The 144,179-nt window shown below is 43.6% G+C and overlaps 3 protein-coding genes and 2 pseudogenes across 4 annotated transcripts; 4 read left to right on the plus strand and 1 right to left on the minus strand.

Annotated features, from left to right (window-relative positions):
* Positions 1 to 1,261: 1,261 nt before the first annotated feature.
* Positions 1,262 to 20,381, plus strand: LOC120018121 (WD repeat and SOCS box-containing protein 1). 2 transcript variants are annotated; one of them, XM_038961122.1, is made up of 9 exons: positions 1,262 to 1,583; positions 2,546 to 2,714; positions 9,330 to 9,598; positions 12,454 to 12,585; positions 13,408 to 13,508; positions 16,368 to 16,540; positions 16,624 to 16,737; positions 18,768 to 18,875; positions 19,243 to 20,381. In XM_038961122.1, exons 1-9 carry the CDS (start codon positions 1,544 to 1,546, stop codon positions 19,403 to 19,405), a joined length of 1,269 nt encoding a protein of 422 aa, XP_038817050.1. In that variant the 5' UTR covers positions 1,262 to 1,543; the 3' UTR covers positions 19,406 to 20,381. The 2 variants fall into 2 exon arrangements, with proteins under 2 accessions (XP_038817050.1, XP_038817051.1); XM_038961123.1 differs by having other exon boundaries at positions 9,333 to 9,598.
* Positions 20,382 to 40,349: 19,968 nt separating this feature from the next.
* On the plus strand, positions 40,350 to 100,940 carry LOC120018501 (kinase suppressor of Ras 1-like). The gene is made up of 21 exons (XM_038961732.1): positions 40,350 to 40,714; positions 59,184 to 59,344; positions 79,528 to 79,636; positions 84,517 to 84,664; positions 84,776 to 85,184; positions 85,410 to 85,546; positions 85,790 to 85,859; positions 87,436 to 87,519; positions 88,696 to 88,757; positions 88,878 to 88,990; positions 89,114 to 89,294; positions 90,268 to 90,325; positions 90,504 to 90,561; positions 94,360 to 94,614; positions 96,700 to 96,896; positions 97,105 to 97,201; positions 97,299 to 97,438; positions 97,584 to 97,715; positions 97,951 to 98,086; positions 98,804 to 98,937; positions 99,902 to 100,940. Exons 1-21 carry the CDS (start codon positions 40,580 to 40,582, stop codon positions 99,978 to 99,980), a joined length of 2,895 nt encoding a protein of 964 aa, XP_038817660.1. The 5' UTR covers positions 40,350 to 40,579; the 3' UTR covers positions 99,981 to 100,940.
* Positions 100,941 to 103,199: 2,259 nt separating this feature from the next.
* On the plus strand, positions 103,200 to 110,054 carry LOC120018741 (galectin-9-like). The gene is made up of 8 exons (XM_038961947.1): positions 103,200 to 103,480; positions 103,966 to 104,054; positions 104,255 to 104,462; positions 105,348 to 105,467; positions 105,552 to 105,704; positions 108,544 to 108,632; positions 108,963 to 109,119; positions 109,410 to 110,054. Exons 1-8 carry the CDS (start codon positions 103,445 to 103,447, stop codon positions 109,554 to 109,556), a joined length of 999 nt encoding a protein of 332 aa, XP_038817875.1. The 5' UTR covers positions 103,200 to 103,444; the 3' UTR covers positions 109,557 to 110,054.
* Positions 110,055 to 130,424: 20,370 nt separating this feature from the next.
* On the plus strand, positions 130,425 to 131,662 carry LOC120018502 (annotated as a pseudogene).
* Positions 131,663 to 132,789: 1,127 nt separating this feature from the next.
* Positions 132,790 to 133,450, minus strand: LOC120018974 (annotated as a pseudogene).
* Between the last annotated feature and the right edge of the window lie 10,729 nt (positions 133,451 to 144,179).

Genomic DNA, 144,179 nt, shown 5'->3' on the forward strand with positions numbered 1-144,179 from the left:
TGTCCAGAAACAACCCCTATAGCCCCTAAACCATTTTTGTAGATCTGTTTCTGGACAGGACTGTAGCCAATCCTACCAGTCAATGTAGGTCAAACATGAAAAGCTTTGCTCATTATCAAAACTGAAATACATTTAAAGAACTTCAGAATTTGTATGATTCAAAATGTGTTTGTTTTTGTCATATTTTGGAAGGACAAGGTCAGAAGCCAGTTTCTCCCCACAAAATATGTTTAAGGTTCTTTAGGTGATTGTTTTACTCAAAATTGATTTCCGGATCAGATTTTTCTTACACTTTAAGAAAGTTTCTTATAGCTATTGAAATAATCAAGTTGTGTTGTACCCTGTCTGATGTGATTGTGTTACATTTGTAAATATTTATTAACATCCCTTTTCATTAAAGTTGTTTCAAATCAAATCAAATTGTATTTGTCACATGCACCAAATACAACAGGTATAGACCTTACAGTGAAATTCTTACTTACAAGCACTTAACCAACAATGCAGTTTTAAGAAAAATACCTAGGTACGGTACAGAGTCAATGTGCGGGGGCACCGGTAGGTCGAGGTAATTGAGGTAATATGTACATGTAGGTAGTTATTAAAGTGACTATGCATTTCTATAAATCCCTTAGACAAGATTGTCACAACTGACTCGTGAAAATTACTGTTATCGCTCAACATCAGGCTCCTGGTGAGGCCTATCTTTTTGAAGAAAGAGAAAGACCTAGGACTTTTGTGAGCTAGATTTGAAATTAAATGTTTCTAGCTAAGACAAAACATGTTGGGAATAGATACTATAGTGCACCGGTTGCACACATCTTTCTTGTTACAGTCAGAAAGCAATATAGGTGCAGTATAAACAATCTTTGGTATTGTGACATTCTAGTTTATGAATGGTAAAGGTCACGTGACCATTGACACAAATGTGTGTCATGTCGTGATGTGTCCCATCCCCCAATGTAAATTGTGCAGCATTGACTTTGTTGACCCCCTCCCCACAGCTTTAAGCTTCAACAGAAAAGGAGTTCTGGTTGGAAATATAACATATTTGTGATATATACTATTTGCCGTTGCAAAAGGACGGTGCACAATAAGAGCGAAATACTGTATATCAATGGTGATAAATGAGAGGGAAAACTTGAAAACGCTTACAAATGAAGGGGAGGTGCCATTTTATCACCGTGGTAACTGTGATGACGTATGACGGAAAGCTCTCCCAATCAGAGAGACCTCCCCTATAGAATGAAAAGATGCCATCTAGTCTACGCCTCAGCCATTGTATTTCGCCGTTGTCTGTATTCAGTGGTGTGCTGTTACACAGTAATTTCGTCGATTTTAATAAACGCAGATTTTAGCCATCCAGCTGAATTTATCAAAACCTAGCCTGCACACGGATTGTAAAGAAGATATTTACAAAAAATAAGATTTTTTGGGCTTACGCGATATTAAAATTAGCAGCTAGCTACTTTTGTTGTTTATTTCCCCCAAAAACCTTTGTTATTAAACCAATAGGCTTTTCTCCACGGATCCGGTTTCTATTTAGATGGCAAGCTTCCCAGATTCTGTAAATGAAAATGAAATAGGTAAGTTGAGATTCTTTTTACTATCTTGCTCTGTTGTGTTTGGGGGAGGGGTTGACAACGTTTGAATATTCAGCTAGCTAGTTAATATGTATAACCTAGCTACTATTTTACACCTTTTATCTGTCGATGACGCCATAAGTAGTCTTACTTTATTTATTTTTATAGGTCAAGTCGTTTCTTCCATAACCTATATCATTTTAACTAGAGACTCGCACACCAACCGCCTGTCCCATATTCACCATGCCTCCATTGATTATACTCAGTGGCCCCACACCAAAGACAGTATGGTAGAAACTTTGTGCCCACCCACAGCGCGAGGGTCGGCACACTTTGTTTTCCATGTCCTTCTGTGGTGGTGGTAACTACGTTTCTGCAGTATGACTCATTCCTCACTAGTCGGGGGAGCGCACTGATATCTCACGTACGCTAGATGTTTTATAAAACGGGTGTTTTGATGCAACACTGTTGCGTAAAAACCCATGGTATATATGTTGTCTCATATGGCCAACCATATGTTTATGGTATCCAGTTAAAATGCGTTACTTAGGCTAATAATATGTTGTGTTTTATAGCCAACTTCATTCTCATTCGTTTACATTTCTAATGACGTCAAATAACAAAACGGTCTTGACTCTCAGAATCTCCCAGTAAAAATAATTTTAGGCATCTGTTCTGACATTGAACATTCATATCCAACTACACCAGAGGTCAGTTTGGCCTGGTGGAACCAGCCTGATCCGTGTTCATTTTATTTCACTATGAAGTGAAATAGATTGATGAATGCAGTGACCAGGCTGGTGTAATAGAATGATAAACAGCGTTCAGGCTGGTTCCAACAGGCTATGGTCAGTTGGGCCTGAAGCATATTTTCTACACTGTCATTCAGATGTTGCTCACAAGCACCATGTCATTATGTTATTTGTGCTTTCAATCCTAGACTGGTCTCTTGTTTCTGTTTCCAGGTAAGGCTAAGTTCATCGGTGAACTCTTAGTGCCTGTTGCTCCCTTTGACCAGAAGTCCGGGCGAGAGACCTGGACTGTAGCCTTTGCACCTGATGGTTCCTACTTCGCTTGGTCTCAAGGGCATCGCATCGTGAGGCTTGTTCCCTGGTCAAAATGTCTGAAGAATTTGTAAGTACCTGTACTAGGTCTAACCACAGAAAACAAATGGTTAGGCCCTATAAAGGTCTGTTTACATTTTGAGGGATGCCTATAGAGGCAACAATTCCTTTTGAGTTTTGAAATTCAACAATGATGTTTCAAGTTTCTGAATATCTTAACTCATTTGTCTGTGCAATGAATGCACTGATTGATGTGGAGTCCTATTTGGCAGAGACAGCAGTAGAGGGCAGGGGAGCAAGAGAGACAGTGAATGTGGCATGTGCTGGTGTGTTGCTGGTGCCCACTGGGTATTCGTTTGGCGGCTGCACTACCTGTTACATTATCTGGTGTTTTTAAGGCCCTTTCAGCGCTCCTCCACTCCACAGGTCGCACTGATACATCTCACCTGACTGCACACTTACAAAGGCCACTGCAGGGTGAAACAGGGTTTGGAAAACTCCCATTGTAGCCCAAACAATCGTGTTCATGCCCCTCAACAGACTGATCCTTTATTGATATTTCTCTTCAGAATTACATCTTTTTAGTTATTGTTGCTTCCTGTCTCCTAGTGTTTCTTACAATATGTACTTTTGTTTTTGCTTGAATATCTTAACTTTGTTCTGTACTAGATTCTACTTTTTTTTAAGCAACAGCTGATTGTTGATAATGTAGAGTGGACTTTCATTAATGAGGATTTTTGGGTAAACCAAGTTAGAGGAAAGAGCACTGCTTCTTGTTATTCAGGAGTGGAAATATACTCAAGGGCCTTGCGTTATTATTTTGGCACGTTACAAAAGCTGCTTTAGAATGCAGTCAAACTTGTACAAAGGCGGTCTTGTCTTTGGCAAGAGAAAGCAAAACATAGCAGCTTAGGGTTTTATTACTATGTCCTTATGTTGTAAAATAATGTAAGGTTTACTGCCATGAAGTCAACTTCTACATTTCCGCCTGTAAACCCTTCTGTAAACAATGACACATCAAATCAATACTAAAACAAGGTTGAGGGTTGTAAATGCACTTTGACATTATTTCATGGCTACAGCCTATTTCCTTTTTAAGTCGAGTCATAGGCCTAGGTAGCCGGGCTGACGTGGCTCACATGGTCAGAGATGTAGCGCTGACATACTGGTGTGGAGAGGAGGCTGTTGTGAATGCAGTATTTGCGCAGAGTTGTGCTTAATTCTTGCTGAGTTTTGATTGGTTCTCTGACGTTTGTTTGGGTTGATACCTCGCATTGTTTGGGTTTGAAAATCTAACAGTTGTATTAGAAGGGGGTGGGCGCTCAGGGACTGTAGGTGGCTTTCCATGTGGGTGTTTGAGTGAGAAAGACACAGAGGAGAACAAATCATTTAAAAAGCACAGCCCCCATTATTGACGCATCGTGCTGACAACATCAACATAGCTTTTCCAGACTCTGAAGTCAGGAGGACTTTGAGTTAGGTGTCAGCCAGACTAAATCATAGGTGCATCCAATCTGATTTCTAATATCCACAACATTCTATAACAACACCACAGAACTTGAAATTCATTCTAGATTCTGATAGTCCAAATTGTTGTTTAGTTCTATGCCAGAATGGTTTAGGCAAGTCCTGTCTAATGGCGAGATATTGTTAGAAATTGAAAACCGGCCAAGGTGTGCAAGATGCAAAATATAAGACCAACAACTTATATATTTCAAGGTTTAATAGACAAAGATATGCATATGAGAGAAACAGACCCGTTCCTCTGACAGCCTTTCTCAGACTTTCGGACCAGCAAGGCATGGCCTTCTTCCTCTGGTGACCGCTTTGGTAAAAAAATTATGAACAGTTCCTTTTTCTTTATAAAAACACATTGTATTTCATTTATTTTTTACTTTACACTAAATTGAATGAATTACATATTTACTTGGCTTTCTTCATGGTTTGTCTGTGTCTCTCTCTCTGTGCTTTCATAATGGGCTTTCTTCATGGTTTGTCTCTGTCTGTGTCTCTCTCTCTGTGCTTTCGTAATGGGCTTTCTTCATGGTTTGTCTGTGTCTCTCTCTCTCTGTGCTTTCGTAATGGGCTTTCTTCATGGTTTGTCTCTGTCTGTGTCTCTCTCTCTCTGTGCTTTCGTAATTGGCTTTCTTCTGGGGCTGCCTGTCTATAATTGACAAAATAATAAAAATATAATTTAGGCATTACACAATCACATTACCTGTGCTGTCAATAAAAACAATTTAACAACAATCTGTTATTTGTTTATAAAATCTTTCATTCTATTGATATACATATGTAACGGATGTGAAATGGCTAGCTAGTTAGCGGGTACGCGCTAGTAGCGTTTCAATCAGTTACGTCTCTTGCTCTGAAACCTAGATGTAGTGTTGCCCCTTGCTCTGCAAGGGCCGCGGCTTTTGTGGAGCGATGGATAACGATGCTTCGTGGGTGACTGTTGTTGATGTGTGCAGAGGGTCCCTGGTTCGCGCCCGAGGTCGGGGCGAGGGGACGGTCTAAAGTTATACTGTTACACATACATACAATATAATATTTAAAAAATAGAATAGCACAAGATGTTTGACTCACCCAATCATTGAGACGGGTGTGCCTGTCTCTTGGACACCCAACAGATCAAACCTCAGAGGGAAGAACCTTAGATCTGCAGGTAGTCTAGCGGTTAAGTGCGTTGGGCCAGTAACTGAAAGGTCACTGGTTCAAATCCCCAAGCCTACTAGGTGAAAAATCTCTGTGCCCTTGAGCAAGGCACTTAACCTTAATTGTTAATGTACGTCGCTCTGGATAAGAGCGTCTGCTAATTGACTAAAATGTAAGAAGGAGAGGGACAATCAAGGTGTTTTTTAAAGTCAGTCTACTGCCATATTTAGATTTTCTTGCAGCAAGAGCGGAGAAGCTAGTGTCCCGCTTCCTTTTTATCCACGGCAAACTTTAACAGCAGTCTAGTCTGTACAGAGCTCGATTTATAATGGTCTGGTCGTAATCCATGACCTGTTATTCTGAACGAATAGGCCTACATATTTCACTTGCAGCTGTATTCTGAGGCAACTCTTTGCAACAAATAAATTCTTAATTCATTTGGAACGTATTCAGGCCCCATGACATTTTCCATGTTTTGTTATGTTACAGCCTTATTCTAAAATTAGGGATGCACGATATATCGGTGAACATATCGGAATCGGCCGATATTAGCTAAAAATGGCAACATCGGTATCGGCCCGATGTCTTGTTTAACGGCGGCGTTAAAAAGCGATGTCAAAGCTACCGTGCATACCTATATACCGTTGGTACACGACGTAATGACGCCACATAAAATTTTGCGCTACATGTGCAACACAGCATTCCTAACCTAGCCCACAATGTCTGCTGTTGCGATCGAGCAGTCAACAAGTCATTTGAAAGAGTAAGAAAATTTCAGCGAGACGACTCAAAGGCGAAATCCATTAAAGCCAAGACAATGGAATTCATTGCACTTGACAATCAACCGTTGTCTTTCGTGGGTGATGTTGGCTTTCGCCGACTGGTTGAGCACCGGTACACACTAACAAGTGTGCTATTTTTCAGATGTTGCCCTTCCAGGGTTACACAGTAATACCGTCACTGCTATTAGCTTCACCACATACATACTATGGAACTCCGTTTGGGTCTTTGCGTGTCAAAAAATATACAGTAGCACCGTCAAAGCTGTACAAAAAAAGTCTGCAAACACCGGTCACAAACGATGTGTTTACAATACCGCGTTGGTAGTAAAGCATAATTTAAGCACAAAGCTAACATTATAAGCAGCTGGCTAGCTTCATCTGGCTAGTAAGGCTTGACCGGACCGGGTTGTGTTGTGAAGCTAGCCACAATAAGGATTAGGCAAAATAGTGTCATTTGCGGTTTGCCTTCAAAATAAAATTGTCATTGACAGTGATGCAAATGAATACAAATAGCAGAATTATGCCATACTTTTATTTTGAAGGCTAACTGAAAATTCCACTGGTGGCTAATCCTTATTGTGACTAGCTTCACATAGATGGGTCTGACCACCGTTAATCAAATAAGAACTGTCTTATAAATTAGGGTTATTTTAGATGATGACACCTAGCTATATAGTTAGCTAGCTATAGTTATGTCGTTTTGCTATGTTTTTGGGGAAGAACATTGTTTGCATCCATGAGCTAGCTTGCTTTTTTTTATGACCAGCACTGTAGGTGCGCGAGACAACTTTACCAGCATCATAGCATACGTATCGATGAATCGTTGTGACATATGAAATACGAGTGATAGTGTAATCAATGTGTAATAACTACATAAAAAATGTATGAACGCGTTAAATTATTATGTGACGTGCAGTCATATTCAGGTCCTGATTGGTCAATGGGCTTATTTGACGTGTATATTTTTGGACACGCAAAGACCCAAACGGCATTCCATAGAAATCCTGGTTCAGAATGAAACGACTGAACAAATTAACCACGAAACAGCACAGAAAGTAAGTGAAAGAAATAGGTTTTGATTATGTTTTACTGGTAATGGGGACATGCGTAAATGCCAACAAAATAACTTTTGGGTCAGTGTGTGTGTAACCTTTTATTTAACTAGCCAAGTCAGTTAAGAACAAATTGTTATTTACGGTGACGCCCTGGATGACGCTGTGCCAATTGTGCCCTGCCCTATGGGACTCCCAATCATGGCCGGATGTGATACAGCCTGGATTCGAACCAGGGACTGTAGTGACACCTCTTGCACTGAGATGCAGTGCCTTAGACCGCTGCGTTCATGTGTGTGTTAACTATTTAACTGTACTAGAATGCTTAAAAGGCCGCAAAAATGTTGAATATCGGTATCGGCCAAAAATGTAATGTCGGTGCATCACTATCTAAAATGAATTAAATAAAATGTTCCTTCATCAATCTACACACAATCTCCCGTAATGACAAAGCAAAAACAGCTTCCTAGAATTTTAGCAAATTTATTAAAAATAAAAAACAGTTACCTTGTTCACGTAGGTATTTAGAACTTTTGATATGAGACTCGAAATTGAGCTCAGGTGCATCCTGTTTCCATTGATCATTCTTGAGATGTTTCTATAACTTGATTGGTCGAAGGAATTGTCCATAGAGCTCCGAGACAGGATTGTGTCGAGGCACAGATCTGGGGAAGGGTACCAAAAATGTTCTGCAGCATTGAAGGTCCCCAAGAACACAGTGGCCTCCATCATTCTTAAATGGAAGATGTTTGGAACCACCAAGTCTTTTCCTAGAGCTGGCCGCCCGGGCAAACTGAGCAATCAGGTGAGAAGGTCCTTTTTCAGGGAGGTGACCGAGGACCAGATGGTCACTCTGACAGAGCTCCAGAGTTCCTCTGCGGAGATGGGAGAACCTTCCAGAAGGACAACCATCACTGCAGCACTCGACCAATTAGGCCTTTATGGTAGAGTGGCTAGACAGAAGCCACTCCTCAGTAAACTCGTTGGCCTGAATGCCAAGCATCACGTCTGGAGGAAACCTGGCACCATGGTGGCAGTATGGTACCATGGTGGCAGTATGGTATCATGCTGCGGGGAGGTTTTTCAGCGGCAGGGACTGGGAGACTAGTCAGGATCGAGGGAAAGATGAATGGAACAGAGATCTGTGATGAAAACCTGCTCGGGACCTTCGACTGTTCACCTTCCAACAGGACAACGGCCCTAAGCACACAGCCAAGACAACGCAGGAGTGGCTTTGGAACAAGTCTCTGAATGTCCATGAGTGGCCCAGCCAGAGCTCGGATTTGAATTTGATGAAACATCTCTGGAGAGACCTGAAAATAGCTGTGCAGCGACGCTCCCCATCCAACCTGACAGAGCTTGAGAGGGTCTACAGAGAAGATTGGGAGAAACTCCCCAAATACAGGTGTGCCAAGCTTGTATCATACCCAGGAAGACTTGAGGCTGTAATTGCTGCCAAAGGTGCTTCAACAAAGTACTGCTCAGAGTCTGAATACTTATGCAAATGTTATATTTCCATTAAAAAAAATATATATATCCTGTTTGTGCTTTGTCATTATAGGTTATTGTGTGTAGATTGAGGGGGGGAACTATATCATCTATTTTAGAATAAGCCTGTAACTTAACAATGTGGAAAAAGTCAAGGCGTCTGAATACTTTCCGAATTCGCTGTCTCCTGTCTTCAACCTAGACTGCCGTATGCATAGTTCAGCCCATTGTGCAAATAGGCCTATAGCAAGTATTTATTTAATTCAAATATTCTGCGTACTGGCAAGCATTCCTCCACAGACCAGGGTTTGAGAAAGGCTGTTCTAAGAAGTCAGCAGCAAATCTCTCTCCCTCCAGTGGGGAGTGCAGAGCTAAATACTCCTCATAATATCGTTCTAAACAATATGATGAAACTTATGGAACATGTTAGCCAACCGTCTCACCACTTAGACTGCATGTATCACTCAGTGCTCTCCTCCTGAATGTGCATTGTGTTTTTTAGCTGTTTGGCACCTGGATCAATTTACTTCAGGTTTGTTACATTAAAAAGTTATGTGATCATCGCACTGTAGGCCTACCTGTAACTCTCCTTTCCCTCCATTGCCATCATTTCCCTGTCCTCAATTTCTGTTCCTTTTCTTTCTCTGAACTCTCCATCTCGCTCCCCATCTTTCCACATTACCCCTCTCTTTCTATCCCACTCTCCAGCAGTGGGGAAGGCTCCAACAGAGCAGGCCCTCGGCGTTTGTCACGGCAGAACAGCGAGGGGGGAACAGTGGTGCCAGTGGGCGAGCCCAGGGAGCATACCATCGACTGCGGTGACATCGTGTGGGGCCTGGCCTTCGGCTCGTCAGTGCCAGAGAAGCAGAGTCGCTGCGTCAACATCGAGTGGCACCGTTTCAAGTTCGGTCAGGACCAGCTGCTGCTTGCCACGGGCCTCAACAACGGACGCATCAAGATCTGGGACGTCTATACCGGTGAGAACCTGATTAAACATCACAACCAGCTATACTCTTCTGTTTTCACAGTGCATCATTCCTAGTGCCATGTACCAATGCAAGTTATAGAATCAGCATGCCTGTTCTCAGTAGAGAGAAAGTTGAAGCCTCATAGGTGGGTTTATCGGACCAACTTTCGCCACACAAATCCTGGCCTATGTTTTCATTCCAGAAAGTCCACCTAGCCCTTCTGCCTTTGTTCACTTTCTCACAGATCTTATATTTGAAAGCAGCACGGCCAAAATTTGGTGGGGCTGTTTACACCTATGTGAAGGGGAGAGGACATGATATCTCTTGCCTGGAGCTCAACTGGTGCTAGCTCGCCAGTCGTGTCCTAAATGGAATTAAGGGTTTTATAATATCACTGGCTGTGCTGTGTTTCCCCTAGTATTCTTTTCAGCAGCAGTGTTGGGGGGGGGGGGGTCAGGTACTCCTGTGATATTTTTTCCTGTAGAATGACTGAGGTCACTGCTGGTGACTTTTTAAAATTACATTGTACTCCAAAATGAACGAAAATTTAATTATGTCAGGATCTGAAATATAATTTCCCCTTCAAAAGCATTAGAACCTATAACCCAAGTGAGCGGCATAGCGGCTTTAAATAAATATTTACCTAATTGGAAAACCCCCAAAAGACTTTGATTGCATTAAATGCTACACATATATACTTTAACTTGTCACTCTAGGGTTTTTTCTTTATCAAAATTGGGCTTATTATTTAGAGGCCCCCTTCTTGGACGCAGATAGATGTTTTTTCTGTTTTTAAGGGCATTTCCTGCAATTATACACATTTTGCCATGGACAGAGAGAACATTTGAAAAAGAAAATTAAAGCTACTTTTCTGAATTTCTACACTCATTGCGCTGAGAAAAAATAGCAGTTTTAAAGCTACTTTCCTGCAATTCTTCATGTTTTGCTCTGGTTTATGTTGTGTTCTTATGCTATCTGAAGGACTCAAACATAACAAAGTCAGTGAGGCCCCCATGCCATGATATGTATTTTTATTTTGGTGATTCTAGGTTCTCAAAGATTATATTATTTTTATCCATGATCTTTTCTACATACTTTTTGAAGTGGTCGGCAACGATTTAAATGAATATGTGGGAAACGCTGGGGATCATATGCATGATTGCTGTTACATCAACCCATTGCACAGATGCAGGATTTTTTGGTAATCTTTTAAGCAGCCTGTCATTAAAGAGAGTAGATGTAACCCTATCCCAGTAGGGTTACCTAAGCCTTCCTGATGCACACAGGGCTATAAAATGAGTTCTAATAGAACAGCCAAGAGAATGCTCATTGTTCTGTTCCAGATGGGAAACGTGGTTGCCATTGCCTTCTACCCATCACGTCATCTACACACCCACTTCTAGCTGGCATCCTGTTTTATGGTCTGTGTGTTGGAGACAGTCAGTGGGTTATATAACGTGTTGACGTTCGTTTTAGCCCTGCTGGTTGTTTGCTTGCGCCTCCTGTCCTGCTCCCAGGTTTTTTTTACTGACAAACCTGATTGATGATGTTTGCCCACGGACCCTCTCTTGTTGCTGCCAACACAGTGCTGACGCCCCAACCCTGCCAGGCTCCCTGCTCTCCTAGACACATTAGTTCTCTCTCTCTCTCACACATCTACATACAGGGCCCTTTAAACCTGCCTTTGAAAATGTAGCTACCAGAAACACTGTATATGTTAATGCCTACGTATGTACAAAGGACAAATAGAATGCCCTAGTCAAAGTATTTGGCCAACATCTGTGTGGATAAATAGTCATCTCCACAGAGTATGACTTGATTGGTGGGAGGTTGTGTACTGGAATACCACCATGACAGCCAATGATTTACAGTTAACCGCTAGCTGTGCTGTGTTGCAAGTGGGTGGAGATATAGTTGTCAGGGGCCGGTCCAAGAGCCATGTTGCCATTTTCTGCTGTGCTGATGAGCTTCTGTATCTGGGCTACTGTGGTCTGGTGTGAGTCATGACTTTAAAAATAAAAGATGGATAGATTATCATTTTTTTTTTTAGGAATGTCCCAACTCACACCAGACCACAGTATCCCAGGATTTAATAGTTTGTGTTTTCCCCTCTGGCCCACTATGGAGGACAGGAAACAAAGCCTAGAGACCATAGACAATCAGGGGATAAAGTGAACTGGAGATCTGGATTGATGTCAATGTCACACGTACAAAGGTTTTTCTTCGTTTTTGTGTTTAAAAAATAGTAATAAAAATATATATATATATATTCCCCAAACCCCACCACCCCTCCCCCAATTGGAGTAAACTAATCAAAAACAATTAGGGTGTTATTGTGATAACTATTATTATACCCCAATTAGGAGTCAGCTGACTGTTGGCAAACTATTTGAGAATAACTACTGTAATTGAGTCCCATCCTCCCCTCAATGGAACCAGTGTTGGGACTGCGTATCAGAAAGCAACAAATTGCCGGGATTAAGTCTGGATTACTTTGATTGCACTTATTCGATGTCAGTCTACCCAGAAGGTATTCCATGCCACTCTGACTGTCAACACCAGGCCCAGCCTTTGAAATAGAGCTCTCCAGGGCTTTACCTCGTCAGATTGAGAGAAGAAAGCCCAGTCGGTGGATCTAGTAGTTACATGGAGATTTCATTTGTGACAGCCCTCTTTCTTTTCCCCTCTTAAATTCTTCTTTCTTTTCTCTACTCAATCTCTACTCTCTAAAAAAATGTATATATAAATTCTGTGCCTCTATGTAAACTGACAGCGCTCTCGTTACTTTTCACATGGGTGAGGAACCCACACTCATTTATCTAATTTAGTTTTATTATTAACTCTGGGGTTGTTTGCCTTCACAGGAAAGCTGTTGCTGAATCTCATGGACCATACAGATATAGTGCGAGACCTGACTTTCGCCCCTGACGGCAGCCTCATGCTGGTATCGGCATCCAGAGACAAAACCCTGAGGGTCTGGGACCTGAAAGATGACGGTAAGAACACTGAGTCCTGAGGAACATCTTTTGATTTAGCTTGAGTCCGTTTTATTATCTTGGAACTGAAACAGTTTTTCATGGTTATTTACATGGCTTTGTACAGCTGTGCAATCAAGCCACACTGATACATGCAGATGTCGTTTTTGAGTGTTGAGCTAATACACATCCACAAACATGAAGCTGAAGAAGTAGGTAGCATGTGATGAGTTGCCTTTGTTCCTGTGGAATGTGGGATTTGCTACTGCTGCTGACGGTTCCACCTTGAAAGGCCCCACCCCCTGCATGCATTCTAAGCTCACATGAACAAAGAATAGTGTTACAATTGGGCCCAGGTCCAAGAGTAGGCTATTCTTTTCTTCTGAAATAGACTACATGTTCTTATGTTTCTTTACACTTGTCTAAAATAATGGATTTATTGTGATGGTGTGGGCTATATTACATGGATTTATTAGACTTTTAAAAACGTAGATGTTCCAACGGTCTACATCAGTGGCTTGCTTGTAGGCTATGCATGAAAGCCAGGAGATTCTAAATGTGTGTTTGAATTCATGGTCAATTACCGCAAGACCAGCAGTTATTTGCTTGACAATCTTCGTCTGACAGAATTTCATGACCGTCAAAGCCCTAGTTAAGCCCATTTAATTAAAAAAGCCAAATTATCCCTATTGAAATTTTGCAGAAAATCCTGTAAACTGTTGAAACATAATCAGCAGAGTTTTGTTACACTGTTACTTCATCACAATCATTTCTTAAGCAAATCATTTGTGTGGAGTTTTCCATCATGTACACGTCATAACCAGCTGTGATTCTGTGTTGTAGGTAACATGGTGAAAGTGTTGCGGAGTCATCAGAACTGGGTCTATTGCAGCGCATTCTCACCAGACTCCTCAGTCCTCTGCTCTGTTGGAGCCGGTAAATCGGTACGTACACCTGTTCCCCTTTCTCTCCTTTTTGAGAACTGCTACTCTGTGTGCTATTGCTTGTGTCTAGTTATGCTCAATGACCTACCAATGAAACACTCCCACCTTCCCCCGTCCCGTCAACTGAGTCTTGACCGTTATGCTTGGTGTCATAGTTCAACAACCCTGGCTGGAGTTCGGTTTGGCTTTGTTTGAAGTTGAAACATATTTGATATTCTAATATGCATGTAGATTAAACAAATGATCACACACATTTGTAATAGTTCCAGTATTTGTCCTCGATCTACAATCTAAACAATTCACTTGATGTTTTAGAGTGGGGGATACAGATTGCTATGCTTTATTTAATGACCTTTTAACCTCAATGCAGACCAAAATCATTCAAAGAAATGTTCTAAAGATTTTTGGATTCCCTTTTTGATACATTCTACCTTAGTAAGGAGAAAATTAGATGGTTAAGTGGCGTAGTCCCCAAGATGGCTGCCCAGCCAGTGAGGGATCGGACCCCTATGACTTCAGTCACAGATACACTTTGCAACAACCGCATCAACATGTTAGTAGTTAGTTACTGTAGCCAGCTCCATCCTCCTTGTGCAGGGTGCAGCTAGATTGTTGTTAGGCTGTGTGTCCATAAGTGTCTTGCTTTCCCTGTCACAGGTGGCAGGTGTGTGAGTGTTTTTGAAGGGAGGGAGCGCCGCGCTGACATAAAGCAGCCGGTGCAGACCGCTGGCTGGTGGCACCAGTGCCACTACTACTGCCGGGCTGGGACGCACTGTGCCCCTGCCCAGGGGGCAGTCTTGCACCTACCTGACCGCAAGGTCTCCCATACGTAGGTGCTGCTGTCTCCATGTTTGTCTACTTCCGCTGTCGCAGTTCCTCCTTTTATATCAGTTATGAAACTTTGATTGTAAATGGCAGTAAAGTAAAACCTTTCCCACCCACACAGTCCCTTACCCCTCTCCTTCACCTCCTACTGTCCCTCTCTATCCCCCCCACACACACTTAATTAGAAACCCTACCTATTATAGCACACCTTAACTGACATTGTCTGGTTTGTAGTTTTTTGTCAGTCTCGCCGCCTGCCCACAGTCTCTAACTTGTATGAATTACATTGTTTATTTGTCTCTCCATAATGAGGCTCTTAGCATCAGTTATTGTAGTTTGATAGCCTTAGTTCTCCCTCGTCCTCCTGACTTCTCTCCTGTGGCCCACATTTAAGGGCCAGTCAGCACACCCGTCTGTGTTGTGGCCGCACCGCTCCTTTTGTAATGGAGTTAGTTTGCAGGGGTCAGGTCATTGTTGGCGTAAATGAGAATTGAAAGGACTCTTTGTGGCTCCGCAGACTGCCTTCATCCCCATAAATGTCCGCCTTTGTCCCAAACACTCTACCAAAATTAACATGGACAATGTTGGAGTCAAAAAAACATGATGTAAGTTATTGGATTCCCTGTTGCCTCATAATTGGCCAAAGGACTGTATTTTCCTCTTTCGGCTCCCCCACGGAAATGTCCCACTTTGATTAGCATTCACATGTTTTTCTGTTAAAACAGAGGGAGAGAACCATAGTGGGAAAGGAAGAACAGTCTCTCATACAGTGTGACTGAACTTACACACACTCGTCTTAGCACTGAAAACCAATCCTCACCCAACATTCTAATAAAACTGCCAATACATTCGAATTGTACTCTGAATTGCTTGAACAGAAATGTTTAAAAAGAACTGAGCCTCACTAAAAAGATCACAGAAAACAAGAGGCAACTGTAACTGTCTGCCATTTTGGAGCAGATTTTCCTCATACAGCCACTGGCAGCTGTATGTCGTATAAACTGTAGAGCGGTGCAGCTTGCCTAAAATGCAGGCAGTAGCCTCATGAGTTGGATTCCTTTCATTTCACACTAACGCTAGAGGAGGGAGTAGGAGAATATGAACTGAAGTAGCCCCCAGAAACCATTGACTTGATTGTGGAATGGCATTCATCTACTTAAGTGGAAATGTTGCACCTTTGCTCAAGTGCAATGTTTGCAGAACTCCTTGTTATGTTTTGAATAGGCCTATACAATCTTGTTTTGGTTCTAAAAGTTACAAAGAAATTCAACATCACTGTTAAAGCCTCCTATAGAATTTAAGTTTAATTAGATCTGTTCTGATGAATTTAAAGTTTTAACAAACGACAAGGCATATTCCTCTTGAGCAGGCATTACATTGCGCTGGAGCAAAGGATCGTTCAAACCCATGTGGCTGACTGTTGAAAACTGTGTGCAGATGTTGCAAATATGTGTGTCCAAAGGCGTCAACCTTTTGGCCATCAAATGTTTTTTTCTCTTGCAGTATGTCTCTTCGTAGGCTTCCGCCGGAGGTGCGAGCCTATTGTAATCACAGTGAACTAAAACTCAAAGGGGAAACCAGTGGAGTAACATTATGTTACCTTAAGTTACTACTTGTTTTATTTTTTATTTTATTTTTTTATTTTATTTTAATTGTAATTAGATATTAATATGTTTAAATGCTAGCCTAGGTCATAGAAATTACAATTTATATGGAGCACAATTTTAGCAGCTATGTTAAGAAACCAGATGTGCAGTGACATGCATTTTGTAACATAACATAGAATTGCTGCTTGAGTAGCATGTGATTTATTTTGTGCATTGTTTGGTCTGTAGTTCAACACATAAGCCATAAAATGACACTGAGCATACAATGATTTTTCTGTTTATTTCTTGCTTTATTTTTCTTGGCTTAATTTAATTACTTGTAATATACATTCTGTCTGTTTTGACATTTTATGCTAGTAGCTTTTAAATGCTTGTCCCTGCATGGCGTTATTCCGTGGGCTCTAACATGGACCTCTTCCTTCTGTAGGTGTTCCTTTGGGATATGGATAAATATTCCCTGATCCGGAAGCTGGAGGGTCACCATAACGACGTGGTGTCCTGTGAGTTCTCTCCCGACGGAGCCTTGCTCGCCACCGCCTCCTACGACACCCGCGTCATCATCTGGGACCCCCACATGGGCACTGTGCTGCTGGAGCTAGCGTAAGTCAGACACACCAGGAACTAAGGCAAAGCAAAGACACGATGTTAAGACCTTTTTGTGTCTGTTTTTTTCTCTCCTTCAGGCACCTCTTCCCCCCCCCCTCGCCCATCTTTGCTGGAGGGGCCAACGATCGCTGGGTACGCTCTGTAGCGTTCTGTCACGACGGGCGTCACATCGCCAGCATCACTGACGACCGGTAAAGAACAAAGCCTGAGACCCGTGTCTGGCGCATCAGAAGGTTCCTATAAAGAAAAGCTCAGCTTTAAAAATGGTTGAGATTCTTATAGCTAATGTCCACTTGTTCCTCTCTCTAAGGCGTTCTCTTCTACCTCAGGTGTAGAGCATGTGCGGGTGTATATTTGTGTTGGCCATAGCTGCTTCACCACACCTGTTTACGCTGTCACACTTCAGTGTACACGGTAAACTGTGTGCTCTCTCTCTGCTGATGAAAAATTGTTAGCGTTTGCTGCAGTAGCAGAGCGCTGTGAAGCAGAGAGAGAGAGAGACAAGTCTTAATGGCGTCTGAGTGAGAGCATAGCTGTTGCAGCCAGGCAGGGCCCCCTTTGCGAATTGGTCACATGACCCTCACATGACAGCCATTAATCAACCGCTGATGCCTTTTCTCCTTAGCCCCGCCCTTCCCTTCATTGGTTAGGCTGCTAAGTGTTTACCATTGAGAAGGCAGTGCTAGAGGGAGAGGAGGAACGAGCCTCACAAAATGGCGGACACCATTTTTTTTTTTTGCTCCCATGATGAGATTTTCAGATAGGATGAGGAGAACATTTGAAGTTTTATTGAATAGCGAAAATAAATGGCTTCTTTGATTTGGAATTGACTTCACACTTTTTTACTTTGAAATTACAAAACCACCTTTGAAGTGGAACAATATGAATGAATCCTACAGTTCAGTGTTCACATGGTTGTGTGTTTTTATGCTCTATTTTAGCCAGCTTGTTTAGGCCCTAGTGCAGTTCCCATGTGTTCTGTCTGACCAGCGCCCCTCTTTATTTTCTCCTTCTCTCTCTCCTACACACCTAACCCCCCCATACACACACCCACTAACTCATTCTGTCCCTCCCTCTCTCCCCCCACACACCCACTAACTCATTCTGTCCCTCCCTCTCACCCCCTCCACTACACACCCACTAACTCATTCTGTCCCTCCCTCTCTCCCCCCACACACCCACTAACTCATTCTGTCCCTCCCTCTCTCCCCCCCACACACCCACTAACTCATTCTGTCCCTCCCTCTCTCCCCCCCACACACCCACTAACTCATTCTGTCCCTCCCTCTCTCCCCCTCCACTACACACCCACTAACTCATTCTGTCCCTCCCTCTCTCCCCCCTACACACCCACTAACTCATTCTGTCCCTCCCTCTCTCCCCCCTACACACCCACTAACTCATTCTGTCCCTCCCTCTCTCCCCCCTACACACCCACTAACTCATTCTGTCCCTCTCTCTCTCCCCCCTACACACCCACTAACTCATTCTGTCCCTCTCTCCCCCCCCCCCTACACACCCACTAACTCATTCTGTCCCTCTCTCCCCCCTCCCCTACACACCCACTAACTCATTCTGTCCCTCTCTCCCCCTCCCCCACACACCCACTAAGTCGGTATGTCCCTCCCTCTCTCCCCCTCCCCCACACACAGTCGGTCTGTCCCTCTCTCCCCCCTCCCCTACACACCCACTAAGTCGGTCTGTCTCTCCCCCCTACACACCCACTAACTCATACTGTCCCTCTCTCCCCCTCCCCCCCACACCCACTAACTCATTCTGTCCCTCTCTCCCCCTCCCCTACACACCCACTAACTCATTCTGTCCCTCCCTCCCCCTCCCCCACACACTAAGTCGGTCTGTCCCTCCCTCCCCCTCCCCCACACACACCCACTAAGTCGGTCTGTCCCTCTCTCCCCCCTCCCCTACACACCCTCCCTCCCCCTCCCCCACACACTAAGTCGGTCTGTCCCTCTCCTCCCCCTCCCCCACACACTAAGTCGGTCTGTCCCTCCCTCTCTCCTCCCCTTACACGCCAACTAACTCATTCTGTCCCTCCCCCTCCCCTACACACCCACTAAGTCAGTCTGTCCCTCCCTCTCTCCTCCCCTTACACGCCAACTAACTCATTCTGTCTCTCCCCCCTCCCCTACACACCCACTAACTTGGTCTGTCCCTCCCCTACACACCCACTAAGTCAGTCTGTCCCTCCCTCTCTCCCCAGAATGGTGCGTTTCTGGGCAATTGATGAGACATCTCCCCAGGCCATCGCTCCCCTCACTAACGGCCTCTGCTGTGCATTCTCTACTGACGGGAGTTTCCTAGCAGCTGGGTGAGTCACACACACCTACACACACACTCCTACACACTTCCCTGCCACACACACCCATACCTCAGTCTGTTTACATACTGGGGGGATTAATCCTGTTTGAATCGCACAAACCCTAGTCTTTAGGCAAGTGGCAGGTGATCAATCAAGACTTTATGTACTGCCAAAAACTGGTCTTCCAGCTTTTTATTTGCATGCTGTAGGAAGCGCAGTGGCCCCTATATGTTGGTGGTTACACCCAGGCACCGGGGTCTCTTACAACAATGCTTCAACCAGTTATGTAAGGTAGACTACAGCTAGCTACCTAGTACCTACTTTTTCAGTGCTGTTGTGAGGGATAGATCGACTTGGAAATAACTCTCTCTCTCAGGTCTCGAGACGGCAGCGTGCATTTCTGGGCGTCCCCAAAGAGCATTGCCAGCCTGCAGCACCTGTGTCGCATGGCACTACGACGGGTCATGTCCACCCAGCAGGTGCAGACGCTGCCCATCCCGCCCCGCATACGCTCCTACCTGTCTTACCAAGATCTCTAGCCCTCCACATTCACCCTCACTGCCCAACACCGCATGCTGGAAACCAATGAATATTACCTTCCTAGAAAAAACACCCAGGAAAAATACCAAAAAAATAACCGAAGAGGAAAACTTGATTGACAAACTAACACCCCCATGCTGTTCTGTGACAAGACAACTTTTTGGATATTTATTTTTGTAGGTTTACTTCCGTGTGTGTGTGCCATGGCCCCCCTCAGGGAGCGTGGTTGAATGGTTAAGTTATTTCAGTGGCCTGTCTCTCTGCGAAAGATGGCCTTACCATATGTCACCTCTGGATAATTCTACATTCTTCCTCCAATAGACTTTTTGGCTGCTGATAATTGGCCTGTTGGTGGTGGAATCAATGTTGATGTGCTATCTCTCAACCTTCTCTGACTTGGAAGCGGAGAAACCATGCAACTCCACTGACTTTACTGTAAGGACTAAGGTTGCAAAATTCTGGGAACTTTCAATAAATTCCCTGGTTATCCCAAAATCCAGTTTGGAGGAACCCTGGAATCCAGAGGGAATAAGGAGGGAATCTGGAATCCTCCAACCAGGATTTTGCAACCCTACTAAAGACTGAGTGAAAGGATGGAGGGTTCGTCCCAACGCTGTGCATTATTTTCAGTGTTTCAGAGACGGACATGAAGGGTCGAGAAGTGTGTGTGTAAGCCAGGGGAGTTAAACTCATTTTGCCACGTGGGTCTTCGCCGAGGTCCGGAGGGCTGCAAGTACAATTGATTATATTTCCTCTGTCAGAATGTGTTAAAAAAAAATGTCCTCTTTCCATCGCTTTTGGAATTTTTGATTCTCCCTGACTGTCTAGCTTTCATTTCAATTGCCTTTTAGAAAGCTGGACAGAGAGGTTACAATAAATGTAGGTCCATTATCCTTTCTACAGTTTCGATTTGTTTTTGGTAATTTCATTATCAATTGAGGTTGTTTTTCCATTAAAAGCAAAAATATAAATGTTCATTTGAAAATGGTGTAAGTGAATGACTGTGCTGATAAGATTTGATCTCCTGCTGCAGCGGGCTGCTGGATCCCTCCCTCAGTTTTCTGCTACCCTAGATCTCCTCAGGTCTTAACCCTTACTCCCTCGCTTACCCAGGTCCTCAACGTGCTTTCCTTTTCACACATCCTGCCTCACTCACACCCAGGAGGGCAAAGACTGCATGTAGCCTACACTGTCTCAAAACAATAGCAACCCATGGCCTGACCTGTTTGGTTCTCATTTTTACCTGTAAAAAAATAATCTGTATAGACAATTGATTGTGTGTACTGTGTACAGTGGCTTGAGAAAGTATTCACCCCCTTGGCATTTTTCCTATTTTGTTGCCTTACAACCTGGAATTAAAATGTATTTTGGGGGGGGTTTGTATCATTTGATTTACACATGCCTACCACTTTGAAGATGCTAAATATGTTTTATTGTGAAACAAGCAATAAGACAAACAGAACTTGAGTGTGCATAACTATTCACGCCCCCAAAGACAATACTTTGTAGAGCCACCTTTTGCAGCAATTACAGCTGTAAGTCTCTTGGTATGTCTCTATAAGCTTGGCACATCTAGCCACTGGGATTTTTGCCCATTTTCAAGGCAAAACTGCTCCAGCTCCTTCAAGTTGGATGGGTTCTGCTGGTGAACAGAAATCTTTAAGTCATACCACAGATTCTCAAATGGATTGAGGTCTGGGCTTTGACTAGGCCATTCCTCTTAAACCACTCAAGTGTTGCTTTAGCAATCTGCTTAGGGTCATTGTCCTGCTGGAAGGTGAACCTCCTTCCCAGTCTCAAATCTCTGGAAGACTGAAACCGGTGTCCCTCAAGAATTTCCCTGTATTTAGTGCCATCCGTCATTCCTTCAATTCTGACCAGTTTCCCCAGTCCCTGCCGATGGACAAACATCCCCACAGCATGATGCTGCCACCACCATGCTTCACTGTGGGCATAGGGTTCTCGGGGTGATGAGGTGTTGGGTTTGTGCCAGACATAGCATTTTCTTTGATGGCCAAAAAGCTCAATTTTAGTCTAATCTGACCAGAGTACCTTCTTCCATATGTTTGGGGAGTCTCCCACATGCCTTTTGGCGAACACCAAATGTGTTTGCTTATTTTTTTCTTTAAGCAATGGCTTTTTTCTGGCCACTCTTCTGTAAAGCACAGCTCGGTGGAGTGTACGGCTTAAAGTGGTCCTATGGACAGATACTCCGCTGTGGCGCTTTGCAGGGTCATCTTTGGTCTCCTTGTTGCATTTCTGATTAATGCTCTCCTTGCCTGGTCTGTGAGTTTTAGGGGGTGGCCCTCTCTTGGCAGGTTTGTTGTGGTGCCATATTCTTTCCATTTTTTAATAGCATTTAATGGTGCTCTGTGGGATGTTCAAAGTTTCGGATATTTTTTTATAACCCAACCGTGATCTGTACTTCTCCAAAACATTATCCCTGACCTGTTTGGAGAGCTCCTTGATCTTCATGGTGCCACTAGCTTAGTGGTGTTGCAGACTCTGGGGCCTTTTAGAACAGGTGTGTGTGTATATATACTGAGATCATGTGACACTTAGATTGCACACAGGTGGACTTTATTTAACTAATTATGTGACTTCTGAAGGTAATTGGTTGCACCAGATCTTATTTAGGTGCTTCATAGCAAAATGGGTGAATACATATGCACGCACCACTTTCCCGTTTTTAATTATTTTGAATGTTTTTGTCATTTTTTTCACTTCACCAATTTGGACTATTTTGTGTATATCCATTACATGAAATACAAATAAAATCAATTAAAATTACAGGTTATGCAACAAAATAAGAAAAAAGCCAAGGGGGATGAATACTTTTGCAAGGCGCTCTATATGCAGTACCTGTCAAAAGTTTGGACACCTACTCATTCAAGGGTTTTTCTTTATTTTTAATATTTTCTACATTGTAGAATAATAGTGAACACATCAACTATGAAATAACACACATGGAATCATGTAGTAACAAAATAAGTGTTAAACAAATCAAACTATAGTTTATATTTGAGATTCTTCAAAGTAGCCACCTTTTGCCTTGACAGCTTTGCACACTTGGCATTCTCTCAACCAGCTTCACATGGAATGCTTTTCCAACAGTCTTGAAGGAGTTCCCACATGCTGAGCAAGTTGTTGGCTGCTTTTCCTTCACTCTGCGGTCCAACTCATCCCAAACCATCTCAATTGGGTTGAGGTCGGTGGATTGTGGAGGCTAGGTCATCTGATGCAGCACTCAATCACTCTCCTTCTTGGTCAAATTGCCCTTACACAGCCTGGAGGTGTGTTGGGTCATTGTCCTGTTGAAAAACAAATGACAATCCCACTAAGCACAAACCAGATGGGATGACATATCGCTGCAGAATGCTGTGGTAGCCATGCTGGTTAAGTGTGCCTTGAATTCTAAATAAATCACTGACAGTATCACCAGCAAAGCACCCCCAGACCATCACACCTCCTCCATGCTTTATGGTGGGAACTACACATGCGGAGATCATCCGTTCACCTACTCTGCGTCTCACAAAGACACGGCGGTTGGAACCAAAAATCTCAAATTAGGACTCATCAGACCTAAGGACAGATTTCCACCGGTCTAATGTTCATTGCTCATGTTTCTTGGCCCAAGCAAGTCTCTTCTTATTGGTGTCCTTTTAGTGGTTTCTTTGCAGCAATTCGACCATAAAGGGCTGATTTGACCCAGTGTTCTTTGAACAGTTGATGTTGTGTCTGTTACTTGAACTCGATGAGGCATTTATTTGGGCTGCAATTTCTGAGGCTGGTAACTCTAATGAACTTATCCTCTGCAGCAGAGGTAACTATGGGTCTTCCTTTCCTGTGGCGGTCCTCATGAGAGCCAGTTTCATCATAGCTCTTGATGATTTTTGCGACTGCACTTGAAGAAACTTTCAAAGTTCTTGAAATTTCTGGATTGACTGACCTTCATGTCTTAAAGTAATGATGGACTGTCGTTTCTCTTTGCTTATTTGAGCTGTTTTTGCCATAATATGGACTTGGTCTTTTACCAAATAGGGTCATCTTCTGTATACCACCCCTACCTTGTCACAACACAACTGATTGGCTCAAACACATGAAGAAGGAAATTCCACAAATTAACTTTTAACAATGCACACCTGTTAATTGAAAAGGTGAATACATCATGAAGCTGGTAGAGAGAATGCCAAGAGTGTGCAAAGCTGTTTTCAAGGGTGGCTACTTTGAAGAATCTCAAAAAACACTTATTTGGTTGCTACATGATTCCATATGTGTTATTTCATAGTTTTGATGTCTTCACTATTATTGTACAATGTAGAAAATAGTCAAAGTAAAAATAAATAAAAACCCTTGAATGAGTAGGTGTGTCCAAACTTTTGACTGGCAATGGGTGTGTGTGTATATGTATGTATGTATATATATAATGTCAGAGGATGTAGTATGCTTTTTACTTTTGTTTCTTTTTTATTGATATAACGTTACTGTTGTAAACGTTTTTTCCCTCTGTACATTGTTTTCTCTCATTTTAATGTGAAGACCTGTATATGAATTAATGACACAATCTCTTATTGTAGAGACCAGGGTGTAGTCTGCTCCTTCAGAAGTGGTAAAATGGAGATGGTGAAGTGTGAATTTATAGTGTGCCCTAGGACTTACAGAAAAAGCCTTAAAGGCTGTTGCCATCTGTATTAATGACTGTCTGAAACCCATGTTCAGTACAAACCCCTCTTCTCTCCTGTGCTATGCTGCACAACTCTAAAGTGGAGTTCCTAAATGTAAGAAATAACCTATAGGGGAGAGCAATACAAGATAATCTTCTGAAAATAAGTAATCTTCACATTTGCCATCTGTAGCATGGGATCTTTATTGATTGTGACACATACATACCTGGCAAGCCTTTGAAGCCTTACTGTTAAATGCAGGCATTTGATAGTAAATATTTAACTGGGTAAAAAAATGAATTATTTTCAGACAATGTTGAGAAGGGCCAAATGAAAAAGTATTAATGTTCTACTTTTTGTATTTTGTCTATGCTGACCTAGGTAGTGGATACAGGCCTGCCGTTAATCAATCTTGGCAATACGTTTTCAAAAGTCAATGGTGATGCCAAAGGTCTCTCATTTTGTTGTCTGTTCTTGTCAGTCAGTGACTTTTCTCTCTCATGGCTAAAACTTGAAACTCATGTGCATATGTGAATTTTATTTAATTTATTCTGATTTTATTTATCCTCTTCTTAGTAAAGCTGTAAGGCTGTTGTCTTCAGTAACCGGTTAGGTTGGTGTGTTTAGTAAAGCCTTTGCTGATAGAGCTAGAGGAGGTGAATGAATCAAAAGCGCTGGGTTCTCACCAGTGTTGGGGAGTAGTAAACTAGATGTAGTTCAACTAGTAATTTAACTACATTTTTCAGTAGCTCGGTGCTAATATAATTCAAATCTGGGTTGTGTTTTCACTAGTGAATAAATGTTTTACCATGTAGTGGTGTAGCTAACTACTGGAACTACACGCTAGTTTTTTTGCAAAAAGAAAATATGGATGTTGTCTATTTTTTCGGCATCAGACCTGCCTAATTCTCCTTTCAAAAATGTGTTTTTAATAGGCTGTTAACATATAACCCCAAAGTGATCTGTCTTGCAATTTATAGTCTTGACATTTCAGATTTACATATGATAATTTTTAACAAAGTAGTTTGATGTAGTGAACTACTTTTTCAAAGTAACTAGTTAAGTAAACTATATTTTTCGAAGGGTGACTTTAGTGTAGCTTAACTTGTTTCAGTGTGAAGTAATTGGTAGCTTGGTAAACTATCTTTTTCAGAGTAGCGTCCCCAACACTAGTGTGTTCCCAAAATGTTTGAAAGGGTTTTGGTATCCTCCAACCATTGCAATGTTAAAAAAGAAGCTTCAATCAATGTTGAATATATTGAAATGAATGTAGTCTTTTTTTTCTTTCTGGTCTGTTTCATGTATGTAATTTTTGCATTTATAGTTTGAATAAAATATTTTTTTGAAAAACAGAATAAGTCATCCAAGTCTTCTGTTTTGCTGTTTTAAGATGTCCTTTTATTTAAATCACCAGGCACATTATCCTGGAACCCACATGGCGAAAAGGAAAAGAGGGCACCTGAGAAACACTTAGAGGCAGGAGCACGAGGCAGATCAAAAAAGAACTGGCAGGGGTGGTACGAGCTAGAGAAAACAGCACAAAAGTGTTGAGCAAGTTTCTTTTTAAAGTTTTTTAAAAAGTTTTTTTATAAATATGACATTGATTGTTTCATGGGGAGTTTGAGGTTGTGATCTTTCAATAGCACCTCCCAGCAGGGGTGGGACCAAGTCAATATTATTTGAGTCACAAGCAAGTCTCAAGGTCCAAGTCTTCAGTCAAGTCCCAAGTAGCACTGGTGAAGTTGGCAGGTAGCCTAGTGGTTAGAGCGTTGGGCTAGTAACCAAAAGGTTGCTAGATTAAATCCCTGAGCTGACAAGGTAAAAATCTGTCGTTCTGCCCCTGAACAAGGCTGTTCCTAGGTTGTCATTGTAAATAAGAATTTGTTCTTAACTGACTTGCCTAGTTAAATAAAAAAATACCAAGTTTTCAAGCCAAGTAAAAACTAAATCTATACATTTAACGACTTGTTCAGCTACAAATCTTTGTCTATTTACTGAGGCTACCAGACCGCCCTTTTCATTATTTTGTCTACAACATATCAGCCTATGTCATTGCTACAAGGTCCCTATTTTACAGTCATAAGGGCAGAAATCAGAAGAAGTTAAAGGCAGGTTGGCTGCTCAGTGTAGATTTATTTACAGGTCTTGGTGGTCCAATGGTGGAAGCGCCATAATATACAAAATATACGATTAGATTTACCAAGTATACACTGGCAATAGCCCAAAACAACAGGTTAAGCCTGATACAATCTGAACAGACACTGGTAGAGGGCAAAACTGTACATCCTCCCCTTGAGAAACCAAATCGAATCTGTCAAACACAGGAGCTCAAACTGGGAGGCCTACATAATATAAGGGCTTGGCCCCCAGGACCATACAATTACCCAGTTGGCAATTACAACCAATAAACTGGTTCTACTGCGTAAAAGGCAATTTACACATTTATTGTTCGTCTTAACCAGACTTAATGATTATTCATGACGTTTCAACACCATGCATACATAGAACGTTGAATAAGATAAAATGATTGTTCAAACTCTACGTAGGCCACGTAGCCTATTTCTATGCGGATTGAGGCGTGCGCGCTCCCTTAAACGCACAACAAAAATGACAGAGATGTAAGATTTATGCCGCGTTCAAACAACTGGGAACTAGAAAAAATACGAGGTCAGATTTTGTCTTCACTGATCTGCAAGTCGAAAAGTCGGAGCTCTAGAAAGAGGCCCGAGTCCCCGAGTTGAAATTCGGAGTTCAAATCGATTTTCCCAGTCTGAACTCCGTTTTTTTCCCCAAGTTCCCAGTTGTTTTGAACGCTCGGAAGTCAGAGACCATACCATAAATCTAATTAAATAAACAGAACTTCTACCTCATGAGTCTTGCGAACGTTCATGCGCACTATAAACATCGCGCCCACTCAGAGCAAGGTAATAAATGGTTGGCTATCAAATAAAAATGTATCGTATATCAAACATGAAACAAAAATGTCTACATGTTCCAATAAACGGTACGGGGGTGGGTTGATGAAACACCACCAATTATCGAAGTATTAGATGGAATATAGATTTACCACATAGGGCCTATCCATTTAAACGTGTGAAAGCAACAGCAAACAATTCAACAATTCACCCGACATGTGTTGATTGACAGTTTGCTGGTCCAATCATAGTGCCTAGTGTGCGTGTTTTGCAAGGGCCATACTGCGGCTACTGTCTCTGGCTGCATGTAGAGTATTCCACGTAGACTCTGTGACAAAACATTACAAAACCTGGTCAGATAATTTCAAGTCACCAGTCTCAAGTCTAAGTCGAATCCCGAGACTTGAGGCTCCAAGTCAAGTGTCAAGTTATTTTATTTTCTGTCAAGTCAGACTCTAGTCCAAGTCATGTGACTGGAGTCCACAACTTTGCACCCCAGTCATGGGGATAGTGACCCAGCCCCTAGAGCTAGCTGTAAGACCACAAACCCCCTGTTTAAGCTTTCTCAGCTGTGGTAACTGCCCCCACAGGACTCCAGGACCTCCAGAAGATTCTAGTAGTCTGGGAGAAGGGGGGAGGGAGGAGTTACTGTAGTTGTCCAGATGTCCTGCTTTGTCAACAATGTCAGCTATGACACAAATTACCAGCACACTCCTGAAACTCCAGTTTGGTTTACAACAGACCCATTTCACTGACCCACACAGTACTGAAGCTCCAGTTTGGTTTACAACAGACCAATTTCACTGACCCACACAGTACTGAAGCTCCAGTTTGGTTTACAACAGACCAATTTCACTGACCCACACAGTACTGAAACTCCAGTTTGGTTTACAACAGACCAATTTCACTGACCCACACAGTACTGAAGCTCCAGTTTGGTTTACAACAGACCAATTTCACTGACCCACACAGTACTGAAGCTCCAGTTTGGTTTACAACAGACCCATTTCACTGACCCACACAGTACTGAAGCTCCAGTTTGGTTTACAACAGACCCATTTCACTGACCCACACAGTACTGAAGCTCCAGTTTGGTTTACGACAGACCCATTTCACTGACCCACACAGTACTGAAGCTCCAGTTTGGTTTACAACAGACCCATTTCACTGACCCACACAGTACTGAAGCTCCAGTTTGGTTAACAACAGACCCATTTCACTGACCCACACAGTACTGAAGCTCCAGTTTGGTTTACAACAGACCAGTGTCGGCTGTGAAGTACTGAAGCCCAGTTTATTTTACACCAAATCCATGTCACATTGACACATGCCACAGAGTACTGAAGATTCAGTTTAAAACAAACCACAATCATCAGTCCTAGATAGCGTTCCTGACACAGGTAGAAAACATGTTATATAGATTAAGTGTGACTGCAGATCCATCATACATGTGGCATAATATTATGATGAACTTTGAAGCTTGGTGCAGAATTGTTTGTGAAATGTGTCATAAAATGTGTTGAAACCAAAGCCAATGACTAATTCTCATTGATCCAAACTGCATTATTTATGACACATTCATGAATGATTCAAAAAATGGATTTAATATCTTTACAATACGTGGTATTAGAAACATGTTGGAGTGTGTGTTCTGATAATATCATGTTTACTGACACAAGCACACTTAGCTACCTGATATTGGATAATATTTCAATCATGTGGAAATATACCAGCCAGCACACATGGTGTTGTCTGATGTGGTGTAAAAGAAAAAGCTGTGATCACCGACTTGCTGGTTTATCATTGACTTGAACCCTTAATACTCAGGTTAAACATTAAAGGCTTTGACTGATTAGGACATGAGCCGGCTGGATAGATGGAGAGCAGGAGGCTTTTGGCTTCACAGAGATGTAGAGCAGGAGGCTGTTGGCTTCATAGAGATGTAGAGCAGGAGGCTGTTGGCTTCACAGAGATGGAGAGCAGGAGGATGTTGGCTTCACAGAGATGTAGAGCAGGAGGCTGTTGGCTTCACAGAGATGGAGAGCAGGAGGATGTTGGCTTCATAGAGATGGAGAGCAGGAGGATGTTGGCTTCACAGAGATGTAGAGCAGGAGGCTGTTGGCTTCACAGAGATGGAGAGCAGGAGGATGTTGGCTTCACAGAGATGTAGAGCAGGAGGCTGTTGGCTTCACAGAGATGGAGAGCAGGAGGATGTTGGCTTCACAGAGATGTAGAGCAGGAGGATGTTGGCTTCACAGAGATGTAGAGCAGGAGGCTGTTGGCTTCACAGAGATGGAGAGCAGGAGGCTGTTGGCTTCATAGAGATGTAGAGCAGGAGGCTGTTGGCTTCATAGAGATGGAGAGCAGGAGGCTGTTGGCTTCACAGAGATGGAGAGCAGGAGGCTGTTGGCTTCACAGAGATGTAGAACAGGAGGCTGTTGGCTTCACAGAGATGTAGAACAGGAGGCTGTTGGCTTCACAGAGATGGAGAGCAGGAGGATGTTGGCTTCACAGAGATGTAGAGCAGGAGGCTGTTGGCTTCACAGAGATGGAGAGCAGGAGGCTGTTGGCTTCACAGAGATGGAGAGCAGGAGGCTGTTGGCTTCACAGAGATGTAGAACAGGGGGCTGTTGGCTTCATAGAGATGTAGAACAGGAGGCTGTTGGCTTCACAGAGATGTAGAACAGGAGGCTGTTGGCTTCATAGAGATGTAGAGCAGGAGGCTGTTGGCTTCATAGAGATGGAGAGCAGGAGGCTGTTGGCTTCACAGAGATGGAGAGCAGGAGGCTGTTGGCTTCACAGAGATGGAGAGCAGGAGGCTGTTGGCTTCACAGAGATGTAGAACAGGAGGCTGTTGGCTTCATAGAGATGTAGAGCAGGAGGCTGTTGGCTTCACAGAGATGGAGAGCAGGAGGCTGTTGGCTTCATAGAGATGGAGAGCAGGAGGCTGTTGGCTTCATAGAGATGGAGAGCAGGAGGATGTTGGCTTCACAGAGATGGGAGATTGAGCAGAGATGAGAGATTGAGATAGTAGCCTATGATTACAAAGTAGGGCAAGAGCAGGTCCCCCGACCCACACTAGCCGTCAAAACAGATGTCAGCTGACTATCTGACTGTAAAGCTGACTGTAAATCTTCCAAGTTCTTCTTTCTTGCACTGCGCTGTAACTATACATACATGACCCTTGTTCTCATTCAGTGATTCACTTCCCACACATTTTTGCACTGACTCACCTAAAGCTTTTTGAAGTGTCTTGTGATTCACCAAGTAAACAAAGACATTGTTTCTTGTCAGAGGCATAAAGGGCCTAGCAATTTTGGAATCACTGCTTTGACTCGTTAACAGGTGACTCAGTGTCTGTATTTTCATTCCATTAGGTCATAATGACATTACAAATGTTGCAAATTCTCTCTCATAAGTAGATCAATCTTAAAAGGGTAAAGGAGGAACATCCTTGTCTTTTCTAATCCATAAAATATGGAACATTTTACAAACAGAAATGGCTACTGTGGAGATCTAAATCTAATCTAGTCTTATTTCCAAACGTATTTGGTACAGCAACTCTTCCATAAAGCCGTTATCATTTCCTGTCCTTGATTGACAGGATTAAGATTGCCTCTGTGTGTTGGTATGTATTTGAGGGCATAGGGGAGAGGGATTTTTTTTCTGCAGGCCTTGAAAAACTAGTGTAAATTATGTGTTGGGCAGTGCAAGTCACATGTTCAATGGCCACACCTCCTGAAACAAAATAACATTGACACCTCATGGAAAGAAAGTGGGAAAGAGGGGGGAGGGATACAGAGAGAGTAAGGAAAGGGAGAGAGAGAGAGAGAGAGAGAGAGAGAGAGAGAGAGAGAGAGAGAGAGAGTAAGGAAAGGGAGAGAGAAAGAGAGAGAGAGAGAGAGAGAAAGGAAAGGGAGAGAGAGAGAGAGAGAGAGTAAGGAAAGGGAGAGAGAGAGAAAGAGAGAGAGAGAGTAAGGAAAGGGAGAAAGAGAGAGAGAGAGAGAGAGAGAGGGGAAGGAAAGGGAGAGAGAGGAAGGAAAGGGAGAGAGAGAGTAAGGAAAGGGAGAGAGAGGAAGGAAAGGGAGAGAGAGAGGAAGGAAAGGGAGAGAGAGGAAGGAAAGGGGGAGAGAGGAAGGAAAGGGAGAGAGAGGAAGGAAAGGGAGAGAGAGTAAGGAAAGGGAGAGAGAGAGAGGAAGGAAAGGGAGAGAGAGAGGAAGGAAAGGGAGAGAGAAGAAGGAAAGGGAGAGAGAGAGAGTAAGGAAAGGGAGAGAGAGGAAGGAAAGGGAGAGAGAGAGTAAGGAAAGGGAGAGAGAGGAAGGAAAGGGAGAGAGAGAGAGGAAGGAAAGGGAGAGAGAGAGGAAGGAAAGGGAGAGAGAGAGAGGAAGGAAAGGGAGAGAGAGAGTAAGGAAAGGGAGAGAGAGTAAGGAAAGGGAGAGAGAGTAAGGAAAGGGAGAGAGAGGAAGGAAAGGGAGAGAGAGAGTAAGGAAAGGGAGAGAGAGGAAGGAAAGGGAGAGAGAGGAAGGAAAGGGAGAGAGAGAGTAAGGAAAGGGAGAGAGAGGAAGGAAAGGGAGAGAGAGGAAGGAAAGGGAGAGAGAGGAAGGAAAGGGAGAGAGAGAGGAAGGAAAGGGAGAGAGGAAGGAAAGGGAGAGAGAGGAAGGGGAGAAACAACTTGCCACAGTACCTTTTCTCTATCACTTAATTTGGAACCTGGACTGTCAGTCTTTCTTCTTTTCTCTATTTCTCTATCTTTTTCTCTCTTTTGCCAACTGTAGTGTGTTGATTTTATTGGTCTCAGTCTCACTCAATGGACTTCAGGCTGCTGAGTGCTACTCAATGCTTTCTGAGTGATTACTGTTGATTTAGTATTATTGTGCATCAGTGGTAAGTGTTATTGAGAGGACATGGCTGAAGAAGTAACTGGCCTAGCTAGCCATAATATCTGACCGGACAGCTGCCTCTGTGGGTCAGAGGTGTATTTCTAACCTCACTTTGTTAGGTGATCCTTAGTCAGCCAGTGTAGGAGCTCAGCAGGCTAAAAGAGATTCAGGCTGTCTGAAATCGAACCCTATTCCCTCATGGGCTCTGGACAAAAGTAGCGCGCTATATACAGTGCATTCGGAAAGTATTCAGACCCCTTGACTTTTTCCACATTTTGTTACGTTACAGCCTTATTCTAAAATGTATTAAATAAATGTTCCTCAGCAATCCACACACAATACCACACAATAACAAAGCAAAAACAGGTTTTTAGAAATGTTTCCAAATGTATATAAAAAAAAACCAGGAATACCTTATTTAGTAAGAATTCAGACCCTTTGCTGTGAGACTCGAAATTGAGCTCAGGTGCATCCTGTTTCCATTGATCATCCTTGAGATGTTTCTACAACTTGATTAGAGTCCACCTGTGGTGAATTCTATTGATTGAACATGGTTTGGAAAGGCACACACCTGTCTATATAAGATCGCACAGTTGACAGTGCATGTCAGAGCGAAAACCAAGCCATGAGGTTAAAGGAATTGTCCGTAGAGCTCTGAGACAGGATTGTGTTGAGGCACAGATCTGGGGAAGGGTACCAAAACATTTATGCAGCATTGAAGGTCCCCAAGAGCACAGTGGCTTCCATCGTTCTTAAATGGAAGATCTTTGGAATCATCAAAACTCTTCCTAGAGCAGGCCGCCCTGCCAAACTGAGCAATCGGGGGAGAAGGGCCTTGGTCAGGGAGGTGACCAAGAAACTGATGGTCACTTTGACAGAGCTCTAGAGTTCCTCTGTGGAGATGGGAGAACCTTGCAGAAGGACAACCATCTCTGCAGCACTCCACCAATCAGGCCTTTATGGTAGAATGGCCAGACAGAAGCCACTCCTCAGTAAAAGGCACATGACAGCAAGCTTGGAGTTTGCCAAAAGGCACCTGAAGACTCAGACCATGAGAAGCAAGATTCTCTGGTCTAATGAAACCAAGATTGAACTCTTTGGTTTGAATGCCAAGCTTCACATCTGGAGGAAACCAGGCACCATCCCTACGGTGAAGCACGGTGGTGGCCAGTGGTGTAAAGTACTTAAGTAAATATACTTGAAAGTACAACTTAAGTCGTTTTTTTGGGTATCTGTACTTTACTTTACTATTTATATTATTGACAACTTTTACTTTTACTCCACTACATTCCTAAAGAAAATAATGTACTTTCTACCCCATACAATTTCCCAGACACCCAAAAGTACTTGTTACATTTTGAATGCTTAGCAGGACAAGAAAATGGTCTAATTCATGCACTTAAAGAGAAAATCCCCAGTCATCCCTACTGCATCTGATCTGGCAAACTCACGAAACACAAATGTTTTGTTCGTAAATTATGAGTGTTGGAGTGTGCACCTGTAAATGAAAAAAATCTGTCAATTTTAAAGAGCAAAAAAATTGTGCCGTCTGGTTTGCTTAATATAAGGAATTTGAAATGATTTATACTTTTACTTTTGATACTAAAGTATATTTAAAACAAAATACTTTTGGACTTTTACTGAAATAGGATATTACTGGGTGACTTTATCTTGAGTCATTTTCTATTAAGGTATCTTTACTTTTACTCAAGTATGACAATTGGGTACTTTTTCCACCACTGGTGGTGGCAGCATCATGCTGTGGGGCTGTTTTTCAGCTGTAGGGACTGGGAGACTAGTCAGGATCGAGGCAAAGATGAACGGAGCAAAGTACAGAGAGATCCTTGATGAAAACCTGATCCAGAGCGCTCAGGACCTCAGACTGGGGCGAAGGTTCACCTAACAGGACAACAACCCTAAGCACACAGCCAAGACAATGCAGGTGTGGTTTAGGGACAAGTCTCTGAATGTCCTTGAGTGGTACAGCCAGAGCCTGGACTTGAACCTGATCGACCATCTCTAGAGAGACCTGAAAGTAGCTGTGCAGCAATGTTCCCCATCCAACCTGACAGAGCTTGAAAGGATCTGCAGAGAAGAATGGGAGAAACTCCCCAAATACAGGTGTGCCAAGCTTGTAGCGTCATACCCAAGAAAGGAAAGGGAAAGGGGGCCACCTAGTCAGTTGTCCAACTGAATGTACTCAACTGAAATGTATCTTCCGCATTTAACCCAACCCATCTGAATCCGAGAGGTGCGGGGGGCTGCTGGCCCAACGCTCTAAAACTCGATGCTGCGATCGCTGCCAAAGGTGCTTCAACAAAATACTGAGTAAACGGTCTGAATACTTAAGTAAATGTGATATTTCAGTTTTTTATTTTGTATAAATTAGTAAAGATTTCTGAAAACATGTTTGTTTTGTCATTATAGGGTATTATGTGTAGATTGATGAGGGAAAATAACAATTTAATCCATTTTAGAATAAGGCTGTAATGTAACAAAATGTGGAAAAGGTCAAGGGGTCTGAATATTTTCCGGAATGCTTTTACACTATGTTTTGGAATGGCCAATGAAGAGAATCTGGCAGTTGGTCAGCACAGGAGGGCCTCTCCTTGTCGCCTGTGAAATATCACCTTGTTCTCATATTGATGTGTCTGTGAACAAGGACACAAATCGGGCCTTTACATAAGATCTGTACTGGATGACCCGTGCACTGAGAACAGGGAGAATATGGTGGAACTGTGACTAGTACAACTTTCTTATCAGGCATGAGAATGTGTGACTTAAATAGTACTAAGTCAATTTGCATTGGTTCGTTGCCAGATCAATTGTTTGTGCAATAGCTGTTTCAATTGCAATTTATCAACAGTCACTTCCTGTCCTTGTTGAGTGTCTTCATTGCCAACTACATCACTCTTTTAACAGACCTCCAAAAGATTTTTACATAGAAAATAAAAGGTCACTTTACAATTCATACATTGAATTGACCTGGGGGGATATGGAACTCTCTCTCTCTCCCTCTATCAATTAAACTCAATTCAATTCAAGGGGCTTTATTGGCATGGGAAACATATGTTATCATTGCCAAAGCAAGTGAAGTACAGTTGAAGTCGGAAGCTAACATACACTTAGGTTAGAGTCATAAAAACTTGTTTTTCAACCACTCCACACATTTCTTGTTAACAAACTATAGTTTTGGCAAGTCGGTTACGACATATACTTTATGCATGACACAAGTAATTTTTCCAACAATTGTTTACAGACAGATTATTTCACTTATAATTCACTGTATTAAAATTCCAGTGGGTCAGAAGTTTACATACACTAAATTGACTGTGCCTTTAAATAGTTTGGAAAATTCCAGAAAATTATGTCATGGCTTTAGAAGCTTCTGATATGCTAATTGACATAATTTGAGTCAATTAGAGGTGTACCTGTGGATGTATTTCAAGGCCTACCTTCAAACTCAGTGCCTCTTTGCTTGACATCATGGGAAAATCAAAAGAAATCAGCCAAGAGCTCAGAAAAAAAAATTCTGGTTCATCCTTGGGAGCAATTTCCAAATGCCTGAAGGTAACACGTTCATCTGTAGAAATAATAGTACAAAAGTATAAACACCATGGGACCACGCAGCCGTCATACCGCTCAGGAAGGAGACGCGTTCTGTCTCCTAGAGATGAACGTACTTTGTTGCGAAAAGTGACCTTGTGAAGGACCTTGTGAAGATGCTGGAAGAAACAGGTACAAAAGTATCTATATCCACAGTAAAACGCGTCCTATATCGACATAACCTGAAAGGCCGCTCAGCAAGGAAGAAGCCACTGCTCCAAAACCGCCATAAAAAAGCCAGACTAAGGTTTTCAACTGCTCTTGGAGTCTCTCTCCTCTGTCACTCACTGACCTTATTGTACCAGAAGATGGCAGTACATTCTCACAAGAAAGTTGGGACAAGAGGACAAAATAACAGCAATTTGAAAATAAATTACAACAATCATTTTGGAATATTTTTTAATTTAACCTTTATTCATCTAGGTGAGTTGTATTGGACTTCGAGAGTGGATGACATTTTGTCTGTATTTGCCTCCCTTACATACCATTACATTATTCCCAGAGTTAAGGCTCTTCTGCAGGACTCAGGGAACTGGCTGTGTGCCCTCCCATCCTCCAGGATGTGGCTGCTCCTCCTCCCCTGCCTGCGTCATGAAGGGGGCTTGTTTTCTAGATGTTTGGGAGCGGGGAGCTTTCCCATGGGAAACACAGGCAGAGCAGGTCACAGCATGCCAGTCAGAGCTTCATCTCAACACACAAATTAAACAAAAACCTGGCTATTGTCTGCACTCTGCTAACTACTCTGGTTCCCACCATATTTCTCTCTCCATCGTTCTATCTCCCCCAACCTGTATACTGGTAAACCACGTACATAGAGAACATTTAATGAACAAGTGCTGTGCTCTGATCTTTGTATTTAGTGATAGTTAGGCCAGGGTTATTGCGATCATCGATGTGCCCTTAAGCACGGCATTTAACCCTGCACCATTGAGAGCATCTTGACTAGCTGCATCACCGCTTGGTATGGGGCTGAGCTCTGTGTCATCCAGGACCTCTATACCAGGTGGTGTCAGAGGAAGGCCCTAAAAATTGTCAAAGACTCCAGCCACCCAAGTCATAGACTGTTCTCCCTGCTACCGCACGGCAAGTGGTACCGATCCACCAATTCTGGAACCAACAGGACCCTGAACAGCTTCTGCCCTCAAGCCACACGACTGCTAAATAGTTAGTTCGGGTAGCTATTGGTTAACTATTTAACTATCTGCATTGACCCTTTTTGCACCAACTCTACTCATCACATACGCTTCTGCTACTGTTTATTATCTATCCTGTTGCCTAGTCACTTTATCCTTACCTATATGTACATATCTACCTCAATTACCTTGCACCCCTGCACATCGGCACGGTACTGGTATCCTGTTATTTTTAGCCAAGTTATCATTACTCATTGTATATATCTTTGTTCTCTCTGCATTGTTGGGAAGGGCCCGAAAGTAAGCATTTCACTATTAGTCTACACATGTTGTTTACAAATGAGATTTGATTTAATTGCTCCTGTAAGTCTCTGGATAAAGACTTCTGCTAAATTACGTAGCCCTTTTCTGCAGTCGAATGACCAAAGCGGAATGTTATTCATATTTTTTATAATTCTATAATTAATCAACTCTGGTGTTTCTATGTCAAACGGTTTTGTTATATTTCAGTCTTCTGTGATGTATATAAAGTGTAATATTGGGATGCAAACTGGTAATTGAAGACATTTCAACTCTATATCTGACATGGTCCAGGTGTCTTCTTTTTTGTAAGCCCATAACCACGTGTGTGAGGTGTATACTTTTACTTTAAAGTAGATCTGTTTGACTACCAAGAAACACTGATTTAGCCCACTGCAGTAACTAAATGTAAATTAATAGGTTACTTAATAAAAGCTAAATTGCTTTTCACAGGTCTCTTACATTAGGGGCTAAGGAGGAGAATGTGTGTCACTCAGGGCTCATCGTGGCTGTTCATCCTCTCTGACGTAAGCACATGTAAACAGTGGTTCAGTACATGCTGCTTGCTCTGCCCGCCTGTCTGCTTTATATCTGTCTTCCAAGGGGAAATACGGCGTGGACAGCAGCGAGTGAGAGAGCAACTGGTGTGTGGAAGCTTTGGTTAGCTGTGTCGTCAGTTGGTGTTTTTAATCAGAGAAAGGTGAAACAGACACAGTGTATGTGTGAGAGTAATCAATCCAAAGCACGCGTATTATGACTATAGCTTCTTTAGTTAGCTCTGGAGTATTCTACATCTTCAACAATGCATCTCGCCTAGAAGGGCCATTCCAGGCAGCCTTTATTGCAGTCATAATGCACAGGGCCCAGTTTTTCAGAAGTTGTCTACCGTAAAACTTAAGCAAATAAACACCCGGGCTATTAATTTAAATCACTGTACACATCAAGACAGGCTTCTATTTGAACCAGGTGTCTATTTCCTTAATACACACAGCATTTGCTCATTTGCATAGTTAATTGGATAAGTTCAGCATTCACTTCCAGCATTTTAATCAATTTACTGCAATAATGTGTTGTCATTTACACACTGTCACGTTTCTTTTGTCTTAGTATGCCTCTATTTCACAAAAAGTATTATTTCCTTGTAATGGAGACGCAGGGAGTCAGTTTAATAGGAATGAACATAGAGTGAATACAAAAACAGGAGTAGTGTCTAAACATGAAAACAGGAAACCATACTACCTAATGAATGATACAAAGGAGTTCTAGATAAAGGTGAAGTAATCAGGGAGTGATGGAGTCCAGGTGTGCCTCATGATGGGACGCAGGTGTGTGTAATGATGGTTGCCAGGTGTGTGGTTAGTAGACCGTCGAGCGGGGGAACGGGAGTAAACATGACAGTAGTAGAGGAGTAGAGGTGACATTAATTATTTTCCTTTTTGACTGTGCATTTTTGCCAGTGCTTATGTTCGCCACTAGATGGCGCTCAACCTATTTCTGGTGGTCTGTACTTCCGAAGTTGTTAAACTGGTGGAGGCTGGTGGGAGGAGCTATAGGAGGACAGGCTCATTGTAATGGCTGTAATGGAATAAATGGAACGAAGTCAAACGTCTATTCCTGCCATGACAATGAGCCCATCCTCCTATAGCTCCTCTCACCAGCCTCCACTGATGTTGACTGTTGAACAGATGACACCGTACTGGATGGCTGCCGTTTTGTGAGCTCCGACCCAACTTTGCTATTTTGTAATTATTTTGGTGTTCATTTGTACTTTATTTTCACAAAATGTATCCGCTATCATTTCTTATAACCGACAAGAAATGTTGAACATCAGATCGGCAGTTACTTATCTCAATTTTGGATTTAGCTCTGACTTTGACTCATCAGCCCTGGGCTCTTTCTGTAATTCTGACCCAATCTTTGATGTATCCAAGAGGAAACGCCGGTGTTACAGAGGCAAAAGTGGGAGTCCTGGCGAGATTAAGGTGAAGGGAAAACTGGCCACCTCTACCTCCATTCTTCTGACCAAGATGGGTGAACAATCTTGGCCAATAGAATCACTTTATAATAAGGTGGATGACCTCCGATCACAGATTTGCTACCAATGGGATTCTCATGACTGCAATATTCTCTGCTTTTCTGAGATACCCCCCATGGCTATCCAACTTGATGGATTCTCCATTCCCGAGTGGACAGGACAGGGAAGTCAGGGATATTGACAGTGGGAGGGGTTTGCCTCTTCATCAACAACAAATGGTGTGCCGACTAGAGTGCAGTGGAAGTCTTGACCCATTGTTGACCCTTCTTGGAATACCTGATGGTCAAATGCCGACCCTTCTACCTCCTGAGTGAGTTTTCAGCAATTATTGTCTCAGGACAAGAAAAATAACAAGCTGGCAGTTAACAAACTGTACAAGGCTATAAACAAGCAGGAAAACTTGCCCCCCGGAGGCTGCTTCCTTTGTTGTGATGCCCAACTTCCATCAACACGTCTCCTTCGCTACTAGGGGCAATAAAGGCTCCCTAGTGGCACTGCATCTCAGTGCCAGAGGCATCACTACAGACCCTGGTTCGATCCCGGGCTGTATCACAACCGGCCTTGATCGGGAGTCCCATGGGGAGGCGCACAATTGGCCCAGTGTCGTCCGGGTTAGGGGAGGTTTGGCCGGGGTAGGCTGTCATTGTAAAATAAGAATTTGTTCTTAACTGACTTGCCTAGTTAAATAAAGTATTTTATTTGTATTTTTGCACTCTCTATTCACACTCACAGGACTCTACACACACACACACACACACACACACACACACACACACACACACACACACACACACACACACACACACACTTCATTTGCTCACACACATAACATTCATACACATTTATACTGACTCTACACACACGCACACACACTCACATACAATCTTCATATACGCTGCTGCTACTCTGTTTATCATATATCCCGATCCCTAGTCACCCAGTATCCCTGCACATTACAATTGGCTCAGAAAAGGCAGCACGGCTGGCGCTTAAATGTACACACAGAGCCAACATTAATAATATGCATATCAATCTCTCATGGCTCAAAGTGGAGGAGAGATTGACTTCATCACTACTTGTTTTTGTAAGAAGTATTGACATGCTGAATGCACCGAGCTGTTTATATAAACTACTACGCATTGCTGGTTTTAGAGCTTGCAAGAAAGGCATTTAATTGTACTTGTGTATGATATAGCCATCGTCTTGTGAAGATTTCTATATGTTATTATATATCCTGATAGGATAAACAGTTCTCCAGGAGTTGTGAGATCTGATCTTCTGCGCAGTGTGAAAGAGGTTAATTAAAAGACGACCTGGAACGCCGCCACTCTGTCAAACACAAGCATAAGTAAACTACGTAGCTCTTGAGAATACACGGAACCCACGGTGTGCTAAGTGAAGTGACAGACAGCTAAGACTTTAAAGGTTCTATTTGTTTTGTTTGCAGCTCTTGGGAGTCTATTAGTGCAGATTATTTGTTTGTATGCGTTCCTGTAGCGTGTCTACTTTTTAACTGTCCAAACTCAACCCAACCTGTCAAGCCGTGCCAATGACGAGGAATGGATAGTGTGCCAGTCAAAGGTGGAAGGATGGTTCAAAGTAATTAACTATCGGACGGGGACAGTGAAGGTGGCGCAGCGATGGACAAGGACGCACTCCGTCAGTGCGAACTCATCCAGAATATGATCGAGATCTCCATCTCTAGTTTACAAGGACTCCGAACCAAATGCGCTACATTGAGCGACCTCACTCAGAAAGAAATACGCACTTTGGAGGTACAGTATGGTCAGCATAGCCGTAACATACACTTCGACAGCTTATTGGTGTGTGTGTGTTTGTGTGAGCGAGAGAGACAGTGGAACATTACAATGTTTGATGTGTGTTGTGCCCATGATATAGGCTACTAGATTGATTTTTATATAGAAAGTAATGGACATTGCGAGCACACCACATTCTTAAAATAAATACAAATGATACAGTGATATCGTGCATATCGCTCTGGCCCAAAGATGAACAGTCTTTGATGTGCTGTATTCCTATAGTAGGTACAGTTGAAGTCGGAAGTTTACATATACCTTAACCAAATACATTTAAACTCAGTTTTTCACAATTCCTAACATTTAATCAGAGTAAAAAGTCCCTGTCTTAGGTCAGTTAGGATCACCACTTTATTTTAAGAATGTGAAATGTCAGAATAATAAGAGTGATTTATTTCAGCTTTATTTCTTTCATCACATTCCCAGTGGGTCAGAAGTTTACATACACTCAATTAGTATTTGGTAGCATTGCCTTTAAATTGTTTAACTTGGGTCAAACGTTTTGGGTAGCCTTCCACAAGCTTCCCACAATAAATTGGGTGAATATTGGCCCATTCCTCCTGACAGAGCTGGTGTAACTGAGTCAGGTTTGTAGGCCTTCTTGCTTGCACACGCCTTTTCATTTCTGCCCACAAATTGTCTATGGGATTGAGGTCAGGGCTTTGTGACGGCCACTCCAATACCTTGACTTTGATGTCCTTAAGCCGTTTTGCCACAACTTTGGAAGTATGCTTGGGGTCATTGTCCATTTGGAAGACCCATTTGCAACCAAGCTTTAACTTCCTGACTGATGTCTTGATGTTGCTTCCATATATCCACATAATTCTACTGCCTCATGATGCCATCTATTTTGTGACGTGCACCAGTCTCTCCTGCAGCAAAGAACCCCCACAACATGATGCTGCCACTCTCGGTTTTGGAGCAGTGGCTTCTTCCTTGCTGAGCGGCCTTTCAGGGTCTTCACAAGGTATTTTGCTGTTGTTCTGGGATTGATTTGCACTTTTCGCACCAAAGTACATTCATCTCTAGGAGACAGAACGCGTCTCCTTCCTGAGCGGTATGACGGCTGCGTGGTCCCATGGTGTTTATACTTGCGTACTATTGTTTGTACAGATGAACGTGGTACCTTCAGGCGTTTGGAAATTGCTCCCAAGGATGAACCAGACTTGTGAAGGTACAATTTCTTTTCTGAGGTCTTGGCTGATTTCTTTTGATTTTCCCATGATGTCAAGCAAAGAGGCACTGAGTTTGAAGGTAGGCCTTGAAATACATCCACAGTACACAGATTACACAGTACACAGTACTCAAATTATGTCAATTAGCCTATCAGAAGCTTCTAAAGCCATGACATAATTTTCTGGAATTTTCCAAGCTGTTTAAAGGCACAGTCAACTTAGTGTATGTAAACTTCTGACCCACTGGAAATGTGATACAGTGAAATAATCTGTCAGTAAACAATTGTTGGAAAAATCACTTGTGTCATGCACAAAGTAGATGTCCTAACCGACTTACCAAAACTATAGTTTGTTAACAAGAAATTTGTGGAGTGGTTGAAATATGTGTTTTAATGACTTCAACCTAAGTGTATGTAAACTTCCGACTTCAACTGTATATTGTATTTAGGTTAAACTTCCCTGTTCCTTCCATGCCCATAATCAATAACAGTTATGTAGCTAAGGCAACACCTATGTGTTAAAACTGTTTGTTTATTACAGATTTTAAACAAATAATTAACAGTTTATGAACTTCTTATAAAACAGTAAGACAGAAACACATTGATGAAAGGTACAATGAAGGATATGGCTGGCTGTCATCAGACAAAGTCTGTGTGATATTTTCACACATCTGTCCCCCCCCCAATAAATACTGTCAGTTTCACTTCTCCCTCAAGTCAGTATGTCCCCCAGGCAACCCACAATGCACAGCTCTACTCTTCACTAAAGGAAACATTGAGTTGCCACTTCCACCATGATCCATTCACATTGTTATTCAGCTGGGTATTACAAACGGAGCGAGCTCCTTATAATGTAAAGCCCTTTAGGATCATACATGCATGGAGATGCCAACTGTCATTATCATCACATCACCTATTCTGTACTGGTCATATCAGGTACAGTACCACTAAACTGGCCTACTGGCCTCTCTCCCAGTGCTTTCAATCTCCCATGGGTTTGTTGACTTCGAAGCACTGGATAAGACCGTATGTTCTGGATTTCTCATCGCTATCATTGCCATCTTCCCAAGGAGAGAGCTGGTTCAGGGAGTGCAGATCAGTGCTTGTTGTGTACTAGTGACTGTAGAAACATCTAAATGTGGACTTCTCTCCCTCCCACACATTCACAGTGTGGGCTGTTGAACAACAAAATCAAATGAAGCGCAGTGGGAGGGGAGAAAAGGGGAATGGGGAAAGAAGGGCGGAAAAGATAAAGGAGGAGATACCCAACATGGCCGTTTCTTATTACAGATGAACAGCGAGGGGTTGTCTTTAAGACTGGACTGGACTGGGGGAACCAGGGAACCAGCAGTCAACAACATGGTTAGAACAAAAGAGGCAGACTAAGCCACTGCCAGGCCTTTCTCTTCCTCTGTCTTTATCTGTCTCTCTCCTCTCTCTCTCTTCTCCCCCCTCTCTCTTTCTCTTTCATTCCCTTTCTCTCTTTTTATCCCTCTCCTCTCTCTCTCTCTCTACCCCCCATCTCTTTTTATCTCTAACCCACAATAGGCCTGTTTGTCCTCTACCCCCAAGCCATAAGACTCCTGAACAGCTAATCAAATGGCTACCCAGACTATTTCCATTGTCCCTTCCCCCCACCCCGTCTTTTACGCTGCTGATACTCTCTGGTTATTATCTAGTTATTATCTAGTTATTATAGTCACTTTAACTCTACCTACATGTACATATTACCTCAATTACCTCGACTAACCGGTGCCCTCGCACATTGACTCTGTACCGGTACCTCCTGTATATAGTCTCGCTATTGTTATTTTACTGCTGCTCTTTAATTATTTGTTATTTTATAAACATTTTTACTTATCTATTTTTACTTAACACTTATTTTTCTTAAAACTGAATAGTTGGTTAAAGGCTTGTAACTAAGCATTTGACTGTAAGGTCTACACCTGTTGCATTCGTCACATTTGACAAATATAATTTGATTTGATTTATCTGTATAGGATAGTCAGGCCTGAGCTAAGTGGCTGTATGGGGAGATGGGTTACTCAGGTCTGTCCATGTAAACCAGTGGCGGATTTAGGTATAGGCGACATGGACAGCCGCCCAGGGCGGCATATTGCCAGGGGCGGCACGGGGTGCCCGCACAAAAACATTTGGTATGGTGACATTTGCGTGATCGGTTTTCTATCGCTCATTTGCACATCACGTCAATGATATCATGTCACCGTGTGGGACTGTGGGTCAATTAACCTTGTTGGAGTGGGCACCCTGATTCTAGTTTGTGAGCTAGGCAGGCTACTGCCTGGGAAGGTCTCCCACTCAGAAGTACGAGATGGGGAGGGGAGCGGGGATAGGTTGAGCTCAGGTCTCTCCACCGGAAGCCCGAGGTAGGGGGAACGGCGAATCTATAAAATAGCGCACCTCTAACTTTGTACAGTACTAATGCAATTAGTAAAATCAGTCACACTACGAAATGCTACCAAATAAACCACAATTCATTCATAATACTGTGAATACATAGTTAAACAGACATATTGTTGCATTTTTTTCTGGTTTGTGCGAAATTGTGAAGAATAAAATAAAACCAGTCTGCACACTGGTTTAGTCTTGACTTTTGGTTGACAGTGTTGGGGGATGGGTAATGCATTGATGCTCGAGTGCCAAATCAACACAAATGTGTTTATATTTCTCTTTTACTTCTTTTTGATATTTTTGTATATATTTTTATATTTATATAGTTTTACACTACCGTTCAAGAGTTTGGGGTCACTTAGAAATGTCCTTGTTTTTGAAGAGTTGCAAAGAAAAAGCCATATCTCAGACTGGCCAATAAAAATAAAAGATTAAGATGGGCAAAAGAACACAGACACTGGACAGAGGAACTCTGCATCCCAGAGTCGCCTCTTCACTGTTGATGTTGAGACTGGTGTTTTGCGGGTACTATTTAATGAAGCTGCCAGTTGAGGACTTGTGAGGCGTCAGTTTCGCAAACTAGACACTCTAATGTACTTGTCCTCTTGCTCAGTTGTGCACCGGGGCCTCTCACTCCTCTTTCTATTCTGGATAGAGCCAGTTTACTCTGTTCTGTGAAGGGAGTAGTACACAGTGTTGTACGATATCTTCAGTTTCTTGGCAATTTCTCGCATTGAATAGCCTTCATTTCTCAGAACAAGAATAGACTGACGAGTTTCAGAAGAAAGTTCTTTGTTTCTGGCCATCTTGAGCCCGTAATCGAACGCACAAATGCTGATTATCCAGATTCTCAGCTAGTCTAAAGAAGGCCAGTTTTATTGCTTCTTTAATGAGGACAACAGTTTTCAGTTGTGCTAACATAATTGCAAAAGGGTTTTCTAATGATCAATTAGAATTTTACAATTATAAATGTGGATTAGCTAACGCAACGTGCCATTGGAACACAGGAGTGATGGTTGGTGATAATGGGCCTCTGTACACCTATGTACAGTTGAAGTCAGAAGTTTACATACACCTTAGCCAAATACATTTCAACTCAGTTTTTCACAATTCCTGACATTTAACCAGAGTAAAAAGTCCCTGTCTTAGGTCAGTTAGGATCACCACTTTATTTTAAGAATGTGACATGTCAGAAGTTTACATACACTCAATTAGTATTTGGTAGCATTGCCTTTAAATTGTTTAACTTGAGTCAAATGTTTTGGGTAGCCTTCCACAAGCTTCCCACAATAAGTTGGGTGAATTTTAGCCCATTCCTCCTGACAGAGCTGGTGTAACTGAGTCAGGTTTATAGGCCTCCTTGCTCGCACATGCTTTTTCAGTTCTGCCCACAAATTGTCTATGGGATTGAGGTCAGGGCTTTGTGATGGCCACTCCAATACCTTGACTTTGTTGTCCTTAAGCCATTTTGCCACAACTTTGGAAGTATGCTTGGGGTCATTGTCCATTTGGAAGACCCATTTGCGACCAAGCTTTAACTTCCTGACTGATGTCTTGTGGATATATTGAAGCAACATCTCATCATTTTCCTACCTCATGATGCCATCTATTTTGTGAAGTGCACCAGTCCCTCCTGAAGCAAAGCACCCCCACAACATGATGCTGTCACCCCCATGCTTCACGGTTGGGATGGTGTTCTTTGGCTTGCAATCCTCCCCCTTTTTCCTCCAAACATAACGATGGCCATTATGGCCAAACGGTTACATTTTTGTTTCATCAGACCAGAGAACATTTCTCCAAAAAGTACGAACTTTGTCCCAATGTGCAAACCGAGGTTTGGCTTTTTTATGGCGGTTTTGGAGCAGTGTATTCTTCCTTGCAGAGCGGCCTTTCAGGTTCATGTCGATATACAACTCGTTTATAGATGGATATAGATATAGATACTTTTGTACCTGTTTCCTCCAGCATCTTCACAAGGTCTTTTGCTGTTGTTCTGGGATTGATTTGCACTTTTCTCACCAAAGTACGTTCATCTCTAGGAGACAGAGCGGTATGACGGCTGTGTGGTCCGATGGTGTTTATACTTGCATACTATTGTTTCTACAGATGAACGTGGTACCTTCAGGCGTTTGGAAATTGCCCCCAAGGATGAACCAGACTCGTGGAGGTCTACATTTTTTTTCTGAACGTCAACTGTAGATATTCCATTAAAAATCAGCCATTTCCAGCTACAATTGTCATTTACAACATTAACAATGTCTACACTGTATTTCTGATCAATTTGATGTTATTTTAGTGGACAAAAAAAAACCTTTTCTTTCAAAAACAAGGACATGTCTAAGTGTTCCCAAACCTTTGAACGGTAGTGTAATGTTATGATTATTTATTTGTGTTCTTCCAAATGTCTGAATAAAAATTACAATTAGTGCACAATGGTGCTTTTTGGGGATGGGGGGGGGGGCTAAAAAGGTGGGTTCGCCCAGGGAGCCATACAAGCTAGAACCGCCACTGATGTAAACGGCCTGTATTTTGTTTACAATGGATATTACAGATGAGTAGCACTGTCCTACGCTGTCATTGCCATAAAGAGATGGATAAAGGACTCTTACCACAAGATGCAGATGTGGTGTTGTGTTTCCGACTGGTTTTCAACTTCCTCATATTAGCTGGAGTGAAGTAGGCTAACTATATTTATTCCTGAACTTTTCTAATATTAATATGCACATTGCTTCGCTTTACAACCGGAGTAGCCTGGCTGGCATGAAAATGAACCTGCGGGAAAAGCGTCCTACGCATGTCATGTATTTTTTCCCCCTCCCCCTGTTCCGACAAGTGCATGATAATGGCCCATTCTAAATCAAAACTAATTTCACACATATATTATTTAGTATATGTAAAGACAAGATTACATTGAGAATAGTCTGATGGGTGACTATATTATTACTTGTGAATGATGCTCAGCGTGTGCAGTCTAAGGCAATAAACAGCGCATTCCTTTTTTTGCGACTTTTTCAAATCATAGTGGCATGCATCATGTAGCCTAGCCCATAGGCCTATATGTTTTGACAAGGTTTGTATCACAACTAAAGTGGACAAATAACGCCAAACGTGGTAACCAAAAAAAGTGTTGTACAAATCAAACATATTTTATATTTGAGATTCTTCAAAGTAGCCACCCTTTGCCTTGATGACAGCTTTACACACTGTTGGTATTCTCTCAACCAGCTTCATGAGGAATGCTTTTTCAACAGTCTTGAAGGAGTTCCTACATATGCTGAGCACTTGTTGGCTGCTTTTCCTTCACTCTGCGGTCCAACTCATCCCAAACCATCTCAATTGGGTTGAGTTTGAGGTTGGGTCATCCGTTCACCTACTCTGCGTCTCACAAAGACACTGCGGTTGGAACCAAAAATCTCAAATTTGGACTCATCGGACCAAAGGACAGATTTCCACCGGTCTAATGTCCATAGTTCTGGTTTCTTGGCCGAAGCAAGTCTCCTCTTCTTATTGGTGTCTGTTAGTAGTGGATTCTTTGCAGCAATTCAACCATGAAGGTCTGATTCACGCAGTCTCCTCTGAACAGTTGATGTTGAGATGTGTCTGTTACTTGAACTCTGTGAAGCATTTATTTGGGCTGCAATCTGAAGTGCAGTTAACTCTTTTACCCTCTGCAGCAGAGGTAACTCTGGGTTTCATCATAGCGTTGGATGGTTTTTGTGACTGCACTTGAAGAAACTTTTAAAGTTCTTGAACCTTTCCGTATTGACTGACCTTCATGTCTTAAAGTAATGATGGACTGTCATTTCTCTTTGCTTATTTGAGATGTTCTTGCCATAATATGGACTTGGTCTTTTACCAAATAGGGCTATCTTCTGTATACCACCCCTACCTTGTCGCAATAAAAACTGATTGGCTCAAATGCATTAAGAAGGAAAGAAATTCCACAAATGAACTTTTAACAATGCACACCTGTTAATTGAAATGCATTATAGGTGACTACCTCATGCACCTGGTTGAGAGAATGCCAACAGTGTGCAAAGCTGTCATCAAGGCAAAGGGTGGCTACTTTGAAGAATCTCAAATGTAAAATATATTTGGATTTGTTTATCACGTTTTTGGTTACTACATGATTCAATGTGTTATTTCATAGTTTTCATGTCTTCACTACTTTTCTATAGTGTAGTGTGTCCAAATGTTTGACTGGTACTGTATATTAGTAGGCTATATGTAAAGACCAGATTAAATTGAGAATAGTCTGAGGGGTGGGAATATTATCAAGTGCTTGTCAAATTGTGAATGAGAGACTGATGAAGTGTGTGCAGCCTGCACAACAAACAGAGCAGAGCTCATGCCATTCTTGCAACTTTTTTCAAATCATAATTTGTCGCATCATGCAGCCTTAGACAGTATAAAAAATCGAAACATAGCCGAAAATTTGTATCACAACAAAAGTTACATAAATAATTATAAATTAAGCATATATACTAAACTAAAATATAAAAGCAGCAAAGTGTTGGTCCCATGTTTCTGCAGCACCCCCTGAAAAATCAAAAATATTATTTCACAAAAGTAGTGCACTATGCCTTTAATAGTCCTGTATTAGCGGACCTATATAGCTGTCTGCAGCGCAGGAATCTCCACCAGAGCTGTTGTCAGAGAATTTGATGTCCATTTCTCTACCATTTGCCGCCTTCAACTTCGTTGTAGAGAATTTGGCAGTACGTCCAACCGGCCTCACAACCTCAGTCCACGCCAGCCCAGGACCTCCACATCCGTTTTCTTCACCTGCGGGACTGTCTGAGACGAGCCACCTGGACATCTGATGAAACTGTTGGTTTGCAAACTGAAGAATTTCTGCACTAACTGTCAGAAACCATCTCAGGGAAGCTCATCTGCATGCTCGTCATCCTCACCAGGGTCTTGCCCTGATGGCAGTTCGGCGTCGTAAATGCACACCTTTGGTAGCCACTGGAGAAGGGTGCTCTTCATGGATAAATCCCCATGTCGCAAGGATCTGTACACAATTCCTGGAAGCTGAAAATGTCCCAGTTCTTCCATGGCCTGCATACTCACCAGACATGTCACCCATTTAGCCTGTTTGGGATGCTCTAGATAGACATGTACGACAGCGTGTTCCAGTTCCCGCCAACATCCAGCAACTATGCACAGCCATTGAAGAGGAGTGGGACGACATTCCGTACGCCACAATCAACAGCCTGATCGACTCTGTGAAGGAGATGTGGCGTGCTGCATGAGGCACATGGTGGTCACACCAGATACTGACTGGCTTTCTGATCCATGCCCCTGCTTTTTTTTTTTAAAGGTATCTGTGACCAACAGATGCATATCTGTATTCCCAGTCATGTGAAATCCATAGATTAGAGCCTAAAGAATTTATTTAATTTGACTTATTTCCTTATATGAACTGTAACTCAGTAAAATCTTTGAAATTGTTGGATGTTGCTTTGATATTTTTGTTCAGTGTAGGAGGACCTGTTTCTTTGTTAACCGCTCAACACAGAATAGCCGCATATGCGCAATCACTCGGAAATTGTTTGGAGAAAATATCCTTTATATTTTATTCAGCTACATTCAATGGTTTTCTTCATACTATAAACTAATATCAAATAATGCCACTGGAATTATAAGCAAATCTTGTCTGGTAAATTAATTAGTGTAGCCCACAGCCATATGGCATATCCAGATCAGGGCCTAACATAAGGACGACTCAGAATATGCTGTTCTGTTCTTCTGAATTAGGCTACATTTTCTTCACGTAATGTTTCTTTAGACCTTCCTAAAATAAATAATGGGTTTATTGTGATGGTGTAGGCTAAGTTAAATGGATTTATTACACTTAATTAGACTTTTTTAAATGTAGATGTTCCGAAGTTCCTCATCAGTGGCTTCTAGGCTATGCGTGGAAGCCAAGCAATGCTAAATATGTTCATGTTCATTAACAGTCAATTACTCTGAGACCGGCAGTTATTTGCATGACAATCACCGTGTCAATGGTGTATTGGAGGCGAAGTCAGGTGCAGGAGAGCAGAGTATAATGAACAGGCACACTTTTATTATAGTTCCAAAAACGAGAGCACTACATAAAACAAACGCGCTCAAAAAACGGAACATAAAAGTAAAGCGTGTAAACTAACACCACATAACAGGAAACAATTACACACAAAACATGATGGGAAACAGAGGGTTAAATACAAGTAGATTGATTAGGGAATGAAAACCAGGTGTGTCTGGAAACAAGACAAGACAAATGGATATATGAAATATGGAGCGGTGGCAGCTAGAAAGCCGGTGACGTCGATCGCCGAACGCCACCCGAACAAGGAGAGGAGCCAACTTCGGCGGAAGTTGTGACACACCAGCTGACAAAATGTCATGACCGCCACAGCCCTAGTGCTACTGTGACCTTATTACAGAGCCCTGTGACTCCTTCAGTCTAAAGTTAAATCTACAGACTGACCACACCTAACTAATAGCCGTCATCTGATTTCCATACACTAACTAATGTTCCGGTGGTCAGCTTCTACTTTGTAATCAGATCTGGCAACCCAGGGATGGACATGGCCCATATTATCTATATTGATTATACTTTTTCAGAGATTTTTACTTTTGAGTCTCTCTCCCACTTCATTGTTAAGATCATAGAAGTGCTAGTTTGATCATTTTGACGATTTTCCTAAGCAGCAGCTACGGTGAAGTCAGTGGAAGAAACAGAAATACAAAATGATAGGTCGTGTGGTGTCAGGAAACTCCCATGTGGGTTTGCAAACGATCTGTCCCCCCCTTTCATCTTTCTTTCCCTCCGTCTTGTTCGCTTTCTCCTTCCTTCTTGACCTTTTCGCTCGCACTCTTTGTCACATCTATCAGTTTCCTTTGCCTTCACTAAGACGCACACAAAAAACATTTCCACAGATGGAAAAAATGTGGGTACTGTGGTATTTTTCATAACCGCAATATACAGTACAAGCACAGCTTCAAGATATGAACTGTGATAGTGGCTGAGAATTGTACCTTAAACCACTATCATCCCACCCCCACACAGGCTTTGTCTGGTACATAGAGACTAACATTGAAAGGTTGAGCACTGGCAGCCAAGGCCACCTCCTTTATTCTATCAGTGAAAGGCCCTTCCCTTGGGTCATTGTCACACACAATACACACAATACACACAATACACTGTGGTAAAACAGGTGGGCACAGATACGTGCTGCCTGTCTGCCCCATGGACCCACTCAGCGTACCCCACCCCTTGCTGAGTGTCAATGCCATGTAACAGAGCTGGGAGATGGAGAGAAAGATAGACAGTGAATAACGGCGAGCGCCACAGTGGAACGAGGCCAGGCGTTGTCTGGTGCAAACCAACACCGCCTGGTTTACTCTAGTCGCCCAGTCAAGTGCATCAAATCAACTACGGCCATTCTCTGATAGGGAGTGAGACAGGAGGGCATTCAGAGACAGTCTCCCTCAGACTGGTCTAGTGCTGATAAAACTTTAATGTTGTTCCACTGAGCACACGGCAAGCGGTACCTGAGTGCCAAGTCTAGGTTCAAAAGGCTCCTTAACAGCTTCTACCCCCAAGCCGTTAGACTGCTAAACAGTTAATCAAATGGCTATCCAGACTATTTGCATTGACCCCCTTTTTACGCTGCTGCTACTCACTGTTTATTATCTATGCATAGCCACTTTACCCCTACCTACATGTATATATGATCTGAAATACCTCGACTAAGCCGTACCCAGACACATTTACTCGGTACCAGTACCCCCTTTATACAGCCTAATTATTTGTATTTTATTGTGTATCTTTTTTTGTTACTTTATTATTTATATTTTTTAGCAAATATTTTCTTACTTAAAAAAAGTCTGCATTGTTGGTTAAGTAAGTAAGCATTTCACGGTACATGTGACAAATACAATTTGATTTGACTAGGCCAGGCTCCCTAAAACCTACCAGGACCATCAGTGTTTGAAGATGGGAGCTTACACATGAACTAGAACATCCATATTTACAGTTGCAGCTTTTTGGGTAAGAGGTAAGTTAAAATCCGGCTTTGAAAAAACGAAATACTTAAAACACTGCCATATTAAATTCAGCTCCAAACAGTGCTAGAAGTAATGTTTGAGGCTAGACAGAGGGGTAAGACTAGAAGTAATGTTTGAGGCTAGACAGAGGGGTAAGACTAGAAGTAATGTTTGAGGCTAGACAGAGGGGTAAGACTAGAAGTAATGTTTGAGGCTAGACAGAGGGGTAAGACTAGAAGTAATGTTTGAGGCTAGACAGAGGGGTAAGAAGTAATGTTTGAGGCTAGACAGAGGGGTAAGACTAGAAGTAATGTTTGAGGCTAGACAGAGGGGTAAGACTAGAAGTAATGTTTGAGGCTAGACAGAGGGGTAAGACTAGAAGTAATGTTTGAGGCTAGACAGAGGGGTAAGACTAGAAGTAATGTTTGAGGCTAGACAGAGGGGTAAGACTAGAAGTAATGTTTGAGGCTAGACAGAGGGGTAAGACTAGAAGTAATGTTTGAGGCTAGACAGAGGGGTAAGACTAGAAGTAATTATTGTGACTGGACAGAGGGATACTTTCGGAAAGTATTCAGACCTCTTACTTTACAGCCTTATTCTAAAATTGATTAAATATATATTATTTCTCAGCAATCTACTCACAATACCACATAATGACAAAGCTAAATCAGGTTTTTAGAATTTTTTGCAAATGTATAATAAAAAAATACCTTATTTACATAAGTATTCAGACCCTTTGCTATGAGACTCGAAATTGAGCTCAGGTGCATCCTGTTTCCATTGATCATCCTTGAGTTGGGAGTGCCCCTGTGGTAAATCCAATTGATTGGACATGATTTGGAAAGGCACACACCTGTCTATATAAGGTCCCACAGTTGACAGTGCATGTCAGAGCAAAAACCAAGCCATGAGGTCGAAGGATTGTCCGTAGAGCTCAGAGACAGGATTGTGTTGAGGCACAGATCTGGGGAAGGGTACCAAAGAATGTCTGCAGCGTTGAAGGTCCCCAAGAACACAGTGGCCTCAATCATTCTTAAATGGAAGAAGTTTGGAACCACCAAGACTCTTCCTAGAGCTAGCCGCCCGGCCAAACTGAGCAATCGGGGGAGAAGGGCCTTGGTCAGGGCGGCGACCAAGAACCCGATGGTCACTCTGACAGAGATCTAGAGTTCCTCTGTGGAGAGGAGAATCTTCCAGAAGGACAACCATCTCTGCGACAGTCCACCAATCAGGCCTTTATGGTAGAGTAGCCAGACGGAAGCCACTCCTCAGTAAAAGGCACATGACAGCCCACTTGGAGTTTGCCAAAAGGCACCTAAAGACTCTCAGACCATGGGAAACATTATTTTTTTCACCTCAATTTTTATTTTATTTTTAATTTCACCTATATTTAACCAGGTAGGCCAGTTGAGAACAAGTTCTCATTTACGACTGCAACCTGGCCAAGATAAAGCAAAGCAGTGCGACAAAAACAACAACAGAGTTACACATAAACAAACATACAGTCAATAACACAATAGAAAAATCTATGTACAGTGTGTGCAAATATAGAAGAGTAGGGAGGTAGGCAATAAATAGGCCATAGAGGCGAAATAATTACAAGAAACAAGATTCTCTGGTCTGATGAAACCAAGATTGAAGTCTTTGGCCTGAATGCCAAACTTCACATCTGGAAGAAACCTGGCACCATCTCTACGGTGAAGCATGGTTGTGGCAGCATCATGCTGTGAGGATGTTTTTCAGCGGCAGGGACTGGGAGACTAGTCAGGATCGAGGAAAAGATGAACGGAGCAAAGTACAGAGATCCTTGATGAAAATCTGCTCCAGAGCACTCAGGACCTCAGACTGGGGCAAAGGTTCACCTTCTAACAGGACAATGACCCTAAGCACACAGCCAAGACAACACAGGAGTGACTTCGGGACAAGTCTCAATGTCCTTGAGTGGCCCAGTCAGAGCCTGGACTTGAACCTGATCGAACATCTCTGGAGAGACCTGAAAATAGCTGTGCAGCAACACTCCCCATCCAACCTGACAGAGCTTGAGAGGGTCTGCAGAGAAGATTGGGAGAAACTCCCCAAATACAGGTGTGCAAAGCTTGTAGCGACATACCCAAGAAGACTCAAGGCTGTAATCGCTGCCAAAATACTGATTAAACACTGATGTAAATGTCATATTTCCGTTTATTTTATTTTATACATTGACAAACATTTCTAAAAACCTGTTAGATTGATGAGAAAAAAAATACAATTTAATAATCCATTTTAGAATAAGACTGTAATATCAAATCAAATTGTATTTGTCACATACACATGGTTAGCAGATGTTAATGCGAGTGTAGCGAAATGCTTGTGCTTCTAGTTCCGACCATGCATTAATATCTAACAAGTAATCTAACCTAACAATTTCACAACAACTACCTTATACACACACAAAGGAATGTAAATATATGAATGAGCGATGGCCGAACGGCATAGGCAAGATGCAGTAGATGGTATAGAGTACAGTATATACATATGAGATGAGTAATGTAGGGTATGTAATCATTATATAAAGTGGCATTGTTTAAAGTGGCTAGTGATACATTTATTACATCCATTTTTTCATTATTAAAGTGGCTAGAGATGAGTCAGTATGTTGGCAGCAGCCACTCAATGTTAGTGATGGCTGTTTAACAGTCTGATGGCCTTGAGATAGAAGCTGTTTTTCAGTCTCTCGGTCCCCGCTTTGATGCACCTGTACTGACCTCGCCTTCTGGATGATAGTGGGGTGAACAGGCAGTGGCTCGGGTGGTTGTTGTCCTTGATGATCTTTTTGGCCTTCCTGTGACATGGCCTTCTTGTGACATCGGGTGGTGTAGGTGTCCTGGAGGGCAGGTAGTTTGCCCCCGGTGATGCGTTGTGCAGACCTCACCACCCTCTGGAGAGCCTTACGGTTGTGGGCGGAGCAGGTACCGTACCAGGCGGTGATACAGCCCGACAGGATGCTCTCGATTGTGCATCTGTAAACGTTTGAGTGTTTTTGGTGACAAGCTGAATTTCTTCAGCATCCTGAGGTTGAAGAGGAGCTGCTGCGCCTTCTTCACCACGCTGTCTGTGTGGGTGGACCATTTCAGTTTGTCCGTGATGTGTACGCCGAGGAACTTAAAAAACTTTCCACCTTCTCCACTACTGTCCCGTCGATGTGGATAGGGGGCTGCTCCCTCTGCTGTTTCCTGAAGTCCACTATCATCTCCTTTGTTTTGTTGACATTGAGTGTGAGGTTATTTTCCTGACACCACACTCCGAGGGCCCTCACCTCCTCCCTGTAGGCCGTCTCGTCGTTGTTGGTAATCAAGCCTACCACTGTAGTGTTGTCTGCAAACTTGATGATTGAGTTGGAGGTGTGCTTGGCCACGCAGTCGTGGGTGAACAGGGAGTACAGAAGAGGGCTGAGAACGCACCCTTGTGGGGACCCAGTGTTGAGGATCAGCGGGGTGGAGATGTTGTTACCTACCCTCACCACCTGGGGGGCGGCCCGTCAGGAAGTCCAGGACCCAGCTGCACAGGGTGGGGTCGAGACCCAGGGTCTCAAGCTTAATGATGAGTTTGGAGGGTACTATGGTGTTAAATGCTGAGCTGTAGTCGATGAACAGCATTCTTGCATAGGTATTCCTCTTGTCCAAATGGGTTAGGGCAGTGTGCAGTGTATTGCGATTGCATCGTCTGTGGACCTATTGGGGCGGTAAGCAAATTGGAGTGGGTCTAGGGTGTCAGGTAGGCTGGAGGTGATATGGTCTTTGACTAGTCTCTCAAAGCACATCATGATGACGGAAGTGAGTGCTACGGGGCGTTATTCATTTAGCTCAGTTACCTTAGCTTTCTTGGGAACAGGAACAATGGTGGCCCTCTTGAAGCATGTGGGAACAGCAGACTGGGATAAGGATTGATTGAATATAAACACACCAGCCAGCTGGTCTGCGCATGCTCTGAGGACGCGGCTGGGGATGCCGTCTGGGCCGGCAGCCTTGCGAGGGTTAACACGTTTAAATGTTTTACTCACGTTGGCTGCAGTGAAGGAGAGCCCGCAGGTTTTGGTAGCGGGCCGTGTCAGTGGCACTGTATTGTCCTCAAAGCGAGCAAAGAAGTTGTTTAGTTTGTCTGGGAGCAAGACATCGTGGTCCGCGACAGGGCTGGTTTTCCTTTTGTAGTCCGTGATTGACTGTAGACCCTGCCACATACCTCTCGTGTCTGAGCCGTTGAATTGCGACTCTACTTTGTCTCTATACTGACGCTTAGCTTGTTTGATTGCCATGCGGAGGGAATAGCTACACTGTTTGTATTCGGTCATGTTTCCGGTCACCTTGCCCTGATTTAAAAGCAGTGGTTCGCGCTTTCAGTTTTGCGCGAATGCTGCCATCAATCCACGGTTTCTGGTTGGGGAATGTTTTTTAATAGACGCTGTGGGTACAACATCACCGATGCACTTGCTAATAAACTCGCTCACCGAATCAGCGTATTCATCAATGTTATTGTCCGACGCTATGCGGAACATATCCCAGTCCACGTGATCGAAGCAATCTTGAAGCGTGGAATCCGATTGGTCGGACCAGCGTTGAACAGACCTGAGCACGGGTGCATCCTGTTTTAGTTTCTGTCTATAGGCTGGGAGCAACAAAATGGAGTCGTGGTCAGATTCTCTGAAAGGAGGGCGGGGGAGGTCTTTATATGCATCGCGGAAGTTAGAATAACAATGATCCAGAGTTTTTCCAGCCCGGGTCGCGCATTCGATATGCTGAGAAAATTTAGTGAGCCTTGTTTTCAGATTAGCCTTGTTAAAATCCCCAGCTACAATAAATGCAGCCTCAGGTTATGTGGTTTCCAGATTACATAGAGTCAAATGAAGTTCTTTCAGGGCCGTCGATGTGTCTGCTTGGGGGGGGGATATACACAACTGTGATTATGATCGAAGAGAATTCTCTTGGTAGATAGTGCGGTCGGCATTTGATTGTAAGGAATTCTAGGTCAGGTGAACAAAAGGATTTCGTCTACCTTGTTGTCTACCGGATTTCGTCTACCTTGTTGTCAAGAGACTGGACATTGGCGAGTAGTATGCTCGGGAGCTGGACCAAACCGAGGATCCGCTTCGGGAAAGTCGTATTCCTGGTCGTAATGTTGGTGAGTTGACGTTGCTCTTATATCCAATAGTTCCTCCCGACTGTATGTAATAAAACCTAAGATTTCCTGGGGTAACAATGTAAGAAATAACACATAAAAAAACCAAAATACTGCATAGTTTCCAAGGAACGCAAAGCGAGGCGGCCATCTCTGCCGGAAGATTAGTGTGACAAAAGTGGTTGCCAGTGGTTGCCAGGTAAAGCTTACTATCTGGGTCTGGAATCCAAAGGTAAGGGGACATCTTGACTCTGCTATACTCTAACTCAGGGATGGGCAACTGGCGGCCCTCTGTCTATCCCCCCCACCCCCCCACTGCAGCCCCTTATGATAAATTAAGCTTTTTTTGTGGCCCACACCCCCATCAGTGTTGCCCATCCCTGCTTTAACTGATCTATCTAGTTGTCTCTAACCCCAGCCCAGCATCGCCCATAATCTCATTTTTGACATAAACGGGTTCTGCCGTCGGTGGCTGCAGGGTTTCCATGACGCTCAGTTGTCATGGCAGTGGCACAGGCCGATGCCCCCATGATAAAAATTGCTCTGTGTTCCTTTGAGTTTGTATGTAATGAGAACTATTTGCTGTTAGCTGCTCTGAGGGGAGAACTGTAAAAAACACAGTAAGTCAAGGATGAACTGAAACGGACCCCTCCCCCTCTACCTTCTCTGTTAAGGAGGTAGGAGTGCATATCAATATTCTACAGAGGCTTTTTCTCCTCGTTTCCTCTCCTTCATCAACATTCTACATTTATGTTCTTGAGAGTTTTTAACACTGAGGTGCTTCTGAGACAAAGTTGTCCTTTTTTAGGCCTGAGTGTACAAAACATTAGGAACACCTTCTTAATATTGAGTTACACCCCCCACCCCTTTTGCCCTCAGAACAGCCTCAATTCGTTGGGGCATGGACTCGACAAGGTGTAGAAAAAACGTTCCACAGAGATGCTGGCCAATGCTGACTCCAATGCTTCCCACAGTTGTGTCAAGTTGTGTCTTTTGGGTGGTGGACCATTCTTGATACACACTGGAAACGGTTGAGCGTGAATGCCCAGCAACGTTGCAGTTCTTGACACAAACCCTTGTGCATGGCACCTACTACCATACCCCATTCAAAGGCACTTAAATCTTTTGTCTTCCCCATTCATCCTCTGAATGGCACACATACACAATCCATGTCTCAATTGTATCAAGGCTTAAAAATCCTTCTTTAACCTGTCTCCTCTCCTTCATCTTAACTGATTGAAGTGGATCTCGCTCTCTCTCGACAGGGGGATTTCCTCTGCCTGAGCTTAGTCTCACTTCTCACCTGCGTTTTGCATAGAACACCAGACCTCATGCTGAAAATAACAAGAAAGAAATACTGTGCAGTTTGTTCTCAAACATCAGTGGGTTTCACACCTGCAGTTGTCAGTTTGTTGTCAGTCTCCTTTGTTAAAATTAAATGAAACTCCCACACACTGTGCTGCAAGTTTTAGTTTTCACTCATTTTGTTCTACTTTGTTATAATTACTTTCAGGATTATGCTTTTGCTTAGCATCGTCTCTGTTTCAGTTATTTTGTGAACTTTCTTAATAACATTTTCCCCATCAATATTTTTGGAGATCAGACCAAGCGGCATCTTATCACTCTTGTGTTTGTTGTCGCCCCCTCCAGGTGAAGCTGACTAAGTACATCTGTAAGCAGCTGCAGTGTAAGGAGAGAGTGCCTGAGAGACAGAGGACCCAGGCTCTGGCCAGCTACCCTCGACTCGGAGACTGGCTCTGCACCATCAACCTCAGACCTGAACTCATACAGGTACTATTTAGTCACACTGTGTATGTGGTTGTGCATCTTGGTTGTTCCAAGATGGTGTAGCAGTCGGACGTGTGTTTTGTCTTGTCCCATCCTGTCCCATGTAAATATAATTTTCCTAGTTTTTTCCCCCGTATATATTTCGTATATATTTTCTTCTCACTTTCCATCTATGGCCTGAATATACTCTCCTGCAAACCGCCTCACCCAATGTGGTACGGATCTGCTATTTTTATACTTTAGAACCGGAACCCCCATCAGGAGCTAGCCTGCTAACTAGCTACTAGCTAGTAGTCAGTTAGCCACTGCATGCGGTCTTCACCGTTAACTCGGACACCAGCCAGCCTCAGCTCGGTCAATACCTGCCAGTCTGCACAGCACGATATCAACCCAGAACATATCGGACAGCTTTTTCTCTACCACATCTCCGGATTCCTACTGCAAGCTCTGAACCTTTACACCGGATCATCGCAGCTAGCTAGCTGCAATCCGAGTGGCTACTCCTGGCTAACGTCTATGTCCCAAAGCAAGCACCAGTTAGCCTTGAGCTAGCCTCGAGCTAGACCCATCTCCCGTTTAGCCGAAGAGGTCCACCAGCTAATTCTTGGGCTACAATACCTCTTTTGCCAATTGGCATGGACCCTTTACTGCCAACATGGAGCCCCGCCGATCCATCACGACTGGTCTGCCGGCATAATCATCCGAGGTGGTTTCAACAGGCTCTAACGATGTGACGTTGCTGAAGGCCCATCTGCTTGCCCCGGCCCGCTAGCTGTCTGAATCGCTGTGTCACAAGCTTGCCTAGCGTAGTATCGACTACTGAATCGGCTCCCTGACTCACCTATTGCTACTCATTGGACCCTATGATCACTCGGCTACACATGCCTCTCAATAATGTCAATATGCCTTGTCTATTGCTGTTTTGGTTAGTGATTATTATATTATTTCACTGTAGAGCCCCCAGCCCTGCCCAATATGCCTTAGGCTGTGGAGGTCAACTCCCTCTTGTAGGCGTCAATTGGGTTTACCTTGGTCTACAATCATGAGAGTTGGGTTTACCTTGGTCTACAATCATGAGAGTTGTGCCGCTCGCATTCCCCTTTTGTCCCCCCCCCACACACACATGCAGTGACATCACCTGGCTTAACTGGTGCCTCTAGAGACAACCTCTCTCACAAACCTCTCTCACAAAATGCCTAGGTTTACCTCCACTGTACTCACATCCTACCATACCCTTGTCTGTACATTATGCCTTGAATCTATTCTTCCACGCCCAGAAATCTGCTCCTTTTACTCTCTTTTCCGAACGCACTAGACGACCTGTTCTTATAGGCTTTAGCCGTACCCTTATCCTACTCCTCCTCTGTTCCTCTGGTGATGTAGAGGTTAACCCAGGCCTTGCAGCCCCCAGCACTGCTCCCGTTCTCCAGGCGCTCTCATTTGTTGACTTCTGTAACCGTAAAAGCCTTGGTTTCATGCATGTTAACATCAGAAGCCTCCTCCCTAAGTTTGTTTTATTCACTGCTTTAGCACACTCCGCCAACCCTGATGTCCTAGCCATGTCTGAATCCTGGCTGAATCCCCAAAACATTTTCCGACAAGATAGAACTGCCAACGGGGGAAGAGTTGCAATCTACTGCAGAGATAGCCTGCAGAGTTCTGTCATACTATCCAGGTCTGTGCCCAAACAATTCGAGCTTCTACTTTTAAAAATCCACCTTTCCAGAAACAAGTCTCTCAACGTTGCCACTTGTTATAGACCCTCTCAGCCCCCAGCTGTGCCCTGGACACCATATGTGAATTGATTGCCCGCATCTATCTTCAGAGTTCGTACTGTTAAGTGACCGAAACTGGAATATGCTTAACACCCCGGACGTCCTACAATCTAAGCTAGATGCCCTCAATCTCACACAAATTATCAAGGAACCTACCAGGTACAACCCTAAATCCGTAACCATGGGCACCCTCTTAGATATCATCCTGACCAACTTGCCCTCTAAATACACCTCTGTCTTCAACCAGGATCTCAGCGATCACTGCCTCATTGCCTGTGTCCGTAATGGGTCTGTGGTCAAACGACCACCCCTCATCACTGTCAAATGTTCACTTAAAACACTTCAGCGAGCAGGCCTTTCTAATCGACCTGGCCCGGGTATCCTGGAAAGATATTGACCTCATCCCGTCAGTAGAGGATGCCTGGTTGCTCTTTAAAAGTGCTTTCCTCACCATCTTAAATAAGCATGCCCCTTTCAAAAATGTAGAACTAAGAACAGATATAGCCCTTGGTTCACCCCAGACTTGACTGCCCTTGACCAGCACAAAAACATTCCGTGGCATTCTGCATTAGCATCGAAGAGCCCCCGCGATATGCAACTTTTCAGGGAAGTCAGGAACCAATATATTCAGTCAGTTAGGAAAGCTAAGGCTAGCTTTTTCAAACAGAAATTTGCATCCTGTAGCACTAATTCCAAAACGTTTTGGGACACTATAAAGTCCATGGAGAATAAGAGCACCTCCTCCAAGCTGAATATTGCACTGAGGATAGGAAACACTGTCACCACCGATAAATCTACAACAATCGATCATTTCAATAAGCATTTTTCTACGGCTGGCCATGCTTTCCACCTGGCTACCCCTACCCTGGCCAACAGCTCTGCACCTCCTGTAGCAACTTGCCCAAGCCCCCCCCCCCCCCTGCTTCTCCTTCACCCAAATCCAGACAGCTGATGTTCTGAAAGAGATGCAAAATCTGGATCCCTACAAATCAGCTGGGCTAGACAATCTGGACCTTCTCATTCTAAAATTATCTGCCGAAATTGTTGCAAACATCTCTCCTTCCGTGGCCTCCAACTGCTTTTAAATGCTAGTAAAACTAAATGCATGCTCTTCAACCGATTGCTGCCCGCACCCTTCCACCTGCCCGATTAGCATCACTACTCTGGACAGTTCTGACTTAGAATATGTGGACAACTACAAATACTTAGGTGTCTGGTTAGACTGTAAACTCTCCTTCCAGACTCATATTAAGCATCTCCAATCCAAAATTAAATCTAGAATCGGCTTCCTATTTCGCAACAAATCTCCTTCACTCATGCTCATCCAATTTGTAAGTCGCTCTGGATAAGAGCGTCTGCTAAATGACTTAAATGTAAATGTAAATGTAATGCTGCCAAACATACCCTCTTAAAACTGACTATCCTACCGATCCTTGACTTCGGCAATGTCATTTACCAAATAGCCTCCAACACTCTACTCAGTAAACTGGATGTAGTCTATCACAGTGCCATCCGTTTTGTCACCAAAGCCCAATATACTACCCACCACTGCGACCTGTATGCTCTCGTTGACTGGCCCTCGCTACATATTCATTGCCAAACCCACTGGCTCCAGGTCATCTATAAGTCTTTGCTAGGTAAAGGCTCGCCTTTTCTCAGCTCATTGGTCACCATAGCAACACCCTCCCGTAGCACGCGCTCCAGCAGGTATATTTCACTGGTCATCCCCAAAGCCAACACTTCCTTTGGCCGCCTTTCCTTCCAGTTCTCTGCTGCCAATAACTGGAACGAATTGCAAAAATCACTGAAGCTTTAGACTTATATCTCCCTCTCTAACTTTAAGCGTCAGCTGTCAGAGCAGCTTACCGATCACTGTACCTGTACACAGCCAATCTGTAAATAGCACACCCAACTACCTCATCCCCATATTGTTATTTATCTTCTTGCTCTTTTGCTCCTCAGTATCTCTACTTGCAAATCATCTGCACATCTATCACTCCAGTGTTTATGCTAAATTGTAATTATTTCGCCTCTAAGGCCTATTTATTGCCTTTCCTTCCTAATCTTCTACATTTACACACACTGTACATTGATTTTTCTATTGTGTTGTTGACTGTATGTTTGTTTATGTGTAACTCTGTGTTGTTGTTTTTGTCGCACTGCTTTGCTTTATCTTGGCCAGGTCGCAGTTGTAAATGAGAACTTGTTCTCAACTGGCCTACCTGGTTAAATAAAGGTGAAATAAAAATAAAATAAATACATGTTTGTGTGTGTGTGTGAATAAAGGGAAAGCAAGAGTCTATGTAATGGTATCCCTGTACAGTCCCCTCTGAAAGGTTAAAGTACCCAGGTTAGTTTGGTTAGTTTGCATTTGACTTAGAGAGGGCGATCATCTTGGACTCCTCAGATTCCATGTACTCTGGACCAGGTCCCTTAGCTGATCGTGACATGGCATAACAGTTGGCTATTCAAGAGAAGACATTCCTGCGTATTGCTTACTATAATTTCAGGACAGATGATGTTTCCCATCAATATCCACTGAAAATGTCCACAATTGGAGCAGCTTGTGAGCCATTTAACTTTTAACATGGTTAAAGAACATGGTTAACTATTCCAATGCAGAACTTGGTTAACTCCTCCAATGCAGAACATGGTTAACTCCTCCAATGCAGAACATGGTTAACTCCTCCAATGCAGAACTTGGTTAACTCTTCCAATGCAGAACCTGGTTAACTCCTCCAATGCAGAACCTGGTTAACTCTTCCAATGCAGAACCTGGTTAACTCTTCCAATGCAGAACCTGGTTAACTTTTCCAATGCAGAACCTGGTTAACTCCTCCAATGCAGAACCTGGTTAACTCTTCCAATGCAGAACCTGGTTAACTCCTCCAATGCAGAACATGGTTAACTCCTCCAATGCAGAACTTGGTTAACTCTTCCAATGCAGAACCTGGTTAACTCCTCCAATGCAGAACATGGTTAACTCCTCCAATGCAGAACTTGGTTAACTCTTCCAATGCAGAACCTGGTTAACTCCTCCAATGCAGAACATGGTTAACTCCTCCAATGCAGAACTTGGTTAACTCTTCCAATGCAGAACCTGGTTAACTCCTCCAATGCAGAACCTGGTTAACTCTTCCAATGCAGAACCTGGTTAACTCCTCCAATGCAGAACTTGGTTAACTCTTCCAATGCAGAACCTGGTTAACTCCTCCAATGCAGAACATGGTTAACTCCTCCAATGCAGAACTTGGTTAACTCTTCCAATGCAGAACCTGGTTAACTCATCCAATGCAATTTAAACATCCTAAGTGAACCAGCAGTACCGTCTCCCTTTATCTGTGTCAGATTGAATTTGGGTCTTTGTTTCTTTTGGACAGTAACATGCTTATGATAGGTCATATTTCATAGCAGTGAAGGCCTTTGCTGGAAGCTGAAAGCAGGCTTTTGTAGTTCCGCTCTGTCTCCACCCTTCCAGTTGGCAGTAGCAGCTTCACGGGGAGAGTTTCTGTCAGTATTTTGTCAGGACTAGTACATACACAAAAACATTTAATCTGGTGTTTTTATAGAGACAGTTTGCTCTGCCAATGGAAAATGAGCGATCACTTTTTACCATAAATGTATTCTCTCACAGACCTGCATTTAGGACTGTTGTTGTACGCTTTGGGTTCTGAGACCTACCCACCCCCAAACCCTATTGGTCTGTAGTCAACTCTTGACGTGATCCTCTCCATTCCATGTCCCAGCTCGTGTCCTTGGCCTCCAGCCATACCCCCCTCACTATACCCCGGCCTATGTTTAGGTGTTATGTGTTTTTACTTTGTACCAAAATGGCAGAATATATATGTACGTATACTGCACACCCAGCAGGTTTGTGCAGATGATGCTATTCAGGAGTTGGACACTGTCAAAAACAGAATAGGAGGATACTATTTTGTTATATACAGTATGTGTCCTGGCCCACTAGTCTATGTCTATCACGGACCAGTCTAAGCTGCTCCTATCTACCAAGCCCTCTTTGCAAACACAGCCCAGTGGGCAAAAACTAATTGAATCAACATTGTTTCCACGTAATTTCAACAAGACATTGAATGTGATGACGTTGGGAATTTCATATTTTTTCCACCAAATATTTAACATAAATTCAATAACGTGCCATTTTTTGTTGATTTGGTATTTTATTAGGATCCCCATTAGCTGTTGCAAAAGCAGTAGCTACTCTTCCTGGGGTCCACACGAAACACAATACAGAATGACATAATACAGAACATCAACAGACAAGAACAGCTCAAAGACAGAACTACATAAAAACGTAGCCTATATATCAATGCATACACACAAACTATATAGGTCAAATGGGGGAGAGGTGTTGTGCCGCGAGCTGTTGCTTTATCTGTTTTTTGAAACCAGGTTTGCTGTTTATTTGAGCAATATGAGATGGAAGGAAGTAATTAGGGCTCTATATAATACTGTATACTTTCTTGAATTTGTTCTGGATTTGGGGACTGTGAAAAGACCCCTGGTGGCATGTCTGGTGGGATAAGTGTGTGTTTCAGAGCTGTGTGTAAGTTGACTATGCAAACAATTTGGGATTTTCAACACATTAATGTTTCTTATAAAAATAAGAAGTGATGATGTCAGTCTCTCCTCAACTCTTAGACAAGAGAGACTGGCATGCATAGTATTTATATCAGCCCTCTGATTACAATTAAGAGCAAAATGTGCCGCTCTGTTCTGGTCCAGCTGCAGCTTAACTAGGTCTTTCCTTGCAGCACTGGACCACATGACTGGACAACAATAGAGATTAGACAAAGCTAGAGCCTGAAGAACTTGCTTTTTGGAGTGTGGTGTCAAAAAAGCAGAGTATCTCTTTATTACGGCCAGACCTCTCTCCATCTTTACAACCATTGAATCTATATGTTTTGACCATGACAGTTTACAATCTAAGGTAACACCAAGTAATTTAGTCTCCTCAACTTGTCCAACAGCCACACCATTCATTACCAGATTCAGCTGAGGTCTATAACTTAAGGAATGATTTGTACCAAATACATTGCTCTTAGTTTTAAAGATGTTCAGGACCAGTTTATTACTTGCCACACATTCCAAAACAGTCTGCAACTCTTTGTTAAGGGTTTCAGTGACTTCATTAGCTGTGGTTGCTGATGTGTATATGGTTGAATCATACATGGACACACATGCTTTGTTTAATGCCTGTGGCAGGTCATTGGTAAAAATAGAAAAGAGTAGAGGGCCTTTCTTCCATCATTCTTTATATCAGTGATCTTGGCTCCATAATACATTTTCTTCTTCTTTTTGTTGAGTTTAGTCACATAATTTCTCAATTTGCAGTATGTAAGCCAGTCAGATGTGCAGCCAAGAACAGTGTAGCCACTTCTTTTCCCCCATCTCTTTCAACCTTACAGTTTTTCAATTCCTCATCAATCCATGGAGCCTTAACAGTTCTAACAGTCAGTTAGGTGCATGTTTATCAATAATTGGAAGAAGCAATTTCATAATTTCATCAAGTGCACGTCTGGATGCTCCTCATTAATCACATCAGACCAACAAATATTTTTAACATCATCCACATAAGAGTCACAGCAAAATCTTTTGTATGATCTCTTATACACTATTTTAGTCCCAGCTGTTGGAACTTCGGCTTTCCTGGATATAGCCACTATATTGTGATCACTTCATCCAATGGGTACGGATACAGCTTTAGAACAAAGTTCAACAGCATTAGTAAAAATGTGATCGATACATGTGGATGATCTTGTTCCTATAGTGTTTGTAAACACTCTGGTTGGTTGATTAATAACCTGAACCAGATTACAGGCACTGGTTACTGTAAGAAGCTTCCTCTTGAGCGGACAGCTTGATGAAAACCAGTCAATATTCAGGTCCCCAAGAAAGTAGACCTCTTTGTTTACATCGCATACACTAGCAAGCATTTCACACATATTATTTAGACACTGTTAGCAATTGGTGGCCTATAGCAACACCCCAAAAGAAAATGCTTTAGATGTGCCAAGTGAACCTGCAACCACAACACTTCAATAACACTAATATAAGATCTTCACTAAGCATTACAAGGATTTGGCTCTGAATATATACATCAACACCTCCCCCATAAGCATTTATGTCTCTTCTATATATGTTATATCCTTGTATTGCTACTGCTGTATCATCAAATGAATTACATTTGAAGTTGGAAGTTTACATACACCTTAGCCAAATACATTTAAACTCAGTGTTTCACTATTACTGACATTTAATCCTAGTAATAATGACCTGTCTTAGGTCAGTTAGGATCACCACTTTATTTTAAGAATGTGAAATGTCAGAATAATAGTAGAGAAAATGATTTATTTCAGCTTTTATTTCTTTCATCACATTCCCAGTGGGTCAGAAGTTTACATACACTCAATTAGTATTTGGTAGCATTTCCTTAAAATTGTTTAACTTGGGTCAAACATTTTGGGGAGCCTTCCACAAGCTTCCCACAATAAGTTGGGTGAATTTTGGCCCATACTTCCTGACAGAGCTGATGTAACTGAGTCAGGTTTGTAGGCCTCCTTGCTTGCACACGCTTTTTCAGTTCTGCACACACATTTTCTATAGGATTGAGGTCAGGGCTTTGTGATGGCCACTCCAATACCTTGACTTTGTTGTACTTAAGCAATTTGGCCAGAACTTTGGAAGTATTCTTGGGGTCATTGTCCATTTGGAAGACCCATTTGCGACCAAGCTTTAACTTCCTGAATGACGTCTTGAGATGTTGCTTCAATATATCCACATCATTTTCCTACCTCATGATGCCATCTATTTTGTGAAGTGCACTAGTCCCTCATGCAGCAAAGCTGCCCCACAACATGATGCTGCGACCCCTGTGCTTCATGGTTGGGATGGTGTTCTTCGGCTTGCAAGCATCCCCTTTTCCCTCCAAACATAACAATGGTCATTATGGCCAAACAGTTCTATTTTTGTTTCATCAGACCAGAGGACATTTCTCCAAAAAGTACGATCTTTGTCCCCATGTGCAGTTGCAAACCGTAGTCTGGCTTTTTTTAATGGCGGTTTTGGAGCAGTGGCTTCTTCCTTGCTGAGCGGCCATTCAGGTTATGTCGATATAGGACTCGTTTTACTGTGAATATAGATACTTTTGTACCTGTTTCCTCCAGCATCTTCACAAGATCCTTTGCTGTTGTTCTGGGATTCATTTGCACTTTTCTCACCAAAGTACATTCATCTCTAGGAGACAGAACACGTCTCCTTCCTGTGCGGTATGACGGCTGCGTGGTCCCATGGTGTTTATACTTGCGTACTAATGTTTGTACAGATGAACGTGGTACCTTCAGGCGTTGGAAATTGCTCCCAAGGATGAACCAGACTTGTGGAGGTCTACAATTATTTTTCTGAGGTCTTGGCTGATTTCTTTTGATTTTCCCATGATGTCAAGCAAAGAGGCACTGAGTTCGAAGGTAGGCCTTGAAATACATCCACAGATACACCTCCAATTGACTCAAATGATGTCAATTAGCCTATCAGAAGCTTCTAAAGCCATGACATAATTTTCTGGAATTTTCCAAGCTGTTTAAAGGTACAGTCAACTTAGTGTATGTAAACTTCTGACCCACTGGAATTGTGATACAGTGAATTATAAGTGAAATAATCTGTCTGTAAACAATTGTTGGAAAAATTACTTGTGTCATGCACAAAGTAGATGTCCTAACCGACTTACCAAAACTATAGTTTGCTAACAAGAAATTTGTGGAGTGGTTGAAAAACAAACAAGTTTTAATGGCTCCAACCTAAGTGAATGTAAACTTCCGACTTCAACTGTATCTAAGTGAGTCTCAGAAATGGCTAATTTATGAATGTTTTCTGATGTTAGCAAGTTATTGATTTCATGAACCTTATTTCTAAGGCTACATATATAAATATGGGCTATTTTCAGCCCTTTCATGGGTAGCTTATCAGAGATAGACATAATATTGAAAAGAGCAAACAAAGCAAGAGAAAAATATATACATTCAGCAGTCCATTAATCAATTGGTGTGTGCTGCGGGTTTGAAGCTACGAACCCATAGGCTTGGCTCTCTCATCCCTTCCAGGCTTCTGGGATGGAGGGTGGACAATGAGCCTGTCATAGCGGATGTAAGCAATGTCCCCATGCGCTCTGGCAGCTTTCATGGCTGGGATCAGTTCTTCCTCTTCTGGCGCACAGCTTCAGGATAGTCCTCGTTGAGGAAGATATAGGTTCCTCTCAAGTTCTTGGCTCTTTCCAGAACAGCTACTTTGTCTTTGAACCTCAGGAACTTGTTCACTATTGGCCTGGGCCTATCACTTAGGCAGGTGGAGGGTTTTCCAGTCCTGTGGGCGCTCTCCACCTCAATCTTCCTATGGTCGATCTTCAATTTTTCAGAGATCAGTTCCCTCACTTTGTCCTAAGACTCTGTCCAGGTCTCATGTGGAGATTCTGCAATTCCGTCCACAACCATGTTGTTCCACCTTGATTGTCCCTCTGATTTATATATCATTGTTATCATGGATTCACACACAGAACTAATGTCCTCTCTCAATGACTTACAGATTGCTGTCATCTTGCCGTTCTCCTGTTTCAACTCGTTGAGCTGACCCTGGGAGAACTGCAAACTGTTCTTCAGGTCCTGGACCTCTCTGGTCAGGTCTTCCATTCTTTTATTAGTAGAATCCACAAGCATTTGGACAAAATACTTGAAGCTATTTTCTTGTTGTTGTAACAACTGCTTGTAGGTCTCTTTTTGTTCATTGGAAAGATCCTTCACGTGTGATAGACACCACTGTCCTCAACGGTACTCCCGCTGGCTTTGGTCTTTGTCATGGTAGCTAGCAATGTAGGTTACACTGTTAATCCTCACAGTTCCAGACAGGGCAGGTCACGGGGAAGATTGAAAACAACAAACAGCAGGGATCTAGGCAGCCACAAACCCGGGACAATCCGCGGTCCCAGCCACTAACCGCGTCGTGGGCTGCTTTCAAGAAAACCCTACTAGCTTGATATGCAGCTAGCTAGCAGCTAGGCTAGCTGTGATGCCAAATAGCTCCTCTGTCAGAGTCTAGGTGATGTGGGTAAGGCGGAGTCAGGCGCAGGACACAGAGATGAGTAATAATAGTAACTTTACTCAAAGATAATCTTCCAACAAGGAGAACGAAAATCCAGAATCACAATAAACGAGACAACTGACAACAATAAACACAAACAAAACCATGATGGCTCCAGAGGGTTAAATAGGGAAATAATTAAAACATAATGGGAACCAGGTGTGTACAATACAGACAAAACAAATGGAAAAAGAAAGAAAGCCGGTGACGTCGACCGCCGAACGCCGCCCGAACAAGGAGAGGCACCAACTTTGGCGGAAGTCGTGACATCCTCAGACCTGTCCTTGGTCGGCAGGATCACTGAAAAGAAACAAGCAGTCCCAGCAACTGATGCCAACTGCGTCGCGGGATCCAAACTAAGAAGCTAGCTACCAAGAACTTTCCAATACACTTTCAAACAACAAACTTTCCAAACAAACAAAACCAAGCTCTTCTTTGTTCCGCATTCAACAGGAAGTGACGTGAAGTTTCACGTTGAATTCACGTTAGTTGACAACTCAACCAAATGTAAATGAACACTAGACGTTGAAATTGTCTGGGCCCAGTGGGAGGCCATTTAAATGTGTAAGATCAGCCAAGAGGGGGAGAAGGAGGAGTGGTATGTGTGTATGAGAGATTCTGAGAAAATTAGGGAGGGAGAGCAAGAGATAGACTAATTATGTAAATCTACAAATTATGACTGCAAGATGAGAGATTCTGCAGTGGCTTAGAGAGGCTAAGATTAAGGCTAGAGATAAACTCAGCAAAAAAAGAAATGTCCCTTTTTCAGGACCCTGTCTTTCAAAGCTAATTCGTAAAACTCCAAATAACTTCACAGATCTTGTGTGTAAAGGGTTTAAGCACTGTTTCCCATGCTTATTCAATGAACCATAAATCATTAATGAACATGCACCTGTGGAACGGTCGTTAAGACACTAACAGCTTACAGACGGTAGGCAATTAAGGTCACAGTTATGAAAACTTAGGACACTAAAGAGGCCTTTCTCTGACACTGAAAAACACCAAAAGAAAGATGCCCAGGGTCCCTGCTCATCTGCGTGAACGTGCCTTAGGCATGCTGCAAGGAGCCATGAGGACTGCAGATGTGGCCAGGGCAATAAATTGCAATGTCCATACTGTGAGACATCTAAGACAGCACTACAGGGAGACAGGACGGACAGCTGATCGTCCTCGCAGTGGCAGACCATGTGTAAAAACACCTGCACAGGATCGGTACATCCGAACATCACACCTGCGGGACAGGTACAGGATGGCAACAACAACTGCCCGAGTTACACCAGGAACGCACAATCCCTCCATCAGTGCTCAGACTGTCCGCAATAGGCTGAGAGAGGCTGGACTGAGGGCTTGTAGGCCTATTGTAAGGCAGGTCCTCATCAGACATCACCGGCAACAACGTCGCCTATGGGCACAAACCCACCGTCGCTGGACCAGACAGGACTGTCAAAAAGTGCTCTTCACTGATGAGTCACGGCTTTGTCTCACCAAGGGTGATGGTTGGATTCGCATTTATCTTCGAAGGAATGAGCGTTACACCGAGGCCTGTACTCTGGAGCAGGATCGATTTGGAGGTAGAGAGTCCTTCATGGTCTGGTGTCACAGCATCATCGGACTGAGCTTGTTGTCATTGCAGGCAATCTCAACGCTGTGCGCTACAGGAAAGACATCCTCCTCCCTCATGTGGTACCCTTCCTGCAGGCTCTTCCTGACATGATCCTCCAGCATGACAATGCCACCAGCCGTACTGCTCGTTCTGTGCGTGATTTCCTGCAAGACAGGAATGTCAGTGTTCTGCCATGGCCAGCGAAGAGCTCAGATCTCAATCCCATTGAGCACGTCTGGGACCTGTTGGATCGGATGGTAAGGGCTAGGGCCATTCCCCCCAGAAATGTCAGAGAACTTGCAGGTGCCTTGGGGGAAGAGTGGGGTAACATCTCACAGCAAGAACTGGCAAATGTGGTGCAGTCCATGAGGAGGAGATGCACTGCAGTACTTAATGCAGCTGGTGGCCACACCAGATACTGACTGTTACTTTTGATCCCCCCCCTTTGTTCAGGGACACATTATTCCATTTCTGTTAGTCACATGTCTGTGGAACTTGTTCAGGTTATGTCTCAGTTGTTGAATCTTGTTATGTTCATACAAATATTTACACATGATAAGTTTGCTGAAAATTAACACAGTTGACAGTGAGATGACATTTCCTTTTTTGCTGAGTTTAGTAAGAGACTGAAATAGTGACACAGAAAGAAAGAGTGGGTTCCGAGATAGAGATAGAAGGAAAGACATATAAGTAAATAAATAAAAAGACAGCATTAAAGACATAGAAGTAAAGACATAGAAGTAAAGACATAGAAGTAAAGACATGGAAGTAAAGACATGGAAGTAAAGACATGGAAGTAAAGACATGGAAGTAAAGACATGGAAGTAAAGACATGGAAGTAAAGACATGGAAGTAAAGACATGGAAGTAAAGACATAGAAGTAAAGAGATTAAAGGAAATAAATAAAAGGAAAGCCATAGAAGTAAAGAAGTAAAGATATAGAAGAAAAGAGATTAAAGGAAATAAATAAAAGGAAAGACAGAAGTAAAGAGATAGAAGTAAAGAAATAAAAGGAAAGGCATAGAAGGAAAGAGATAAAAGGAAAGAGATATAGAGTTAGTAGATAGGTTGTAGTGTTTTCATTGCCCCATGCCAGCTACAGTACACCCCCTATCCCCCCCCCCCCCCCCCCCGCTACGCTATTTATACACACGGTCCTGCCTCCCCACATACCACACACACGCACACGCACACACACACATGGACGTAAGCACTCTCTCACACACGCATGGACATTAGTGCTCTCACACACACAGACACGTAACACTGGACAGCGTAGGATCGCCGATACAGACTACGAGACAGGAACTTACGTGGCTGAACTTGCAGGTCCTGGATTCAACAGGTGGACTTATAGGGAAAGGCAGACAGAGATAGTAGGATCAGACCAGTGAAGAGCAGCACATGTGGTGCTGTGTCCGGGACACTGAGGTAGGCTAATGTTGCGTCTCATTGAAAATAACATTATTCTCCGCTCACAGCAAGAGAGCATGTGGATGTATGTTGTTATGCAAAGGATTGACAACATTGTTTTGTCCCCAAAAATGTGTTGAGTCCATGAATGCAAATGTGTATTCTTGCAGAACAACAATGTTTTGACTGTTCCTGTAAGTCTGCCGACCTGTTTTAATTGAATAGGTTAGAATACAAGCCATTCTCTACTTTAGCATCTGTGTGGACCATACTACCACAGCTCCTAAAATGCGATTGTCAATTCACTCCATAAAGTCTTTCCCTCCCTATGAAAGTGTCCTGGCAACAATGGCCATTCATTTAGCCAGGGCTCCTTTCCATTCGCTATATGACTCACAGTGCAGGAATGTATTCACCCATGCCTCATCACACTAAAAGTGGCACCAGTCGGCTGACAGTCTGTTGGGTACATTTGGGATCCGATGTGCTAAAAGAGCTAGCCTGGTCCCATATCTGTTTTGTTTTGGGTGATCTCGCACTCCGAGGCCAACGTGAGAAGGGTCTTTAATCAGGTCAACACCAACAAGGCCGCAGGCCCTGACGGTATTCCAGGGCGCGTTCTCAGAGCATGTGCAGAACAGCTGGCAGGCATATTCAGTCATTTTCAACCTGTCCCTGTCCCAGTCTGTAATCCCCACATGTTTTAAGATGACCACAATCATTCCTGTTCCTAAGAATTCCAAGGCTTCATGCAACAATGATTACTGCCCTGTAGCCCTCACTTCTGTAATAATGAAGTGCTTCGAGAGGCTGGTTATAGCACACATTAACTCCACCATCTCAGCCACCCTAGACCCACTCCAATTTGCATACCGCCACAACAGATCCATTGCTATCCACACTAACCTCACCCACCTAGATAAGAAAAATACCTATGTGAGAATGCTGTTCATTGACTACAGCTCAGTGATCAACACGATTATCCCCTCCAAGCTTGTCACCAAGCTTAGGACTCTGGGTCTGAACACCTCCCTCTGCAACTGGATCCTGGACTTCCTGACGGGCCGACCCCAGGTGGTGAGGGTAGGCAACATCACCTTCACCACGCTGACCCTTAACACAGGGGCCCACAGGTGGGGGGTGGGGTGTTTAGTCCCCTGCTGTACTCCCTGTTCACCCACGACTTTGTGGCCACGCTCGTCTCCAACACCATTATCAAGTTGGCTGATGACACGACGGTGGTAGGCCTAATAACCGGCGATGATGAGTCAACCTACAGGGAGGAGGTCAGTGACCTGGCAGTGTGGTCAGCAAGACCAAGAAGCTGATCGTGGACTACAGGAAACGGGGAGGGGGGGGCGAGCACGCCCCCATCCACATTGACGTGGTGGCAGTGGAGAAGGTAGACTCCTCGGTGCCAAATCCCTAAAAACTTAAAATGGTCCAAACACACATGCACAGTCGTGAAGAAGGCCTCTTCACCCTCAGGAGGTTGAAAAGTTTGGCATCAAAGTCCTAAACGATATCATAACCGCCATCAATAAAAGACAGTACTGTGCAGCCATCTTCATCGACCTGGCCAAGGCTTTCGACTCTGTCAATCAGCGCATTCTTATCGGCAGACCCAATAGCCTTGGCTTCTCAAATGACTGCCTCGCCTGGTTCACCAACTACTTCTCAGATAGAGTTCAGTGTGTCAAATCGGAGGGCATGTTGTCCGGACCTCTGGCAGTCTCTATGGGGGTGCCACAGGGTTCAATTCTCGGGACGACTCTTTTCACTGAATATATCAATGATGTCGCTCTTGTTGCTGGAGATTCTCTGATCCACCTCTACGCAGACGACACCATTCTGTATACATCTGGCCCTTCTTTGGACACTGTGTTAATAAACCTCCAAACGAGCTTCAATGCCATACAACACTCCTCCTGTGGCTTCCAACTGCTTTTAAATGCTAGTAAAACTAAATGCATGCTCTTCAACTGATTGCTGCCCGCACCCTCCCGCCTGCCCGACTAGCATCACTACTCTGGACAGTTCTGACTTAGAATATGTGGACAACTACAAATACTTAGGTGTCTGGTTAGACTGTAAACTCTCCTTCCAGACTCACATTAAGCATCTCCAATCCAAAATTAAATCTAGAATTGGCTTCCTATTTCACAACAAAGCCTCCTTCACTCATGCTGCCAAACATACCCTCGTAAAACTGACCATCCTACCGATCCTTGACTTCGGCGATGTCATTTACAAAATAGCCTCCAACAGTCTACTTAGCAAACTGGATGTAGTCTATCACAGTGCCATCCGTTTTGTCACCAAAGCCCCATATACTACCCACCACTGCAACCTGTATGTTCTCGTTGACTGGTCCTCGCTACATATTCGTTGCCAAACCCTCTGGCTCCAGGTCATCTATAAGTCTTTGCTAGGTAAAGCCCCGACTTATCTCAGCTCATTGGTTACCATAGCAACACCCTCCCGTAGCACGCGCTCCAGCAGGTTTATTTCACTGGTCATCCCCAAAGCCAACACTTCCTTTGGCCGCCTTTCCTTCCAGTTCTCTGCTGCCAATGACTGGAACGAATTGCAAAAATCACTGAAGCTTTAGACTTATATCTCCCTCTCTAACTTTAAGCGTCAGCTGTCAGAGCAGCTTACCGATCACTGTACCTGTACACAGCCAATCTGTAAATAGCACACCCAACTACCTCATCCCCATATTGTTATTTATCTTCTTGCTCTTTTGCTCCTCAGTATCTCTACTTGCAAATCATCTGCACATCTATCACTCCAGTGTTTATGCTAAATTGTAATTATTTCGCCTCTAGGGAGGAAAGGCAATAAATAGGCCTTAATCTTCTACATTTGCACACACTGTACATTGATGTTTCTATTGTGTTATTGACTGCATGTTTGTTTATGTGTAACTCTGTGTTGTTGGTTTTGTCGCACTGCTTTCCTTTATCTTGGTCAGTTCGCAGTTGTAAATGAGAACTTGTTTTCAACTGGCCTACCTGGTTAAATAAAGGTGAAATAAATAAAACATACTGACTCTACACACCTGCACACCCACTCACATGCAAACTGCTGCTACTCTGTTTATCTTATATCCTGTTGCCTAGTCACCTTACCCCTATACATATCTATCGATCCAGTATCCCTGCACATTGTAAATATGGTACTGGAACTGACTTTTTAAATATTTCCTGTATATAGTATGCTTACTTACTTACACAATAAAGTATTTCATATAGCTTATTCTTATTTCTCATGTGTTTTGTTCTAGTGATCCATTTTTGTTGATTATTGCATTGTTGGGCTTTGCGTTTTTAAGAAAAGCATTTCACTATACTTGTGAATGTGATATTAAAATTTGAAACTTGTCTTGCCAAGTCCTGGTGGTGATAATGACCATAGCAGTTAGGAAGACAGCACAAACAGATCTCAGGCTAGGCTATAAAAGATCTCAGATAATGAGCGCTCTTCTCCCAGCCCTCAGCCATTGTAAACCTTGGGAGATTTGAGAGAGAGGGAGGCTTTGTCCCCAGCTCAGCGCTGCCTGTGTTTACACAGGAAGAGGTGAGGAATGGCCCTCAGGGCAGAGCCCAGATCAGGCGTGCCTCTTTGCCACATTTGCATGACTGGACAGTTTAGGAAAATGTATGAAGAGGCAATGATAACCAGGGGGAAAGAGTTGTGTTTAGTTAGCATGGCTCCACTTTTTGTTCCAATCAACGAATATCATATTTTTTCCATTTGTTCCTGATATTTACTCATTTACTTGTATATAGCTACCTAAAACACTTGGGACTTGCTTGTGTAAAACTTCAACTAATGGGCGATGTCAGTATGTGTTAAGGATGATTTTGGTGTCAGCATGGGACCAGACTGAATCAACACATGTATGAAGAACCAGGGGTTAGTTAGTGTAATCTCAGGTCAGCTGTGGTAACAGGGAACACATAGAAGTATGTCTCCCAAGGAAGAGAGGAAAGAGGTCGGTCAGAGCAGAAAAAGTACAAAGGACCTCAACAAAACGTCTGTTTCCTGTGCCCTTGTGGAAGATACAGTTGAAGTTGGAAGTTTACATACACTTAGGTTGGAGTAATTAAAACTCGTTTTTCAACCACTCCACACATTTCTTGTTAACAAACTATAGTTTTGGCAAGTCGGTTAGAACATCTACTTTGTGCATGACACAAGTAATTTTTCCAACAATTGTTATAATTTTATAATTCACTGTATCACAATTCCAGTGGGTCAGAAGTTTACATACACTAAGTTGACTGTGCCTTTAAACAGCTAGGAAAATTCCAGAGAATTATGTCATGGCTTTAGAAGCTTCTGATAGGCTAATTGACATCATTTGAGTCAATTGGAGGTGTACCTGTGGATGTATTTCAAGGCCTACCTTCAAACTCAGTGCCTCTTTGCTTGACATCATGGGAAAATCAAAAGAAATCAGCCAAGACCTCAGAAAAACCATTGTAGACCTCCACAAGTCTGGTTCATCCTTGGGAGCAATTTCCAAACGCCTGAAGGTACCACGTTCATCTGTACAAACAATAGCACGCAATTATAAACACCATGGGACCATGCAGCCGTCATACCGCTCAGGAAGGAGATGCGTTCTGTCTCCTAGAGATGAATGTACTTTGGTGCGAAAAGTGCAAATCAATCCCAGAACAACAGCAAAGGACCTTGTGAAGATGCTGGAGGAAACAGGTACAAAAGTATCTATATCCACAGTAAAACGAGTCCTATATCGACATAACCTGAAAGGCTGCTCGGGCAAGGAAGAAGCCACTGCTCCAAAATCGCCATAAAAAAGCCAGACTACAGCTTGCAAATGTACATGGGGACAAAGATCGTACTTTTTGGAGAAATGTCCTCTGGTCTGATGAAACAAAAATAGAACTGTTTGGCCATTAAGACCATTGTTATGTTTGGAGGAAAAAGGGGGAGGCTTGCAAGCCGAAAAACACCATCCCAACCGTGAAGCACGGGAGCATCGTGTTGTGGGATTGCTTTGCTGCAGGAGGGTCTGGTGCACTTTACAAAATAGATGGCATCATGAGGAGGAAAATTATGTGGATATATTGAAGCATCATCTCAAGACATCAGTCAGGAAGTTAAAGCTTGGTCGCAAATGGCTCTTCCAAATGGACAATGACCACAAGCATACTTCCAAAGTTGTGGCAAAATGGCTTAAGGACAACAAAGTCAAGGTATTGGAGTGGCCATCACAAAGCTTTGACCTCAATCCTATAGAAAATTTGTGAGCAGAACTGAAAAAACGTGTGCGAGCAAGGAGGCCTACAAACCTGACTCAGTTACACCAATTTAAAGGCAATGCTACCAAATACTAATTGAGTGTATGTAAACTTCTGATCCACTGGGAATGTGATGAAAGAAATAAAAGCTGAAATAAATCATTCTCTCTACTATTATTCTGACATTTCACATTCTTAAAATAAAGTGGTGATCCTAACTGACCTAAGACAGGGAATTTTTACTCTGATTAAATGTCAGGAATTGTGAAAATCTGAGTTTAAATGTATTTGGCTAAGGTGTATGTAAACTTCCGACTTCAACTGTATATCCCCTACCTACCCCCCCTCTCTCTCTCTTTCTCTCTCTCTCTCTTCCATAATTCTTTCTCACTATCCCTGGTTCTCTGGTCTTAAGGCCAGCCTTAGTCTTATCTGGAGCGTCCAGGATGATGGCCTGTTGAAAAATGCTAGTGTTCATAGGAAGTGGAGGCAGTCTTCTGAGATTGGGTGGCAAAGCCCTGATTAGTTATGGTTCTCTCCTTGTCTTCATGGTCCTGTCTGGAGGAAGGACTTCCTGAGCCATCCGAGACTGAGTGAGATATATGAATCAACCCCATCACGTAGTCTCTATGGCTGTTAGACTTGAGGTCACGGGCTGCATTCTGTCTTTATTTGTTGAGATTCTCTAATACTGTTTCTAGCAGTCTCCCATTCTACTACGGCTGCTTTGTGGGGTTACTAGGGCCACTGTGTTTGGCGGCTTGCTGTTGTGTTGGACTACTCTGTAGGGCTTCCCTATTATGCCTAGCATGGAGATGTTCTGTTAGGCCCAATGCCTGATGCACCGCTTTGGCATGCCAGAAGCAGGAAGACAGACAGGCTGGCTATCTGGCAGAGCCTGCTTGGAAAGAAAAGAGAGAGACAGAGAAGGAGGGAGGGACTGAGGGAGTGAGCGAGAGAAAAAAAAACAGTGAGTGTGAGACTGCGCCCAGGAGAGGAGTTGAGATCTCAGTGTTTTTGACAGTGGTTTGGAGCACTAGGGATATCACTGGGACATTAGAGAAGAGGCTACAACACAACAGGGTCCATAAGGAGCACATGGTACGTACTATAGGAAAGCTTTTGAACAATCTACTGAAGGAAAACCTTTTGTATAGCATAGCAACATGGCTTTTTTTTTACCAGGTGTTTCCTGTTAGCCAGAGGTGTCTTGCTAGAGAGTGCTGATAGACTGTAGCTCTGTGTAGACTAAATAAGTTATTAGCTGATAATACTGTGTTAGTACACAAGACATGGGATTTAGTAGCACAGAGAAGATTACTGTTGTTGAGTCTGGCCTCTTTTAATTTGAGGATTTAAGAGGCGGTTGTTCTGTTTAGTTTGTTGACGTTAACAGGTTTTAGTATGCTCCCGTCTGTGTGTATTTGTTTGTGTTTGTGTTTGTGTGTGTGTGTGTGTGTCTGTGTGTGTGTTTGTGTGTTCATGTGTGTTCCTTGCGAAGTTTATTTTTCTTTGTTTAGTATTTAATTTCACTCCAGATACGAACTTATACATACGAACAACAACTTACAGACACACACAAACAATGACAACATCTCATCTGCCCAGACCCGCATGCTCACACCCCCATCCCTAGTGCCTGCATTACTGTTTGTCCCTTGGCCTTAAATTGTATCAATTTGTTTTTCCTCAGTTTCCCATGCTATTTCAATAATAAATAATTAGATTTTTCCGTTGTGTTAATAATGGCAGATTGATTGATTTCTACTTTTTTAGTATACATTTTTTCAAGATGAGTGATGAGAAGAGAATCACCCAGCCAATTGGGTATCTCACTACAACCCCATAAGTTTCTACGTATTCCAGTAGCTTCCAGTAGCTAGGCTGATTAGTGTGTTCACCTCCTGGCTCACGTGTATGTTCTGTGTGTCTGGGTGAGTGTGTTTCTTTGATGATTTATAGAAGGGGGCTTGTGTTGGGTGTTATTAAATCCTTAATAGTCTATTGACCCACCGGTGCGTTAATCTAAGTAACATAATAAAAAAATCCCCATCAAAATCCGGCAGTTTAAGCTAGAGATATCAATTTCTTTTGCATGGGCTCAATCCGCCGCATCCGCCTATGTCGGCCTTCCGCATCTGAGATGGAAGGTGGCCAAGCTACAGCGGTGTTTGTCAGACCATGAGACATCCTGAAAATCGGTCTTCTCACAAAACGTCTGTAGAGTCCGAACGGTTAGGCCTACACTCTATGGAAAGATGGTGTTCTCCATTTTGCTCTACTACCCCCACAAGTGTCACAGACTCGTCTGAAGGTAACCTATACAAATGAATGGAAGTATGGACGTAGTTTTGTGCCAACATAAAATAAGGGGTTAAATATGTGTAGAAAAAATATATATACTATATTTATATTTGGACTGTCTTTTTTGCCATTTATGAATGTATTATTGAATGCGTTTCTATGGGCTATAGTAGTAAAAGTCTTCAACTTTTAGAGGTTTAATGGGTGCAGGTAGCACACGGATGAGATAAGTGGTTTGTGTGTGTGGTCATGGGCTGTGTGGTATGGGGCGGTTTGTGGTAAGGGACCGTTTAGTTGAGCTGTTTTTGTCGACCTCTCTCTCTCTCTCTGGTTCTGTGTAGTCAGTCATCTGTTCTATCATTATTAGGTTACGTCAGCACCAAACACAGCCAGTCATAGCATGCCCAGAAAGGCTGACACCCAGGCAACGGTATGTGTCAGCCTTTTCATACGCTTTCAGTTCTGGCCTGCCCCACACACAGTATCATAACCCACAGCACACAGTATGTATGTGTGTGTGTGTGTGTGTGTGTGTGTGTGTGTGTGTGTGTGTGTGTGTGTGTGTGTGTGTGTGTGTGTGTGTGTGTGTGTGTGTGTGTGTGTGTGTGTGTGTGTGTGTGTGTGTGTGTGTCTCTCTCTCTCACACACACACACCTGCTATGTGTGGTCTGCGGGCACAGGGTGCGTGTGTACATTCAACAGATGAGTTGGACAGGTTCTACTGACATGACAGTGCAGTTGGTTGAGATTGTGTCATATAGCCCTAAGATAAAGTCTAAAGGTACCTTCAAGCGAAACCATATCCCCATTAGACACCTTGCTTCCTGGTGAATTTCCAGCTCAGCTTGTCTTTTGTTGTGGGTAACAAGTCTTTCTGCTGATAAGAAGAAAGTGACTCCCTGGAGAAACAAATCATTCTATGGAGGGGTTGAGTTCCATGGTAGACCATTGCACCTCAATACACATCAAGTGCCACAGTGCTTATTGAAGAAGTAATAACTTAGGCAATAGGCATGACGGGCAAAGAAGTTATCAGGTTTTAATGGGGAGGTTCCAGCCAGGGACTCTGTATCCTGGGACTCTCCTCTCGCCATCTGCCTAGATACAGATACTGATAAAGAACAGTAGCCCTGGTCTGGCGCGCTGCCACCCACTCCACCCTCCCTTTGATCCTGCTACTACTGGAATAAGTGGGCACTTATCTAAGCCTCTGGTCCCAACCATGTCCCTTACACAAATACCTTGTTGTTATTAATCTGTACATAAAAGTGATTAAGTTCTATAACACTAATGATACAAGCTGTTGAATTGACCTATTTCTGCCACGTGTGCATGCATTCACACACACACACACACAAGCACCCATGCACACACACACCCATGCACACACAGACCCATGCACACACACACACACACACACACACACACACACACACACACACACACACACACACACACACACACACACACACACACACACACACACACACACACACACACACACTACACTACACTACACTACACTACACTACACTATCTGTCAATATGATAGCAAAAGGCTGGCTGGCTGGGTGGTTGGTTGGGTTCCTTCAGGGCCCACACACAGCCTGTACCAATCCTGCTAGTTTATTTCTGTCAAGCAAAACAAAAGGGTCCAAAATAACAACAACGACAGGCTAAAAATAGAACGCGGCACGTCTGTTGTCACCAGTTGCCCAACCTCCTGGGCCCTGCTGTGAAGGCCAGTGGTTCTTAGGGGGTGAGGGAGTCAGTGTGAGGGCTTGGAAAAGTGGCCTATTATTCTACAGCTGTGTAGTCTCAGTGCTATTCTACAGCTGTGTAGTCTCAGTGCTTGTCTAAGCTGCTGACTCTGAATGTCAAGTGTATTGAGGTCCATTGTTTTGTGGACATAGTAACGTTATGGTCAGCTAGGTTATTGGGAATAGGTTTTATGAAGTAGAATTCTGATTTCCAGGTCTCATCATTTCAGTGACGCAGGGAAATAAATAACTTTTTTATTTCCATGGTATTGTGAGGTACTACAGTAAAATGAACATGCCACAGTAGGAAACTAGACAAGGGCCTTTGAAGTTGACTCAAGCCCCAGTTTTCCCAAGCAGCATTGATATGACTGTAGAAACATATACTTAGTGGATCTCCAGATCGTGACTATAACTAATAGACCTAGATAATATCCAACTCCTCAGTCTCCTGCCTCCCTCACTGAGCCAAACACCACTTCATGCTTCCTTTTGTCCGTTTCCTCCATTTACCATGGAGACAATGCAGGAAGCACATGGTTGCCAGGCGATTAAGCCTCCATCCCAGAAACCTCCCTCCCCCGCCACTCTGGTTAGTACGGTCCACTGGGCTGAGGACTGTCTCCGGGGAGACCAGAGGTGTGAGAATTCATTCCAGGGAAACAATGGGGGATGTTGGTGGTATATGGGTTGGTATAAGCCTTCTTTTCATGGCTTGCAAGTAGATTCCAGAATTCACCAGTCCAGCACTGGGGTACCTCATCTCAGAAACCTCTGAGTGAACTAAAGTGAACAAAAATATAAACACAAAATGTGACAATTTCAAATATTTTACTGAGTTACAGTTCATATGAGGAAATCAGTCAATTGAAATAAATTCTTGAGTCCCTAATCTATGGATTTTACATGACTGCCAAATTTTCTAAAACAATGTTGGAGATGGCTTATGGTAGAGAAATTAACATTAAATTATCTGGCAACAGCTCTGGTGGACATTCCTGCAGTCAGCATGCCAATTGCATGCTCCCTCAAAACTTGAGACATCTGTGGCATTGTGTTGTGTGACAAAACTGCACATTTTAGAATGGTCTTTTATTTTCCCCATTGTGCACCTGTGCAAACATCATGCTGTTCAGCTTCTTGATATACCACACCTGTCAGGTGGATGGATTATCTTGGCAAAGGAGAAATGCTCACTAACAGGGATGTAAACAAATTTGTGCACAACATTTTGGAGAAATAAGCTTTTTGTGCATATGCAACACTTCTGGGATCTTTTATTTCAGCTCATGGAACATGGGATCAACACTTTACATGTTGTGTTTTTATTTTTGTTCAATGTAACTATCCCTTTAAGGATAGTGTTTTTCATTGGATTTGAAATAGCCACCAAGTAACCTCCTAGAGTGACCAAATGTCACATCTTACACAATGTCCCCCACTCCCTGCCTGCCTTGGAGTGACACAGGGTTGACGCAGTCCTGTCTGAAGGTTGGGTTGATAGTGTGTCACAGCACATCTGTGTAGAATGTCATAGCAACTTGTCTGGGACAACCACACACACACATTGCCCACATCTCTCTCTCTCTCTCTCTCTCTCTCTCTCTCTCTCGCTCTCTCTCTCTCTCTCTCTCTCTCTCTCGCTCTCTCTCTCTCTCTCTCTCTCTCTCTCTCTCTCTCTCGCTCTCTCTCTCTCTCTCTCTCTCTCTCTCTCTCTCTCTCTCTCTCTCTCTCTCTCTCTCTCGCTCTCGCTCTCGCTCTCGCTCTCTCTCTCTCCCCCCCCCCTTTCTCTTTACTTCATCTCTGGCACACATACCTCCCTGCCTAAGTCTTCTACCCATCTGTTTCAGGTCTCCTTCCATCCTTTCTCATTCTCATCCGCTCTCCATCTCTCTCTCTCTCTCTCTCTCTGTCCAGGCTGTACCAGTGAAGCTGTCCCTGGATGCTTTGCTGCAGATGTCCAGTTGTCAGATGCAGGACACCATGAGACGGCTGGGCTCCAACCCAGAGGAGTGTTCTCGACTCACCGTTGCCCTCTCCTGCCTGAAGAATGCCACTGAGACAGGTCAGTCACACCGTTATGGTATTTTTCTGTCATTAATAACAGTGCTTATTGATGCTGTGTGCTCTGTAGTTTAGTACTATTTGTAACTCTAACCTCTGACCTCTGTTTTAGGTGGGGACATCAGGGAAGACACAGGAACCTTGATATCAGAGTCGCCCCACCGTGACAGTAACACATTACCTCCTCCGGACCGTCGCCCCTCCACCCCTGCCACACTACCCCGTGGCCCCATCCTCAGTCCCCACACCCACGCCCGTTCTGTCTCTGTGACTGTTGTACCCTGTGTGGACGATAAGGGGCATCAAGTCTACACAGGCGACATGACGGACACTTTCCCCTCCTCGCCGCTGCTCCTCTCCAATTTCCCTCCCGCCAAGAGACGCACCAAGCACCCCCCACGCGCGCCCCCACCCCCCTCCCGAATGCTGCTGCATCTCCCCTTCAACATCACCCTCACACGCAGCAAGAGCCACGAGTCACAGCTGGCCAATCGCATAGAAGAGCCAGTGCCCAACAACAAGTGGGTGTTTCTCTATTCTGTCTTCTGAAATTAATTAAGGCAGCCATTTTGCTTTTTTCCTTTGTTGACTGAACTAGCTATTTTGTGTTTTCTCTGTTGAATATGAGTGGCCATTTTCATCGCAAGTGTGGGTGTTTGAGTCAAAACCTACGGAATGAGTTGGTTTCTGTGTGAATGATGTGTCTGTTCTCTGAGTGACCCACACAGCTAGCCCTCTCTCTGCAGGAGGGGGAAGAAGAACAAGCTGCTCCTGAACGTGCACATCAATAGTAGCAGTGGGAACGGGTGTGAAGACTCCGCCCACACCCCTGGTCCGGCCACCACCCCCTACACCCTCCCAGGCACCCCCACGCTGCTCGAACGTGAGTACTGCTGCCCCAGTGGAACCTGGGAACTCTGCCTTTCTGCGTTTCCCTCTCTCTCTTTTCCTCCCTTTCTGTTTCCCTCATACTCGATTAGAACTCCATTACTTTTCTCCTGTCTTTCTTTCTCCCACTCTTTTTTTCTTTCTCTCTCTTCCCCCGCCTCCCTCTTGTTATCTCCTGTCCTCTGTTCCCCTTTCTGTCTAGCTCCTATCACACTCCCTCTCTCTCATTTCCTTCCAGATAACCTGGCATTGCACCGGGGGTCTCCACAGATAATGAGGAGAGATATCGGCCTCTCTGTAACACACAGGTAGGACACATCATCACCATACTTACGTATCTATTGTCTATTGTTGGCCACAACTTTGGAAGTATTCTTGGGGTCATTGTCCATTTGGAAGACCCATTTGCGACCAAGCTTTAACTTCCTGACTGATGTCTTGAGATGTTGCTTCAATATATCCACATAATTTTCCTCCTCATGATGCCATCTATTTTGTGAAGTGCACCAGTCCCTCTTGCAGCAAAGCACCCCCCACAACATGATGCTGCCACCCCCATGCTTCAAGGTTGGGATGGTGTTCTTTGGCTTGCAAGCCTCCCCCTTTTTCCTCCAATCATAACGATGGTCATTATGGCCAAAAAGTTATATTTTTGTTTCATCAGACCAGAGGACATTTCTCCAAAAAGTACGATCTTTGTCCCCATGTACAGTTGCAAACCGTAGTCTGGCTTTTTTTATGGCGGTTTTGGAGCAGTGGCTTCTTCCTTGCCGAGCGGCCTTTCAGGTTATGTCGATATAGGACTTGTTTTACTGTAGATATAGATACTTTTGTACCTGTTTCCTCCAGCATCTTCACAAGGTCCTTTGCTGTTGTTCTGGGATTGATTTGCACTTTTCGCACCAAAGTACGTTCATCTCTAGGAGACAGAACGCGTCTCCTTCCCGAGTGGTATGATGGCTGCGTGGTCCCATGGTGTTTATACTTGCGTGCTATTGTTTGTACAGATGAACGTGGTACCTTCAGGCATTTAGAAATTGCTTCCAACGATGAACCAGACTTGTGGAGGTCTAAAAAAAAAAATTCTGAGGTCTTGGCTGATTTCTTTTGATTTTCCCATGATGTCAAGCAAAGAGGCACTGAGTTTGAAGGTAGGCCTTGAAATACATCCACAGGTACACCTCCAATTGACTCAAATGATGTCAATTAGCCTATCAGAAGCTTCTAAAGCCATGACATAATTCTCTGGAATTTTCCTAGCTGTTTAAAGGCACAGTCAACTTAGTGTATGTAAACTTCTGACCCACTGGAATTGTGATACAGTGAATTATAAGTGAAATAATCTGTCTGTAAACAATTGTTGGAAAAATTACTTGTGTCATGCACACAGTAGATGTCCTAACCGACTTACCAAAACTATAGTTTGCTAACAAGAAATTTGTGGAGTGATTGAAAAACAAGTTTTAATGACTCCAACCTAAGTGTATGTAAACTTCCGACTTCAACTGTATGGTGATGGGATTTGTGAAAAAAACACATTCCTGGTTTTTAGCTCAGCTTCCTAGCTTGGCACAGACCCCAAACATTTCTTGCATTGGTCTGGTGAGAATGGCGCCTCAAGAATCTGAGAATTTGAGTTATGCAGACACTCAGTCAGACCCAGTGTTTATCTGACTGGAAAGTGTGTATTTATTCATTTTGATCTTGCGTAAAAGTTTGGGGAAAAGAGATAACAGATTCCAATGAAAACCATTTGGGATCTGGCAGAATTACAACACATAAACTTCTCTGGAACAGTTTGTCCACTACTCAGTGGACAACTCCAACATTAGAAGTTGTGATATAAGTGAAATATATTAATATTTTGCTTCTCTCTCTCCTAAGGTTTTCAACCAAATCCTGGCTCTCACAGACATGCCAGGTGTGTCATAAGAACATGATGTTTGGTGTTAAGTGCAAACACTGCAAGTAAGAAGAAGCCTTCTATACAGTGCATTCAGAAAGTATTCAGACCCGATGACTATTTCCACATTTTGTTATGTTACAGCCTTATTCTAAAATTGATTACATTAAATGTTTTCCTCATCAATCTACACACAATACCCCATAATGACAAAGTGAAAACAGGTTTTTAGAAATGTTTTCAAATTTTTAAAATCAATTCAGACCCTTTGCTATGAGACTCAAAATTGAGCTCAGGTGCATCCTGTTTCCATTGATCATCCTTGAAATGTTTCTACAACTTGATTGGAGTCCACCTGTGGTGAATTCAATTGATTGGACATGGTTTGGAAAGGTACATACCTGTCTATATAAGGTCCCACAGTTGACAGTGCATGCCAGAACAAAAACCAAGCCATGAGGTCGAAGGAATTGTCCTTAGAGCGCTGAGACAGGATTGTGTCGAGGCACAGATCTGGGGAAGGGTGCCAAAACATTTCTGCAGCATTGAAGGCCCCCAGGAAGACAGTGGCCTCCATCATTCTAAAATGTAAGAACCTTTCAGAAGGACAACCATCTCTGCAGCACTCCACCAATCAGGCCTTTATGGTAGTGTGGCCAGGCGGAAGCCACTCCTCAGTAAAAGGCACATGACAGCCCACTTGGAGTTTGCCAAAAGGCACCTAAAGGACTCTCAGACCATGAGAAACAAGATTCTCTGGTGTGATGAAAACAAGATTGAAGTCTTTGGCCTGAATGCCAAGCGTCACGTCTGGAAATAGCTGTGCAGCAACTCTCCCCATCCAACCTGACAGAGCTTGAGAGGATCTGCAGAGAAGAATGGGAGAAACTCCCCAAACACAGGTGTGCCAAGCTTGTAGCGTCGTACCCAACAATACTCAAAGCTGTAATCGCTGCCAAAGGTGTTTCAACAAAGTACTGAGTAAAGGGTCTGAATACTTATGTAAATGTGATATTTCCGTTTTTATAAAAACCTGTTTTTGCTGTGTCATTATGGGCTATTGTGTGTAGATTGGGGGGGGGAACAACGGTTTAATCCATTTTAGAATAATACTGTAGCGTAACAAAATGTGGAAAAAGTCAAGGGATCGGAATACTCTCCGAATGCACTGTACATCTCCGCTTTCATTTGTTCACAAGTCACTCTGCTCCTCTGCGAACTACTGTCTCCTCTGCTTCCAGGTTAAAGTGCCATAACAAATGTACCAAAGAAGCCCTTCCCTGCAGGATATCTTTTCTCCCACGTAAGCCCTGGTCCATTCCTGCATACAAAACGACAAAAAGTGCACAATGTAATTATCTTTTTCCCGATACATCCCGAGAATGTCAATTTAGTACTGAATCATTGTTCTCTTATTTTTCAGTCCCGCAAATCCGCCGGGCAGAATCTGTACCATCCGATATCAATAATCAAATTGACTGTACGGCAGAGTTACCAATCCAGTTTGGCACTTTACCTAAGGTGCTAACCAAAAAGGTAGAAAAAAGTGTTTTAGCATACGTGTGTATGTGTATTAATAGTAATATCACCATACATGGAACCTCTAATTTGTCCTGAACCTTAATTTATGAAACCTTTCTGTTGAAAACCCTCTTTCAGGACTACCCTCCCATGCTGAGCCAGATGGATTCCAGCAGTAACCCCTCCTCCACCACTTCCTCTACACCCTCCTCGCCCCCCCCCTTCCAGCAGAGCAACCCCCCCAGCGTCACCGCCACACCGCCCCCCAATCCCTCGCCCAGACCCCAGGGCCCCCGAGACAGCCGATTCCACTTCCCAGGTCCTCACAATGACAGGCCCTTACAGGCCCAAGCGCTCTTTACAGGCCCAAGCGCTCTTTACAGGCCCAAGCGCTCTTTACAGGCCCAAGCGCTCTTTACAGGCCCAAGCGCTCTCTAGATTCCTACCCTGTTCCACTAACATTTCACTCCAAAGCAACACTTCTCCAGTATCTCTCACAGGCATCCACCCCAAAGACTCTAGATTCCTACTGTGTTCATCTCAATCACAACACTTAACTCCACATCTACCCTAATCCAGTAATAGCACATCTCTAATCATATTCCAATTCCTGATTACACTTCATTTGCTATTTTACCACTAATCATATAATATATCCTATTATAACATCTCCTTAACTGCTTGTGGCTTATCTAACCCAATCATATCGCTCTCTCCTCTCTATATTCCTCTGGTGGTTGTTTCTCCTCTTGTCCTTTAGCTGGCTGTTATTTACAACCTAGACAACAGTTTATCTTCCCTGGTGAGTTAACAATGCGTTAACACCGTTCCCTCCCTGTGTGTCCTGGAGTCCTGCCCAACTAGTACAGTACCATCCCCTTATCATGTTCCCTCTCTCCCCATGTTGCTTTGCTGCAGTGGCTTACTATGACTCATGCTATGTTGTGGGAGGGGTCATGGGGGGTTGGTGTCACCTTGGGCACTGCTGCAATGGCATGTTGTAGTCTGCCACTGTAGTTTATGACAAGCTTATAGCAGAGCCATCATATTACATGCTGATAGCTTTGGCTTTTATAGTGCATGCCTGCCCTCTGGTAGACAAAGAGGTGAACTGACTGACTGTGCTGCTTGGCGCTGTGCATGGTTTGACAGAGTTAGAGGCAGCCATCACAATTTAGAGAATATATGCTCTGAAGTGCAGTGAAGATAGATTGGCTTAATCACATAATAGTTTTACTATGAATCAGATATTTGTGTTCCTTTGCTGAACATCCTCATTGTCCCACACACAGACGTTTCCTCTTCACCGTATCCTGTTGGACTAGACTCTGAAGGCCACCATGGCACTGGGTAAGAGACAACAACTTTTAATGACAAAGTCACTGTAGAGTCCGAGTAAAGACCATTTAAAATGCTGTGGTTTTTCACTCACATTGTCTACTGTAAGTCCACCATAGTTATCATAGTTTCTACTAGACAGGGTTAGGTTAAAGTTAGGAACCCCTGTTTATGATGCTTGTCCCCACAGAGACACACAGCAACTGGCCCAATCAGAACCTCCATCTCAGGGACAGGAAGGAGGATCGGTGAGTACCCAAAATCCCTAGCGGCAGGAATATAATAATAATATTAATGAATTACATTTGTAAAGCTCTTTTCATTATACAACAATAATCTCAAAGTGCATACAATTAAATAGAAAATAGAAAAATAGTTTAAAAAATAAAACAAATATGTACGTGCATTCAGAAAGTATTCAGACCCCTTGACTTTTTCAACATTTTGTTAAATTACAGCCTTATTCTAAAATGGATTACATTTTTTTAAATCCTCATCAATCTACACACAATACCCCATAATGACAAAGTGTAAACAGTTTGTTTGAAATTTCATCAAATGTATTAAATCTAAAAAACAGAAATACCTTATTTACATAAGTATTCAGACCTTTTGCTATGAGACTCAAAATGTTGCTCAGGTGCATCCTGTTTCCATTGATCATCCTTGAGATATTTCTACAACTTGATTGGAGTCCATCTGTCAATATAAGATCCAACAGTTGACAGTGCATGCCGTAGAATTGTCCGAGAAGCTCCAAGACAGGATTGTATCGACGCACAGATCTAGGGAAGGGTACCAAAATATTTTTGCAGCATTGAAGGTCCCCAAGAACACAGTGGCCACCATCATTCTTAAATGGAAGAAGTTTGGAACCACCAGACTCTTCTTAGAGCTGACCGCCCAGACAAACCGAGCAATTGGGGGAGAAGGGCCTTGGTCAGGGAGTGACCAAGAACTTGATGGTCACTCTGACAGAGCTCCAAAGTTCCTCTGTGGAGATGGGAGAACCTTCCAGAAGGACAACCATCTCTGCAGCACTCCACGAATCAGGCCTTTATGGTAGAGTGGCTATACGGAAGCCACTCCTCGGTAAAAGGCACATGAGTTGGAGTTTGCCAAAAGGCTTCTAAAGGACTCTCAGACCATGAGAAACAAGATTCTCTGGTCTGATGACACCAAGATTGAACTTTTTGGCCTAATTGCCAAACATCACGTCTGGAGGAAACCTGGCACCATCCCTACGGTGGAGCATGGTGTTGGCAGCATCATGCAGTGGGGATGTTTTTCAGTGGCAGGGACTGGGAGACTAGTCAGGATCAAGGGAAAGATGAACGGAGCAAAGTATAGAGAGATCTTTTATGAAAACCTGCTCCAGAGCACTCAGGACCTCAGACTGGGGATGAAGGTTCACCTTCCAACAGGACAACGACCCTAAGCACACAGCCAAGACAACGAAGGAGTGGCTGCGGGACAAGTCTTTGAATGTCCTTAAGTGGCCCAGACAGAGCCCGGACTTGAACCCGATCGAACATCTATGCAGAGACCTGAAAATAGCTGTGCAGCGACGCTCGCCTTCCAACCTGACAGAGCTTGAGAGGATTTGCAGAGAAGAATGGGATAAACTCCCCAAATACATGTGTGCCAAGCTTGTAGCGTCAAACCCAAGACTTGAGGCTGTAATCACTGCCAAAGGTGCTTCAACAAAGTACTGAGTAAAGGATCTGAATACATATGTAAATGTATCTGTTTTTTATCATTAATACATTTGCAAAAATGTCATTTTTTTTTTGCTTTGTCATTATGGGGTATTGTGTGTAGATTGATGAGGAAAACAAATTAATTTAATACATTTTAGAATAAGGCTGTAATGTAACAAAATGTGGACAAGTCAAGGGGTCTGAATACTTTCTGAATGCACTGTATATCTAACCATATCATGAAAGCAACAATCAAAGTCTAGGAGAAGGGTAGGCCAGCTGATGAGTCTTAAGGCCACAACAGTCTGAACAGCCCTGAGGTTATCAGGGAGGGAGTTCCATAGGCATGGTGTATGGGAGGAAAAGGCACGGCCCCCCATTGTGTGGTGCCTGGTCCTGGGGGCATGGAGGAGTTTAGCGTGGCTTGAATGTAAAGGGCGTGGAGGTTCTAGGGGGAGAGTAGGTCTGACAGGTAGGTGATTCAGATGCCATTTAGGGTTTTTTAGACAAGGAGGAGAATGTTCAAATAAATGATTTGAGGAACTGGTAGCCAATGGAGATCAGCAAAGATGTGGATGATCTGGGCAGAATTGTTTTGTTTGTGTCAGAATCCTTGCAGCACTCTTTTGGATGAGCTGTAGTTTATTAATTGAATGTGCAGGCAGTCCCCCAAGTATTGTGTTCCCATAATCAATTCTGGAGAAAATGAATGCATGCATTAGCTATTCTGCATCAGATGTGGTGAGAGAGGGTCTTAGGCGGGAAATGTTCTTCAGGTGAAAGAATTACCTTTTACAGACGTGACTAATGTGGGTATTGAAGGAGAGAGCATTGTTGAATTTCACACCCAAATTATTGATGATTGAGTCGAGGGGGATGATGTGGCCAAGTATGGCAGGGCGGATGCTGCAGGGCGGATGCTGCAGGGCGGATGCTGCAGGGCGGATGCTGCAGGGCGGATGCTGCAGGGCAGATGCTGCAACAATGATCTGCTGGAGGATGTCTGTCAGCATTGCCTCTGCCTTGTTGCTGTTGAGTTGGAGGAAGTTGTTCTGCATCCAAGAATTGCCTTCTTCCAGACAGTTGGACAATGTTGACAGAGCAGATGTTGTATAAGGCATTGTTTTAATGCACACCTGTATGTTGTCTGCGTTGCAGTGGAAATGGACACTGCTGTCTGAAGAGCTGGCCAAGTGGGGGCATGTAGAGCAGGAAGAGGATAGGTCCTAACACCTACCATTGCAAGCTATGATGGACTCCTCTGATCTTGCCTCACTGAGGGTGACGTACTGCTTGCGGTTAGAAAGGAGGAGTTAAACCAGTTTAGGGCAGACCCACAGATGGTAGTGTGCTGTCTGAGGGGCTGCACTAGAATGGTTTGATCTACTGTGTCAAAAGCAGCACTGAGGTTCAGAAGAACCAAGATGGTGGAGGATCCTGTATCTGCAGCAATGAGCAGGTCATTTACAACCTTCACCAGGGCTATCTCAGTACTGTGCATGGGCCTAAAGCCAGACTGGAGAGCTTCATAAAGATGGTTAGCACTGAGGTGTGACTGAAGCTGAGTTGCCAGTATGTTCTCCATGGCTTTAGATAAAAATGTGAGGTTGGAAATAGGCCTGTAGTTTGAGAGAAGGTCTTGGTCAAGGGATGGTTTCTTGAGCAAGGGGGTGATGACAGTGATGTTGAACAGTGACGGCACCTGCCCAGTATGGAGATAATTGCTGAACAATTTGAGAGCAGCTGAGTATGTTTTGAACAGTGATGTTACAATAGGGTCGTGGGGGCCACTGGTAGTCTTCATTTTATTAGAGGATTTCTACCACAGCAGAAGGTGAGACCAGAGCTAAATCACTTAGAGGGGGGGCAGATATGGGTGGTGGGTTAGGAGCCAGAGTGGGGTTGAGGTTGGAGAATACAATGTTCTTTCGAATGGTGTTGATTTTAGCCTTGAAGAACTCAGTAAATCGGTTGCATTGTTCGGTACTTTCTGAAAAAGTGAAAGAGAAAACAGTTCCATTTTTTGAGATTGGGAAACCACCCAGCAGCATAACCTGATCAAGTGACAGTTCTCTAGTCTAGTTAATTGTGTGGTGCAATGATACTGACGTGATCATTTGACTATATAGAGAACTTAATAAAAGATTGTTTCTCTGTTTGGGTTTCAGTTTTTATTCCGATCTCTCTACCTGTGCTGTTGTGTGCAGATAAACCAGCAAAGAAATCGAATAGACTTCTGAAACTGATTTCCAGAAATCTGCAATTACATGGAATACCGGCCTAAATGTATGTTTTGTTTGGATTGACATGACACAATTTGTGCATGCTTTGTCTTTGTGTATTCAGGAAGAGGAGGCAGAAGAGGAGGAATACCTAGGAGAAGAGGATGAGGGAAATGGTAGCAGGGAGAGCAGAGAGAAGGGCCACACAAATGGAGAGTGTGATGGGGACGAGTTAGAGGACCTGCCCAGCTACCGGGGCAGGATGGCCGGGGGCCGATGGAGGGGACCCATCTCCCGTAAGGCCAGCCAGACCAGCGTGTACCTGCAGGAGTGGGACATCCCCTATGAGCAGCTGGAGCTGGGGGAGCTCATTGGCAAGGTGAATGACTACAGCTTTACATAGTGTTAAATATACAGTACCAGTCAAAATTTTGGACATCTACTCATTCAAGGGTTTTTCTTTAATTTTACTATTTTCTACATTGTAGAATAATAGTGACGACATCAAAACTATGGAATCATGTAGAAACCCAAAAAGTGTTGAAGGTCAGTAAATTTGGAAAATTTCAAGAACTTTTAACGTTTCTTCAAGTGCAGTTGCAAAAACCATCAAGCGCTATGATGAAACTGGCTCTCATGAGGACCACCACAGGAAAGGAAGACCCAGAGTTACCTCTGCTGCAGAGGATGAGTTCAATAGAGTTACCAACCTCAGAAATTTCAGCCCAAATAAATGCCTCACAGACTGTTCAGAGGAGACTGTGTGAATCAGGCCTTCATGGTCGAATTGTGCAAAGAAACCACTACTAAAGGACACCAATAATAAGAAGAGACTTGCTTGGGTCAAGAAACATGAGCATTGGACATTGGACCGGTGGAAATCTGTCCTTTGGTCTGGAGTCCAAATTTGATATGTTTGGTTCCAACCGCCGTGTCTTTGTGAGACGCAGTGTAGGTGAATGGATGATCTCCGCATGTGTAGTTCCCACTGTGAAGCATGGAGGAGGTGTAATGGTCTGGTGGTGCTTTGCTGGTGACACTGTCAGTGATTTATTTAGAATTCAAGGTACACTTAACCAGCATGGCTACCAGCAATATGCCATCCCATCTGGTTTGGGATTAGTGGGACTATCATCTGTTTTTCAACATGACAATGACCCAACACACCTCCAGGCTGTATAAGGGCTATTTGACCAAGAAGGAGAGTGATTGAGTGCCGCATCAGATGACCTGGCCTCCACAATCACCCGACCTTAACCGAATTGAGATGGTTTGGGATGAGTTGGACCGCAGAGTGAAGGAAAAGCAGCCAACAAGTGCTCAGCATATGTGGGAACTCCTTAAAGACTGTCGGGAAAGCATTCCAGGTTAAGCTGGTTGAGAGAATGCCAAGAGTGTGCAAAGCTGTCATCAAGGCAAAGGGTGGCTACTTTGAAGAATCTAAAATCTAAAATATATTTTGGTTTGTTTCAACACTTTTTTTGGTTACTACATGATTTGTAATTATTTAGTTTTGATGTCGTCACTTTTTATTATACAATGTAGAAAATAATAAAAATAAAGAAAAACCATGGAATGAGTAGGTGTGTCCAAACTTTTGACTGGTACTGTACACTCAGTGGTCAGTTTATTAGGTACACCACCTCGTTGATGAGGTTGACGGTTCACTCCTACAGACAGTGAGTCACGTGGCCATGGCTTGCTATATATTGCAGGCAGGCAGGCATCGAGTGTATCTACCCAGAGGTGGGGTAGTAGCAGTGGTGGAAAAAGTACCCAATTGTCATACTTGAGTAAAAGTAAAGATACCTTAAAAGAAAATTACTCAAGTAAAAGTGAAAGTCACCCAGTAAAAAGTCTAGTAAAAGTCTAAAAGTATTTGGTTTAAAATGTACTTAAGTATCAAAAGTAAATGTAATAGTTAAAATATACTTAAGTACCAAAAGTACAAGTATAAATCATTTAAAATTCCTTATATTAAGCAAACCAGACAGCACAATTTTCTTGTTTTTTTAAATTTACGGATAGCCAGGGGCACACTTCAACACTCAGACATCATTTACAAACGAAGCATTTGTGTTTAGTGAGTCTGCCAAATCAGAGGCAGTAGAGATGACCAGGGACGTTCTCTTGATAAGTCTGTGAATTAGACAATTTCCTGTCCTGCTAAGCAACTAGTACTTTTTGGAGTCAGGGAAAATGTAAAAAGTACATTCTTTTCATTAGGAATTAGTGAAGTAAATGTTGTAAAAAATATAAGTAGTAAAGTACAGATATCCCAAAAAACGACATAAGTACTTTACACCACTGGGTAGTAGGGCTCATATTCAAGTGAATTGGTATCTGCATGTCTCCTTTAAAAAAAAAAGGCCAATGAATTAGAGTTCCTTGAAGAGGAAGATTAAAAAATAGGCTTCAGGGTAGCTAATAACACAAGTGCCCATACTGTACCTCCCTATTCCAGGGCCGTTGGGGGAAGGTGCATAAGGGGCGCTGGCATGGAGAGGTGGCCATCCGGCTGCTAGAGATAGATGGTAATAATCAGGACCACCTGAAGCTGTTTAAGAAGGAGGTGATGAACTACAGGCAGACCCGCCACGAGAATGTGGTCCTCTTCATGGGGGCCTGCATGGCCCCGCCACACCTCGCCATCATCACCAGGTTAGGGGGAGGGAAGGGGGAAAGGGAGGTGGGGATGGTAAGGGAGTTGAGCAGGGAAAAACTGGAACCCTTGAATCAATCTATGAAAAGTATTAAATGTGTCTTGGTTTAACAAATGAGGAAACCAGGAAAGGCTTTGTTTAGAGAAACGAGATGATCCAGTTATCACTCCCTTTCCCCCCTGACATTTCCTCTTGTTTTCTCTCAGTTTCTGCAAAGGTCGGACACTATTCTCTGTTGTAAGAGATGCCAAGAACACACTAGACATCAACAAGACAAGGCAGATTGCTCAGGAAATTGTTAAGGTGTGGTATTACTCAACTTCTCTTTAATTGTAAGTACATTGTAAGCAGCCTACTCTTCCTTTCACTGAAAGTAACAAAACTCTGACCTCTTCCTCAGGGTATGGGCTACCTTCATGCTAAAGGAATCGTTCACAAGGACCTGAAGTCCAAGAATGTGTTCTATGACACAAACAAAGTGGTAATCACAGACTTTGGTCTTTTTGGAATGTCTGGAGTGGTACAAGAGTACCACAAGAGGTAAGCAAAAAAACACTTTGTAAAAAGTTGAACACTCTGAGAAGCATACTTCTATACCTTTTGAGTCCAGATGAAAGATCAAAGTGTATGTTTCTCCATTTGTGGGTATCTGTTTATGTGTCTGGGTCTGTGTGTGTGTGTCCAGGCGAGAGAACGAACTAAGGCTCCCTCATGGCTGGATCTACTACCTGGCCCCTGAGATTGTTCGCAGGATGGGTACTGGGAACCATGAGGACCGCCTGCCTTTCTCCAACGCTGCAGACGTCTACGCCTTTGGGTGCACACCATTTCCGGCCATCTTATATCCTGCCATATATAATAATACTGCATTTACTTAAATATAGGACATCTGAATGCTTTTAGAAAATTTAGCTCAAAACAAACATTGGATTTTTGGGGGATACATACATAAATCGGTTGAAATGTGGCTCCCCATGAAATGAATGTGTGTATGCTGTTTGTATACAGGGTTAAGACTGAGGGGCTAACCATACAGTATATTTCACCCCCAGCACCATTTGGTACGAGCTGCAGGCCCGTGGCTGGCCACTCACCAACCAGCCGGCAGAGGCCACCATCTGGCAGGTGGGCAGCGGAGAGGGCATCAAGAAGGTCCTGGCAAAGGTCAGCCTGGGCAAGGAGGTCACGGTAAGGTCAAAGAGCAGTTTGTGACAGTGTGATGTCCTCTGGGAAGCTTAGTGTACTGTATTGACATGATAATAAAACAAACAATATTATTCTCAGTGTGCGAGTGATATCATTAAAACAGACTGACATCGTACTACCAGAGCCAAAACCTTTAAATGGGTTATCAAATAAAATGTTATTGGTCACATACACCTGGTTAGCAGATGTTAATGAGAGTGTGGCGAAATGCTTGTGCATCTAGTTCCGACAGTGCAGTAATATCTAACAAGTAATCTAACAATTCCCCAACAACTACCTAATACACACAAATCTAAAGGGGTGAATGAGAATATGTACATATAAGTATATGGATGAGCGATGGCTGAGTGGCATAGGCAAGGTACAGTAGATGGTTTAAAATACAGTATATACATGTGATATGAGTAATGTAAGATATGTAAACATCATTAAAGTGTCATTATTTAGAGTGGCATTGTGTAAGTGACTAGTGATCCATTTATGAAAGTGCAGTGATTGGGTCTCAATGTAGGCAGCAGCCTCTCTGAGTTTAGTGATTGCTGTTCAGCAGTCTGATGGCCTTGAGATAGAAGCTGTATTTCAATCTCTCCGTCCCAGCTATACATCTACGTTGTGTGTATAGCTATAATGATGGATGTACGATTATATAAATACCCCCCCCCCCCCCCCCCCCCCCCCCCCCCCCCCCCTGTACTGTAGGAGATACTGTCTGCCTGTTGGTCCTTCAAGCCAAAAGAGCGTCCCTCCTTCACCCAGTTGACTGACATGCTGGAGAAGCTGCCGAAGCTCAACCGCAGGCTCTCCCACCCAGGACACTTCTGGAAGTCAGCCGAGTATGTATCCTAAAGACCAGAATCCCACTTGAGATGTACTGTATATACACTCTGTATATATTTAAAATACTTCTCCTATGTCTATGGGGATGCCACTCCTGATGGCGTTGGGTTCACTCATGGCTCACAATGTACCTGTTGATCCCTCTGCCTCCAGTGATGTCACATTGGATGGAGCCGGGAGAACATCGGGTGTTTGTATGAGTGTGTGAATAAGAATGTGTTTATGGTGGAGAGCTGTAGCCCTCCGATAAACCTGGGCCTACTGTATGTTTTTTTGTAAGACCTTTGATTTAAATAACTAAAAGGGATGACTGTGATACAAATCACCAGCTTTATATACAGTTGTCTTCAATAGGGAATTTTTGCTAAAAGATAGAAATGTTATCATTTTTAAGTAAAGGTTGAACAGGACAAAAGGTGAAATAGCCTGTTGAAACTGTTTGGTTTGTGACTGTTCATTTCAGAGCTGATTGTTTTGATTCCCTAAATATGTCCATGTTTTAAAGAGAGTATACTTTATAATAGCACTACCCCTCTCCCTGTCTCTATGCTGTCCATCTCTGTGGGCAGTGATTGGAGGCTTGAGTGTCCCACCTCTCCTGTGTCTCCCTTTCTGTGAATAGTTGTCATACCTCTCTCTCTTGACATCTCTGTTTGGGTCTCACTCACTCACTCCCTCCCTCTCTTCTTCTCTGGGCGCCGCTGCTCTCTCCTGGATGACCACTGACTGACTCCACCTGTTCCTGCTCCACTTCACTCTCCCTTGGGCCCCTCCTCCTTCTCCACCTCCTCTTTACTGCCAACCCCCTCAAACCCCCTCCCCAACACCAACGTTTGTTTCCCCATATCATTTTTTTCCTCCTCCGTGAACATCTTCTCCTATTGAATCATCCCTCCTCCACTCCTCTCCTTGATCTATCACATCCTACTTTCTTCTTCTCTCCTTGCTCTCCGTGTGAAGGCCCTGGGTTCATCATCATTGCCTGCGGGACCATTGCACTAAGGGCCTGCAGTCTCGCTGCCCCTACATATACAAATAACACATCTCTCAGTGGCAACTTGTGCTTATCAATTCTAAGGAATAGCCTGTTTGGTATTAGATTCAGAGGAATTCAGAAGAATGGACTACCCTGCATAATGACATCAACTGGTATCACAGCCAATAGAGTAACCAATATATAGAGTAATGTATCTTTGTCAACTTGCTAAATGTACCATAATGCACTGCCTGGGTTGTTTGTTAGTTTGTTGTTCTTTGCCTAACTGCAGTTCATGTATTGACATTTTGGTACTAGTAGTGGCTAATGCAAACAGTCTAGTCTAACCGCTTGCTTTCTTTAAATTTACCTCTCTCTCACGCTCGCTCTGTACTCTCTCTCTCGCTTGCTCTGTTCTCTCTTTTCCTCTTTCTCTCTCTCTTTTTCTCTCTCTCACCCTACAACTTAGGTTCTAGCCTTCAGTATGCAAGAGGAAGTAATACTATGAGGTTCAATGTCAAATGTTGATTTGCCTCTTGTGCACTCTGTGTGCCTGTGTCAGCATGCCCTGTGTGTGTGTGTGTGTATAGGGACATGTGTGCATGCTTGTTTGGTTGGTAGCTGAATGTAATATGCTGGACATCCAGAGGTTAACCCTGTGAAAGACTGTAGTGATTGAATGTTAGCAGTGATAACAACACAAAGATAAATGTATCTAAATATATAAATATAAATATATAAATATATATAGAATTGTTTTATTTAATGTACAGATAACATTTATTTTATTATGTGTACAAAGTCTTTATATTACATTGTACGTTACATTATAGGTACTTCACATCTAATTATGTAGAGCTTCAAAACCTATTTTTCCCTCACAAAACACTGTGTAAACAAATTGTACATTACTTAAAGATGGGTTGGTGTTTCTTATGTCATAAGAATGTATATTTTTGTACAGATTGTGGCTACACTCTGAAAGAGTTTCTGGTTTCCTCAGTGAAAGATAATAAAACTAAACTCACGTCATTTGGTTCTGTGTCTTGTTTTGGAATGCTTACAACAGTTTGAATGTATGATCAGTGTCATGACGTTGCCTGCTTGGGTATTGCAAACCCCATCCCCCTCTCCCTGCCTTTCCCTGCCCCTTCAACCCATGCTGTGGTCACAGAGGGACGTCGTAAATTCCTGAGAATCTCCTCATGGCCCAACAGTATTAGACAGAGGGTAAACTTTCAGGACAAAGGAATTTTCTCCCACCTCACAGAACTTGAGGTACGAACATATTTCATGTTCCTGCCAAAGTATAAAAGATTGGTGGAGAGTCCAGCTATTAACATGCCCATTGGCCACCACGTGGGAAACTCATGAGAGACTGTGGGACTACATTACCATACCGCTGTTTATATAATAACCTCAGATATGAGGTTTACATCTGTTTGTTGTATAAAATGAATGAGTGAGTATGATACTGTTTGTATAATTGTGTACTATGATTTTGGACTGTTTAATTAAGAAAAATACAAATCCCTTTTTGATTTGAACTAAACCCGAGGACCCGCCCCTGAGCCAGTTGGGTCAGACATCCAAGGACAACCCCTTCCTGCTATCTGAATAAAAGTCGACTCTGAGAAATTACCATTAGACCATGTTTTCTCTCCATGGGGAGGACGAAGGTTAAGGTAACATTGCTGAATCTTTAACCATACCACGTGGTTAAACTCTTATACGAATAAGAACAAGTTTTTGATATTGACTACTAGTCTGCAGCTAGGAATTCGGTATCATTGAACGCGAAGAAAGACAACCGCCGAAACAATCATTCTATAACGATTGTCACTCTGAACTATCCACAATAACCGAGACAGAAGGAACTCCAACCAAAACGAACTTCTCTCCAACGATCAAGACGACACACACCGAGCGTAACTATATATATATTGATTGCAATTGTTCCCGAATGAGTGAGCGTTCATGTGTAAGGATTAGCATGTCAATTGTTATAATTGTGAACTCTGTAGTGAATTCTTAGTCGAACGCAACTTTCCCTTTGTCTAACAAGCCGCAATGCCGGTTCAGCCCACTAGGGCATATTTCTCCCATTTCATGTAACTATTTTTAAGTTTGTTTGTTTGTTTATGCATTTCTGTGAATTAATTAGTTAGTAATAAATAAATGATTTAAGACAATTGATGTATGGATGACTCATAGTGAAGACTGGGTTCGTGCAGATAATCAACAATTTACGACGTTTGGAATGAGACTAACGTGAGGTAAAAATAAATAAATCATTAATCAGAAGACTATTGATCAGATATGAAAATATCTGAAAGGTTATATTGGGAAATTATAACTTTGTAATCTAATAACTTTCCCTGGTGCCCTCGAATTCATAGTTAATTAGTTACGTTATTACTCAAGTGATCGCGTAATCCCTAATTACAGGAATCTTTGATAAAAACTATAAGTCTTCAATTTAACGATAGCAAAGACACGACATCAGTTAGATAAAAAAGGTATCACTTTACATTAAGCAGCTAAATTACAAGCACACAATTCCCACTAGACTCCATTTATACAGTTGATTTATTTCCAAGTGTTTGGTTTAAATTAAAGGGGCAATCCGGGATTCAAAACTTTGACCTCAAATATGGGTACCACTGACTCACCAGTTCCCAGAAGAGAGAGGATGATTTAGAGAACAGACATGTTCATGACTCCCATGACTCCCTACACTATGGTGGTCTTCTGGTGGTCTCAATACACTTCTGCTACTGATATGCAGGATTACATCAAAAAGTGTGTCATGCAATATACAGTATGTGAAAAATGTCAGTACAAACGTAGTACATGGTTATTTCTCTTCTAGAACATTTTGAAACAAATACAAATTAATGTGTGTATTTGTAGCATTATTACTAAAACACCAAAATTAGAAATATCCTTACCGAATCCAGGAGAGACAAATGGAAGTGTCTAAAGGACAGTGGCAGCCTACAGTTAGTTGTCTTGGGTTAAGGTGACAATCGGGCAATTAATTAGGATTTGGAATAAGAAATTATTAGAAATTAAAAAGGTGCCATTGTTATTACATTTTACATGTGATGTTAGCATGCGTGTGTGTGCATGGAGACAAACTGACCTCTATACACAGCAAACTCTGTCCAATTCTGAGTCAACTTCCCGCAACATCACCTGACTGAGTAATTGCAGGTTAATGATTGAAAAAGCATAAAAATCTATCGGCCCGCATCGTCTCTTGATTAGTCTATGTGTAGGCCTACCGATTAGGGCAAGACCGATATTTCACAACTGCAGCATATTTCGACAGAGGTATTCGTTAGGGGATAAAACAATGTAGAGGAATTCTAAACTAGGCTACATTGTTACTTACTTACTTCCTCCTCCCGCCCCTTCAATGCACGTAAAAACGAAACTACACATTTCTGAAACTACACATATCATCACTGAGAGAGCGTTGAGCAACTGAGAAGACGTTTCGATTTACAGTGAGATTTGGAGAAATGGCATTTTATAACCAGCAACCTTTTTATAATCCGGTACGTTTATTAAAACCATTTGTTATGTGATTTGTTGTGTTGTTTATTTAAAATGTAGATGCTCTTAATGTTTAACTTTGGGAGAATTGGGCGATTGCTTACGGTCAAATCTGGTAATCAAAATGCGCTCCCATCCGCTTCTCAGCAATATACAGTACATTATTTTCCCAGTTATAGTCTGCTTTTTTCAGTTCACATATTTAATTCTAAAATCAATATATGCACAGCTAGACATTCATAGTATCAATTCATGCTATGCTATTGTGCAAATTTAACATGTATGTTATTAGGCTACAGTGAATGTCTCACGTATTCCGTTATGTAGACCTAGGGCTATTAATAATTATCACACAAGCAGTAATAGTGGATGTAGTAAAGAGGAGAGTCAATGGCCTCTAGCCTACATAATAGTTGTTTTAATTTCATTTATCCATTCTTATTCAATTGAGTTTGTCATTAATGATTCTGTTTATTATATGTCCCAGAGTCTCCCTTTCACCGGCTCTATCCAAGGTGGGCTTCAGGAGGGGATGACCATCACTATCACTGGGAGAGTTCACCATGCGGCAGACAGGTGGGTCACCACTCACCGATATAAGCTTTGATAATACATGTCCTTATTAGTTGTCTTCGAGAGAGTCAGTGGGTGCGTTCCAGTCCAGATAAGGCCTAGTACACATTTTTTGCGCAGATTTAAACTTGTTCCGAGAATTGTTTAACATATCCGGAAGCACATGATCTCTCTCGGTCTCACTTTCTCTTTCTCTTTCTCAGGTTCCATGTGAATTTGCAGTGTGGTTCTAGGGCAGGGGCAGACATTGCCCTTCACTTCAATCCACGCTATGACAGTCACCCTGGATATGTGGTGACCAACACCTTGCAGCAGTCCAGATGGGGGACAGAGGAGCGGAATCAGCATTCCCCCTTCCAACATGGCTCCTGCTTCAGCCTCGAGATAACTGTCCAGAGGGACTTCTTCCAGGTCACCCAAACCCTCCCCTACTATAGCAAATGGAGGATACAGATGTAGGATCTTAATTTGAGCCAGTTTGTTACAGCAGGAAAATAATCCTGCATTCACAGGAAATGTTAATTATTATATGGATTATAATTAATGGGGTTGATACATTTTTTGTTTTAAAGGGGAAATTACAAACGTTAGAAGCCTTTTTAAACCTTGAATACACAAAAAGTCAGCATTTCCTGTTGGCAGGAAAAGTCTCATCAACAAAAGAGTGATCAAATTAAGAACCTACATCTGTACATTCCGACTACAGAACAACCTTTTCAGTCTGTCATTGTAAAATATATCATTTCCTGTTTTATATAAATGACTGTAAAATATTATGCTTACGGAGCTCCCACATGATTTTAATGAAGTCAGTGACTCATAATCTTTTGTATTTTTTATTTAACCTTTATTTAACTAGGCAAGTCAATTAAGAACAAATTTTTATTTAGAATGACGGCCTACCCCGGCCAAACCCTAACCCGGACGACGCTGGGCCAATTGTGCGCCGTCCTATGGGACTCCAAATCACGGGCGGTTGTGATACACCCTGGAACCCAAACAGGGGTCTGTAGTGACACCTCTAGCACTGAGATGCAGTGCCTTTGACAGCTGCGCCCCTCGGGAGCCCATGGTGTTTCACTCTTGTTTAATTGAAATTATATGTTATGTATTCTATTTATATTATATTTTACTGTGTGACTCAATTTATTCTAGTCTGTTTAGGAGTTAAAATGGATTTCAATTCATGGGTTGGAAAAAAACTTGAATAGTTGTGAGTGACACTTGTTCTCTCACTCACTGTCCTCAGGTCCATAATGACTCTGCTCATGCTCGTTCTCTGTTCTCTGTCTTCAGTTGAAAGTGAATGGGAACCATTTCATGACCTTCAAGCACCGTATCCCGTTTTACTCAGTGGACACCATCTCAGCCGAGGGGAAAGTGGAGTTGACCTCCATCGTCTTCCAGAACCCTGCGGTGAGTAGTACCTAACATATTAATTAGATGGACAGAGAATTTGAAGACAGTTCAACTGATTGAAAGTGATTTTATGTCCTTCAGCCCACCTTTCCTGCACAGCCAGGATTTCCGGCACAACCTGGATTCCCTTCTTATCCGGGATTTCCGGCCCAGCCAGGATTCCCTTCTTATCCGGGATTTCCGGGACAACCAGGATTCCCTTATCCAGGATTTCCCGCACAACCAGGACATCCAGTGAGTTAATCTGGATCTGAATCAATAATGATAATTTATTGGCCAACCAGTTCTTGGTTATCGAACTCATAAAATTTTTTTTTGTCAGATCTGTGATTTGTATTCCTTTCACTGTCTTTCAGATTTTAGTTATCTTTCAGTCAACTGGGTTAGACATCTCACTATGGGACATCCCTATTTTGTGGGTCATTGGTGGAAGCATTATTCAAATCACGCCTAACAGCATAATCAGAGTCACTCCTAACAGGCCAATCAGAGCTTTGTGGGTGTACGCCCGAGTGTCTATATAACACCCTGCACTGCTCTGGTTTCCTCATTCTTCGAGTCTATTTGGTTACTATCTGGTTACTAGTCTTAAAGCAGCTTCATTCAGAAAACTAGCTCTCAACTTAACTGTTCCTTTTGGTGTGGGTTACCACCCCAACCCAAAGCGTTGAATGGCTTATTTTCAGGAATTCTGCTAACTTCATCTTCACTTAACAGAGTGAAGTTACCTCGGTTAGCTTGTTAGCAGTGTTTTTTTGTTGTCGTCTAGCTACAGTAGACCTGTTGCCTGGCCTACACACCTTTCGCGTTGTTAGCTATTTAGCTCCACTGCTTTAACATCTCACTAATAGCAGGTTCCCACAAATTTTAGCTAGTCCCATCGCAATTGTAGCTAGTTACCTTCACACAGGAGATATCTAAGGTTTGCCTTTGAGTGCATAGCCTACGAATATCTCACCTTACCATTCAGTCTGTCCCTTGCCCCACTGACGGACACTCTGGCTCAGGCAGCGGAGCACACAGCCTAGCTGTTGTTGCACATGCTCGCTCTAGGCTTCAGGATGAATCGTGCCAAAAGCTTGCTCTTACCGATCCAGCAGAAAATATTTTTGGGAGGAGAGCGATGGCTTTTCGCCACTGCCTCTGTGTTTTGCCCGGCAACATCAGTCACGTACTGACACAGCGTATCACATTTAACAAACCAAACATTCAAATATTGTTTTAGAAGGTAAAGTAAAAACCCAAACCAGTCCGTCCATCAATACAGGTATATTGTTAAAATACGTTATACTGCCCAGGGCGAAATATTCCACCCACATTCCGAGCTGATGGATCTCTGGGCCTGGCCCATGAGAAGTCCAATTTAGACTCGGTGGGCTTGCCTCCAAACGTGGTTGCCACAATTCAGAGCGCCAGAGCCCCTTCTACAAGAGGTCTTTACGACATGAAGTGGTGGGTATTCGAGAGGTGGTGTGAGAGACGTGAGTTGGTCCCCTTTCAGTGTTACTTTCCTGCCGTTCTCTTCTTCCTACAGGAATTTCTCGACAAGGGCAAAGCCTTTTCCACCGTTAAGGTCTACTTGGCGGCGATATTAGCCTGCCATGTAGGACTAGGTGAGATGACGATCGGGGCTCACCCCCTGGTTCGTAGTTTTATCAAGGGAGCGCGTGGTCTCCATCCGGTCTCCAAGCCACTTGCACCATCATGGGACTTGGCGCTGGTTCTGGATGCACTTACAGGCAATCACTTTTAACCCCCGGAGAAGTGGATCTTAAGACTCTGTCTTATAAGAAGGCCCTGTTGCTCGCCTTGGCCAAGCACGTTAGCGACCTTCATGCGCTCTCAGTTCACCCTTCATACACTCAGTTTGCCCCCAACTTCTCCAAGGTTAGGATACGTGCTAACGCCACGTTCATTCCTAAGGTCATTCCCATGACCTATAGTAGTCAAGCTACTGACCTCTTTCCCTTCCACCCTCAGCCTTTATCTCCTCCAGAGCAGCGGCATCTTAACACGTAGTGTCTGGTGCGCGCACTGCGCATCTACATGGACAGGATTAGGCCATTCCGGAATTGTGACCAACTGTTTCTTTGCTTTGCCACCCAGCTCAGGGCAGGGCTTGGTCCAAACAACGCCTCTTCCATTGGGTAATGGAGGCTATCGCCAAGGCGTACAGTTATCCGGGATTGCAGTCTCCACTGGGTGTCCGGGCACATTCCACTAGAGGAATTGCCACGTCATGGGCACTGTTCAGAGGCATCTCCGGCTAGTTGGGCTAGTCATTACTGCACCCTCCCTGGCACACACAGTCATTGGTGCTGGAGCTGAGTAGTATGGATCAGATACATTACCATGACCCACAACAGGCTTCTCAGGAAACGGGCTATTGGCAATCGGGGTGTTTTGCAAGTGTCCCATAGTGAGATGTCGAACCGAGTCGACTGAAAGATAAATTTGGGTTACGATATGTATTCCCAGGTTTCTGAAGGAGATGAGGGAGACATCTCACCATCATCTTGCACAGTGCAGGGTGTTATATAGACATGAGGAGCGTACACCCACAAAGTTCATATTGGCCTGTTAGGCGTGATTGAATAAGGCTTCAACCAATGACCCGCAAACGAGGGCGTGTCACATAGTGATACGTCTCCCTCATCTCCTTCACTGAATCGTTTTATGCTTCGTAGTCCTGATGCTTCCTGTGATGGGGTATTTTAAGATCACTAAAGTTCATATTTGTATAGTGTGATCTACTTCCTCTTTCTGTACACTGACTGTATCGTTGTGTGAGTGTAACGACCTGTCATTGTCTTTAGGCAGATTGTGACAGAGTTACAGTAAATATACAGTAACCTGTTTACAGGGAAATGTAGTACTGTAATCAACGTGCTGTCAAGATCCCCCTCTCCTGTTGCTTGTCACAGGCCCCTCTATATGTCCAGCCACCATTCTTTGTAAATGATCTTCTACTTTCTTGTACTGTAGTGCTGCTGAGCAAATTTAGTTAGTTCTATCGCATCAACGTCTATTGGTCATAATGAGTGATTCATTCAAATCTTCCATTTTCATCCAGGCTGTTCCATACAAGAACATGATCAATGGAGGACTCCACCCTGGACGCACCATCAACATCCAGGGAGTGGTTAACCCCAATGCCAATAGGTCTGATCCTGCCTTATTGTCTTTACAGTAAAGGAGAACAACAGTGGGAAATACACTTCCCCTGGAGTTACAATATAAAATCCTATATATATTTGAATGAAAAAAAAGCATAAAAGAACTTTGGCAATTCTAGTTCACCTCATTTCCATTGTATTGCAAGTGTGTCAATGAGCCCTTGGCTTAGACACTTAACTTGCCTAGTTAAATAAAGGTTCAAATTAAAAATAAATAGAAAGAGGTAGGCCAACAAAACATCCTGGAGGGTGCAACAATAGCAGTTCTCCTGTCATGGTTTTTCCCCGACACTTATCCTTTCCCCCTTGCCTATAGGTTCCACGTTAACCTACTGTTCAACTCTGGGATTGCGCTGCACTTCAACCCCCGATTTGACGAGACCCTAGTGGTACGCAACAGCAAGCTGAGAGACCAGTGGGGAAAGGAGGAGCGCTCTGGTGGAATGCCCTTCCACAAGGGCCAGTCTTTCACGGTAACTAGCCACCAGGAACCATCCACTTTTATCTAAGGCTGCCGTTACACAACGCACCTTGTATACAATCTCAGTTTCAAGGGTGAATAATTATTTATTGTTTCAGCACCAAGCATACCACTTATCTTTCTGTCTAGCTAAGCCCTTTCCTGATACTGATTTCCTTTCTGGTTTAGTCACTTAGTCTGTGGCATGATGTTCATTAGAGAGATGATCCACATTAAAGATGCTGGATTGTTTCTCTCTTTATATCAGACTGAGTACTAATATGGCTAGTTTGGTCTTTTCAGCTGTCTATTTACTGTGAGGATCAGTGCTACAAGATAGTGGTCAACGGGAATCAGACGAGCACCTACAAACACCGCCACACCCTCCTCCAGCAGGTCAACATCCTGGAGGTGGATGGAGACCTCAGTTTGACCTCTGTGATGGTTTAGTGCTGTGGGTCACAACTGTCTTCGGTGACCTAGCCACTTGTTTCATTTTGTGTCACCTCTGACCCAAACCACTTGTATTTTTTGATCTCTTCTTGCTACGATAAAAATGACATGAACTTAGTTTTTTTACTGCTTGCCAGGCCTGTTAGATTATCTCACTTGCAAATGTATTATTAGTGAGTGCTGTGCCATCGACTTCAAGGATGAGAAATGTGTTCCTGTTTGTTATAAATCACAGTAGAAAGCCATTAGAAATCACATTGATTGCTTTAGCCATTTCTTCTGTAGCGCTAGACAAATTCTTAAATCATTATTATTTTGTGATATAATGCCAGACCTGACGTTACCTATCATGAGAAGTACCCTGAGGACAGTGCCTGGTAATTCCATATGTAGCCTTGTTCATCACCAGTAGTCTCTATACTCTTTTCTATAAACATTTTAAGATATATATAGTGTGTGCTTTCAATTTTAAAAAAAAATATATATTTCAAATGTGAAACATTTTGGAGTGAGACTGGTTATGCCTCTAAATCAGGGCTCTCCAACCCTGTTCCTGGAGAGCTACTGTCCTGTAGGTTTTCACTAGCACACCTGATTCTAATAATTAGCTGGTTGATTAACTGAACCAGGTTAGTTCCTGGGGTTGGAGCGAAATCCTACAGGAGGGTAGGGCTCCAGGAACAGGTTTGGAGATAACTGTGCTAAAGCCTTGTTCACACTGCAGGCCTTAATGCTGAAATCAGTTCTATTTTTTAAATCCGTATTGGAATACTGACTGTCCAAACAGCAAGTTACAAGTGACCAAATAGGATTTGTGTGTGTTCAGACAGTAGTGATTTGCTGACATGTGACCGTTCCTGGTGTAAAAACAATTTCCTATCCCGGAGCTCGAGTAAATTACATTACTAAGCTGCTCCCGATTGTACTATGTCAGGACATGGACATCGATTCTATCGTAGTCCATGTGGGTTTTAATGACATTATGAAGGGCAGCTCTGAACAGTTGAAACTGGATTTTAAAGAGCTGATTGACTCTCTGCTAGACACTAACAAAAGACCCATCATATCTGGCTCTGTGTCCTCTCTGAATCGTGGCATTGAACGCTTTAGCAGGATTCTTTCTCTTCACAACTGGCTACGTGATTATTGCAGCTCAATGGGTGTAACTTTTGTTGACAATTTCAGTACCTTTTGGAAACTAAACATGTTTTATAAGGAGGATGGGAGACACCCAAATCATTTGGGTTCCTGGATCCTTTCACAGCATTATAAGGCTGCATTGAGACAATCAGGGTTGGGGAGTAACAATTACAAAAAACAGTAACTAAATATTGTAATTAGATACTTAAAAAAAACTAGATTACTTTGAGGATGTTAGTGAAATAATTTATCTTTGACACTTCTGTTTTCTCAATGACATTCAAATCAGCATTGAAAAAAGGCACACGTTTAAGTTTGTTCCACCTGAGTGAATCTGACCACAAGTCAGAGACCACTATGGTGACACCAAATGTGGTTTATGGATTGCGGGAAAGGAGCAGGCTTTTGTAGGCTACAGTCCAAGCTATGTTTTCCAATGGTGCCACTGCTGTCGGCATCCAAAGATTTTCCAATTTGAATAAACGCTTGGATGTGAAGATGACAGCAGTGTAGTCTACGGCGATACGGATATCACCTATTATTGATAACTACATAGCGCATTGATGTGAATCACACTGCTGCTCTCTCATTTATCTATTTGCATTTTACGGATTGTGTTTGTTGTGGGTGGCTGTTCACAAATGTAAATGTGTATTTGAACCCAATAATGGTTGAATTCAAGAAGTTTAAGTTGCCTATCAATCATTGTGTTTGAAACCAGCGAACAACCAGTGAAACATCCGCTCTTGCAAATCAAATCAAAGTTTATCTGTCACGTGCGCCTATTACAACAGGTGTAGACCTTACAGTGAAATGCTTACTTACAAGCCCTAACCTACAGTACAATTTAAGAAAATAGGTATTAGGTAAACAATAGATAAGTAAATAAATAAAAACAGTAAAATGACAGTGAAAATAACAGTAGCGAGGTGATATATAGGTGGTGCCTGTACAGAGTCAATGTGCGGGAGCACCGGTTAGTCTAGCTAATTGAGGTAATACAGTGCCTTGCAGAAGTATTCACCCCCCTTGGCATTTTTCCTATTTTGTTGCATTACAACCTGTAATTTAAATATATTTTTATTTGGACTTCATGTAATGGACATACACAAAATAGTCCAAATTGGTGAAGTGAAATTTAAAAAATAACTTGTTTAAAAAAAATGTAACAAAATTTAAACGTAAAAGTGATGCGTGCATATGTATTCACCCCTTTTGCTATGAAGCCCCTAAATAAGATCTGGTGCAACCAATTACCTTCAGAAGTCACACAATTAGTTAAATAAAGTCCACCTGTGTGCAATCTAAGTGTCACATGATCTGTCATGTAGATATACACCTGTTCTGAAAGGCCCCAGAGTCTGCAACACCACTAAGCAAGGGCACCACCAAGCAAGCGGCACCATGAAGACCAAGGAGCTCTCCAAACAGGTCAGAGACAAAGTTGTGGAGAAGTACATATCAGGGTTGGGTTATACAAAAATATCAGAAACTTTGAACATCCCACGGAGCACCATTAAATCCATTATTAAAAAATTTAAAGAATATGGCACCACAACAAACCTGCCAAGAGAGGGACGCCCACCAAAACTCACAGACCAGTCAAGGAGGGCATTAATCAGAGAGGCAACAAAGAGACCAAAGATAACCCTGAAGGAGCTGCAAAGCTCCACACATTTGATGTCCGCCAAAGGCATGTGGGAGACTCCCCAAACATATGGAAGAAGGTACTCTGGTTAGATGAGACTAAAATTGAGCTTTATGGCCATCAAGGAAAACGCTATGTCTGGTGCAAACCCAACACCTCTCATCACCCCAAGAACACCATCCCCACAGTGAAGCATGGTGATGGCAGCATCATGCTGTGGGTTTGTTTTTCCTCGGCAGGGACTGGGAAACTGGTCAGAATTGAAGGAATGTTGGATGGCGCTAAATACAGGGAAATTCTTGAGGGAAACCTTTTTTCAGTCTTCAAGAGATTTGAGACTGGGACGGAGGTTCACCTTCCAGCAGGACAATGACCCTAAGCATACTGCTGAAGCAACACTTGATTGGTTTAAGGGGAAGCATTTAAATGTCTTGGAATGGCCTAGTCAAAGCCCAGACCTCAATCCAAATGAGAATCTGTGGAATGACTTAAAGATTGCTGTAACCAGTGGAACCCATCCAACTTGAAGGAGCTTGAGCAGTTTTGCCTTGAAGAATGGGAAAAAATCCCAGTGGCTAGATGTGCCAAGCTTCTGGAGACATACCCCAAGAGACTTGCAGCTGTAATTGCTGCAAAAGATGGCTCTACAAAGTATTGACTTTGCAATATGTCTTGTTTGTTTCACACAAAAAAACATTTTGCATCTTCAAAGTGGTAGGCATGTTGTGTTAAGCAAATGATACAAACCCCCCCCAAAAGCCATTTTAATTCCAGGTTGTAAGGCAACAAAATAGGAAAAATGTCAAGGGGGTGAATACTTTCTCAAGCCACTGTATGTACATGTAGGTGTAGTTAAAGTGACTATGCATAGATGATAAATAGAGTAGCAGCAGTGTAAAAGAGGGGTTGGTGGGACACAATGCAAATTGTCCAAGTAGCCGATGTGTTGGAGCACCAGTTAGTCGGGCTAATTGAGGTAATATTGTTGAACTTGGGTCCAACATTTTGGACCCAAGTTAAGGCTCACCCTTTTTCCTCCAAACATAACAATGGTCATTCTGGCCAAACAGTTCTATTTGTGTTTCATCAGACGACGACATTTCTCCAAAAAGTACGATCTTTGTCCTCATGTGCAGTTGCAAACCGTAGTCTGGCTTTTTTATGGCAGTTTTGGAGCAGTGGCTTCTTCCTTGCTGAGCGGAGTGTTCATCTCTAGGAGACAGAACACGTCTCCTCCTTCCTGAGCGGTATGACGGCTGCGTGGTCCCATGGTGTTTATACTTGCATACTATTTTTGTACAGATGAACGTGGTACCTTCAGGCATTTGGAAATTGCTCCCAAGGATGAACCAGACTTGTGGAGGTACAATTTTTTTTTGAGGTCTTGGCTGATTTCTTTTGACTTTCCCATGATGTCAAGCAAAGAGGCACTGAGTTTGAAGGTAGGCCTTGAAATACATCCACAGGTACACCTCCAAATGACTGAAATGATGTCAATTAGCCTATCAGAAGCTTCTAAAGCCATGACATCATTTTCTGGAATTTTCCAAGCTGTTTAAAGGCACAGTCAACTTAGTGTATGTAAACGTCTGATCCATGAGTTTAAATGTATTTGGCTAAGGTGTATGTAAACTTCTGGCTTCAACTGTAGATGACCAGCAGGGTCAAATAATAATAATCACAGTAGTTGTCAAGGGTGCAACAGGTCAGCACCTCAGGAGTAAATGTCAGTTGGCTTTTCATAGCCGATCATTCTCAGTATCTCTACTGCTCCTGCTGTCTCTAGAGAGTTGAAAACAGCAGGTCTGGGACAAGGTAGCACGTCCAGTGAACAGGTCAGGGTTCCATAGCCGCAGGCAGAACAGTTGAAACTGGAGCAGCAGCACAATCAGGTGGACTGGGGACAGCAAGGAGTCATCCGGCCAGGTAGTCCTGAGGCATGGTCCTAGGGCTCAGGTCGAGAGAGGTCAAGAGAGGTAGAGAGAGAGACCGGAAAAGACAGGAGAAATACTCCAGATATAACAGACTAACCCTAGCCCCCGGACACAAACTATTGCTGCATAAATACTGGAGGCTGAGACAGGAGGGGTCGGTAGACACTGTGGCCCTGTCCGACGATACCCCCGGACAGGGCCAAACAGGCCGGATATAACCACACCCACTTTGCCAAGGCACAGCCCCCACACCACTAGAGGGATATCTTCAACCACCAACTTACTATCCTGAGACAAGACCGAGTATAGCCCACGATCTCCACCATGCCACAAACCCAAGGGGGGGCGCCAACCCGGACAGAAAGATCACGTCAGTGACTCAACGCACTCAAGTGACACACCCCTCCTAGGGACGGCATGGAAGAGCACCAGTAAGCCAGTGACTCAGCCCCTGTAATAAGGTTTGAGACAGATAATCCCAGTGGAGAGAGGGGTACCTGCCAAGCAGAGACAGCAAGGGTGGTTCGTTGTTCCAGTGCCTTTCCGTTCACCTTCACACTCCTGGGCCAGACTACACTCAATCATAGGACCTACTGAAGAGATGAGTCTTCAATAAAGACTTAAAGGTCGAGACCGAGTCTGCGTCTTTCACATGGATAGGCAGACCATTCCATAAAAATTGAGCTCTTTTGGAGAAAGCCCTGCCTCCAGCTGTTTGCTTAGAAATTCTAGGGACAGTAAGGAGCCCTGTGTCTTGTGACAAACAACATTATGAATCAGTTACGGATCAATCAAGATAATAAAGTAAACTATAGTAGTTGACGCATAAAGCATCATTTTAAAAGCGAGATTTACCGGTAGGTATCTACGGCAGGACCAAATCGGTAAGATATGTAGGAGCAAGCCCATGTAATGCTTTGTAGGTTAGCAGTAAAACCTTGAAATCAGCCCTAGCCTTAACAGGAAGCCAGTGTAGAGAGGCTAGCACTGGAGTAATATGATCACATTTTTGGGTTCTAGTCAAGATTCTAGCAGCCGTGTTTAGCACTAACTGAAGTTTATTTAGTGCTTTATCCAGGTAGCCGGAAAATAGAGCAGTGCAGTAGTCTAACCTGGAAGTGACAAAAGTATGGATACATTTTTCTGCATCATTTTTGGACAGAAAGTTTCTTATTTTTGCAATGTTACGTAGATGGAAAAAAGCTGTCCTTGAAACAGTCTTGATATGTTCGTCAAAAGAGAGAACAGGGTCCAGAGTAACGCCGAGGTCCTTCACAGTTTTATTTGAGACGACTGTACAACCATCAAGATTAATTGACAGATTAAACAGAAGATCTCTTTGTTCTCAGCTTTTTTCCATCCACGTAACATTGCAAAAATAAGAAACTTTCTGTCCAAAATGGGTTTTCGGCCAATGTCTGGAATGAATTGCAAAAATCACTGAAGCTGGAGACTTATATCTCCCTCACTAACTTTAAGCATCAGCTGTCAGAGCAGCTTACCGATAACTTGTAATTATTTTGCCACTATGGTCCATTTATTGCCTTACCTCCCTAATCTTCCTACATTTGCACACACTGTTTATAGATTTTTCTATTGTGTTATTGACTGTTTGTTTATCTCATGTGTAACTCTGTGTTGTTGTTTTTGTCGCACTGCTTTGCTTTATCTTGGCCAGGTCGCAGTTGAAAAATGAGAACTTGTTCTCAACTGGCCTACCTGGTTAAATAAAGGTGAAATCATTTAAAAAAAAATGTTTCTTGGAACCTAGAACTAGCATCTCTGTTCTGTCCGAGTTTTTAAAAGTAGAACATTTTCCACCATCCACTTCCTTATGTCTGAAACACAGGCTTCCAGGGAGGGCAATTTTGGGGCTTCACCATGTTTCGTCGAAATGTACAGCTGTGTGTCGTCCGCATAGCAGTGAAAGTTAACATTATGTTTCTGAATGATATCACCAAGAGGTAAAATATATTGTGAAAACAATAGTGGTCCTAAAACGGAGCCTTGAGGAACACCGACATTTACAATTGATTTGTCAGAGGACAAACCATCTACAGAGACAAACTGATATCCTTCCGACAGATACGATCTAAACCAGGCCAGAACTTGTCCATGTAGACCAATTTGGGTTTCCAATCTCTCCAAAAGAATGCGGTGATCGATGGTATCAAAAGCAGCGCTAAGGTCTAGAAGCATGAGGACAGATGCAGAGCCTCGGTCTGGCGCCATTAAAAGGTCATTTACCACCTTCACAAGTGCAGTCTCAGTGCTATGATGGGGTCTAAAACCAGACTGAAGCGGTTCGTATACATTGTCTTCATGAAGGCAGTGAGTTGCTGTGCAACAGCTTTTTCAAAACATTTTAAGAGGAATGTTTTAGACCGATAGTTTTTATATTTTCTTGGTCAAGGTTTGGCTTTTTCAAGAGACGTTTTATTACTGTCACTTTTAGTGAGTTTGGTACACATCCGGTGGATAGAGAGCCGTTTATTATGTTCAACATAGGAGGGCCAAGCACAGGAAGCAGCTCTTTCTATAGTTTAGTGGGAATAGGGTCCAGTATGCAGCTTGAAGGTTTAGAGGCCATGATTTATTTTCATCAATGTGTCAAGAGATATAGTATTAAAAAACTTGAGTGTCTCTCTTGATCAACTGAGCTTTGGAGGAATACGTAGATTTAAAGAGGAGTCCGTAATTTGCTTTCTAATGATCATTATCTTTTCGTCAAAGAAGTTCATGAATTTCTCACTGCTGAAGTGAAATCCATCCTCTCGTAGGGAATGCTGCTTTTTAGTTAACTTTGGCGACAGTATCATAAATTTATTTTGGATTGTTCTTATTTTCCTCAATTAAGTTGGAAAAATAGGATGATTGGGCAGCAGTGAGGGCTCTTCGACACTGCATGGTACTGTCTTTCCAAGCGAGTCAGAAGCCTTCCAATTTGGTATAGCACCATGTCCGTTCAAATTTTGTGGAAGCTTGCTTCAGAGCTCAGATATTTTCTGTATACCAGGGAGCTAGTTTCTTATGACAAAATGTTTTTAGTTTTTATGGGTGCGACTGCATCTAGGGTATTGCACAAGGTTAAATTGAGTTACTCAGTTAGGTGGTTAACTGATTTTTGGACTCTGACGTCCTTGGGTAGGTGGAGGGAGTCTGGAAGGGCATCTCGGAATCTTTGGGTTGTCTGAGAATTTATAGCACAGCTTTTGATGATCCTTGGATGGGGTCTGAGCAGATTTTTTGTTGCGATTGCAAGCGTAATAAAATGGTGGCTCGATAGTCCAGGATTATGAAGAAAAACATTAAGATCCACAACATTTATTCCACGGGACAAAACTAGATCCATACTGTGGCAGTGAGTAGGTCCGGAGACATGTTGGACAAAACACACTGAGTCGATGATGGCTCCGAAAGCCTTTTGGAGTGGGTCAGTGGACTTTTCCATGTGAATATTAAAGTCACCAAAAATTTGAATATTATCTGCCATGACTACAAGGTCTGATAGGAATTCAGGGAACTCAGTGAGGAACGCTGTATAGGCCTGTAAACAGTAGCTATAAAAAGTGATTGAGTAGGCTGCATAGATTTCATGACTAGAAGCTCAAAAGATGAAAACGCAGTTTTCTTTTTTTGTAAATTGAAATTTGCTATCGTGAATGTTAGCAACACCTCTGCCTTTGCGGGATGCGCGGGGGATATGGTCACTAGTGTAACCATGAAGTGAGGCTTCATTTAACACAGTAATGAGGAGTAAACAGACGCTGCACTTGACACATTTATGTAATTGCTTATTGCAGTTACTAATAAGCATGCACCCATTAAGAAAATCACTATAAAAACTGTTAAATCCCTGTGGATTGATGAGGAATTGAACAATTGTATGGTTGAGATAGATGAGGCAAAATGAATGGCAAATAAGTCTGGCTGCACAAACGATTGGCATTGCACATTGAGAAATCATGTGACTAAACTGAATAAAAATAAAATACACTATGAAACAAATATAAATGACATAAAGAATGAGAGTGAAAAGCTTTGGAGCACCTTCAATGACATTTTGGGAAAAAGGCCAACTCAGCTCCATCATTCATTGAATCAGATGGCTCATTCATTACAAAACGACTGATATTGCTAACTACTTTAATGATTTTTTTCATTGGCAAGATTAGCACATTTAGGCATGACATGCCAGCAACAAACGCTGACACTACACATCCAAGTATATCTGACCAAATTATGAAAGACAAGAATTGTAATTTGGAGTGTGGAAGAGGTGAAAATGTTTATTGTTGTATATCAACAATGACAAGCCACCAGGGTCTGACAACTTAGGTGGAAAATTACTGAGGATAATAGTGAACGATATTGCAACTCCTATTTGCCATATCTTCAATTTAAGCCTACTAGAGAGCGTGTGCCCTCAGGCCTGGAGGGAAGCAAAAGTCAATACACTACCTAAGAATAGTAAAGTCCCCTTTACTGGCTCAAATAGCCAACCAATCAGCCTGTTACCAACCCTTAATAAAGTTTTGGAAAAAAAGTGTTGTTTGACCAGATACAATGCTATTTTACAGTAAAAGAATTGACAACAGACTTTCAGCACACTGGAAGGACAAGCACATTCACAAATCACTGATGATTTCACAAATCACTGATGATTGGTGCCCGTTTGTCCCTCCTGGATAAATATGACGGCACCCCATCTAAATGCCGTGGCTTCCTACTACATTGCTCCCTCTACTTTGCGCACCAGATGGGAGCCCCCACCACCGAGAGGTCCAAGGTAATTTCTCTGCTGACTGGGCAGGCGTTGGAATGGGCCACCGCTGTCTGGGAGAGGAGCTGGATTCGTATGAGGGGTTCATGGCTCTGTTCATATGGAAAGCCAAGAGTTTCAAATCGTCTACCCAGAACACCTCTTAACACTTGTAATTATAATTTTTCACTAGCTTTTTTCAAATGTCATTTTTTGTACACGTGATTTTTTTTGCCTGTCCAGTGTGTGTATACAGGTGATTTGAACATGTTATGGCCATTTTTACACGCGTTAATTACATCTGTTCAGTGTTCATTTACAGGTGACTAGAACGCCGAAAACAACTCATTTGGTAGCTAATGTAATTATTTTTTTTTTTAAGCATTTATATATTGAAAAAAGTACATAAAGGCTTCATAATTAAGAAAGGTATTTTTTCATTTTACTTAACTATCCATAATCTTTCATTGTCTGAAGTATCAAGCTAAGTATCAAGTGTACAGTATATTTATATATATATAAATTACTCTTTCCATCCACCAGATGGGATTGTTTTGCAAAAAGTACCTACTTTTCCAAAACCCCGTTTGTTTGATGAATAAATTAAAGCAATAATAGTCACTATACTTACCAAACCACAAAGGCTGAATTAAGATGTTTTCTAAAAAAGGAATTGATAAACTGTTACGGACGCAGCAGAGGAAGGACCAGGCTGAACAACATTTGAGATAAATAAGCTTCTTGTGCGTATGGAAAATGTCTGGGATCTTTTATTTCAGCTCATGAAACATGAGACCAACACTTCATGTTGCATTTATATTTTTTGTATATACCTCCATGTCAAAATGTGGTGCAAACTGAGACGTCACCGCTCAAGTTGGTAATCCAATGTTTTGAAAATAGCTGGCTAGCCGTCTGTGCAGTATATAACATGCACATATCTAATGTTATCTTAAAGCTACCTCTGCAGTTTCTTTTGCCATTGATAGGATGTACATTTATCCTACTTATTCCCTGACATGGCCAAGTTCTGATTTCTCATTAATTCTCCCTTCCTCCTGCAATGTATTCCACATTGCCCACTTCCTCATCAGACAGTAGCAACAAACTATTAGAAACGGTGCTAATTTCATTCATCAACATTTTAAAAAGGGTAGTAGACATTTCCCCGATCATAGTCTAGCTCAAAACTAACGAGACTGTTTCAGAATGTAAAAAGTAACAGTACAAAACATACATTATTTTAGCAAACGTAAAATAATAAGTGAGTTTTGACTGAATAGATATTTAATGAACGTTTCAAAACAATACATTATAATACAGACCTGCTAAATTACTCATATCCAGCATAAAACAGAAACAGAATAAACTAAAATAATTCCTTATTTATTTAAGATGTAACTATTGTTCATTAAGCAAACTTTGTATGTTTGGTAGAAAGAAGCTGTCTGTTTTCCTCCCCCTCCTTCATCCGTGGTGCTCGTTCAACATAGCATTTGGAGATTCCTGTGAACATCAACAGTCATAAACATGTCATTCTGAACAGCAACATCTTCCTAACAACAATTTAGACCAGTTGACAATTCAACAGAATTCAGTCTTGTTCATGTTGATGATCGGTACAACATGAGGCAGATAGCAAGCCATGGTATATCAGACCGTATATCCTGGGTATGAGTCAATATTACTTGTTGAGTGTTGTAATTATGTTGGTAACCAGTTTTTTAATAGCAATAAGGCACCTTGGGGGTTATATACCATGGCTAAGGGCTGTATCCAGGCACTCTGCGTTGCGTCATACTTAAGAACAGCCCTAAGCCGTGGTATATTGTCCACCTACCACAAACCCCCGAGGTGCCTTATTGCTTAAAATATAAAACACAGATACATGCGCATGTGAGGTTTCAAATAATAATGTTACTACTACTAGCGTGCTCTCTCCCTGCTTCTCCTGAACATGTTGATCTGATATAGCTAGTTATTATTGTTCTCCCTTGCTCATCCAAAGCAGGCTTTTCTCCTCCTCGCTAGTCTTCAGATGCTTGACTACATGATCATCATGTTGTGGCTGTAATACTACACAGACTACATGATCATCATGTTGTGGCTGTAATACTACACAGACTACATGATCATCATGTTGTGGCTGTAATACTACACAGACTACATGATCATCATGTTGTGGCTGTAACATTGCACTGACATTGCATTAGAAAAAATTGTATACTCTTAGAAAAAAGGGTTCCAAAAGGGTTCTTCAGCTGTCCCTATAGTGTAACCCTTTTGGGTTACAGGTAGAACCCTCTGTGGAAAGGGTTCTACCTGGAACCAACAAGGGTTCTACCTGGAACCAACAAGGGTTCTTCAAAAAGTTATTTACGGGGACAGCTGAATAACTTAAGTTCTAGATAGCACCTTTTTTTCGTAGAGTGTAGCTTTATCAGAGACATTTTTAGGAAAAGCAGCTCATTTAGCAAGCCAATAAAATACCCATTGCATTGGTTCAACCTTGAAATATAGCTAATCAAGATAGAGATCTTACATTTTTATCTCTGTAGCAGTTTGCTCTCACCTTGTCTGGGCACTGCAACAGCCAGACCTTATTCCACATTCTCTTTTGTCCTCCTAAAACATGAGCTAATAGCTAAGTTAGCCAACTTGAGCAAATACATCTCAGCTTGCCAACTAGCAAAGCCAACCAATTACACAACAAATATACACAAAGTAAACAATTATTTTCTAAACGAATTAGTCTCAACCAAATGACAAGTACAAATAACTATTGCTCTGTCCCACAACGTAACAACCATTAGTTACAGGCTAGATAGAAGACTATTGCTAGCTTGCTAACTAACTATTTCAATTAAAATGAGTTACCTAGCTAGCGTCAACTTTGTAGTTGTAATGCTATGTGGAAAAAGTTGTTTTAATTTCTTCCTCCATTTCTCACCAACGCCTTGACTAATTTTAACAATTTGTTCCATATTTAGAAACATCTCCTCCCTCCCTACCGTTACTACACAGGCGTTCAGAACGTGTGCAATGGTACAATATTCAAGCGTTCTAATCACCTGTAAATGAACATTGAACAGGTGTAATCATCGCGTGAAAAAATGACCATAACACACGTTCTAATCACATGTAAATGAACACTGAACAGGTGTAATGAACGCGTGTAAAAATGCCCATAACAAGCGTTCTAATCACCTGTCAATACACACTGGATAGGGGTGGATTTTCCTTAGGGTGATTTTTCAGTCTGTTAGTTTTAAAATGTTATTCTTTTTTTATTTGTTATCCTCATATGTAGTAAATATTTCTGTTTTTATATTCATCGTTTTTTCATTTGAAGTGCATTGTGTTGCATTCGTGTCTGAAATGTGCTATTGCGGCTCCTGAGTGGCGCAGTGGTCTAAGACACTGCATCCCAGTGCAAGAGGTTCTGCATCCCAGTGCAACTGGTTCTGCATACCAGTGCAACTGGTTCACATCCGGCCGTAATTGGGAGTCCTATAGGGCGGTGCACAATTGGCCCAGCGTCGTCCGGGGTAGGCCGTTAAGCGTCGTCCGGGGTAGGCCGTCATTGTAAATAAGAATTTGTTCTTCTTACCAGGATCTCAGTAATCACTGATCACTCATTACCTGCGCGGGTCTGCGGTCAAAAGGCAGATGCTCAAATGCTCACTTAAAACACTTCAGCGAGCAGGCCTTTCTAATCAACCTGGCCTGGGTATCCTGGAAGGATATTGACCTCATCCCGTCAATAGAGGATGCCTGGTTGCTCTTTAAAAGTGCTTTCCTCGCTATCTTAAATAAGCATGCCCCATTCAAAAAATGTAGAACTAAGAACACCCCAGACTTGACTGCCCTTGACCAGCACGAAAACATTTAGCATCGAATAGCCCCTGCGATATGCAACTTTTCAGGGAAGTCAGGAACCAATATTTGCATCCTGTAGCACTAATATTTTTTTTTGGGGGGACACTGTAAAGTCCATGGAGAATAAGAGCACTTCCTCCCAGCTGCCCACACTGTCACCACCAATAAATCTACACTAATCGATAATTTCAATAAGCATTTTTCTACGGCTGGCCATGCTTTCCAACTGGAAAGCCCCTACCCCGGCCAACAGCTCAGCACCCCCTGCAGCCACTTACCCAAGCCCCCCCCCCCCCCCCCCGCTTCTCCTTCACCCAAATCCAGACAGATGATGTTCTGAAAGAGCTGCAAAATCTGGATCCCTACAAATCAGCTGGGCTAGACAATCTGGACCCTCTCTTTCTAAAATGATCCACCGAAATTGTTAGTTAACAAACAGATCACCGACCATTTAAAATCCCACCGTACCTTCTCCACTATGCAATCTGGTTTCCGAGCTGGTCATAGGTGTACCTCAGCCACGCTCTAGGTCCTAAATGATATCATAACCACCATCGATAAAAGACAGTACTGTGCAGCCATCTTCACATTCTTATCGGCAGACGCAATAGCCTTGGCTTCTCAAATGACTGCCTCGCCTGGTTCACCAACTACTTCTCAGATAGAGTTCAGTGTGTCAAATCGGAGAGCCTGTCTCTGGCAGTCTCTATGGGGGTGCCAAAGGGTTCAATTATCGGGCCGACTCTTTTCTCTGTATGTATCAATGATGTCGCTCTTGCTGCTGGCGATTCTCTGATCCACCTCTACGCAGACGACACCCTTCTATATACATCTGGCCCTTCTTTGGACACTGTGTTAACAAACCTCCAAACGAGCTTCAATGGCATACCACACTCCTTCCGTGGCCTCCAACTGCTTTTAAATGCTAGTAAAACTAAATGCATGCTTTTCAAACGATTGTTGCCCATACCCACCCGCCCGACTAGCATCACTACTCTGGACGGTTCTGACTTAGAATATGTGGACAACTACAAATACCTAGGTGTCTGGTTAGACTGTAAACTCTCCTTCCAGACTCACATTAAGCATCTCTAATCCAAAATTAAATCTAGAATCGGCTTCCTATTTCGCAACAAACCTCCTTCACTCATGCTGCCAAACATACCCTTGTAAAACTGATGATCCTACCAATCCTTGACTTCGGCGATGTAATTTACAAAGTAGCCTCCAACACTCTACTCAGCAAACTGAATGTAGTCTATCACAGTGCCATCCGTTTTGTCACCAAAGCCCAATATACTACCCACCACTGCGACCTGTATGCTCTCGTTGGCTGGCCCTCACTACATATTCGTCGCCAAACCCACTGGCTCCAGATCATCTATAAGCCCCGCCTTATCTCAGCTCACTAGTCATCATAGCAACACCCTCCCGTAGCACGCGCTCCAGCAGGTATATTTCACTGGTCATCCCCAGCCAATACTTCCTTTGGCCGCCTTTCCTTCCAGTTCTCTGCTGCCAATGACTGGAACGAAGAGCAGCTTACCGATCACTGTACCTGTACACAGCCAATCTGTAAATAGCACACCCAACTACCTCATCCCCATATTGTTATTTATCCTCTTGCTCTTTTGCACCCCAGTATCTCTACTTGCACATCATCATCTGCACATCTATCACTCCAGTGTTAATGCTAAATTGTAATTATTTCGCCTTTATGGCCTATTTATTGCCTTACCTCCCTACTCTTCTATATTTGCACACTCTGTACATAGATTTTTCTATTGTGTTATTGACTGTACATTTGTTTATGTGTAACTCTGTGTTGTTTTTGTCGCACTGCTTTGCTTTATCTTGGCCAGGACGCAGTTGTAAATGAGAACTTGTTCTCAATTGGTCAACCTGGTTAAATAAAGGTGAAATAAAAAATAGATAAATAAACTGGCATTGGTTATTTGAACCAACAGGATGGAGGATATGTAATGTCATTTTGTATTATCACAGAACAATCTTTGCAAAATAAGGCACTTGATATGTTTTTCACTTGAGGTATGAAATCATTTATACAATATTTGGAATGTTAATGACATCTCCATGGGTCCACCTTGGGGGGGAGTCAAAGGTCATACATTTTGGGGTATATTGATGAGACAGAATGGGCAGCTCTGGGATGTGCTTTATTATCACATCGCACCATAAATGATAACTACACCAAACTTCCCACAGAACAAGGACACCCATTGGAAAAGTTTCATAGAGTCATCATAGATCTAATGTAAATCAGTCACAACAACCTATTTTCAAGTTGGCCGCCATTAATTTGAATGTAGAGGAACTGAATAGATTTTTCGGGGCATAAATTAAAACCTCTTAAGGATCGGACCCTTTTTTAATTTTTTTTGCCTAAAATGACACCCAAATCTAACTGCCTGTAGCTCAGGACCTGAAGCAAGGATATGCATATTCTTGATATCATTTGAAAGGAAACACTTTGAAGGTTGTGGAAATGTGAAATTAATGTATGAGAATCCATCTTTGAAATGCAAGAGAAAGGCCATTATATCACTTGGGAGTCAAGGCACAATATAGATTTTGGCCACTAGTTGGCAGCAGTGTATGTGCAAAGTTTTAAACTGATTCAATGAGCCATTGCATTTCTGTTCAAAATGTTGTGTCAAGACTGCCCAAATGTGCCTAATTGGTTTATTAACACATTTTCACAAGTTCATAATTGTGCACTCTCCTCAAACAATAGCATGGGATTCTTTCACTGTAATAGCTACTGTAAACTGGACAGTGCAATTAGATTAACAAGAATTTAAGCTTTCTGCCCATATCAGATATATCTATGTCCTGGGAAATGTTCTTGTTGCTTACAACCTCATGCTAATCACATTAGCCTACGTTAGCTCAACTGTCCCGCCGGGGACCCACTGATCCTGTAAATAATTGGTGTAATAAGACTAATAAAACTTGAAAATGTGTGATACTGCGAGGAAAATGCTAAAAGATGTCCCAGTATATGTATTTAGTAAAATATTACCAGGGCGTCTGCTAAATTACTAAAGTGTGAATGTAATACTGGTAGAAATATGACAAAACGCTGAAAATAAGGTCAGGTTAAGATGGGCTCAGGAGATCTTATACGTTTCCTTCTATGAGATAATATCAGTCATTTAACATGACCTTTGTCAATTATGAAGCCTTTGTGTGCTTTATGTGCATAAATGCTTAAAAAAAATCACGAAATGTAACGTTAGCTGATGAAGATTATCTCATAGAACAAAACGTATAACATTTTCTAAGCCTGTATTTACCAAATAACACATTTTCGGCAATAATATATATTTTTTTACAAAAACTAAATTTATCACCCTATAGGCTGTCGAACGAACCATGGCGGAGTTAGTGCCTACTGCCCTGATCCCAATTGTTCTGTGGGAAGTTCTGTGGGAAGCTCCGGCTCCCTTGGTCATCCCCAGCCCTCTCTGGGTGAATTTAGTAGCACCCCCTGGTGGCCACAGGCAGGGGATGGGCCCTCTCGCCGGCGGTTGGCCCCCCCTCCCTGGGTTTGTCTTCCTGGTGAAGAGAGCAGGGTGCATGTAGTAGCGCCGCCTGGGGGTCGAGGGGGACACCCCCACCCTCCTTGGGGCGGCCCCAGCCCTCTCTGGCCCTCTCCCTGTTGCAGGGAGCTGGCTGGATGTAGTGGCACCCCCTTTTGGCCGTTGGTGGGGGTCGGCACCCCTCTCCAGGAGTTGACCCCCCTTTCCCTGGGTTTGCCTCATCCCTCTCTGGCCCTCTGTAGTGAGCTAGGTGGATGTAGTGCGCTCCCCTGGTGGCTCTGGGCGGGGGTCGCCCCCTCTCCCTGGGTCTGCCTCAGATTTCTGGCCCTCTCCCCCCATATCCCTGGGGAAGGGAGCTGGGTGGACGTATTGGCACCCCCTGGCCTTCACTTGGTCGACCTCAGCCCTCTCCCCTCATATCCCTGGTGCAGGGAGCTGGCTGGATGTACTGGTGCCCCCTGGTGGCCGTGGGTGGAGGTAGGCACCCCTCTCTGGGGGTCGGGCCCCCCTCCCTGGGTTAGCCTCAGCCCTCTCTGGCCCTTCCAACCCATATCTCTGGGGAAGGGAGCTGGCTGGATTGGCCCCCGTGCCCGGGGGTCGGTCCACCCAGTCTCTGGAGTGAGACTCTAGACAGAGTCTCTGAGTTAGAGCATCAACATCACCTGTAAATACACACTGAACAAAATGACCATAACAAACGTTCTAATCACCTGTAAACACACTGGACAGGCGAAACAATCACATGTACAAAAATATGACATTTGACACTTGAAGAAAAGCAAGTATAATTACAGTGGGGCAAAAAAGTATTTAGTCAGCCACCAATTGTGCAAGTTCTCCCACTTAAAAAGATGAGAGAGGCCTGTAATTTTCATCATAGGTACACTTCAACTATGACAGACAAAATGAGAAAAAAAAATCCAGAAAATCACATTGTAGGATTTTTAATGAATTTATTAAATTAAAATAATTAAAATAATGAATTTATTTGCAAATTATGGTGGAAAATAAGTATTTGGTCAACTACAAACAGATTTCTGGCTCTCACAGACCTGTAACTTCTTCTTTAAGAGGCTCCTCTGTCCTCCATTCGTTACCTGTATTAATGGCACCTGTTTGAACTTGTTATCAGTATAAAAGACACCTGTCCACAACCTCAAACAGTCACACTCCAAACTCCACTATGGCCAAGACCAAAGAGCTGTCAAAGGACACCAGAAACAAAATTGTAGACCTGCACCAGGCTGGGAAGACTGGATCTGCAATAGGTAAGCAGCTTGGTTTGAAGAAATCAACTGTGGGAGCAATTATTAGGAAATGGAAGACATACAAGACCACTGATAATCTCCCTCGATCTGGGGCTCCACGCAAGATCTCACCCCATGGGGTCAAAATGATCACAAGAACGGTGAGCAAAAATCCCAGAACCACATGGGGGGACCTAGTGAATGACCTGCAGAGAGCTGGGACCAAAGTAACAAAGCCTACCATCAGTAACACACTACGCCGCCAGGGACTCAAATCCTGCAGTGCCAGACGTGTCCCCCTGCTTAAGCCAGTACATGTCCAGGCCCGTCTGAAGTTTGCTAGAGAGCATTTGGATGATCCAGAAGAAGATTGGGAGAATGTCATATGGTCAGATGAAACCAAAATAGAACTTTTTGGTAAAAACTCAACTCGTCGTGTTTGGAGGACAAAGAATGCTGAGTTGCATCCAAAGAACACCATACCTACTGTGAAGCATGGGGGTGGAAACATCATGCTTTGGGGCTGTTTTTCTGCAAAGGGACCAGGACGACTGATCCGTGTAAAGGAAAGAATGAATGGGGCCATGTATCGTGAGATTTTGAGTGAAAACCTCCTTCCATCAGCAAGGGCATTGAAGATGAAACGTGACTGGGTCTTTCAGCATGACAATGATCCCAAACACACCGCCCGGGCAACGAAGGAGTGGCTTCGTAAGAAGCATTTCAAGGTCCTGGAGTGGCCTAGCCAGTCTCCAGATCTCAACCCCATAGAAAATCTTTGGAGGGAGTTGAAAGTCCGTGTTGCCCAGCAACAGCCCCAAAACATCACTGCTCTACAGGAGATCTGCATGGAGGAATGGGCCAAAATACCAGCAACAGTGTGTGAAAACCTTGTGAAGACTTACAGAAAACGTTTGACCTCTGTCATTGCCAACAAAGGGTATATAACAAAGTATTGAGATAAACTTTTGTTATTGACCAAATACTTATTTTCCACCATAATTTGCAAATAAATTCATTAAAAATCCTACAATGTGATTTTCTGGATTTTTTTTTCTCATTTTGTCTGTCATAGTTGAAGTGTACCTATGATGAAAATTACAGGCCTCTCTCATATTTTTAAGTGGGAGAACTTGCACAATTGGTGGCTGACTAAATACTTTTTTGCCCCACTGTACAAGTGTTCAGACCTGTCCGGATAAGACGATTTGAACATTTTGGCCTTCCATACGGTGGTGCCTAAGCCAGCTCGTCGGGCTGTCACTCCCTAGCTGGCTTGAGAGGTTTCTCGCCCCGGTTGGCTCGGGAGGCGCCCATCCCACGTCAGGCCTCAGCCGGATCGTCAGGTTTTTACGCCCAGACGGCTCGTCAGGCTGCTACGCCTCACCCGGATCTTCAGGCTCCCATGGTCCAGCGGGATCCTCAGGTTGTCACGCCTCAACCGGGTCGCCAGGCTCCCATGCCCCTGCTGGTTTGTCGGGATTTTACGCCCTGCCGGTTTGTCCAGCGTCCGTGCCTCGGCCGGCCTGTCATGCTCGCCCAGGTGGGAGAGGGGGGGTACTGTCACGCCTGCTCCCGCTCACTTTCCCTGGCATTCGAAGGCGCCAGGCTCCCCAGCATTACGCACTCCTGCCACCATCAGTACGCACATCTTCCTTTCCCCGTCACGCGCATCAGCATATTATTGGACTCAATCACCTGTTTATTGCCTCCCCTATATTTGTCAGTTCCCTATCTCTGTTCCCCGCTGCTGCATTGATTGTTGTTTGTCGTTGTGTATCCATGTGCTGACGCTGTTCCTGTCTTGCTCTTTGTCTGTTCCTAATTAAATGTCAACTCCCCATACCTGCTTCTCGACTCCAGCATCGGTCTTGTGAGTATACCATAGAGAGGTGCATGCAGCTTGCATTCGGAGAGGGAACAAAATCTAAACTTCGGACCCACTTGTGTTGGAGCGCACCAAAGGTCCTTTCTACATCCACACAGTCTACGGAAGAGAAGAGTAGCTGGTCACGGGTTAGCAGATCGTTAAACTGATACATCAGTCATTCAGCCTATTCATTTTCATCAAGAAACTACTCGAAGTGTAGCTACGTGTTAAATCAATCTGTGCATTTCAACGAGATAATGAATATACAGATATATAGTGAGGTTACTAAGGAAACACATCCAGAGCTCTTAAAAACATCCTTGCTGAAGGCTAGGTTGAGTATGATGCAAAGTATTATAGGCTACCTGTGTCTGTCATCCACATCAGAACACTACGGGACAAACAGGTATGTTAATTCTTTTTTGCTCCTGCAAAAAAAGAGTTTAACACACTGCCAGTGTTTTATAACCCCATTGCCCACGTGAGCTGGGCATCCTGAAGATGCAAGACACTAATAATAAATCAAATCAAAGCAGGTAGGCCTATGCCTACAGTTACCGTAGCTGGTCTGGCATGCTGTGTACTACACTTGATTAGGCCTACTTACCTTTTGTTGAAATGAAGGATTATTCAAAGTTCTCTCCAAAAACAGTAGGCTATATATTCCCTAAACTCTTTGTTTTGCATTTATCTTAGGCTACCTGCTGATTTTTAAAATGACATTTTTGGTGTGTGTTTAGGTATTTTCAGAAATGAAAGTGCATTGTTCCCATGGCCACCCAAGGTCTTGGATTGATTGGCACTGGCTTAGGACAGGCGATCATGACTGAGGCCATGACATTGGTGCCACATGGCCTTAATGCTTCCTACCCTGCATACATGATTCCCAGGGTGTCACTACCCTCAGGCCTCTACCCCGCCCCCATGAGCCCCGGAGTCCCACTACCCTCAGGCCTCTACCCCGCCCCCATGAGCCCCGGAGTCCCACTACCCTCAGGCCTCTATCCCGCCCCCATGAGCCCCGGAGTCCCACTACCCTCAGGCCTCTATCCTGCCCCCATGAGCCCCGGAGTCCCACTACCCTCAGGCCTCTATCCTGCCCCCATGAGCCCCGGAGTCCCACTACCCTCAGGCCTATATCTTGCCCCCATGAGCCCCGGAGTCCCACTACCCTCAGGCCTCTATCCTGCCCCCATGAGCCCCGGAGTCCCACTACCCTCAGGCCTCTATCCTGCCCCCATGAGCCCCGGAGTCCCACTACCCTCAGGCCACTATCCTGCCCCCATGAGCCCCGGAGTCCCACTACCCTCAGGCCTCTATCCTGCCCCCATGAGCCCCGGAGTCCCACTACCCTCAGGCCACTATCCTGCCCCCATGAGCCCCGGAGTCCCACTACCCTCAGGCCTCTATCCTGCCCCCATGAGCCCCGGAGTCCCACTACCCCCAGGCTTTGTGCCCCCTCAGGCTCCTGCCTGCACTTCTCAGACCACTAGCCTGCCCTCCAGGATTGGAATACCTGACTCAGATCGACTAGCTCCTCGACCACCAGAAAGGTAATCTGGCTGAAGTGGTTCTGGACTGGTAAGTGAATACTAACTACATTGTAAAGAACAGTGTCGGGCAGCAAGTGTTTGCTGTAGCAGAGGATAACGACTGCTGCACTCTACAGTTCTGCTGCCCCGGCCTTACCTTTCACCCTTCACATCTAGGACAACCTGGGACAGGAAGCAATGACCCTGATACGCCCTTTGAGGTGCGACTCCTGCTGCTTCCCCTGCTGCCTGCAAGAGCTGGAGGTGCAGAATCCCTCTGGTAACCCCATAGGGTATGTGGTGCATAACTGGCACCCTTTCTACACTAAACTCACCATGCAGATTGAGAGGAGTCACTGGATGAGAAAACGTGGTGGGGAAGATCAGTAAGAAATGGGATGGATTGCTGCAGGAAGTTGTCAAGATGCAGATAACTTTGTAATCTCCTTCCCTATGGAATTGGAAGTGAAGATGAAGGCTGTGTTGCTGGGAGCCTGCTTCCTCATCGACTTCATGAAAAATAAATAACTTAATATCCCAAATTGACTTTTACTGCCACACTTTCTACTCTTAATGGACTATGAGAACTATTGGGTGTGAAATAAATCGATGAGAATATTGATGGGGGATTTACTGACAATTGTTTCCTATCCTCTCTGTAATGTTTTTGTGCATACTGAAAGTGTTTTTTTACTGGACTCTATTGTTCTTATGTATAATTTATCATAGGTGCACCTTCTAGGTAGGCTACAGTAATACAATTGATTAATTAAAAGGAAATGTACATAGCTGCAGACATTAGAATGCACATCATTTCAGTACCATGGACAGCGTGATGACAATAGCAGTGTTATACCATTTTTTTCTACTTTGGGATTTTTTTATACCAAAGTTATTGCCAGACTTCTAAAACAAAGCCCTCAATAGAAAATGCCAATAGGTACACAACATTGTTACTTTTTAGACTTTGGAGGACATTCTCATTGAGCAAAAGAATTGTGCAATCAGGACCAAACCTCGTTATAGTCTTCCAGCGTGATTTAATTTGAAACCTTTCTATGTGCGTTATAAGATGGCGATTAATTAACTAGAGTTTAGTAAACTGAGCAATACACACAGATTTATAACCCATGATTGTTGAACAATAAAGGTTGCTTTGGTAAATTTACAAATTCTGTCAGGTAGCACATTCTCTACTCTGTGTGATACAAGGTGACATCTCAAAGCCGTTGCAGAGTCTAGTGGAGTGACAAACTACCCTAGGTGTGTGGAAGGGCCTGGGGAGAGGCCACTGCTAAGGACCATAAGTAAGAGGGGTCTCAGGGTACATAGGCTCTGGATTCAAGGTTGATGTACGCACCAAAGACTTTATTTGAAACTCATAATTAAAATAACACACTTATGATTTACCAAACAAAGGACAACGGAACATAGTAACCCCTCTTTTCAGTGAATATATGCAGCAGGTAATATCCCAGATTATGTCTTTAACATTCTATTAACTTCACATTTCAACATGCTTTACATTGAGCATCAATGGATGGAACATGGAAGTTGTCAATTCATACAGTTATTGTCTCATTTTAATCCTGGTGTTGTTCAGTGGGCAGAAAATGTCACCCATAGGGATGGGAATGTGATCCGTCTCCTCTACATTACTTAAAGTACATGAAGTCGATGAGGAAGCAGGCTCCCAGCATCACCGCCTTCACTTTCACATTCAGGTCCATGGGGAAGGAGATTCCAAAGTTATCTGCATTTGTGTAGGATTCCCGCATGAATCCAACCCACTGCTTACTGATCTGCCCCACCATCACTGTTTCATCCAGAGACTTCACATCAAAGTTTACAGCATTGACAGACAACACATGCCCCCTGGATCTTAAGCTGGGGCTCTCTCCTCTTGTTCTGCACAGTGAGTTTGGGCAGGTAAGGGTGCCACTCCTGCACCACACACCCTATGGGGTTACCAGAGGGATTCTGCACCTCCAGCTCTTGCAGGCAGCAGGGGAAGTAGCAGGAGTCACACCTCAAAGTGCGTATCAGGGTCATCACTTCCTGTCCCAGGTTGTCCTGGATGTGAAGGGTGAAAGGTCGGTCGGAGCAGCAGAACTGTAGAGTGCAGGAGTCGTTCTCCTCTGCTACAGCAAATACTTGCTGCCCAACACGGTTCATTACAATGTAGTTATCATTCACCTCCCAGTCCAGAACCACTTCAGCCAGACAGACTTTCTGATGGACAAGGAGCTGGTCAATCTGAGTCAGGTATTCCAGTTCTGGAGGAGGGCAAATAGGTGGTCTAAGAGGGGCCGGCATCATCACAGGAGCCTGAGGGGGCACAAAGCCTGGGGGTAGAGAGACAGCATTATGGCCAGCCACCTCCACGGAGTAAACGGTTGCCTGGGGTATCTGTCCTGAGGAAATGTCAATCCATCCTTGAGTGACCATATGGAACAAGACACTTCCACTATTGAAACTCGACCTACCATCAAACATACAAAATGCAAAAATGTGTTTCCAGCTATAATGATGACATCTTGATCAGCATGAACATTTACTAGACAATTTAGGTAATTGTTGTCCAAAACTAAACTTCAGCTTGTTTCAAACTCCTTTGTGAGTCTACAGAATCCAAGGGCCCTCTCTTTCACGTAGATCAAGTTACAGCATGACACAAATAACTATTCCTCTTACCAGAAACGGGGTAACAGTCTGGCCTACTATTTATTAAAGTTTGTTATAACTTACCTTGTAGTTTATGACTCTACCATGCATAATGTTTTCACTTTCCAGGCGTGCAGTTGATGCAGCAGCCAAACATAGAGGCAAACAGTTCACTGCGCATGAGCGAAGGTGTGGTGTGAATTTCCACTACTGGTAAACTGACACCACAGTGGCTGCCAGTGCTATAAGCAAAATAATCAACTGCTTAGGGCCCACCTCAATGGCCAGGGGCACCCCACAAACTGTGAAGGGGGACCCTAAACAGGATCCTGCTTAGGAACCCCAAAAAGCTAGGGCCAGTGATAAAAGTAGGCCTATTGGTAGCTGGTACCAAATGGTGCTTGGTTGAATGAATCCCAGATAAACAAACCAGTCACTCCTAGATTATTTACTGTGCATTTATTAATACTTTACCCACAAAATATAAAATGCAACCACAACCAATAGAAATCTATCATCATAGAGTGATAATGTAATATTTCATAAGTGGTACATCCTGTCTCCAACTTGCAATAAACCCAACTGGCCAGCAGGAATCACTGTTCGATATATTTTCAGTGATGTTGCATGCGTGCTGTAACCAGTCATCTAGCTAATCCTATACAGTCAACGCAGCTGCTTTCTAGTGCGAGCTGCACCCATCAATATAGCTCCCTCGGATTCGAAAGCACCAGTGTCAACCCACCGACACAGAGCAGAGGAAGAACACACACAAACGGTGAGTCATCCATCATTTCATGAATATGTTAGAATATCTCAAAATGATTCGATGCACCTATTTGAGCTAAACATTGAAACCAGAATGGCTTAGCTAGATAGCTATAGATAGAAGTCTCTCAGAAATCCCAAAATATGTTCACAGGGATGTAGCAGCTAGCTAGCCTAGTTGATAGGCTACACCACAATTAATGTGGGCAAAGAACAGAGGCTTGGGCTGCCAGCTAATCGTGCAAGCTTACTAAAGGCATATTGGTAGTTTCAAAATATAACTTTTCTCAATAAAGTCTTGTAGCCAGGGCTTTTCTGTGACAGCCAGATTTAGAGGAAATTATTTTACAGTTATAGTTAACAATGGCCTGTAAAACATTATAATTCCCAATGTGACATCAGCTAGCTGGCTAGCTAGTATTAGTAGCTTTCTCGCTTTTTGTCCTCCGCTGTCCATTGAGTGAATGGGGAACGATGACACCTCACTCGCTAGCGTAGTGGAGCGTGCCTACTATTTCAGTTGCATTTCATTTTTGTAACGAAAAGCCTTGATGTAAGTGGCAAAATTATGTGCCCATAGCATCCCTGCGGTGTTGGAAAAAAAGTGTAAACATCTGTAGCATCAAGGAAGCTTGGCTATAACCACGAAAGTGTGTGACATTTTTCAGCTCAAAATTAAGCTGTTAGGGAGCGTCATGCAAATATGATTCAATGGCATATTTTTTGCTCACAGGATGCCAAATAGTGAGCTATATGTAACTATACCATTATTACAAATATATGTCCATCAATACATCTTCTTATTAATGATGTAATAATTCACTTTCTTTTAGCTAGCTTACTATAAGGTTTTGCTATCTCCTGGAAAAAGGGTGATGGATGTGAAGTGTTGTACTTGCCAGTATATTCTTTAACTGTGCATGTGGTGGTAGCTGCCAATACCTATTATGCAGGATATTCACATAGCTAGGGTATTTCCATCATACTAGTTGTCAGATGGTCTGTTTCTCCTACAAGGAGGACAATTTGATAAATTGTTTATTTTTCTGTCTATTGTTCTCTTCCTGATCATTTATAGCTAGTCCTGAAAACACCTTGCTTCCTCTTTTTTGGGGGGCAAGAATCTGTCCCCTTGTTAATGAAGCTTGTTTAGATGTAGGGGTCTCCTGCTGCTGGGAACTCTGGGAACGTCAGATAGAACTGGAACTTTGACACCAAAGTTTCACCCAGTGACTACCAGAGTGGACTGTAGATTCTGACCCATTTTGAGCGTCCCATCCGTCACTGGAACAACAGTTAGGCTAAACAGTTATTTCACCTTCAAAATGTCTTCTATCACTCAGGTAGAGGAGGTAGGTATAAGCCTATTTGGGTGTTTGGCTTGCATGGAATGTGATTTACAGATATGAAATGGAGTGTCACGATCGTCAAAGGGACTGAGAGAGGACCAAGGCGCAGCGCGTGGAAAGTACATCTTCTTTTTATTTAAAGAAGGAAAAAAACAAAACAAACCAACAAAACAGACGACCGTGAAGCTATCAAACATAAGTGCTGACACAAAACACTTCGACATAGACAATTCCCCATAAACAGCTAAAGCCTATGGTTGCCTTAAATATGTCTCCCAATCAGAGACAACAATAACCAGCTGTCTCTAATTGAGACCCAATTCAGGCAACCATAGACTTTCCTAGATACCTACACTCAACCATAGACACAGCTAGACTTCTATACTAAACATAAACCCAACTACTCTAATAAACCCCCTAAACCTTACAACCACCCTAGACACTACAAAAAACACATACATTCCCCATGTCACACCCTGACCTAACTAAAATAATTAAGAAAACAAAGAATACTAAGGCCAGGGCGTGACATAACCCCCCCCCTTAAGGTGCGAACTCCGGGCGCACCAGCACATAGTCTAGGGGAGGGTCTGGGTGGGCGTCCGTCCCCGGCGGCGGCTCCGGCACTGGTCGTGGTCCCCACCCCACCATAGTCACTACCCGCTTACGTAGCCTCCTCCAAATGGCCACCCTCCACATTAACCCCACTGGATTAAGGGGCAGCACCGGACTAAGGGGCAGCACCGGACTAAGGGGCAGCACCGGACTAAGGGGCAGCACCGGACTAAGGGGCAGCACCGGACTAAGGGGCAGCACCGGACTAAGGGGCAGCACCGGGATAAGGGGCAGCACCAGGATAAGGGGCAGCTCTGGACTGAGGGACGGCTCCGGACTGAGGGACGGCAGCTCCGGACTGAGGGACGGATCCTGGCTGGATGACTGCTCTGGCGGATCTTGGCTGGACGGCTCTGGCGGATCCTGGCTGGACGGCTCATGGCTGGCTGACGGATCTGGCTGCTCATGGCTGGCTGACGGATCTGGCTGCTCATGGCTGGCTGACGGATCTGGCTGCTCATGGCTGGCTGACGGATCTGGCTGCTCATGGCTGGCTGACGGATCTGGCTGCTCATGGCTGGCTGACGGATCTGGCTGCTCATGGCTGGCTGACGGATCTGGCTGCTCATGGCTGGCTGACGGATCTGGCTGCTCATGGCTGGCTGACGGATCTGGCTGCTCATGGCTGGCTGACGGCTCTGGCTGCTCATGGCTGGCTGACGGCTCTGGACGCTCATGGCTGACTGACGGCTCTGGCAGATCCTGTCTGGTTGGCGACTCTGGCAGATCCTGTCTGGTTGGCGGCTCTGGCAGATCCTGTCTGGTTGGCGGCTCTGGCAGATCCTGTCTGGTTGGCGGCTCTGGCAGATCCTGTCTGGTTGGCGGCTCTGGCAGATCCTGTCTGGTTGGCGGCTCTGGCAGATCCTGTCTGGTTGGCGGCTCTGGCAGATCCTGACTGACGAATGGCTCTAGCGGCTCCTGACTGACTAACGGCTCTGACGGCTCGGGACAGACGGGCGGCTCTAATGGCTCGGGACAGACGGATGGCTCAGACGGCACTGGGCAGACGGATGGCTCAGATGGCGCTGGGGAGACGGATGGCTCAGATGGCGCTGGGGAGACGGATGGCTCAGATGGCGCTGGGGAGACGGATGGCTCAGATGGCGCTGGGGAGACGGATGGCTCAGATGGCACTGGGCAGACGGATGGCTCTGGCCGGAATAGGCGCACTGTAGGCCTGGTGCGTGGTGCCGGAACTGGAGGCACCGGGCTAAGGACACGCACCTTCAGGCTAGTGCGGGGAGAAGGAACAGGGCATACTGGACCCTGGGGACGCACATTAGGCCTAGTGCGTGGTGCCGGAACTGGTGGTACCGGGCTGGGGACACGCATCTCAGGGCTAATGCGGGGAGCAGCAACAGGATGCACAGGACTCTGGAGACGCACAGGAGGCTTGGTGCGTGGTGCCGGAATTGGTGGTACCGGGCTGGAGACACGCACCATAGGACGAGTGCGTGGAGGAGGAACAGGGCTCTGGAGACACACTGGAAGCCTGGTGCGTGGTGTAGGCACTGGTGGAACTGGACTGGGGCGGGGAGGTGGCGCCGGAAATACCGGACCGTGCAGGCGTACTGGTTCCCTTGAGCACTGAGCCTGCCCAACCTTACCTGGTTGAATGCTCCCCGTCGCCCTACCCGTGCGGGGAGGTGGAATAACCCGCACCGGGCTATGTAGGCGAACCGGGGACACCATGCGTAAGGCTGGTGCCATGTATGCCGGCCCGAGGAGACGCACTGGAGACCAGACGCGTTGAGCCGGCTTCATGACACCTGGCTCAATGCCCAATCTAGCCCTACCAGTGCGGGGAGGTAGAATAACCCGCACCGGGCTATGAACACGTACAGGAGACACCGTGCGCTCTACTGCGTAACACGGTGTTCGCCCGTACTCCCGCTCTCCACGGTTAGCCTGGGAAGTGGGCGCAGGTCTCCTACCTGCCCTCGGCCCACTACCTCTAAGCCCCCCCCCAATAAATTTTTTGGGCTGACTCACAGGCTTCCTACCGCGTCGTCGTGCTGCCTCCATTCGCCGGTATCCCTCCTCACACTGCGCCAGAGAATCCCAGGCTGGCTCCGGCACTCGCCCTGGGTCGATCGCCCACCTGTCGATCTCCTCCCACGTAGTGTAGTCCATATTACGCTCCCATTTCCATTCCTCCTTGCGCTGCTCCTGTTGCCGCTTTTCACGCTGCTTGATCACGCATTGGTGGGGAATTCTGTCACGATCGTCAAAGGGACTGAGAGAGGACCAAGGCGCAGCGCGTGGAAAGTACATCTTCTTTTTATTTAAAGAAGGAAAAAAACAAAACAAACCAACAAAACAGACGACCGTGAAGCTATCAAACATAAGTGCTGACACAAAACACTTCGACATAGACAATTCCCCACAAACAGCTAAAGCCTATGGTTGCCTTAAATATGGCTCCCAATCAGAGACAACAATAACCAGCTGTCTCTAATTGAGACCCAATTCAGGCAACCATAGACTTTCCTAGATACCTACACTCAACCATAGACACAGCTAGACTTCTATACTAAACATAAACCCAACTACTCTAATAAACCCCCTAAACCTTACAACCACCCTAGACACTACAAAAAACACATACATTCCCCATGTCACACCCTGACCTAACTAAAATAATTAAGAAAACAAAGAATACTAAGGCCAGGGCGTGACATGGAGACTGAAATATAGCTCAGGCCTAGACTACATAATTTGGGTTTGAAGCCTTAGGCTGTTTGGGATTCCGCGCAATGCTACCCCATGTAGAGGGAGAAAAATAGTAATAAAACCCAGATTTTGGGAATGTCCTGCCTGCTTTCTGCAGTATGTTGAGAGTGTCTCTTTGGCAAAAAGATCTTTCTTGATGTTTGAGGTTTTGGCAAATGCAGCTCTGATGGAGCCTAGGAATGTTGTCTCTTTTGCCAAGATCACTTAAACTGTTGCTTGGTTGTGATGTGTGTTTAATTTTTTCCATGTTCACTTTATCGGCTAGTGCTTTGTGTGGCATGGTAATGGTCTGTTGCAAAGTGTTAAGTCGTGGGTCGCTCTATCTATAGTCCTACTCAAAAGGCTTTGAAAGATGTTTGGTTACGAGAAATAAAGATGGTGTTTATTAAATGCACAATTTTATTTTCTGTGACAAATTCCTCACTCGTCCTCTGCAATGGAAGTGATATATTGTGTGTGATCTAATTAAGCAATAAGGCACGAGGGGGTGTGGTATATGGCCGATATACCACGGCTAAGGGCTGTTCATAGGCACAGCTCTTAGCCATGGTATATATCGGCCATATATCACAAACCCCAGAGGTGAGTTATTGCTATTATAAACTGGTTATCAATGTAATTAGAGCAGTAAAAACAAATGTTTTGTCATACCCGTGGTATACGGTCTGTTATACCACGGCTGTCAGCCAATCAATATTCAGGGCTCAAACCGCCCAGTTTATAATTGTATTTATGAAACATAATGAGCGCTGTTTCTCATTCTGTCATGCCAGATGTGAAGATTGACTGAAGGTGTTTTTTCTCTCCCGCAGGGCATTTGAACTAGTGGCAGCTTAACTCCTTTTTGGAGGTTACGAAAGACTGGACCCAACCCCCCCAAAAACTGGACCTCTGCCTCTGTATGGAAAAATCCCCCTTGCCTGAGAAAACAGGAGCCAAACCGGTAGGACCCACTGTGTTGAGCAACACAGAAGGCACAGCACCATGTTCAGTCTGATCAAAAAGGAGAAGGATGGAGGGAAGAAAGAGAAGGATAAGAAGGACAAGAAGGAGAGGATGTCTGCGGCGGAGCTGCGCAGCCTAGAGGAGATGAGCATGAGGCGTGGCTTCTTCAACCTCAAGAGAGAGTCCAAGCGGGATTCCAAGAACAAGCTGGAGATCTCCAACCCCATCCCCATCAAGGTGGCCAGCAGCCACGAGCTCAGCCTCACTGACATCGAGTCAGACGGCCTGAGCAACCGTAGTAGCATGGTGCTGGACGCAGACGGCCTGAGCGCTGCCAGCTCCACCGATGACCTGAAGGGCGAGGGGGGCGGCGGTCTGGACAAGGACCGGGGCTCGGTGCGAGACCGCGTGGCCCACTTCGGCTCGATGGCCAAGCACAACTCCTCTCAGGTCATGAAGCGCTTCTCTTTCTCCCAGAGGAGCAAAGAGGAGAGCCCATCGGAGACCTCCACGCTCTCGGGACAGAACTCAGCCGCTCCGTCCCCGCAGGTGGAGAACAAGGTGTTCGACCCGCAGAGTAAGCACAGCCTCCAGCAGCAGAAGCTGGGAGTGGGGGTCGGGGTGGGGGTTGGGCCAGCACCTTGGCCAGTGCCGGTCAAGAAGGCTCCCATCCCTGAGGTGGTGGACAAGACCTTCCCTGCTGACCTGAGGCTCCCGGTTGTCATCCCTCCACAGTCTCCGGAGCCACGGGAGCTGGAGCTCCAGCGCCGCAACACGGGTGACTTCGGTTTCTCCCTGCGCCGCACCACCATGTTGGACCGCGGGGCCGACGGAGGGGTCTACCGGAGGGTGGTGCACTTCGCAGAGCCCGGGGCCGGCACTAAGGACCTGGCCCTGGGGCTGGTGCCGGGAGACCGTCTGGTGGAGATCAACGGGGGAAACGTGGAGAACAAGACCAGGGACGAGATTGTAGAGATGATCCGTCAGTCTGGGGACACGGTGAGGCTGAAGGTGCAGCCCATCCTGGAGCTGAGTGAGCTGAGCCGCTGCTGGCTGAGAAACACAGACGGCCAGCGCCGAGAGGCCCAGGATGTAAGTTACCCCAAATCACTCCTCTACTTATCACCTAGATAGACATTCTATTCAGACCTACAACTTCTAGAGAAGCAACCCACGGGCTGGTTTGGCTCTTCTATACTGTAGGGATGAATTGGACCCAACCCTCCCAACATATCACACTCGTTGGTGTGGGTGTGTGGAAAGTCAGTGTTGTTAAATGGTGGAGTGAGTCACCAATGCCAATGTTATGTTTCATGTTTTAGCATGATGGGTGTTGTAACTCTGGAACTGTCTGATGGTGATCACTTTTGCTAACAAACAACCACATTTCCCTCCCACTTCCCACACAACTTGTTTACAGGTGGCCTAACCTATAGAGTGGCCCAGACACAGCGCACTTCCATCCATGTCCAATTTGGTTTTTGTATGAACTAACAGAAAACTCCTCAGAGTAAAAAAACAATTACAGAACATATATGTTCTGTTGGGAAAAGTTAGTGACGAACTTACCACAGCTCTGACGGCTTGAAGCAGTTTTTATGAGATTCTTCTTGCCATGTTTCTTCCTCTCCTTATATACCTTCTGCACACATCAAGGTAATGTTTACATCTGGGCTTGATGTAGAAATGTCACCTTGATGTGTGCAGCCCAACCACAGATGTTGAAGGGCAACATGGAGTGGTGGACGGAGTCGACTTCTGGCCGGACCACCCGGTTGATCTCAAATGGAAGCTGTTGTGGCTAATCTTGTATTTTATGCTCTGCTTGTTGGTTTTATCAGATAAGAAGGGCGTTCTGCCCGGGTTTCAGCTTCTGTGAGGGTAGATACGTAAGCAAGTGTGTGTACGTGTGTGTCCTTCAAACACTATGTCTGCATGCTGATGTAAGTAGAAAGTGTGTCTGTGTGAACAGGCTACTGTTCGGGAACTGCTGTCCAGTTCAGAGTTCAGACAGAGGAAGTGTTGTCGAGGCAAACAACTCCAGCTGTGTGCGTGTGTGTGTGTGTGTGTGTGTGTGTGTGTGTGTGTGTGTGTGTGTGTGTGTGTGTGTGTGTGTGTGTGTGTGTGTGTGTGGTGGGGGGGGGGGGGGGGGGGGGGGTTGGATAAGACTTCTTTAATCACATTAGGGTTAGAGAAGATGGGCCACACCTTATTCATGCTAACTTGCAACGGTTGGAATTGAAATCAGCTTGTGATGATATCCATTTATTACGCTGCTATAAAAAGTGTTTCACCGTGTCCTGTAATCACTCAAGAACAGCAGACAATGTATCATGTTTGTTCAGTCATCTGCAAATAGTTATACTGCTGCATAAGTTATGTATCAATATATATTTTCTTTGTACTTTTGAAAATGATATTCCTATCCAAGAATTTTCCAACAGCTAGACCTAACCACAGTGCTCTGAGCCAAGTCCTTGTTTGTAATCTTGTGGACTGGATGTTTGTGATGTTGGTTAGTAAGATGGTTATGTTACTGTTCCAGTGCAATAGTGGATTGTTGTGCAGCGGTGAAAAGGGTGTTTTTTGGATTGTGTGTGTGTGTGTACAATTATGTGTGTGTCTGTATACTTGCAAGTGTGTGTGTAGTGTGGTAGGCCTTGTCCCTGATTAGGTGGCAGACAGTGGTCTGATTGCGGTCAGGGTCAGGGAGTGCTATGATACTTGAAAGATGCTCTGTGCTTAAAAACGAGGTTTACAAAATGGTCACACATACACTACCAATTCATGGACATTTTTGTTGTCACCCAACACCACACTGCTCCTCTTGATTTTTGTATCTGACCTTCAGCCCGGAATAATTGGCTCTTTGAAGCTTAAGGGCATCAAATGGGTCAGTCTTAATGCATAGGGGAAAAGCCTACACTCTTAGAAAAAAGGGTTCTAAAAGAGTTCTTCGGTTGTCCCCATAGGAGAACCCTTAGTTGTTCTTTAGTCTAGTCTGTGAAAAGATATGGAATAGCAAGGCACAAGCTTGTCTTAGCACACTTGTCTAAGCTACACAGAGAAGACATGGCCAGCTACTGAGAAATTTGGAGTTCCCCCAAAATGTGCTTTTCTCACAAATGGGTGACATGGTAGCACTGCAGAACCCCTCCCACTCCCCCACCCCTCCTTTCTGCCTCACTCCGGAATTTTCGGCATTGTTCTATTTTGGAATTTATCAATAAACAAAGAAGGACTTTCTTTGCTGTGCTGTTCAGTTTGAGGCCAGCCTCCCCCTTTGTACTTTTCCTGGCTGTGCACCTCCCTCCCTGTGTAGTGTAGGCTAACCCACTGCTGTCTCCCAGAGCAGAAACAGGGAGAGTAGATCAGAATCAGATCACAGGCGCAGACTGACTTCCACTGCTGTGAGAGAGTTAGAGTCTCAATCTGACAGATCACGATGATGCAATCAACACCCTGAGAAGTGTGCTTTGGAGTAGAGCTGGGAATGGCCTTGGACCTCACAATACGATATTAGCAAGATACTTAGGTGCCGATACGATTTGTATTGCTTTTTAGTTTTGTTTATTTGATCATTTAAAACAAGGTGCACTTGATTAAGAATCATCAAGGATAAACACAAAGTTTACGACTTTCATGATAGCGTTTGGCAAGTTTGGCATACAGTGCATTGTGAAAGTATTCAGACACCTTCACTTTTTCCACATTTTGTTACATTACAGCCTTATTATAAAATGTATTAAATCGTTTTTCCCCCTCATCAATCTACACACAATACACCATAATGACAAAGCAAAACAGGTTTTTAGAAATTTTAGCAAAGAAGGCCAGCTCCTCTTCACTGTTGACGTTGAGACTGGTGTTTTGCGGGTACTATTTCATGAAGCTGCCAGTTGAGGACTTGTGAGGCGTCTGTTTCTCAAACTAGACACTAATGTACTTGTTCTCTTGCTCAGTTGTGCACC

Source organism: Salvelinus namaycush, chromosome 23 (genome assembly GCF_016432855.1).
Source record: "Salvelinus namaycush isolate Seneca chromosome 23, SaNama_1.0, whole genome shotgun sequence".
Taxonomy (NCBI): Eukaryota; Metazoa; Chordata; class Actinopteri; order Salmoniformes; family Salmonidae; genus Salvelinus; species Salvelinus namaycush.

What these genes read in the sequence shown, in the direction of transcription:
- LOC120018121 (XM_038961122.1), top strand. Translation starts at nt 1,544, where the DNA reads ATGGCAAGCTTCCCAGATTCTGTAAATGAAAATGAAATAG. An exon ending in GATCTGGGACGTCTATACCG is followed by an intron (nt 9,599 to 12,453) that starts GTGAGAACCTGA and finishes TTGCCTTCACAG; the next exon opens with GAAAGCTGTTGCTGAATCTC. An exon ending in CTGTTGGAGCCGGTAAATCG is followed by an intron (nt 13,509 to 16,367) that starts GTACGTACACCT and finishes TTCCTTCTGTAG; the next exon opens with GTGTTCCTTTGGGATATGGA.
- LOC120018501 (XM_038961732.1), top strand. Translation starts at nt 40,580, where the DNA reads ATGGACAAGGACGCACTCCGTCAGTGCGAACTCATCCAGAATATGATC. An exon ending in GAAGAATGCCACTGAGACAG is followed by an intron (nt 84,665 to 84,775) that starts GTCAGTCACACC and finishes CCTCTGTTTTAG; the next exon opens with GTGGGGACATCAGGGAAGAC. An exon ending in AGGGACAGGAAGGAGGATCG is followed by an intron (nt 90,562 to 94,359) that starts GTGAGTACCCAA and finishes TTGTGTATTCAG; the next exon opens with GAAGAGGAGGCAGAAGAGGA.
- LOC120018741 (XM_038961947.1), top strand. Translation starts at nt 103,445, where the DNA reads ATGGCATTTTATAACCAGCAACCTTTTTATAATCCG. An exon ending in TCCAGAGGGACTTCTTCCAG is followed by an intron (nt 104,463 to 105,347) that starts GTCACCCAAACC and finishes CTCTGTCTTCAG; the next exon opens with TTGAAAGTGAATGGGAACCA. An exon ending in CCGCACAACCAGGACATCCA is followed by an intron (nt 105,705 to 108,543) that starts GTGAGTTAATCT and finishes ATTTTCATCCAG; the next exon opens with GCTGTTCCATACAAGAACAT.